The 144,179-nt window shown below is 41.7% G+C and overlaps 5 protein-coding genes across 7 annotated transcripts in view; 2 read left to right on the top strand and 3 right to left on the bottom strand.

Annotated features, from left to right (window-relative positions):
* Positions 1 to 39,726, bottom strand: part of gpc5c (glypican 5c) — a gene marked incomplete at both ends in the record, with an annotated part of 87,571 nt that extends 47,845 nt beyond the window's left edge. Inside the window, 6 exons of the mRNA XM_079227444.1 lie at positions 1,509 to 1,631; positions 2,280 to 2,336; positions 3,506 to 3,681; positions 16,831 to 17,534; positions 30,698 to 30,859; positions 39,549 to 39,726. Of these exons, the coding sequence (XP_079083570.1) occupies positions 1,509 to 1,631; positions 2,280 to 2,336; positions 3,506 to 3,681; positions 16,831 to 17,534; positions 30,698 to 30,859; positions 39,549 to 39,726 (1,400 nt within the window). The remainder of the gene's footprint in view (positions 1 to 1,508; positions 1,632 to 2,279; positions 2,337 to 3,505; positions 3,682 to 16,830; positions 17,535 to 30,697; positions 30,860 to 39,548) is intronic.
* An 11,035-nt stretch (positions 39,727 to 50,761) lies between these two features.
* On the top strand, positions 50,762 to 65,374 carry nyap2b (neuronal tyrosine-phosphorylated phosphoinositide-3-kinase adaptor 2b; the record flags this gene model as incomplete). Its single annotated transcript, XM_079237208.1, has 6 exons — positions 50,762 to 50,940; positions 55,372 to 55,688; positions 58,984 to 60,051; positions 62,964 to 64,370; positions 64,487 to 64,590; positions 65,087 to 65,374. 6 exons carry the CDS (start codon positions 50,762 to 50,764, stop codon positions 65,372 to 65,374), a joined length of 3,363 nt encoding a protein of 1,120 aa, XP_079093334.1.
* A 2,535-nt stretch (positions 65,375 to 67,909) lies between these two features.
* LOC306753357 (uncharacterized protein) lies at positions 67,910 to 89,549 on the bottom strand (the record flags this gene model as incomplete). The annotated part of the gene is made up of 44 exons (XM_079237227.1): positions 67,910 to 68,170; positions 68,262 to 68,545; positions 68,669 to 68,857; positions 68,960 to 69,076; positions 69,275 to 69,412; positions 69,746 to 69,853; positions 69,942 to 70,097; positions 70,216 to 70,323; positions 72,656 to 72,784; positions 73,034 to 73,105; positions 73,254 to 73,361; positions 73,831 to 73,938; positions 74,112 to 74,186; positions 74,396 to 74,459; positions 74,878 to 75,056; positions 75,678 to 75,821; positions 76,022 to 76,189; positions 76,333 to 76,497; positions 76,670 to 76,879; positions 77,048 to 77,155; positions 77,365 to 77,436; positions 77,520 to 77,703; positions 77,807 to 77,913; positions 78,198 to 78,270; positions 78,385 to 78,536; positions 78,749 to 78,838; positions 79,148 to 79,306; positions 79,464 to 79,568; positions 80,402 to 80,465; positions 80,830 to 80,883; positions 80,972 to 81,016; positions 81,092 to 81,163; positions 81,247 to 81,291; positions 81,408 to 81,491; positions 81,621 to 81,662; positions 81,817 to 81,852; positions 82,039 to 82,101; positions 82,455 to 82,520; positions 83,082 to 83,198; positions 83,823 to 83,867; positions 84,125 to 84,259; positions 84,610 to 84,681; positions 88,810 to 88,852; positions 89,509 to 89,549. The coding sequence occupies 44 exons, from the start codon at positions 89,547 to 89,549 to the stop codon at positions 67,910 to 67,912; spliced, it is 4,857 nt and encodes a 1,618-aa protein (XP_079093353.1).
* Positions 89,550 to 90,370: 821 nt separating this feature from the next.
* On the top strand, positions 90,371 to 111,756 carry LOC306753369 (uncharacterized protein; the record flags this gene model as incomplete). Its single annotated transcript, XM_079237238.1, has 49 exons — positions 90,371 to 90,442; positions 91,661 to 91,714; positions 92,692 to 92,781; positions 92,995 to 93,039; positions 93,341 to 93,385; positions 93,525 to 93,587; positions 93,758 to 93,811; positions 93,980 to 94,006; positions 94,984 to 95,052; positions 95,158 to 95,220; positions 95,718 to 95,762; positions 95,891 to 95,968; positions 96,502 to 96,555; positions 96,708 to 96,773; positions 98,415 to 98,456; positions 98,547 to 98,600; positions 98,686 to 98,727; positions 98,893 to 98,974; positions 99,327 to 99,503; positions 100,943 to 101,032; positions 101,267 to 101,350; positions 101,491 to 101,561; positions 101,867 to 102,055; positions 102,223 to 102,394; positions 102,493 to 102,594; positions 102,725 to 102,820; positions 103,109 to 103,203; positions 104,046 to 104,196; positions 104,349 to 104,462; positions 104,711 to 104,875; positions 105,034 to 105,120; positions 105,327 to 105,467; positions 105,868 to 105,966; positions 106,213 to 106,352; positions 106,460 to 106,586; positions 106,689 to 106,769; positions 106,944 to 107,042; positions 107,224 to 107,271; positions 107,792 to 107,974; positions 108,238 to 108,368; positions 108,679 to 108,751; positions 109,042 to 109,116; positions 109,370 to 109,495; positions 109,841 to 109,936; positions 110,283 to 110,492; positions 110,602 to 110,779; positions 110,935 to 111,049; positions 111,128 to 111,300; positions 111,642 to 111,756. 49 exons carry the CDS (start codon positions 90,371 to 90,373, stop codon positions 111,754 to 111,756), a joined length of 4,848 nt encoding a protein of 1,615 aa, XP_079093364.1.
* Positions 111,757 to 125,741: 13,985 nt separating this feature from the next.
* fgf12a (fibroblast growth factor 12a) overlaps positions 125,742 to 144,179 on the bottom strand; it is a gene marked incomplete at both ends in the record, with an annotated part of 25,450 nt that continues 7,012 nt past the window's right edge. For 2 of the 3 annotated variants that reach the window (XM_079218998.1, XM_079218997.1), the window contains 4 exons: positions 125,742 to 125,857; positions 127,064 to 127,262; positions 136,223 to 136,326; positions 140,947 to 141,057. In XM_079218998.1, the coding sequence (XP_079075124.1) occupies positions 125,742 to 125,857; positions 127,064 to 127,262; positions 136,223 to 136,326; positions 140,947 to 141,057 (530 nt within the window). Of the gene's footprint in view, positions 125,858 to 127,063; positions 127,263 to 136,222; positions 136,327 to 140,946; positions 141,058 to 143,948; positions 143,997 to 144,179 lie in introns of all 3 variants that reach the window. The other variant, XM_079218996.1, reaches the window with a different exon arrangement.

Consider the following 144,179-nt stretch of genomic DNA (forward strand, 5'->3'; position numbering starts at 1 on the left):
ACTAGCCCATATGCTCCTGATCATGGACCTCGCACACACAGGTTGGCTGCCTACTGTACTTTGTGTGGGAACACAATGTGACAAGCCCTGATGAATGCGTCGTCTGCTCAACATGTCTGGCAGATACTCTGCAATGGGGAAGGATAGGAGAGTACCAAAAGCTAACTATTTCTAAGCTAATTAAAGCCTAACTTATTTATGAATATCTCTGAGAAATGTTTTCGCCAACCACTGAGTTCAATCAAAGTTTATTTTTTGAATCAGAGACATCTGTTCATGTGCCTAATGTTTTCCCATGTAGAAAGCACAATGTATGACTTAATCAAGCAAAACAGACACAGGCCAAAAGATCTGACGAACACTGAATCGTGGGGTAAAAGGCATCCCCGGACCTCTGCTTTCCTCTGTAAAGGCCAATACTGGCACTGCCAAGAGCTGAGGTTGCCATGGTAATGGGAGCCACTTTAGGGCCACCGCAGAAGAAGGAGAGCATAACCTTGTCATAATTGTGGACCGAGTTTCTACAGGGTTTAAGAAACGGATCCAGCAGGGGGAATCAGTTACAGACTTGCATTGGCTCAGTAATCTGCATCAATTCTCTGTTCTCTCATGCCGACTGAGAGAGCACATAACCATAACCACACACACACACACACACACACACACACACACACACACACACACACACACACACACACACAGACAGCGAGTCAGTACTTCAGTGTCTGAGAGATGCACCCAAGACCATAAGCAAGAGGAGTTTGAGGGCCACACGTATAAATCAACCCAAAATCATAAATATAAGAAAGAAAGAGAATGGAGTGGGGAAAGAGAGAACGTCACCAAGAGAAGCTCATCAACTGACTAATACACAAGAGAGTGTAGCAACTATGTGTTCTGCCTGGATTCACTCAATGTGGAGATGGATTTAATGGCTTCCTTATTTCCACACTGATTAACAACAGCCAGCCACACTGACTCACAGACTGACATTATCTTACACAAGCACACAAACAAATATGCAGAGGATTTATTACTTTATCTGAAATCTGAATGTATTAATAACTTGCACTTTTCAAAGCAAGGTATTAGATTAAATCAATATCAGGTGAATCAGGAATGATGCCCCTTGGGATGCATACAAGCCAGCATCTACTCATTTAGAGAAAATGAAAGTTTGCAAGTGCTGGAAAAAAAAAAAACGTTTTTTATGCAACAACTGGCCATGGCAAAGTAAGAAGATAACACGTATAAGAAAGTAACTGCTCTTTTTAAGCCTGAAAAGAAAATGGATTTGTAACGTACAAGTCAATAAAGAGTCAGCTCAAGGGGATAATATTGAAAATCGTAAAATTGTAGTCAAAAAATCCAAAGTGAGTAAAGGAAAGTTACATCAGCAATGTGATTGTGCAGGAGAGGAAGGATGTCATCTATGTGTCAAGTATTTACTTTCCAAAATCCCAAGTTCATAGTGGATGGAGGGGATAAGGGACTGAACACACACTGACCTCTCCACCACGTCATCGCCGCTCCAGCACGTGGAGTCGTCCACTACATTTTCCCCTTCGCACAGCATCTCTGGCAACGCTGCAAAGAAAGACTTGTAGCGCTGCAGGTACATCAAGAACTCCCTAAGAGAAACAAAAAAGACACATTGGGAAAGGACATAGAGCGATTTTAATACATGCCACATATCTTTCTGAGCCAGGTTAGAAATATGCAATTGAGAAATATGATGTGTGATTGTGGCCATAAATTCGGTGTGGTTGCTGGACACACTACTCTGTACTTTGGTACCATACCACCAACAACAGACAGTATCTGCATTCCATTCAACAGTTCATGCATGTGATGAATACACGTGATGATATTGATGGCGGCAGAAAATGAGCGGCTTTGAATGTGGCCATTTCCCGAAGTCAGCACATTTTTCTCTATTATGCTGTGCGGTAAAGTGCTTGCTTCATCAGATCTGCAAACACATGTTATCGATAAAGACACTGTCATCTCGAGCAAAACAATGACAGGATATTTTGACCGGACACACATTGATGCCACCCAAGAGGCAGAGCAAAAACCGCGGGGTTCATGAGAGGTTGTTCAAGAACCACAGAAGACATGAATGCAGATTCTTTCTTTTGTGAGACATAAAAAAAAGATGCATCGGTGACCCAAATGACAATCATTGATGATGAAATGTGACAGGTATGTATGCAAGTCACAACATGAAAGAGAGTGTGTGAGAGAGAGAATAATATGTCCCTTGGGTTCATGCTTACCTAGCGAGTGTTCTCAGACTATGTTTATTGTTCTTGGAGGGTTTCAGGGGGAACGAGCTGGGAATGATGGGAGTTGGAGTCCAGGGGAGATTGTTGCAAGCAAGGAGGATGCAGGGATGTGAAAGATGGGGCGTGAGAGAAAGACAAAAAGAAACAAAAGGATGACAAGACAAAACACATGGGGAGGAGGGAGAAAAAGATAGTCAGTTGACCCTGGAAGAGAGCGATTAATCATGCACATGCAGAGACTAGCCACACCACACATAAATCAATAACCATTTCTCCCCACACCACACCAACACTAAAACAGATATTGGTATGTATTGTATATGTTAAGTCAGTAAGCAAACACCCAAGCAAAAATCTTAACATGTGCAAATACAGTTACATATTTAAAGGAACGCCAAAGAAGCTTCTGCTGAGCTTCTACATTCATATTTTCCCCCATAAAAACGAAACATAAATATTGCTTTACTGTATCACGTTGCATATTTTTCAGCTGCACACTATTCTCCCTTTACTACGGTGGGTGCTGCCATGTCTCTGAAGTGGTCAGCGCTCACATGCATGTGCTCTGGTGAGGGCTGGCAGCAGCCAGAGAGCTGGATTGTGTTGCCATGAATGGTGGTGGCAGTGCCAGGCCAGACCTGTCAGCTCGACTGGCATCAGTGCAGTGATTCATGGTTTGGGACAAGGTCAGGCAGGCAACGCTGCGAGTGTGCGTGTTTAAGCTCAGGCCCGGCTGGTGTGCAAAGTTGGTGGTATGGCCGTCTGGGTAAACAGGAAATTGTTGGTCCGTCACGATTAATCTCACCCACACTCCCCCTCTCCTGGCACATCAGTGCCAGCTGCTGTGGGCATAGGATGGCTGCCACAGAGGCCAGGTGGAGGGCATGGACTTTAGTGCCAGGCACTACATTTACATACTGTGTGTGTGTGTGTGTGTGTTTGGTCCAGCTAACCATATGAAGAAAAGCGAAGTGATGGCAGCTGTGAGCAGAACAATGGCCAACCCCTCAGGCTATGGCATAGACCTGACCAGTGTCCATTTACTTTACATGTACTTTTCATCAAGCTGACCAATTAGCAGTCTAACTAATTTTACAAGCAAAATAATCTGCAGCTGAAAGATATTTGGCATTTTGGCATTCCGGTTCACAACAGGCAGTATCAAACTTTGGAAAGTGACTGAATAAATCCCAATTCACTTCAATGCTTTGTCTTACCTCCGCAAGTGGGCTAACTGCCCCAGCCACTGCTCTGGTAGAGGTTGGGACGGGGCGGCAGATGGAGGAAGAGAGGAGGAGGTCACAGTCGAGGTTGAGGTAAAGGTCGTGACCTCTGGGCTCGAAGGCTGCATGCTTGTAGGTTCCCTAGTAGACAGACCACACACCTTGTCCACCTGTGGGGAGGATAGAGCAAACAGACACACACCTGTTAAGCTCAGGAAACATATAACAGCAGGGGTGGAGCTGCAGGGTGACTTCCATAAACCACCGATTGACACAGGCACAGTTGAAAGCATATAAACTCAAATAAATTATTCAAAGTGAACACTTTTTTTTCAGTGGGAAGATGCCATCCATTGGAAATGAGGAATGACTACATTGCAGCTGAATGATTGCGGGTTGAAGTGAGGCGAAAATAATTATGGAGCAGAGAGCCTCGGAGTAACGGACAACATGGGAAAACGAAGTGAGGGATGTGATGAAAGAAAATGGCGCGATGAGTGAGTTATTGCCAGGAGGGCTGACAGTAAATGTAAAACATTCCACTACCTCAAGAGATGTGAACGCACGTGCGCACGGTTGGCAGCAATGGCGAGCTTCTCCAGTGGCTATTAAAGCCAGCAGCGGTGACAGCGGGGTCATGAGAATGAAGGGGCGTGTGCTCCAAACCAAGAAGTAAAATCGATGACATCTCATTGGTTTAAAAGCCTCTGGCTGGCCAGTGTTATTAAGTGGTCCTCAATTAGCCAGAGAGACAGAGCATAATGGCTCTTGTACACACTGGACTGAGTACAGCGACCAATGTGTATATACGCTGCTTTGTCGAGATGGACGAGTCATTGTACCACGTAAGGACAGCCAACCGGACTAAGTAATATTTAGCAGCACCACTTATCCATCACTGGTTCAGAAAAGGAAGCCTTACAGTAAGAAGCACATCAGAATGTGTTGTGATTTGTTCATATAATCCACAGAATCCACAAGAACATATGGATGGTTTTATACAGTGATGGACTCAGGATACTCATCCTGCTGATCTGCTCTGGACGTCGCCAACTAGCAAAACCCATAAAGCAATTATGCAAACGTTCCTCACGCTGTGAGACATACTGCCACAGCAATGCAAGTGTTAAGGGCGGCCCGTGGTGGGCCCGAAGCAATGGAACGCACAAGAAGATACATAAACTTAATTTGGGAAGGAACTGGCAAGCATCTGTGTTTAAATGGTTGTTTGAATGGGGTGTGTCTGTCCACATGCTGGGAAGAGTTTGCATAAGTAAGTCCGGAAGCAGCTGAAATATGTGTTAACAGTCCCAAAATGTGTCTTGCCAGCCTGCTAAAAATACTGTTTCCCTCCAGGGTGAGGCAGGTCAGTTATCTGGTGTGCCTTTTAAATTGAGGTAAAATGGAGGATTTCACATAACAGACAGCTATATCCCGGGGCAGTGGAATTGTCAATGGCTCAGGAGGTGCTTTCATAACAAGCAACATAACCGACCACCTGAAGATGTTTTATCTTCATTGCACCATTTGCACTTCACTCTGGCCTTTCTCTCCTATTTTTTCTGACCACATTCTTAGTCCTAAATCCTCTCTGAAGGCAGACGTTGGGCACGGGGAAGGTTGTTTTATTGCATTAACCTTAACTCCCTCCAGACCAATAAAACATGCTCACATGTGGTAGAGCGGCTCTCAGCCACACATGGCCATAGGCAGACACACACACACACACACACACACACACACACACACACACACACCATTGTGACAGCGAAGAAAAAATAGAACATAGCAATTCTCTTGGCCACCATACTAAGCCACATTATGCTCTTTGCATATGCTGACAATTACTGTTGAATTAATTAGCATATCATCTGCACAACATGACATGTTCACACATTTGGGAGAACGATTGTTTATTGAAATGAGGTTTGCCGAATTAGAGTATCTGAGCAAGGGAAAACTGGCAAACAAGGATATTCTAACATTTACAGCTCAGTGTATATTGTGTTGATTAGGCCAGAGCTTTTAACATTGCTCAATCCAGCATTAATAATACTGGCAAGTACACTAGTGTTTGTAGCAACAAAACAATGTGACTCAGGAAAAGTCTGATCATTCCAAGAAGCAGTGAAGCTATAAATGTCAAGGCTGATTCATTTGACCACGGAAACGTGCAACATTAGGTACTTAACCAATATGGCAGATTGAATTGAACCATATGCCTCTAAATTATTAAGCAAAATACTTTTCTATGACACAAATTCCAGAGATTCAAAACACATATTTCAGAAAACATACAGTCCAATGACATCATTTCCAGACTACAGTGTGGGAGGTCCACTGTGCTGTGTGTCTGTTTGTATTAAAGCGGTGAAGCTGGCAGGCTGTGCACCGGATCAGGAGGGTACTTGACTGTGGCGGAAAGACAGTTTCAAATTGTTCCCGAAGCTGTGTGATTTAGTGTGAATGATTAGTTAATCCTGATGGGCAGGTGAAGGGAAATGTGTGAATGGGTGAATGACATGTAGTGTAAAAGTGCTTTGAGTAGTCGGAAGACTAGTACAAGTCCATTTATCATTACTAGTCAGAAATAATATATATATATATATATATATATATATTATATTTGTTAAACAAAAGGAAAGAGTGTTAAATAGTGTGTTTGTAATAACATTATAATTATTATACATTATTATAATAATCTTCTTTTCATTCATTTGGGCTATGTGTTAAATGCACTTCAGCAAATCTAAACATAGCATAACATACCCAAGGAGTGTACAGAAAAAATGTGATACAAAATCTACTATACGCTTATATATATATATATATATATATATATATATATATATATATATATATATATATATATATAGTTTCAAAGAGCAGGAACATACATATTGGCTGTACTTTTCACACACATTTCATGAGGCTTAAGTGGATTGATTTAATTCAGGATATGATAAAGGTCAGAGCTTCAGGTTATCATTTCTCTGCAGTGGTGAAAAACGGAGGATGAAGACAGGATCTAATCCCATCATTATGAACTTTTCAAAGTTCAAGTGCCATTTCTCACCTGCCTTTGTATGACTTTTTGCTATTCTCCAAGACAAAAATGTAAACATCCGCGCTAAAATATGAACATCAAGAGGGGTCACTCACAGTTCTGTTTGGATTACCACATTTTTTTTCAAACCAAGCCACAGAGCTACTTTTGGAGAGGCCGGAAAAGATTGAACCAAGGCCAACAATTCAAAACAAAAACACAAATCAAACAGTAAGCATACAACAGTGTAAACATAACACAAAGTCATCGGAGGGAAAATAAACAATATCTTCGTTATGGATCCTCTAGAGAAATGGAGACATGTTCTGATAGGTTGGATCTTGTCACCACAAAATCCTGAGGGCCAATCAGACAACAGGTTGAATAATAACATGGTCTTGAACCTCTACCATAAATCAATTATCTCCTGACCTGATGATGGCGTGAGAATGAAAATCCCATTTGGGCACAGCATGAGTACTTGGTTTTGCGTGTGTGTGTGTGTGTGTGTGTGTGTGTGTGTGTGTGTGTGTGTGTGTGTGTGTGCACCTGTTTGTCCTTGTTATACCTTCACAATTTCAGCTATTTTGCGGTGCATTCCTCATCTGATTGCCTGAGGACAGAGCCTGATGGAGGGGTGTGAGGCATGTAGTCCACATGGGAGGACTTCAGGGAACTACAAGGCATGTATTCTATTTGTATTTGTGCTCGCCAATGACATTTGATTTCTACTGCTGGACACAGGAGGGAGCACTGTTTTTACAACTACGTGTCTTTTACTGGTTGGCACACTAATAGATAATACTTCATTCCACTCAAACTGAATTATTTATTTTGACCATAAATGTGTCTACCAGGATCTATTTCAATGTGTTTAGCCCAAAAGTGCAGTGTGTATCTGCGCCTTATGCACATATTATCAGCTCAAAGTGAGCCAAGCCCAGGGCCATCCCTCCTCTAGGGGAGTATTGGTGTACAGATAGCAGCGGTGGTCTTCTCTTCTCAGTTTATTTACCAAGGGATTACCCAGTAAAGCTAAGGGAACTTTCTCAGACCCCCATTAACCTCAGGCACATCACATTGTGGGATGAAAAGGGCTTGTTTGGTCAGTAAAGACCCCTCTCTTCCATTTTTACATAGTTTGTGTGCTAAATGTGCAGACACACATAATCTGCGCGCCTAATGCTACGCAAACAGGAGCACATTTGTCCGCTCTGCCAAAATGAACAATGATTTAATATTATTTCCAGCAGTGTTCAGAAATTCTTAACATTTGCAACAAAGGTACACACATCAGAACAGTCACATATCGAGATTGTGTTATGGGCCCATAGCTAAATCAATATTTCAACCTATCTCTAAAGATTGTTTTTATTGTATCACAGTTATGAATTATAGGGGTGAATGGCCTAAATGGCCCAGAGCACTGCAGACCAATGGTTTGTGCCACTTTTGGAAATGAATCCCAGGAAATCGCTTCAAGATTATTGCATGCTGTATCAAGTGGTGTACATTTGATCAATTCTCAATGTCAAAAAGCTCATAATTGCAAATTGTTTTCATTCATATCCTTGGGATTAGCTCTTGGGACTGCTGCTTACATCCATTATCCAAACCACAGTCACTGTCATCTCGAGACATCTCATAACCACGAAATATTCTCTAACCAGTAACAATTAGGGAATAAAATTATATTCTCGTAAGTGCACAGTAATCATGCTGCTCTTAAACACAGAAATCAGAAGCGTCAACAGTGCTCTACTTCTATTTGGGGTTTGATACATGAGTAAGAGAAGAGTTGTGTAAAGTAACTAACTACCAGGCTGAAAAAAGCGATCGAATGAAAGAGCACAAAAGAGAGCGAAGACAATTATCGTTATTGGTATTTACTTCATTGCGGTTACTAACTAAAGGAGAAAAAAAAGCAGAAGAAAAATGCAATTAGTAGCCAAGTAGCGACATGAGTAGCGGTTCACATTCTGGTGGCCTTTCTATTCCATCGCCTAGGAAGATCCTCGTTACTTTGGCAACACAGTTGTTTATGGTGTTTTCTCCATAGAAAACCAAAGACCTCAATTATATTTCGAATAACTGGACATTTTGCTGTTGAGTACCTCGATAATTATGCTTTTACAAGTAACAATTTCCATTTCTAATTGCAACACATGAACATACAGTTGGGAGGGCTTTCTACTTGCGAGGAGAAGGGCTTTTCATTTCTATTTTCACCAAGTGCATTTTTCATCATGTTGAAATAAGAGAAATCCTCAACAACCTTAGATGTACTGTTTCACATGCTGTCTTTCAGGTATGTCTGCTTTTGTCCCATCGAAATGACCAAAAAAAGGCCACAATTACCTGAATGGACACGGATGAAAACGGCATAATACGTGAAACAGTTTGTAATCGGAATATACTGTTGTCAAAGAATAACCATGTATATATATATATATATATATATATATATATATATAGATGAAAAAAACACTTTGCCCCTTTATTTAAGCATTAAAGTGACTACTTGAATTGTGCAGGACCAGCAGTGTTGTGGTGAAAGCCTTGAGGTTAAGGAAGCAAATTTGTGCCTGGAAAATTGCCAGATCAAACCCTGGACCATCTGGGAAAATCTGGGTGGGTTAAGGGAATAAGGAATTCTCTCTCTTCCCTCAACAACACTATTAGGCTGTGTTATATGTTTAACCATGAGACAAATGTAGGCTTTAAGGTGTTGAATTTAACCAGACCATTATGGCCTCAAACAGCGGTCAGCACAGGAAGAGGACAGTAGACTTCACTTTTTCAACTATAATATAGACAGCAAGGTAACTGTACAGTCTACTTGGATATAACAACATGCCTGGGCTCCAGAAGATCTGAAGTGGCTCCGGGTGCAGCAGGTCGAGACTCTGTCAAATGCTGATTATCCACAATGAGAGGGTTACACATGGTGAAGATAGCTCTGTGTAGAACTTGTTATTGACATACATTTTAATACATAAATTAACAGATGGGTTTCTTATAAATAGCTATATTAATTCCATTCATTCATGATGTATGGGTAGTGATTAGACCTGTTGAGTATAGTGAGTCTTCTTGAGTGATAGGCAGAAAGCAGCAGTCCCATTTGTGTGACTCAAGGATGATACAAAAAAGATGTGGGTGCCCAGGTCTTTTTATTTAATGGACCCATTCATGATAAAGAACAATGTCCATCTATTACCCATAACCGCTTATCTGGGGCAATTTAACTAATGCCATCATTAATTCTCTTCACATATTCAGTTATTTTGGTTTGGGAAGATACAATCTGGTGACTATAAAAAAAAACTAAAACTAAACTAAAACTCTAAACACGATGTATTCTGAAGATAATAATGTGTTGTAGCTCTAAATCAAAAGCAAAATGGTCTGAATAGACTTTAAAAGCATTCCGCATACATAATGCCCCCTGTGCCACTCGTAAGCGAGAGAGTGCAGCTGATTTACAGCATCACTCTTCTCCCCTTGCCTTCCTTTCTCTCTCTCTCCCCGCCAATTGTTGTTTGCTATCTATTTAAGGTCTCCCTTTATTCTTTCTAAATCACTTTGTCTCCGTCTTTCTCTGCAGTCTTCACTCTGCAGTCTCTGTCAATCAGTCCCCTCCCCGGCTGTTTCTCACCCTCTTACCCGAATGATGTCACTGGTAATTAAAGAGAAACTCAGTCCCTCGTATATCACGGGGAAAAGTCCTTGAGATTCCAATCAGGAAAGAGAACATTGAATTTCACTTCCCACATTGGGGCCTGTTTACCATGATTAAATCACTCACATGTGATCTAAAAATGAGAGGCCCTTATAAATATAGGTGGTACTTTGGAGTTTGTTTACAACGTTCGTCCATCTTTCTAATTTACGAGATTTACAGACACAAAATGTGGCATCATGTCTCAGAGAATTCAAGTGGTGTTACACCACAGAGATGGAGGAAAAAAGACGGAGACAGAGGAAGTTCAAGTGAGTTCATCTCGTCTGTGTCTACGTTATGGTGGATCATACGAGCAGAAGAAGAAAGAAAAGGAGCTGGCGGATAAAAACTCTGAGAGTCCATGTGTCCATTAGAAGCCTTCCAGTGAACCCGCAATTGCCACGAAAATCATAACACAGATTTGTGTTAACTTCCCAGCAGCACCTGCATGATGTTCGAGTGCCAGCGGGCTCATGTTTGAAGGTGCTAAAACGCCAGGCCAGTGTGCATCCAGGCACCAAGTGAGGATGTTGGGAATATGGAGACGCACAAAGACGGCATTTAAAACATGAAAGGAGGATTTACAGAAGAGGAGAAAGACCATGTGGTCAGGGGTGCTGATGCAATGGATTGAAAGGTGGTATGTTTAGCTAAGAACACATGTAATCTTAATGAACCTTTATCTAGAACCAAATGGCCATAAAAGACCTGCCCAACAATACCAAAGAAGATTTTTTGTTTTTTTCTGAAAAAGTTGTGTGATACTGAAACTCCTTAAAGTAGACAAAACCAATATTACATAATGAGGTGTCCTGATTTACTACATAACAGACAAGAGGCACACACTCTGCATCATGTTATGGCATTTTCTCTGTCACAATTGAAATTCATTGCTCAAATAAAATTCTGATTTTGATTCATCCAGTGACAGACTGTGACCAGTTTGAGGAAGACTTTGATATTTATTAGTCTCATAAACGACAACATCAACACATTTGTACGCTTGTCAACCTTCTATCTTTTTCTTGTCATCTCTCTACCTTCTGTGTGAAACAGTCAATCGGAGAAGCCCGATCCGGCCCCACATCATTTAGTCCCCACTCTGTGAACATTGTTATCACCTTATTATCAACATATCTGAGAAATGACATAATTTATATAATTATATGAATCCACCAATCCCCAGTCATGGCTTACAGAGAAAAATAATATACCAAGGACGACTGCTTTATGTTCAGCAATCAATCATCATGGCGATTGATCACTTTTACAACTGCATTTGTCATACAGAGGAGGAGAAATGCAGGATTGTGTTTGTGGTGTTGAGGGCTGCAGCGTATTATCTGCAGCAAGGCAAACACTAAAAGAAGGAAGAGGAGCTGGAAAAGCTGCACACGGGTGGCTGAGGAGAAGAGAGGCTGCAGCCCCGTCATTAGCTAATGGACTGCTGAGTAAGTCAGTCAGCTTGAGGGTTAGACACAGTGCCAAAGGCGCACCCAACTTAGAGAGATGGGTTAAGCGTATAGATTGGCCATGAGCGCATTTTGTGTCAGCTCCGTTCTGCTCACAGTCTCAAATATAAGACACAGAAACCCAATGTAAAGGCTTGAGGCTGTGTAGCTAATCCTTTTATATAAGGTGACCTCCAGAGATGAGCTCAGCAGCTGATGTCAGAATGTATCTCAAGTACAAAATCAATTACACATCACATTACATAGAGTATCAACATAATGACACAATATGAAAGTGATCTACGTTAAAACTGCAGAAATGCAATATCCTTGAACCGTCACAATGATAACTGGTAAGACATCAGCAATCTGCTATGTTATTGCCTGAAAGTTACTGTATACAAAACAGTGCATGCACTTGATCTATCTGTTAGGGCATGTAATGTATTCCACTTAGCTCTTTGCAATGCTTGTAATATTTATGTTGATCAGATTTAACTGTTAAGTGGTCATTTATTTTAATATTTAAATATGTGAATATCATATTGCACCAAATAAAACACAAGTTTGCAGAGATGGGATAGGGAAAGTAAAATAAGATAACGAAAAAGTTTGTTTTCACAACAATGATGTTCCTATTCTATATTATTGTGGGATAGAATCAAAGGAAAAGTGCTTTCAGTGTAAGTCACTGCAGTCTGTTGAGGTGCCACCGTGGTGAATGGAAACCTTCCAGTCATGCCACTGGCCCTTGTTTCCATTATCTACAGGCTGCTATTATCATTCCTCCATAAGACTGTAATGAGAAGCTGGGGTAAAACCAACAAGCGGATAAGGTAGACCTGCTTTCAAACTGCTCTAATCTGGACCACGTCTACTATTTTCTCATAAGAAGTCTATAGAGCTCTCAGTGAGCAACTGAGTGAGTGAATGAGGGAGTGAGTGCATGAAGATGTCAGTGAACGCACTCTTCTGTGGGTTATGATTTAAAGTCGACTCATCTTTGGCAAGTAAAAGATTTAAAGTTCCCCTCTGGGTCATATGAGCCATATCATTTTTATGGCCATGTCAATAAACAGCAGCCTGTGGCCTCTCAAGCATGGCTGAGGGAGAAACTTTAAAATATTAATTCAACAAGGCAGCATTCAGAGGGAGAAAACTCACTTAACATCGGAGGCTCCCATTTGCACAGGGGCCCAATAAGAGCAGTCAGTTTTACTGGTTATTTTCCAATTTTCGCTTAATTGTGTCTACTCAACATAATCCAACTTAAGGCTCCCCCAATATCCATAACCATAACCACTTCCCTTCGACTCACGTTCACGCTCCATCTCAATAAGAGCAGGAATGTGTTAAAACAGAATCTATCCTTTTGCAGCCCCACTATATATATATAATAACTATCAATAGCTGCCTTTCACTCTTACACGTGCTGCTGGTATTGTCACAGGGTGGGCTGCACATCTAGGCTCCTTACAGGACTTCTAAAAACCTGATACCTGCACACGGTGTGCTGATGTGTGTGCGTCTGTACAGTATATGTGTTATGACCCGGGTCCTACCCTATGACGTATTGCAACATATAGTGCCGACTCTGTAGTCTGCAGCTCTCCAAGTGAGAGCGAGAGAGCAACCACAAAATGGTTTGGGATAATATCCCAGTATAAAACCACACAGTCACAATAATTCCTTTAATAACAACTCTATATAATATTCGGGCTCGGCAAAAAACAGAGTTACTTCTTTGTTCTCGGCTTCGCACATAGAGTGTAAGTCATAACAGTAGGTCAAGCGAGGTATTTGCACTTTATTTGTCCACTTTTTTTTTTACTTTGCAGTAAGATAGTGAGGTTAATGTGTATGAAAATAACAAAAAAAGGTGTTTAAAATCGAGAATTCACCTGGGAGGGGGGTATATGGAGGTGTGAGGGTGAAGGTGGCTGCGCTGACACAGTAGTTGTGCACTGGAGACTTAACAGTTTTCCTTGACAGGCCACTGTGGCTTAATAAAAACAGGCTGCGATGTAAAAAGGCCAGAGGTCCAACGTAATACATGGCAATAGAACTTGTGTGTTATTCTGTGTGTGGCTAAGTGTGTGTCTGAGCGCCTAAGTGAATGAGTAAACGTGGGTGCTCATGTTTGCCCTCTGGCCTGCGTGAAGCATTGGGAGCACAGCAAATGGGAGCCACCTCCTTTTCCTATAACAATTCTCTTGGTGTCAAGACCTGGTGTGATGCGCAGAGACTCAGGCACAGAGGACAAATACAGGAGGCACTTTCGAGGAAAAATCCAAAACGTACTTTACTTAGTCAAAAAACTAAACAAAACTAGGAACTTGAAAAAGGTGGCACATAACGTGGGCCACACAATGAACAGCCTCGCAACAAAGACAGTCTGGCAGAGGACGAAGGGAAGTGGGGGAGTATATATAAGAGAGGGGAAACACAGGTGTATGGCATTACAATCAGGGGACACATATGGGAGTGGCTGAGGGCAGGTGAAGGGAATGACACAATCAAGAGACACACATACACACATATCCCACTAGGTGTGACACTTGGCCTTTTTTTTCCAGCTGGCTGGACCTAGTTTGTATGGCCTAGCTGGAATCCTTTCAATTCTGTCCCATTTGTCCCCACGCTGGGCTCCCTGCTCCAGGCTTGCCTGCCACCCCATGAATACCAAGCAGGCATACACACACATGCGTTACATACACACACGAAACACAAGCTGCGTCTCTCTCTGTTTAGATGATGCTGAGCAACGTGGCTGGAAAGCCAAAGTTTGCCCAGTGGAAGTCGGCTGCAGAGGCTTCGTGGGTAAAACAACTACCAGGCTAGGTAAAACCTAGTCCTAAAAACAGAACTAGTTGTATCAGGTCAGTCTTTAAGCCTGGCAAGCAACCCTCCTCTGTCTGCACATGCATGTGTGTGTACAGTAAGTGGCTAGATGCATGTGGATGTGTTTAATGGGACCACACCAGTGTTTTGCATGTTGAAGACAATTAACCACAAATTACTCATATTTTCATGTTACTGCCAAACATTTACCGAATTACATGTTTATATTCTTCCACTTTTCAGGCAGGCATTTGTTTCAGTTAATTCTATGACATTGAGATGTCTGACACTGATGTAGTGTAAGTACAGTACAATACTGTACTTTTTTTTTAAATACAGTACTTTAAGGTACCAGAATAAATACATATTCTGGTAACTTTAAAGGCCAGTGTGTAGGATTTAGGGGGATCTATTAGCAGAAAAGGAACATAATACTCAGAATTATGTTTTCCTGACTATATAACTACGATAAACGTTTGTGTTAACTTAAAATGAGAATAGGGAGCGGGTCCTCTTCATGGAGCCCACCATGATGCACCAATCATGTTTCTTTAGGAGCCCAGATCGGACAAACCAAACACTTGCTTTCGAGAGGGCCATTCACATTTTTATGTTACTTGAAGGCCACTGTAGTTCTCCGAAACTCTTGAAAAGGGGAGGCGTGAGCAGAGAGGTAATTGCTGGTCTTTGAGACAAATTGACTAGTTCATTGGGAGACTGCACTATATTAATTCAAATAAAAAAGTCAAGTCAAAGTTAAATTAACTACTTGCACATTAATGTTTCTATGGTGTTGTCATACAGTTTATGTCCGGTTCTGGGAACGGATTGGGTGTAGACTTGTCAACAAGTGGGAACAACTGCAGCCTAAATAGGCCCTATTGACATTTAAAGTATTGTTTTTTTCTTTTTCTAATCCCATATTCAACACAGTTCATCACAGAAATTTCAACAGAGTAACTCAAGGTGTTGACAGGATACGTCTATAAATAAATCTGTAACACGTAATAGCCAAATCGTGAGATGGAGAGAGGTAGGGATGAGGATAATAGAGACACAGACTGGGAGAATGAAAAAAAAAAAAAAACACAGATCATTCCCACAATTCGGGAAAGTCAAGTCCAGCCACCTCCTGTAAAGGGGCCCGCTAAAGGTAGTGGAACTATGATGTCCAGAACTCTGCTGCTCGTGCCCAGGGGAGAGACATGTGTAAGTGCTCTTATAGATTAATTTAAAAACACTGGATATGCATGCACTGCATCGACAACCATGCCTGAAATTTAAGGCAGTGAGGGAGATGCAATGGGGACTAAAAGCAAGTGATACACTTGTTATGGTCCTCTTGATGATACACATACATCTCTGCTAATCACCTTCTGCTTCTTGGTGTATGACTCACGTTACCTTACACCCACATGCACGACCCCACCTTATATAGAGAAAATAGGGTATTGCTAAAAATGAGAAGATAGAGAACACAGTGTACTGTATTTACAGACAAACTTGACTTGAGATTGTTTCTCAAATAAAGCAAATGACTGACAAACATAACTATTACTCAGTGTACTATATATTACTTGTATGTAGGGATAAGTGTAGGATGAGGAAACTGAGAGTTTTACAGCCATCTCTATATGGAATTTTTGTTTAACCTGACGCTTACATTCGTAAGAATATGAACTCAAGATAGATTGATAAGCAAAAGCAGAATATGAACGCAAGATTTGACTGTATTGTTCAGTTTTAAGAAATGTCTGGCAGTCATCCATGAAACCGTCTTTGTGAACATGGAACTTAAAATCATATATAACATGAGGTAATACTCACAGCATGCAAGTGCACTCAGTCCCCATTTTGTCCACTACTTTTATTATTTCCGTCATAGTCAATAAGGAATTTATAATATCCCCCCATAGTCAGAACCGAAACGATAACGGTGTCTTTCAGCTGCCTTGCCATTTTGGAAAATTAGTCCTTCTCGAGCCTCAGCTCAGTCTTTGAAGGCGGCTGAACTTCTTTTAAATCTTTTTTTTTTCTTCTTTGAATAGTTTAAACACTGTACAAAAATTAATGCAGTGTGCAGGGTTCTTTGTTGTTGGTGGAAAAAAGTAGCTCATAACCCACACGCAGCCTGCAAAACCTTTCCAATCAATACATTCAATATTGCCAAGGTATATGTAAAACAAAGAAGTTAAACCAAAAGGTTTGTAGGCCGTTTGTATGCGTCATTAAAGCTGCTGGTCTTGTGTGTACTTACTGTGGCTGTAACGAGTGGACCATGGAGCTGTGCGTAGAGCAGGGCCTCATTAACGTGCCCCCTGACCCCGAGCAGGGCTAGTTCCAGACTGTGGTGCCCAGCCATGGCGTGGGTTAGCTGCTCCAACAGGCTGGTATACCTCCTCCAAGGCTGATCCAGCTCTGACACGCTGGCCAAGCAGCCTCGCATTACATTCAGACAGTAGCCCACGCAGGGCTTGATGAGCGTCAAGCCTCGACAGTGGGAGCAGTACACCATCTTCACCAGGCCCTTCACACACTCTTTGCTCATGCTGACATGTTCGGTGGCGTTCATCACTTCCAGACCCTCCTCCAGGGCCAGGCCCAGTTGTCTCCCGGCTCCCAGTGCCCCAGCCAGCTCTTTGGCCATGACTGCTGGATGAGGCCCAAAGGGGTTGACATCCTGCCTGATCATACGGAGACAGTCATCCATTTCACTGCCCATCATCATGTTGCCTTCAAGGCCTGGATTGATGAGCCGCGTGTAGACCAGTGGGAAGAGGTTGTTAAAAAATTGGTGAATTGACGCCTCAACGGAGACGTTAGCCCCACGGAGGTAGAGGGAGAGGGAGGAGAAGAGTTGGTTAACGTGAGGTAGGGCTTGGCGGGACAGGGATGGGTAGGTTCCCTCCAGCAGAGAACTCAGGTGGCCCTGAGAGAAGGATAGAAGGTACTGGAACATGTCTGCAAGGAGAGCAAAAGAGAAACACACAGATAAGTGATAGAAATACCAGGGCAGATGACATTCCATGTGAAAGAAATACTGAAAATCATTAATGACATGAAATGGGTAAGGCATCCAAAGTGCAAACACATATCCAAACCCTGGATCTGAACCAATTAAGCTTGGCTTGAGTGCATCAGTAAGTTGTGTTTGGAAACCAGTGTCAAATTTCTCTATAATGCTGTTGGATATGATTGTGTTTGAAGTCATCACCCCAATAAGTATGTCTTATGAAGACAGCCTCTGCCTGTCTCCAGAGAGAGAGAGAGAGACAGACAGACAGAGTCCAATTAGAAACGAAGGGAAAGACACGCTGGATGGAATTAAAAAGAGCTTGATCCGCACAACAAATAGCTCCTGTTACAAGGATTTTTATTGCTGTGTAACATTTAAACGACCAGGCTTTATATTTTATATGTATATGCTATCAGCCTATATATGCTTGTAAATGCATTACGGGTGTTTAAGATGGCGACAGAGGAAGAGCCTGGTGCTACACAGCAATTACACAGCAATAAAAAGGATTCTAACAGGATCGATTTACTGTGCAGACAAATCGTTTTTTAGCCAGCAACTGCAATCAGTTTGCATTTTCTCTGGCAAATACTGTAAATTCTGGATTTTGCAGCAGTGTTTGACATACCACCAGCCTACCACACACACACACACACACACACACACACACACACACACACACACACACACACACACACACACACAAGCACGCACACACACAAACACACACACACACACTCACACACACACACACACACACACACCAGTTGAGTCATCCAGTTCTTATGTCATTTCCTGTTGAGCAAATGAAGCTGGAAGGCAATCAGTGATGTCAGTGCAGAGGCAGAGTTTAGTGCCAATGAAGTGCCACTTCTCGCTAAGCAAGGTACTGTAACTGAGTAGAGACAGAACGACAGAGGGAAAAGCAAGGGCGGGGAAAAAAGACATGCAATTTGGAAAAACTCTTTGACTCTCTTCCCTTGCCATTTTTCTCCATTCTCCTTTTTCTCCATTCCCATTTCACTGCTCACTGACATGGTTTAAAGTTTGAAGAGTCAAATAGAAAATGATGCAAATATTACTTTGATAAAAAAAGTATACCATCGAAATAGAAAAATGGGCGATGTTGACCAGGGGTCAACCTCCCGGTCTGAATAATGAAGCCAATGCGGCAGCGCCTCAAACCTCCATTTGTTTCAATTGGCCGGCAGGGTGGACTCCTCTGGTTGCAAAAAGAAGACTGAAGTCCATGTGATTGATCGATTTATTACCTCAGTTAACATTTTAAACATGAGTTTACGCTCTCAATCGCTAGTTTCAAGCATAGACTGAATATACAAAGTGGACGTAGTCACCGTGACGTCACCCATTAGCTTCGCTTGATTTTTTTTTTTACTTACTGGTCTCTGTGTGCACTGCTGCTGTAATCATGCAATGTCCCCACTGCAGGACTAATAAAGGATGATCTTATCTTATCTTATCTAAAGCCTTGTGTTAAAGCATTTTAGCCATTGCCATCATGTTTTTCGGCCATTGCCATGTTTTGATTTTTAAGTGACACGGGAGGGTGGAGCTAAGCGCAACCCAATGCTGAATAGAGAAGAGATTTTAAGGTGACCAAAATGTTACGCTTAACCTTCATTCAATTTAAACGCATTGTGAAAGGGGTCAAACAGGGACGAAAACACGGACATGAAAGTTAATTATGCCACGATCGGCTTTTATGTAGTTGTGTATGTGTCCGCTGTCCTGGACACAACACTCTCCTCTGGGGTGTGATGTCAGCTGAAAAGCATGATGGGACATGAAGGAGCAGTAGCAACTGTACAGAAATTGAGACAGGAGAGTGAGGGTGCCAACACTACCCCACCCCCACACACACACACACACACACACACACACACACACACACACACACACACACACACACACACACACACACACACATACATTAAATTAAAAAACTAAGGGTAAGCTCACAGTGTATTACAATGCTGCATATACTGACTGATTAACCACATTTTGGTATTATGAGTTCTTAAAAATTGTTTGCTTTATGTTAACACGAATATATTCATTCATAAGAGTACCTTTTTGCGTGGTGAATCTATTTCCGCACAGTGATTGTTACCAAATGAGTGTGTGTGTGTGTGTGTGTGCCTGTGTGTGTACAACCCCTCCCAGCTCACAGACAGAAGGATAACAACAGTCATGTCCTCCTCAACAGCTGCACTAATATGACCGCTGTCTGTGACACACGGGGACTCCCCACTGGCTAGCAAAAGGCACAATTAATTTGCAATGCACCAGAAATCACCATCATCATGATCAGAGCTGCTCCCGCACACACAACATTCAAAGTTGTGGCCTATTTGATGAGCTTTGTGGAGCGTGACTGCGTGTGACAGAAATAAAGCCGACAGACATGGCAAGTAATGGGTCTGTTTGGGATTATTACTGTAAAGTGAAGTGTGAAGTTGTAGTCCAACTGTTGGCTGAAAGCAGTCAGAGAGAGCTTGATAAGGGTGGTGTAGAGCATCAAAATGAAGAACAGGAAAAGAAAGGGAATGAGAAGAAGAAAACAATCGCATTTGATTTGCAGAGAAGAGATTTTCAGTTCCACCTCAGTGTCTCATCAGCCTGTGGGGCTGCAGAGTTGGTACCAGTGTGAGGTCTGAGGCCTGCTGGCCTGCCAGTCAGACATTTACACCACAAGATGTACCCACAGGCTTAGGTTACACGGTATTACATAATGTTATTATAAAATGATCATGCTCAGGAATACCATGGTTTAATCTTACGCTCTGTGAGATGTGGTGAGGGGGAACAAAACGAGACTAAAAAAACTAAAAAATCAAGTTTTCTCAAAAAGAAAGTTATGTCTTATACTTCTCAAGAGCACCATGACTGGATGCACGTATTTCAAAGGGTTTCTGACAGGATCATTAAATCTTTAAGACATTCCGTACTTGTTAAAAAATTGTATTTTTATTTGCCAAGAGAGTGACACAGAGAGAGAACACGAAAGGGAGAGAAAAAGGGAAGAGAGTGGGAGACTGCCAGGAACATTGGACTAAAAAGAAGCGACTGAAGAACCTTTGAACAAGAAAAAACAACTACTGTACAAGTCGACTCCACCTTGTGAACATGCTCTGACATCTGGATTCATTTGGCCTCTGGGTCCGGAGAACTTTCTTGTCTCTCCATGGCTCTTACTTCAAACATGTCTTCCTTTGAATACACTGAAGTAGGACAAGAGTCCACCTCTCGTCCTATCCACACTGCCTCTGACAAACAAAAGACTGGATCCCATGATTCATTAATTTTCAAAAGCAGTTATTTTCTGTTTTCTATTAAGATCTCTCCCACACTCAAATATATCCGGTTTCTCAATCTGTGATGAATCCAGAACAGTCATTGTGGGTTTCTCGGCACTTTCCAGTACTGGGAAACAGGGTGACAACAAAAAAAAGAAAGAAACCAGCAGCTTTTAAAGTCCTAACTACCATTGCATGACATTCAATTGAGTTTGATTGTTCTGGCTGACCACAGTGTCTGAATCTGGATTTGACCGCACTCCATTCAGACACACAGTCGTGGGTGGCTATCATTACCATGTCACATACTCCCATCGGTAAGCCTTTTGGGAAATGAAGTCTGGATGGATTGAGGCTATATTCCATGAAGCAATTAACTTTAATTTCCAAGGAAGTCCTAAAAACTCTGAAATTTAAAACACGTAATTGTCAAGCTAACTACACAGGACTATATGAACAGGCTTGCTTTGTCTGCGGCGCTGTGGGGCTGATCTGACATGCTCACTGCTCGGAATAAACAAGGTATTAAGAGGATAAAAAAGCAAAACAGTGTCAAAGCAGATGAGACCTTTGTCCTGCGGTGGCCTAAACTTAGTATGCAATATGACTTTGAGACGGTTTATTATACCATATCTTTCCACCAATGCTATGCAAAGCCAGTCTCTGGGATCACTGGGTTTAATCAGAAGAAGTTATTTCCACTTAACATTCTGCCTGGCAACTCAGTGTTTTACTGGCACAATTTGTCACCATGGTGAAGCTTCCACAATAACTCAAAATAAGCGCAGTAGCAACTCTGTGATTTAAGTCACTGCTATAGTGTTTTTTGTCATTGCTAACCAGCAGTTTCTCTGCAACTCTCACTCAGAGAGATGTATGTGTGCAAACTTAACTGAGCAGTATTGTCACATTAAAGAGTGAACCAGAGTATAGTATTTAAGTCCAAGGCAACAAAGCTGGCGTACGGCTAGTAAGTTCTTGATCTCACATGTATTAAACAATGTATCATGTGTGGCCCTGGAACTTTTCCCATCCTACACCAGTTGCATAGACCGGGGTTACAGGGTTTAAATGTGTCATACGTGAGGCTGCATCTTTTAATAAGTGTAAGTATGAGTACATGTACAGTATGTCTGTATTTTTAAGTACGTGCATGTCGGCCTGTAGAGGTGGGTGTGCATATGTGCGTGTTCGAAGATGCGGTAATATTGTGATAATGAGGTAGCAGACACTGTTCTCATACCATGAATCCATGGGCGCTTCCTATCTTGGCAATCAGTCCCTACTGGACCTCATCAACCATCTTCTCAGGCAAAGCATTTTAATCCTGCCACAGGCTTGGGTTTCAGACCGGTCACCACACAGATATATATGACATAGTGACACATGTGTAGATTACATATCCTTGTTTTAATTAGTAGAAATACTGTACATAGGGCAATCTCACACTCAGCACTGGTCATCTTAGGTTACAGGGGAGAGTTGCAATGTCACACAATCTCTCAGCCTCTAACCTTTCAGGCAACAGTGTAATGGTAATAAACTATTAATAAGTCAATGAATCAATCTGTTGAGTCTAGGGATGCACTGATCCGACTTTTTCAGTCCCGATAATGAGACGAAACCTGGGCTTTGGATATTGTCCGATACCGAGTACCGATCCAATGCCAGGGTTTATTTAATAAACTGCATGTCTCACTGTGAGGTAGAGATTGAGATCATTCTTTCATGTGTAAGGCAACATATGACTTGACTTTAACATTACTTTCTTCGCATTGTTAAACAAAACGTAACAAATGAATACATAGATATAAATGTACTGAATTGTTATTTATTAAAAAAATGGCATGCGATAGCTATAGCCACCGATACCCGATATCAATATCGGTATTGTGCATCTCTAGTGGATGAATCATACTTGTGGGGTCAAATCACATGTCTAAAGTCTAAAGTGGGAGCATGACTCATCTGTCAGACAACAAGCGCAACGTGCTGTTCACGCAAACTTGACTAGCAAGAAGAGGGTGGCCAAAAACACTGTGACTCCACACGCCTAACTCCACACACATTTCAGCAAACCCTGGACCCTAAATCCTAATTTGCTTGTCTTGTCCTATCAGGGGGCTAACAGGTGGGATAATGAGCTTGAGATGAGGGGCAAGAGGGGGGTCGGGGTTTGGAGAAGTAATTAAAAGGGACAGCCCAGCTATATCAAAACTTTGAAACATAAACAATTCCACAGATGCCAGGGGCGTTCGGGTGCACTGGGCTATAATGTGGCATGGGGGTAGGAGTGGCGGTGGAGATTTGGCAGGAGGGGGATCACTGCTCTCTGCTCTGGCCAAAGTAGGGAAACATGATCGAAGGCAGGGGAATGAGCAGACGAGGGAAGGACGGGGACAGAGGAGACAGAGCACGGGGGCTGAGGGAAGAGCAGGGGAGGGAGGAAGGGTTGTTCAAATGGCTAATGCCATAAAGGGGAGATGTGGCGACTGTTGACAGGCTGACGGACAGCACCTCTGGTCCTAGGCATTAAGGGGGCAACAGGTCTATAGTGACACCCTATTTCTCTTTTGTTTATTGGTGTATAAATCACAGTGTCTCTTTTGATATGTGTAGTGCTAAGGAGCATCAGAGTACACAAAACGTGTTTGCACTCATGTAATCTGCAGATTGGAGAAAATAAAAGAATGCCCACCCAAAAAAAGACTCTTTGCAACAGCGAACCAGCTGCCACTAGCTCTGCAGACTTGAACATTTAGTGATTCAGAGATTTTCTCCAAAACCAGGCTACATTGATGACCGCCTGTGGTTTTGTGATGAATTAAAAAAGCACCATCGAGGTAGTAACCCATTATATAAGCGGAAACTGATGATGACTAGAAGCGACCAGAGAAATAACTCGACACCAGGTTATCATAACTATCCAGACAAGCATTAGATTAACATGAAACAGACCCTTGAAACTGACTCTGAGGTGACTCTGAAACCTACTCTTTGATAAGGCCTAAGCCATTCTCCTTATGCCATTAAAAACAACCCAAAAATGCTTCAATCCAATTTGTGGGCTGAAATTATTAGGAAAATACTAAATAATCAAGATAAATGTATAAACAATATTTGTAAAGGACAACGTCCATCAGCAGTTCCAGTGTTCAGAGTTTGCCGGCGATCCACTGCATTGTGGTTGATTTAAGAGCAGACCCATGTCTGTTCCTTTTGGCAGACAATACAGTAGATATCATAATCCATCATGGATCACCCAAACAGGATACGACTGGGCAGGGTGAGAACTTTTCTTTTTGTCTATCCTTTTCCCTCATTTGTTGTACCTCCTTCTCTGGAATACCATGGATGAATGACTGTATGGATCAGTGACTAAAGCCTACCTCGGGGACTCCTTAATGGTGTGCTAGGAGCCATAGAGGCGAGGAGGAGAAGGAGAGGAAGCACAGGAGTGTCCAGCACAGGGCGCAATGAGGAAAGTGGGTTGACTTGAACGAGGGAGTGATGAAGTGAGTTGGAGGTGGGAGATGGAAAGCCAACTCCAATGTACTTTGGGCTGAAGTAACAGTGTGAGTCCCAGAAACATATATATATATATATATCACAATGCTCATCCACTTATGCATCATAAGCACAGATTAACTACACACCCTGATCTCCCACAGGCTCTCCCTTGCAGACATGCAAGTCTGGCCAGTTGCGGATGTTCAAGCCCTCTTTCTCTCACACTAAGTCATGAACAACACTTCCACTATTACTCTCAGCATAACCATATTTCCGTATTAAATTACCTATGATTTGCCCTCACGACAGCTCATTCATTAAACTGAACAAAAGGTAGATGTGTGACAATTACACCAAAAAGGGAAGTAATCTGTCAATTGTGTTGGTTATCAGACATGTTATGATGGAAATGTTGATTGCCAGCTGCTATCCACAGAGATATTCGCACACAAAGATCTAGATCTCAAATTTACACACACATACACTTTATGGCTTGTGGGATCATTCTGGGAAGAACGGGTGCAGCAAAGTCAGACAGGACACAGGAACAGGCCAGACTGGACCAATCAGCAGTGGTAGAGTACAAATCCCATCAGCCAAGCAGACAGATTGTGTTCCAGAAAAGCCAAATTCTCTTGGACAGAGAACAAGCCCCGGGAGATGCGACTTTGTCTGATTACCAAGAAACTTCCATCAAGCTTATTGTGCTCATGCGATAGTAGTGAGACTGATGAAGCTTAGTCTACACCAAGAGGGCTTGTTGAGGCTAGCTGAAAGGCAGCATCAGAAATTGTGGTTGCAAAGTCGGGTCAGAAAGTCATCCCATGAGGGTGAAGAGATGATGTTGGCGAGAAACAAAGAGATATTTCTCTCAGTTTCATTTCACGCTATGTCAAATTATGGCTGTGGCGACTGGCGGCAAGCTAATCTACACAGGCCTCGTATTTGTTTAGGCCTTGGACGTAATATTGGGGAGCATGGATGGTTGGTGAGGAAGACTGAGGCTTTTGGGGAGCCAAATAACATTACAAAGAAAAGTGAAAGGAGAAGAAGATGGAGATGTATGTTGTGTTTATGGTTTCATTTTGTGGAGCGCACTCTTGGCAGCTGGGTTATCTGTGAGACGAAAGGGTTCCCTGCAGAGCACATGCCAGCACGCAAGCTGTTGGCATTGTGCCCACTAAGACCCAGCATGCTCTTGTTAAGCAACCAATGCTGGCCAAGCATGGACCACAGACAGAGAGAGACGCCGAGGAAGAAAGAGGGAGAGAAGCAGTACACAGTGAGAATACAGGGCAAAAACCTGTTTATTGCACATTCTTTAAAGGCAGACCAGATTACACACACACACACACACACACCTGATATATTCAAACACACCTGTGCACACTTTCACTGAAACTTTTTCTGAAACCACAAGCCCTCCCTCTGTCTCATTTTTATGTTCCCTCGCTCTAGGCCCGACTCCCCTAGTTCTCTGGATTCTCACATATTCACGCTGATGTGAGGGGGGCAGATGAAAAGCAGAGGTAATTAGGGAAGCTTGGAGTGTGACTTTATGACTCTGAGAGGCTTTGAGCTTTCCCCCTCTCTCCTCCCTCCTTCCCTTTGTTCTTTCCCCAGCGAGTCCTGCCAATTCTGAGGCACACACATCCTGCCTGTATGTGTCATGTATACTCAGGAGACTCGAGAGGCGTAGATAAAACACTAACATGCTCAAGACACACACACACACACGCGCGCGCGTACACACTCGAATACGCAATATTTTCACTCTAACTATTAGGCCCATAAACACGTTCTACCTCCACCCTGTATGATTACATGAGACATGTAGGGATGGATTCCGGATATCCTCCCTAATTTGAGCATGAGCTCATGGTGCAGCGCAATGTCATCCTGTGTCCAAGCATCAGCCTCTAGAGCAATAACCCTGTCGGTCAAAACATCTGCACAGAAAAATACATGCAGAAATGAAGTGAGAGAAAAAAAAGGATAATGATGTGAGAGAGGTCCGGTTAAAAAGATCACAAGCAAAATAAGTGAGATAACTTCCAGAGAAGTGAGAGATTGCAATATAGACGGAGGGATTTGTGTCTGATAAAAGAATGAAAATAGCCACGACAGCCAAGAGGTTCATCATTCCCATTACTTGCACAAACATGTGTTTTGTAGGCATGCAGATACACATGCTCACAAAAACACATAATTGGGACCGTTTCCTTTACATGTGTTCTGTAAGCCACCCAGGAAGAGCCTCCTGACAGTAAATGTGAAAACAGCAGAGGAATTTTCCAAACAGTTGCATCTGGGGTGGCTTACAAACAATAAGACTTGAGGCTAGATACCCTTGTCTTTCTCTCTATGCCTAAAGGGGGGCAAGGAGGCAAGAGGGCCAGGCGCATCAAACATGGAGAATACTGTGTACTGTATCTCAAGCAGGTGATCAGGGCAGAGAGACAGTTACAGTAGGTTGTGAAAGCCTAGGTGTACATATGTTGACACCAACAACCCCCCCAGACTTTCTTTCACAATTCCACCCGAGGCCCTGAAGTATCCCTGTGCCTCAGGTTGTGGTTTTGATCACTTTGTCTTGCTTTAATGAGGAAAGGCCTGGTCCTTGCCATGGCCTCTTTCTCTCTCTCTCTCTCTCTCTCTCTCTCTCTCTCTCTCTCTCTCGCTATCGCTCCTTCTCAAATGAACCTTGTGGGCACCTCAAACTTTAAATGCGATGCACTTTCATTGATGATAGAGAGCTATCTAGGCCAGCAGAATACATCTCTCTGAAAAGCATTTGTCAACTCCCGTGAAGACAACTTGAGCCCTGAGGTGGTCATGGTGACTTGCAAGGGTGGTAAATATTGTACTGCTCACGTCTTTGGTAGACATGTATGCACACACACACACACACACACACACACACACACACACACACACACACTAATCAAGATGCACACGTACGTAATGCTCAAACACCCACATTACACAGACACACACACTCACACAAACACAGATGCCATGGCCTTTAGCTGTGGGCCAGATCCCCCTCATATCGGTGACACTTGTGATCAAATGTGTCAGCGTTTTCTTGACATCTGCTCCCCAGCAGCGTGAGTATAGTATACCCAGATATGTACTCTCTTGCTCATCATTCCCACCTGTCATGTACACGCACACACAAACACATTGGATTGCCTGCCCAACAATTTGGGACCGTGGGATGCCCCTCCTCTCTACCTCCTTCTGCTTAATGGGTCGTGGTTATCTGGATCATGGACCATGCATACTACTCATTATATGAATAATTTCTGTCACATTCATGTAATGTGCTGAAACTCCGTTACATTATTCATTCTAGCCACATGACATCTATTGCTTCTGTCCATCCGGGGAGAGGGATCCTCCTCTGTTGCTCTCCCTCAGGTTTCTTCCCCTTTTTTCCCTGTGAAAGGGTTTTTACTATCTTTATTGGGGGAGTTTTTCCTGATCCGATGTGAGGTCCCGGGACAGGGAAGTCATGTGTACAGATTGTAAAGCCCTCCGAGGCAAACTTGTATTTGTGATGTTGGGCTATACAAAATAAACTGAATTGAATTGAATTGAACAATTTGCCAAGACGAGACTGACAGGCCAAAGCCATTGATGGAAGCTCTAAACTGCCCCAGCTTGGGCTGTGTGGTTGACACCCACCCACCATCCGGCCCTCATTACCTATCAACCGGCATGGATTAGGAGAATCAGCCTGTTTGTGTTGGGGTTGAGAGAGGAGATCTGCAGGGGGCTGTGTGTGTGTGTGTGTGTGTGTGTGTGTGTGTGTGTGTGTGTGTGTGTGTGTGTGTGTGTGTGTGTGTGTGTGTGTGTGTGTGTTTTGGGAAAGTTTAAGGAGGGACGATGGAGAAGAGGATATACTGCAGGGAAGGAGGTTGTTATGCAAAAAGATGAAACCTGCTTTCATGATTTAGGGCGTGGCAGTAGCCAGGTGAAAGTGGAAAGCAATATCTATAGAATCCCAAAAGATTATTGGAGCTGTAATTGTTGTTATTGCAGCCCACAATTGAACCTGTTCCTCCATATTAATATAGTATCAGGAACATTTGCGGAAGAAAAGTTCTTTCAGAAATGTGGTCTGTGTTTATGGGGTCATACTTGTGACATGCCAACTCCCACACATGACAAAGCACAGTAGGGCCTTCAGGCCTGTCAAAACAAAGGCAGGCCAAGGAAAACACTCACATACACACATTCAGACACACTCCTTAAACACACGCCATCTCCTTTCTGATGGGCTTGTCCTTTTGGCTAAATGTTGGCAATCAGCAGGAGTGATTTGGAGTTGAGAAGCTGCAGTTAATTAAAGAAAGCACACCCAGATAGGACTTTGTCGTTATAAGATTTACTGCATGAGTTGAACGACAGACAGGAAGCTGTAGAGGAAAGAGTGGCCACATCATGAGAGCATTATCAAATAAATGATCAACAGCAGAATAACAGAGTTTTCCAGACAACTTGCTCAGCAGTGAACTGTATGTGGTGCAACTGGATAGATACAGATACAGAAAAAGCGTAGGAGAAGAAAGCTACCCACAAACAATTTTCCACCATCCAGCGTGTGAATAAAAGTACCAAGGTCATCAGCCAAAATCATATTCTCATTACTTCATGCGGTATATGAGCCACTTGCTACTTCACATTCCACTTGAGGCACTCAGACAGCACAGAGACTGTCCTTAGAAGGCCTTGTAAATTGAGGGATAGTGACATCACCATTTTCAGCACCACCATATGCCAGTTCCTATTGTTATTCCATTGTTATTTTCCATCTTGGCCTTTTCTGGATATGTGGAACACCTGATCTCCATTCTTTAAACAGGCTCAGACATGAGGTAAGAAGGGAAAGATCTTAATGATGATGAAATGGACAAATACCAGGAACCCTATTCAAACACGGTTAGTTCTATTCATGTAGCTGCTTGTAATGTTGGAAGTGACTGGGATTTCACATCATGGTGTTTTTTTAGAACGTAAAACAATATGTGACAGAAATATATACTGTCCAGAAGACATTGATGTCATTTCCATGACAACAATGTCTGACAATAATACATTCTCCATGTTCCCGAACCCGTTTCATTCTCTATTACACCATTTGTTCACATGTCATGTGAGTTGGACAGCAACATCCCCATCCATCATAAAACAGGACTTGGCCAACATGGTGTCCAAGCAGTCCATTGTCATATAAAACTAATTGCATGGTACCAAAATTCCTGTTACGCTAAAAGACATCCAGAACAGGTCTCCTACCCTGTGGGATGGTGCTTGGAGGTTTTCGGGAGGGAAAACTTGGTCTATTTTGGAAATTCTATAATTTAAACGACACTGCAATCACTCGGGGAAGAGGAAGGACAAGCTTGGGCAGCTAGTGCACGGCTTGATTCAGTTGGGCGTAGTACAAAACCCTTTGGCAGGCAAGACCCAGTGGAAGCTGGTTTTGTATCTACAGCAGGGCTTTGTTTATCCGGAACTCAGACATCTAAACTGACCAGGCTACCAAAGAGGCATTGCGAGAAAAAATAAAAATACACCTAAAACTAAACACCAAACAAACAAACAAAACAAATTACTGTGCACACATTGTTTCACTCTCCAAAACTACTGTAATTTGTTCAAGGGTTCCAGTAATTGTTTTGTTGTCCTGAGAGCAGGAGCCGATAATGACAAAGCAGATCATCTTCCACCAAACATTAAAGTCTGAGAAAAAGGCCTCTGTACCCTCTTTTCCCCCCATTTACCCTCAGTGATCCCTCTTCACAGTTCTTTTGCTGCCAAACCCACAGAAGAGGGGGAGAAAGGTGGAGTGGAGGGGCCTGCCCATTTCCTGACTGCACATTTGCCTGCACGCCAGCTTCCGTGACCCTAAGGGAACTGAGTAAAAAACTTTTTTCACCAAACTCTGGACAAATACATATTCTTTGGAAGCATGAAAACAAACACAAATGTATTTTGTTTTTATTGCTGCATTTGGATTCAAAACAGGGCGTGAGTTCAGGTTTAGGTCAACATGAAGCTGGGTCAAGTTTTTAAATTCAATATTATGCAGGATCTATAGCATTCTGGGGCATCGGCCCCATGCATTGGGAGATACAGTATGTACCAGGTATAACTGACAATTCAACAACCACTCAATGGCAAAACATATCTTTCCCATTCATCAAAAACAACAACTCAGAGTCTCAGGCCAATCCCATCCCGAGCTTGGCCCCTTGAGGCCCAGCACTTACCCTGGAAGGCATCTGAGTGGCCGGAGATGAGGTGCTCCAGCTCATAGCTGTAGGACTGAATGTTATGGAGGGTTTCTCTTTTTACAGCCAACTGGTAGCTCTCCTCCATCTTCCGGGTGCAGCACGATGGACCCTGGTGCTTGCAAACCAACAGATCCACATCTAGGAAAGTCAAGCAGAAATGGACATAGGATTATTCATCTTTTTTTTTCCATCAGCATTCATCATCTTTCCTTTTTATTTTCATGTCAATGGTAACACATTAACCATATCACTGGAAATGGAAGCTCATGAGAATTTAGGTTTCTCAGTTTGGATGAGATCAGACAACGTCTTTTATCCTGTGAGGTAGATATATGGTTCTACACTGTGCTCTGCAAATATGTGCCAGTATATGTATAGTGTCCTGAGAATGCACATAGATAGACAGGCCATAACTCCATTGGGAGACAGAGGAGCCACCATGGGAGGGTGAGAAAGTAAACCAAGAATTCATCCATGTTTCCTGCTAAAAATACTGTCTCTGCTAAATATATAAATATCCTTGGCTCGTTCAATTGCCCACTTCATCAAAACATACATGTGTACATGTATGTCCCATAAAAACTTTAAAATAATACAAGCATGCACTTCCATTTTGCAATGCAAACATGATACATTTAGCAAACATGATACATTTACTGTCACAAATGTACACGTACACGCACACGCACACACACACACACACACACACACACACACACACACACACACACACACACAAAGTAATCTGTATGAAATCACCTCTAGAACGAGACCGTCATCATAAGACTGCAGCTCAGAACAACCACATGAAGGCAATGACGTAACTGCAAACACTCTGATCCAATGAACCGCTCAATCAGGGACAATTACATCAGAGGAAACCGAGTCCGCCCTGTCCTGCCAGTGTCACCTGCCTCTCACCCTCGCTACACATATAAACACTGTCATGACATCACCGAGACTGGTCACAATTAGCATGGCCTGTTAAGAGTGTTCTTTCCCACACATTTCCTTGCACAGGGACATTTCCATAATGCAGAAGTCTGATATGATAACTCATTTTACAGGGGGAAGGGCTGGACGGGGGTGGCTGGGGGCAGGTGTTGTAACCAGAGCCTAAAGCATGGCCTTAGGACAGACCACAAGACCAGTGCCTCACTGTCCAAATCCCTCCATGAAACACAATAGGCTTGCATTCTCAATCCCTCTTTCCCTTTCTGCTCCCTCTCTCCCATTTGCCTGGCATATCCTAGTGAGGCCTTGGTGTCTCTTAATTACCCAGTGAGGCTCCATTTGTTCCCAACCCAGAGCCAGACGAGTGAAGTCATAACTGGCTGTCCTGCCCATTACAGCTCATTATCTCCATCTCTGTAGCGGTCCACGTTTTTTATGTTGACACCGTCTCCCTGTCGACACAGTTCCTGCAAAGTCCTGTTTGTTTTGTGTCTGGAGGAATACTACTCTGTCGCTTACTTACCATCAATATGTAAAGATTGCATATGAATTAAAAAACAATAATACAACGCAACATGTTTGTTTTGGGCTTACATCTGCTACTTCTCAACGGACTTCGCCTTCCAGGCTTAATAGAGCTCTTTTCCCAGTTTGATTGATGGGTTTGACATAAACGAGAAACCCAATCTGTTGAACAAACAATGTGTATTCACTGGACTAAACACATTAACATGAACTTTTCAATTAATCTATGCATGACATCTCCAAATGCAGAAGTAAGAGAAGCAACTCAAGAACACATGTCCACCCTTTTCACTGGGCAAGTGTAACGACAAACCACAAAGGTCTTCACTAGAAGTGGTACTTTCGAACAATTCATAATGTTTAGGTTTCCACCAACTACAAGAAAAAAAGGTTAATTACTCAATTAATACATAAAAGTGCACACACAAGCTGATGTATGCAACACATTACCTAGAACAAGCTCAACCTGTTCTCTCAGGATCGTGATTAAGTCTTACTATGGAACACTTAGCTAGAAATTAATTTATTTCCCTTAAACTCAATTAAAGTGTAATTTATTAGCTTCCTGGGTAAAGCACGATACTTCATGAACTTGGCTCTTGGAAAGCTGTAGGCTACGGGAAACGTGTGCCGCTTGTCAAATATCCGTCGCCAGTTGAAAGCATGATATATTGTCTCGATTCAGTTTTAATCTTGTTATTTCACCATATTTGGTGTGCGTCCTCTCTCCCCCTCTGTCCCTGACCCTGTTCTCCTCCCTGGCTGGCTCTTTCTCTCCTTTGTGTTTGTGTGTTATCTGTGATATGAAACTAATATCCAGGGACTCACAGTGGAATCCAGCCTGGCCTCTCCGTCCCTTGCGAGTAGCTGCATGGAGTAAGTGATACTCAGAAAGACTTTGGCTGTTAAAGCCGCCACAGCAGTCGGGAGGACAGGCTGACTGTGTCACCAATATACCACGCCACTTTCTGGAATCATTAGAAGCCATGTAACTATGTGTGTGTGCGTGTCCAACGGCAAAACATAATGCTGAGTCCACTTATTTTTTATCTTTAAAATATTGTACATACAGTATATAAACAAACAGCATTTTAGAGGCTTCTTCCTGAAGGGTGAGCTAAAACTGTATTGAGATCAGGGCCGCACTCTTTCAAGGACTCGAGGAGTCATTGACGTCTACAATGTAGGACATATCTATTAATATCGGACTGCCTTGTTTTTGAGTAACACGTGTATTGTTGTAAACCATACTCCATTTACATTTCCAGTATTCACAACACAGATCACACAACTTGTAAAGTATTGACTGCTCCTTAAACTTTTATGTTTCATTGTTGAATGAAAATAAAGCATTTGCGGTATTAAGGGTATCAAAGGGTTTTTCTTTTATTCAAAGGTTTAGTAGGCACCTTTGGCAACAGTAACAGTTTTGAACATCTGGACAATTTTCCTCATTATTATTAGCAAAACTTCTCAAGCTCTGTCAAATTGCCGAGGCACCATGACTCAACAAGTTTTCAAAATCTGCTTCAATTGTTTGATTGGATTGATTGTAATGGTCTCTGATTTGACGCTGGCGGAGATTAGCATTGTTGCTTTCATGACATTCCGGCATAGATTTGGCTTCATGTTTGGATTTGTTATCTTACTGGGAAAATAGCCCAAATTGTCAGTTGAATTTATTTATTTTCCACTCTACCATAACGTTATATTACGTACCAGCTCTCCAATCTGAGCGAAGGGATCCTGTAGCTCCTTCACAAAGGCCTCTCAAATGTCCTACTCACACAGACAACTACGGTGACTTTAGTTTTAAATGTGTTCATGTTCTCGGTTGACCTCGCAGTACCTCGTCTTGCATGCATCACATAACTAGTCTTTTTCAACCACATTGTTGTGGAGTTTGACTCCATGCTGTAGTTTTTGCCAAGCAATAATCAAATTAACGGTTTGACCTGTGAGGGCAGCTAGCTGTGCCAGTGAAGATTAAGGTGTGTCATTACTGCAAATACTTAAAGGAACAGTTCACCCCAAAATCTAAAATAAAATATTTTTGGAGATATGTATTTTTGATTTCAGGGCGAACTGTCCCTGTAAGCTATAACATTTTTGTTTGTGAGAGCTAACTGAGCTCGGAAGAGGTCACACTACCTGTGTCCACATGTTTGGTGCAATATGCTGAAAACATGTGAGAATAGATAAATGGCAGGATATGAGGGTCAGCACTTTTGTAGCAGAATGATTTTATTTTACAAATTTCAAACTTTCTCAAGAATTGTGAATGTTATTTTGTCTACAAGCTGTAGCTTTTATTCCAACTTTAAGTAACAACTATTGGGCACTCCAATGGGCAGAAGATGTAATTAGTACCCAATGTGTATGCCACTCATTCTGCCTGGCTAAACCTTAACACACTTTGCTCTCCAAATTGGACGTCAACTCTGATTCCTAATTCCCCTAATCGTCCTCAGGTGACAAATACCTCTGGAGTAATTTGCCGTATTAAAGTCACAGCTCAGAGGTCACAATCCATTCAGCAACACCTCAGTGCCCTTCATTGCACAAGTCAAAAGTGGAGAAACTCCTACCACTGTATAATAACCCTGCTACCTCACATGCCATTCTCAATATGTCGTACTACATTAACACAGCTGAATACAGTATTCTGCTGAGAAGATGTGAAGTTGAAACCGCCCTTTTCAAACACTCCTGCACTCATAAAATGATTTATAAACAGCTCACATCTCCTCAACATGGTATGGAAATGTTGTTATGATTTGGAATGCGTTGATGACCATGAGGGTTGCAGTTTCCTGATGCTGCTCTTTTGATATTTTCCAGAGAACAAGAATAACTTTGTTGGAAAGTAGGCAATTACTGCAGTTGCCCTTCTCCTGCCTCAGGAAGCCAGTTCCACTTTGAAGATCCACTGAACATACAGGATATTTACTCTATACAGATTTGCAGTGTTTTGGATGGACCGTGTTGACTGAAAACACATCTCAAAGGGCCTTTGCCGCATACCTGCATTTTTGGACAACCTTGAAACTCAACTGGAATGTTTAGCTTTCCCAGACCCCGAACTGCCTACCGGGATTGGCACCGAGTCCAAAGCCACCCAGAGGGCAGAGGTTGGACAGACAGAGCTAGAAGAGAGAAACGGAGAACTGGAGGGCAGATAGATGCAGACCTAATGAAGCAGCATCATATCAGAGAGATGTTCGGCCCACAGACTTATGTTTAACATAGAAAATAATCTGTCTCCGAAACCAGCTTCCCTCCGATGTAATACTTCTATCCCGAGAGCGCAAGAAGGTTCATCTTTTCTAAATGGTAACATTATTGGAGAGGTACTACAGATGATATACCTGGCAGTCTACTAACCTCGTTGAATCGCATCAGCCTCTACCACGGTAGCAAGCCATGGAGGGTAAGGTAGCACACAATCAACTGAAACGGGGAGAGAGACTTAGGCTGAAATCCAATAAGAGACGTTGCGTATGACTCGAGACCGACTCAGACAGAGTAATCAGCTTCAGACTGGGGCAACGCTGGTAAGGCTGGAGTGTTTGGGGCGTGTTGGAGAAAGAGCATCTGAGGTGCTTGTCAGTTCAATAAGCTGTATTATGTGTGACATTGTCAGAGATGTTAATATTTATTTTTTTACCACCCGTGCTTTTTAAAGGCTTCAAAAATGCTCTCATGTGGATTTTACATGACTCTGAAGTGTAAAATCTGAACACAGATGCTCAATGATTTTTAAGTGTATGTGCCTGGTCTCTCAGTGAGGAAGGCCTCGTTAAAAAGGGAATCAGAAATAACTACAGCCAATCAAAGAACACGTTGACCTCTGAGAGCTTGCTAAGGCTTTTGATGCTGTAATGGTTAAGGATGTGGCGACATGTGATGACACACTGCGTTCCCATTCCCTTTGCTATTAACATATGACCCTGCTTGCCTTGTATTCGAGATATAAGACACTTTCTCTTTCACTCTAAAATAGCTGTTAATGACTGAGTACATCAGAGAATGGAAGTAGAGTAATAGCTTCAACAAAGTGTCTGGTGTGTACGCGATCAGATAAGCCCTGCTCAATCAGATAGTTTTAACTGAGCTGGAAAACAGGTTGATCATATCTGAGGACATTATCTAAGAAGCCAGCTGTAGGATTAGTGCGGCTGTGAACAGCCCTGCTAGCTGCCTGCTTCCCAAATGATCTATCTCCAAAGCGCTATATCAGCACCCTGTGGTAATCTCAATATGGAGCATTTGGCTGTGTACCACAGTACATAAGCAGTCATAACTCTTCAAAATAATCACAGGATAAGCAACTGCATGTCTGATTATCTAAGTTCCCTTGATGCTGAATCTGGCAGGGAGATAAAGTCGCTCTTTAGAAATTGCGGCCCAGGGAACAAACATTTAATGCCTGGAAAGCAAATAATTTGGTCTGAAGTTATTCAACACAGGGAAAGACAAAATTGGGGGGGTGATGACATTGTCTAACATTTCTTACTCTATCAAATGGGAAATAAATAACATTAAGAGTAGGACTCATTTCAAACAGGACTTTTATTTGAAGGGAAATATTTTTTTCATTGAACTTTTGCTACATTTCTGTACTTTCCTACTTGCTTGAGTAAAAAAGCTCTTGTTAATCAAAAGGCACTATCACTACGTATTGCACTTCATGTTTTTGTAGGATACAAAAACAAAAAAAACAAAGAAATGTTAAATGTTAAATAAAGTAGCTGTGCCGTAGAATAGGATCAGATCCAATTGGCTGGCTCAAAAACTCCCTGCTGCCACACTCCTGGCGCTCAGGGAGAAATCTGTTCACCACACATGAATGAAACGCAGCACTGTATCCTAAAACAAACATCAGCCTGTGAAAAGGGCTGATGTTTTGCCACTTCAAATTTCAAGAGTTGCTTTTATTGGCATTTGATCTGAGAACTGATGCAGAGTAGCATAATTGTGTACACACACACATATACACCACATCTCCCACTCCAACACCCCCTTCCATTGGCCAGCGCTTTGAAGACAAGATTGCGCCTGACCCAAAACAACCTCTCGAGCACAAGTGCAAATAAAAAGAAAAATAAGATAGAAGCCCAAAATGCTCTGAAGCTGCAGCCATGTTTGATTAGCTGTGAAGGGTTAGGGACAGCGGAGACGTGGTGGAGTGTAAACGCACAAAAAATGCAGTTCACTACGCCTTTTGAACAAACACAAATATTTATATAAATTAATACGTTGGACCGAAGAGTCACATTTTGTATCTGGATCGTATCACCCACATATCATAAAAAGTCAAAAAATATAGATAGAGGGTGCGAGTCTATTGCATACCCTTCACACCCATACTGATGTCAATGCTGCTGTTTGCTCACTTTCAGATATAAAAGCTCATCAACAGCTGCAATTGCAGGCTGCGATTCTTATATTTAGCTTCGGGCCATGCACTGCAGACTGTAAACGCTCGTCACGCAGGCGTTGCTCCAGACTGCTGACATCCTCAGAAGACCAAGGTCCTTCCGTTGTCTTTAAGAGTCACCCAAAACTACTGCGTGCAATGCAATTGACATCCTCTGTTGCTAGTGACACCCTGCTAAACAAACATATCGAATGGTTTGGATGCACCGTTGGGTATGTTTCGCACTCAGCTATCTATTGCTCTTCTCCCTGTTACAGCTTGCAGACTCAGACTGAGTGATACTTAAGCTGCCACCAACCTGCATGTGACAGCATTGCTGCAAGGATTCTGGCCCGTCACATACTGGACATAGCTGTACATTCATTGACTGGCATGGGAGTATTTGCCAGGAAAAATACACATAAATCTTAGACTGACGGACTCACAATAAAGGAAAAGACATTTATAGCAGATAAAAAGATAGATAGAAAGACTAAAAGTAAAGAACAAAGACTAAAAACATATTGATAATGCACACAGAATAGCTTTTTTTTTTCTTGTGTTCGTATGGCAATTAAAATGTCTCCTTCATGGGAGAAACATGACATAATTAGTTCAAATTGATGGAGTCTCTTACTATGCTTGCAGACCAACTTCTAGGCAAACCTAGCATAGTTGAACCAAAGCCTAAACTCGCTCAAAGTGCATTTTGCCTCCAAAAAACGATTTGGAACCAATGTTTATTCTCGTAAAATAACTTTTCCTCAGCGTGCAGGAGGAAAGCACAAACCACAAAACCGTCATGGCATTTGAAGTTGCTTCCAAGCATTGCTCTGACAAAAAATCTGACAAAAAAATACAACTGGGAACCATGTCAGCAGAGGTGCCAAGAGACGCTATAGCCTGGGAGTCTGGACAGTATGTTTTCGTAAACTGTGGCCCCTGAGCTCAAGAGCATGTGCACTCCAGGACCTGTATGCCATGCCACGAATCTAAAGAGGCCAAAAGAGTTGGTGGAAGCTCTGACTTCTGCAAGTCAATCACTCGCCCTTCGTGGACACAATAGTGTAGACTCTTAATCCACAGAGATTAAACCACATGAGACCTTTGCGTCACACTTGCCTTGTTCCGGCTCAGAAGCGCTGTCTCAGCAATTTGTGAATGCACTGGGCAGCTTCTCTGAAAAAATAATTGTTTAATCTCTCCAAACAGCCTGCTTGCATGATAAGCAGCTGGGTGGCACTTGAAGCTGCAAATTGTGGAGAAAGTCAAGCGGCGCTGACCCTTTAAACCAGATAAGACTAGATGTTGTGTCTTAAACATGTACTATTGCCCATCCTGTACCATACTAATATACAGACACGTGTTTTTTGGGATGTTCCGAATGTGCAACAATGGACCGGCATGATGCCCGGAATACACTGAAAAGGTTCTCCCGAAAACATAAGTATCAGCCAGACTTAACTTACTTTAAGATGATTTCAGAAACACATCATAACCAAAAAGCATCCCCAATACCCAACATATTTAATTGTCAACCAATTAAAAAGGTCTCAACAATTAACAGGACTAATATGAGGAGAATCTATCAATATCTGCTCTGCTCAGCCTTTCACTCTGTTTTTACTTGAGTGGGCTTGTGAAAGACGCGTATGACGGACCCACGTGTGCTTTTGACAGAAGCACAGAATAGTTGACGCATTTGACATGAATTAAAAACTTATTTTTTCTTATTATTTTTTTCAGATAGAGGTAGATACTCCTGACTTGTCAACACATTTGCACATCTGATTGCTGAAATCTCTACACGTGTGTAGTGAAAGCTAAATATGTGACATATGTCTGCGGCTCCATTAACACACTGTGACGTTAGCAGTGCGCTTTAGCCCGAGTGCTCTTCACTGGGACGTGCCAAACCCACTGGCTCACCTCTGCCAGGTGTCTCCGGGACGCGGTGCGGCGGCCCGACCTGCCGCAACTGGAAAGCGGTCCTCACTTCATGACAGCTGTACGCGTCCACGTCGATCGCGTTCACCGCAAGCACGAGCGCGGACAAAATCCAAGCAGACCCGCAGGAGTTTACGCGTGGGCATAATCCTCGGGACATTGCCGCATCTCACGCCAGGTATCCTCGTGGATATCCTACTGTAGCCTGGCTGCAAACTGTGTGATAGTGTTGAAAATAGGCGGCACTCAAGTACAATGAAGCGACGATGAGCTTAAACATCTGACAATCGTTTCCGTCTGATTTTCACATTATTGGTGGAGATGAGGGTGAGCGCATCACAGCAGAGGTTTGGGGTCTTCCCTTGGGCAGAGGAGGAGTGGTGTGGGCTCAAGCCAGTCCGTCCCGCGCTCCACACTTTTGCAGTGGTCGGCTGTCTGTATGTCTGTTTCCAAAGCCTTGCGCGCACTCCCCTCCCTCTCTGTTTACTTCAGCTAAGTGCCCCCAACTAAAGCGCGCCACCCCTATAGGGACTTGCAGTGTCAGTAGCCTTATCACATCATTTGAAACTCCGACAACTAAACATTTCCCCCTTTGGTGTTATTACAACAAACACAAACTAAATGTCCCTTAACACGTTTTAACCCACAGCATCATAATGGAAAGATTTTTTGTGACTTTTTGTGGTCAAAATTAAATCATTAAAAAATTTATTAATTTCACTTTTTCTTTCTGTTTCTTGCTTTGTTTCTGTAACACAGACATATATCGTTCCAATTGTAGAATAAGGGAGATATTAAAAGTCACTGCATATTGAAAATGTTGAGAAGGCACCCAGTTGCTATGGTTCTCCCTCTTCTTTATCATAATTTAGGATACAGAGTAAATGGACAGGACAGTATATTTTATTTGGAGTATGGTTATTGTGGCGTTGCAACAATCATGTGCTTTATGTTGCTTTTGATGTATAGCAATAAGTGCTATTTGATGCATATTGCTGCCATCTACTGGCGGAAATGGCAAGTAAAATCATGATCCAGATTGATTTGCTAGTCACATTATTACACTATTTGTAAAGTGGAGAGTCAAGTTTTACAAACCGATTTTACCGTTTATGGTGTATCCCATATGAGGTCTTGGAGGGTTAAAATGAAGGTGAAAAAAGATCCACTGTCATAATGAGACGTTTTTTCAGATTTGGTATTCAATAATTTAGAATCACTGTAACCACTGTTACTAGCAAGATTCAAAACGGAGACAATAAACCTAGAGAGAGGACATTGGAGGGCATGACCCTCGTGAGAATTCACACCTGCAGATTATGAGACTACAGCAGGCATATTCCCAACTATGACTTTTACATGAATGTCATTGGCATACAATATAGTATTTTCCAACTAATAACTTTTAATGCTACCTGTTTTTTCATGCAGCATGACAGGACCACATTAGACACATCAAAGTTGTTTGCAATCATTTTGAAAATGTGTCGCCACATTTTGAATTGTAATTTCATACTGCAGTTACACATGCTATCTTAAATACATGGTATCTTAAATTCATAGTATCTTAAATACCACCCTCTCCTGGACAGACATGGTACTACATGAGCAGTCAGTTTCAAGCATATACTGTAGGTTGCAACCTGCTTTATAACAGACCTTTTTCAGAGCAGGCTGGAAGAAGCACAGGTGTATTTAATAGTATTAGTCCTGGCATTGTGCACGTTGGTTGCTGTAATTAAGTTGTGTTAAGAGTATTCCATTCTGACCTACTGGGAACTACTTGAACAAAAATAGACCCCTCCCATGATGGCACAATAAATACCTAGAGCTTTGAAAGGGAAAAGATTGACCAGAGCACTTTGCGCTTCTTCCAGTAGTTTGAAAGCAAAAGGGCTGGTCTCATAGAAATACATGAGAGGTATCATACAAACAACAAACAAGGCACCAAAGTACTTCACTTTGCACATGCAAAAAAAGTTATTTTTTACAATCTTTCGGGCTTTTTTGATCTGGATGGGGAATAGTGGCCCGAAATGTAGCCTCTGTAGAAGGGAAGGGTTTGGAAGCACCAGAAACACTGGCTCATCCTGCTTGTTTTATAGCATCATGGAGAACAGCTGAGTGAAAGGCTCGTTTACCAGGTATAAGCTATTAGAGCAAGCAAAAAACTTGGCGGTGCAGCTCATTAAATGATTCTGAGGCATTAAGGTCCACCTCCCGCTGTATCTTTCCCAGGTGATGTATAAATACTTCGGGGCTCATTCTCCACTTACCTAAAGGAGACCCTCAGCAAAAGCGATGCCACACAGCAAATTATGTATTGATCAATGTAAGTACACATTTTATTTAGGTATTGGGTCAGATGTCTGCTTTTCTTGCCTATTAGCAAAGGCAAAGATATCTGGGAGGTGCAATATAAGACAGCTGCTGCAGAAGAGAACACACTTCTGTACCGATGCATGGTCAGTCAGAAGGGGCTGTGGCTGGATAACTTGGTTTGTTATGCCTGGATAACAGGAGAAACAAAACTCCAATCATCCAATCATAGATTAGTATTGTAGGTGAGTATCAACTTTATAACAACTATTCCAACAAAAATAGGCAAACACAACTTGGAAAAGAAGATTCAGAATACTGTCAAGGCCAGAATGCCATTGGAGCTGGGGAAGAAATGCAACTGGTGTTTGAACTTTGGGAGCAAAAACAAGGAAGCCATTTTGTTCAAGGTATAAAGTGCAAGACGCACATGCTGGCGCAGCAGTTGGGCTGTGGTTGTTCGTTTGTATATTTTATTGACGTTGTACCACAACAAGGTTAGTTTGCACATGACAGACCAAGCAAGAGGAGCTAATGACATTGAAGTTTGAATGAAGCCATACTAACTAACAGTAGCCCACTATTCCATTATCCAAACTCGCTTAAGTAGGGTTGCGGGGGCGCTGGAGCCGATTCCAGCTGACGTTGGACGAAGGCAAGCTATAGGTTGCCAATGTATCGCAGGGCACATATAGAGACAGATAACCATTCACACTCACATTCACACGGGCAATTTTAGAGTCTCCAATTAACCTTGCATGTCTTTGGACTGTGGGAGAAAGCTGGAGAAACCGGAGGGAACCCACTCTGCGTGCAAACTCCACACAAAAGGACTGCACAGGATCATGGATCGAACCCGGGCCAATAATAAGACTTAATTACTTCCTTAACTTCTACTATTCATTTTCTATGGTAGTTCTTATCATTACAACTGTCATATGTTTCGCCACAAGTGTGATTTTGGTGATGCTGTTTCTCCCCTTGGATACAAGGGAAGAGACCCCGTCTTCCCCTTTGAGTGACAGACGTCCCAATTTCGGTAGCAGCAGCAGCAGCAGCACACAGAATACAGGAAACAATCTGTGCCTTATGCGGAAGTCAGCAGTGCAGCTGCCGACAGGGTCGCCTGTGCAGGTTCTGTGACCAGCCACTGAAGCAGGGCCCCAGCATGCCTCATATTTCACAGCAGCATTAGCCTTCATGCCTCATGCTTCATTTGGAAATTTACGGAAAAGGTCTTCAAGGTCGTCTTCATAAACTCATGTGTATCGGCTACTGTACATGTCGAAACTGTCTCAACAAAAATGTCCAAATTACAACACTTAACAGCATATTAGGGCTTCTGGGTTGAATTAGGGTCATATTTTATTCTTTCCACTCCTCCCAGCTAACATTAGTCATCCTTCTTTTCTGTTCATTGTGTATATCTTCAGTGGTCCTGAAAGCAAGTAGAGCTTTCTCACGGTCCACATTTTGAATTGTGATAGTGGGAGAAACAAGTGGATTTAATAACATTAACAATGGCTATTGTGCAGACCAGCATGTACAATACCGGGAACATTTGTGGAATGCAGCCAATAATGACAAGAAATACACCTTTGCTTTTCCTGCTACTGCATGTCACAATGTCCGAAAGGAAGAAAGTCATCACTGATATAAAAGAAACCTAGTTATCATCAAAGTTATTACCGTATACATAATTGCCAACAGCATTATATATTTAACGTATTTACAAACGCAATAGCAATAATCAACATGTTGTGTGTGTGTGCGTGTGCGTGTATGTGTGTGTGTGTGTGTGTATTTTATTGTTATATTTTGCAGTTAGGACCTGTGTCAGGATCCAGTTGGACTATTTCAGGGGAAATCAAAACAGTTAATTAGCAACAGTGAGGTCTTTCCTCAGAAAGATGTACAGACAGACACTAAGACCTTTTATGCAATGTAAATACCATGTGAAGATAAAACAAATGAAATGTAATGGTGCGTGTCTGAAATACAAACAATTCAAGTGTTGGTGAACTTGGTCACTAGATGGCACCAACAGCCCTTACTTTCAGAGTCCTCGCTCAGACACCCTTGATGCACTTATACGCAGGTTAAGTTTCCTGTAGCGGTACCATTAACATAGTTCAAAGTCAGGTCAATAGGAGGTGGCCAGGAGAACATGTTTTCTGTCATGCTTTACCTGTCTGAGGTGACAGGATGTTGCTCCAGTCAAAACCTGATTACAAAGCCAGACCTCATTTGTAACTAAAATAATCTCCTGTATCCCCAGTTAGCGGTTGGCAGTAGGTCATCATTCACCCCGAGCAACCTTCATTTAACCATATGAATAATCATACAATTATGAACATAATTGTGGCCCTTTCAATGCCAATCAATCTAATCCTTATAGGACTACGGAAGGATGAAGTAGCTGCTGTAGTCCTTCATTCTGTGTCCTCATGCTGGGTCTAAGTCCAGTAGTTAGTAGACAATCTGTGGAGGCTTTTGCCCATCAGTTCTGGCCCTCTAAACCGGGTATTTAAGGGGCTTACAGGGGGTTAAACCCCAAAAATTGGAGCCCTCAACCGCCTTTTTGAGAGATCACGCTTCAGTCTCACATTTTCACCTCTCTGTCATGGTGGACCAGAGGGACGTGTGGAGGGTGGTCATTAGAGAGAGAGACATGCCTCAGCTTGACATCTCAGGAGGGAGGAAGTGATGATAATTGAGTTTAGTGAAGCTTGATTAAGTAGAACATTGCCACATGCTGAGCGGCTGAATTTTAAGGAATCTATGTGTACGATTTTGGTAAAATATTTCTCCAAGCACCTTTCATTCAGAAATCCCAAAATGGGGTAGCTTATATATTGAGCAGGAAATAAATGTGTTCCAGTATGTGCATGCATACATGAAACGTGGAGTGTCAAATGTCTGCACAGCGCTGGTCAGAGCAAGAACCTCATGCTCCATTTCTCCCGGCTGGAGATGTGAGGAGTGGAAGTAAGCCGTGCTGCATCTTTAATGAAATTCTGCCATCTTCAGTGCCACTATCAGTCCTGCCAGTGCCTTTTTCATCCTCACCTGCATGGCACTCCCAGAGAGGACTGAAAATAGAAATGCCACTAAACCTCACAGACACTTTCAAGAATCTGAATGTCACCCAACATCCTCCTCAGAAGCAGATAGCATTCACAGTAGTGCCATGTTCAGGTGCCAATCCCTGGCAGCAAGAAAGCACACTTAATAAAACCCTGTGAAGCAGAGTCCTCGCTCTGTTTATGATGAGTCTATTTCCTCAGCGGCATTTAATTGATCGGTTTAATGGTTTTCATAGACTATTCATTAGCCTGTTACAGCAGGGGATCAATATGACATTATTATATGCATGATTGAACCAAGCACCAGGCATCCACTCCAGGGCACATTGGTTTGTAAACAGACATTATTTGTCCCGATGGCCCACCACATACTTGCACTGGTAAGATTATGTTACTTTGCCAATACCTTCGACTGATAAGACTAATTTGCTGAGTGCATGTTATTGACTTGTTAGTAAGGCAAGGCAAGGCAAGTTTATTTATATAGGACATTTCAACAACAATGCGATTCAAAGTGCTTCACATAAAAAGCATCAAAACATAATGCAGAGAAAACAGGATTTAAAACAGTTAAGAAAACATTAAAACAGTCAAAAAGCTAAATACAAAATAAAAATATATATACTCAGTCCAAATGTCTTAAATTGAGTGGTATCATCACACAATGTGTTTCATTAGCTTTATATGTACAATAGAAAAACAATCAATTCATTCATCCAGCTACAAATTAATTCAAATAAAATAAAACATGCTTTTAATAATGTATTCAAGCAGTTTGGATGTCTTTATCTTCGTATGCAAGTCTTTATGTGTGTGTAAGCGTGGGTGAACTGAAAAGTTAGAGGCATTGCATCGTATTTCACCCTCCATTCTCTCCCTGTGGGAGCGTCCTCCACTGTTCACAAAACAAAGTACTGTTGTGCACATAGGTGGAAAAATGTGTTTAACCCTTTCAACCCTGGGAGTTCCTCACTGTTTGTGTTCATTGAACTTGGAAGGGATCTAAATACTTCCTTTGAGATTGTACACATGGACCGTGCGCTGAGGTCAGGCCGGGCCCTTGTGTGTGTGCATGTGCATTGGTGAGTGTGCTGAGTTGGTTTGGATGGAGTGACTTGCTTTGTGCGTGACCAGTCGGCCATACCCCTCACAATAGGCAGAAAAGGGGGCTGACTACCTTTTGACAGACCATTTTATCTCAGTGAGATCATAGCAATTGTCTGTCAATGGCATGTGGCATGCTGTCATGAGAGGGGTGTTTGAACTGGGTGCAGAGAAATATGGTTTAATTTCACCCTATTTACCTTTTCCGTTCCTCTCTCAAAAACAGCTGGCTCTTTAAATAAGCATGCAATCCAGCACAGTGGTTCATTCCTAGCCCTGCTGAACCCCCAGTGCATTGTTGCTCTTTGCCCCCCCTTCTTTTTTTTAGCAACCCCTTTTATCCCCATCTCTACTCTAAACTGACCATGAAATGTTTGGTAAAAAAAAAGTGTTTTTTTCGTGCCTCAGACCTCTTATGCCAGTACCCCACCCCACACACCCACCAGAGCTAAATGTGAGGCAGAGCCAGGCATAGAGGGAGGGGGGGGAAGTATGGGGGAGAAGGGCGGGGGTTAAGAGAAATGGAGGGAAGGGTTGATGAAAACAACAGATCTCTGCTCCCTAATCCTTTTGTGTCGACGGTGTTAATCCACCCGAGCACACCCAGCCCCCCCACTCCGCCCGACCCGCTCACCCTCCCTCAACCGTGCTTCAGCACCTATATACCAGGCGCTCCCAACACATAAACAACCGGCAGCGCTACTGAAACCAATACTCGTTCCCCAGACAGTCAAGCAGAAGTACACGACAGCCGCAGTGGCCCCTCTGACAAACACGCTATTCAGGCTCAACTCTGTCCCTGCTTTCATCCTGTTCATCTTTGTGGCCACTGGGAACAAGTCTCCATTCTATTATTTTTTTCTGCAAACACTTTTTTTTTTAGATCTTCCATCAGCATGTCAGTGTGTATTGGAAATGGCAAAGCATTGTTTTCCCTTTTTTGTGTATTTTGCTTTCACGCATTTGGTCCTCTTTGTTTTGCTCTGCTTTGTTTTGGCTACTGTACATGTAATGCACTTGAGAGGCAACACGGTGTATTCACTGCAAGTGTTTTTGTGTCGTGGTCTTGTTTACGAGCTGTAAGAGCGAGGGGAGGGAGGAGCGGGGTGTCGGAGAGGGGGAGCGCAGCGGTTGCCAGGGGAAGAGGAGGTTGTGTCTAATGAGGTCACGCCCTGGCAACCCGGTGACTCCTCCCACTCAGCCCCCACCACCACTACCACCTCTACCATCTCTCCACTTGGCCCCCTCTGAGTGTACCCACCCACTGAACCCCCCCCCCCCCCCCCCCCTCTGACAGAGAGAGCGCTCTCCGTGGTGCTGAAAGCAGAAAAACACATTCAGGCTCCAGTTACAGTGCAGCTGCAAAGGGAAGGCAGGCGGAACACATGAGACAAAAACAGAAAAGAGGACCAATGAGAGAAATTAACTAGGGACGAGTGCTTGTGAAGATGAGCTAAAGGCACACAGGAAGAGAAATAGGAGTGTAGGCAAATGAAAGAGAGAAAGAGGGAGAGGGGATGACGCTCTAGGAGAAGGTGGCTACAGTAGGCAGTGGGCGTGTTCTTGTTGTTGTGATCTATAGTTGGGAAGCCCGGTGTCATCTGCTTAAGCACAGACCGACTGTACAGACCTGTGTGGACGAGCAGGGCAGAGAGAGCCGGCAGGGAATGCCATACGCACACCACTCTGCCTTACATCGGTCTCAAACTCCAGGGCACTGTGGAGCCGGATTCCTTTCACCTGTGCAAGACATCTTTGTGCATTTGGACATATCAAAGCAGGAAGAGAGACATTCTGAGAAAGAAGAATCAGAAAGACTGTGAGTGCCTGGTCTGCAGCTGCAAGAGGAGTTTGATGTGGGAGTGTTTGAGAGTGCTAGTGTGAATTTGTGTCATGCTTGCGGGTGCGGTCTGTTGCTACGCTGCATCTTCCTTCTGTCTCTAGCATGTGCAGATGTGTGGAGCGTTGAAGCTGGCACCTGGCAAGGAGTTGATCACCATCTGGACTGGAGGGGTCGCATCCCCCATTCTCTGCCCAGGGGAGGGAGCGTTGGGCCGGGCACCCAATGGCCCAGCTCCCCTCTATCACCAGCCTTATCCTGGGTCACAGTGACTCCTTCTAGCAAGTCAATCAGTTGGACCATACGATGGATGGAAGTGTATGTGGATTTAAGTGGAATAGTGCATTGGTGCTCCAACATAAGTCAGAGTTCACTAGCGTGCACTGGACTCATCAGGGGAACACAAAAGACACGTTGGTCCACAAGCCAGCAGGGACACAGCCCCATTGTAAGTATGCATCATGACACTTGCTTTTACACAAAAATGTAAACCCACGAAGATATATGCCAGCAAATGCTCCCGCTATACACATAACAATTCATGCAAAAAGGGTGGTATCTCTACTCACATCCACATCAAATTCCCAAACGCCCCAAAATGCCAAGTGTTGCACCTGTGTCTGCCTGGGTTTACAGGTTAACCTTTACTCAGTCCACTGTATAGGTGTGTGTGTGTGTGTGTGTGTGTGTGTTTGTTTGTTTGTTTGTGTGCGTGCACGAGCGCCCACGCATGTTGTCACCAGACTATTGGCTTTGCAATCTTTTTGACATTGTGTCTCTAGAATATCCATGCTGCCCTTCTCCTATGACATGGTTGCCTGGAAACAGAAACGGTGTGCCACATTCATTTACTCTAAAAGCAAAGTGCCCCTCGATGTTACAACTGTTGCAGCCCATGTCAGCTGGGGCAAAGGGAGTGAGAAGAGATGAAATGCTTAAAGTGCATGAAATGAAGCCGAAAGTGAGAATGGAGTGGAAAATAAAGCTTTGAGGAGAATAATGGGTTGCTCAGTTGACAGTCTTCAGAGAGATTAGCAAATGAATGGCATTTTACATCAATGAGTTATTGGAGGACAATCCAGTGTGAAAGGCTTGGTTGGTAAAAACAGTGTGATAAACAAACTGATTCTAGTGCAGAGTGCTGCTGCAGGCTTACAGGGATTAGGCGGGCAGGCTTAATTCAGCTCAAACACTGTTTGAACTGTGCTTTCCTATTGCTGCACCCTTAACACATCTAACCGTTGCACCTTGTTTCTCTTCAGAAACCATGATTTATTTCCTTTGTACAGCTTCAGATCTCTGGCTGTGCCTGTGCAACAGAGATAAGAGGGAGAAAAACATTTCGACACCAGGAATCTGTGCCCTAGTTTGAACTCTGCTCCAAGATGGTGATTCCATCTGTTCTGCTGGCTCTTATGAGTCCTCTACTCGTGCCTCTATAAACCTACGCTGAGGAGTATTGAGAATACACTGTAGGGAGTGGAAGATAAACCCACGGAAATAGGCACCATACTGGATTTATTGATAGACAGACACAAGTTAGAGAGCCAACTGAGGGTGGCCAGACAATGGCCAGCCTCTCAGTTGGGCCTGCAATCTCCATCTGGCAACCCCCCCCCCCGTTGCCCTTGCCTCCCTACACACAAACATACATACTGCTATCACAAGCCCCCTCCCCCTCCCCACGCACGCTCAGTGCTCCTCTCACACGTAAACAAGCATGAGTCTTAGGCTGATCTGAAAACATTGACCTACATAAAAGCTTGCAGTGTCTTCTTCCCTTGCACCGCTGGCCTCTCCAAAATCACATTCGACAGTTGCACATTGCACATACTGTGTTGCAAGCAGTTGCACAGGTTTTCAGCAAAATGCGTAATGTACATGCATGCACGCTGAATCACATCGTCACATATCGAATGAGTGGATCATGACTGCACCAATGTGGATGTTTCTTTGAAGAGGCTTTTCCTCACAGAAGCATCCACACTCTCCCTTATGACAATGATGCTGTCAGTAATAGTCTTTTTACAGAATCAAAAGGCGGCAAAGACTAATTTTAGATCTTAGACATAGGACTGATGATGTCCGCGTGTGCAAAACATGCATCACAGTCAAGTAAGAGTGGTTCGTTTAATCTGTGCGGTTGGTCCCAGGAGTAGATTTTCACATCTGAGCCCAGCACACAACTGCAACTGCAGAAGATGAAAGCCCCTTTTCAGTTTCATTCAGACACTCACTTGGTTAAAGCCAGTAATTTCAGCCAGAAAATGTGCAAACACAACTGAGAAAATGAACAGCCGTTACTGATCCACGGCCAATAAGAAGACTGGATCTGAAGATTATGGGTAACTGGAGCTGGTAGTGAGTCCTTTGGCTGTTTGCATATTTACATGCGCATGTGAGCTTGTGTGTGTGAAAATGTATGTATGTATGCACAATAAACAATCGAGAAAGCTGTTGCAACCCTCCAGGGAAAATGTTTTACTCTTGCAGGACACATGACGCAAGTCCATGAATCTTTCATAGGCAATGAACTCAACAGCAACAGTCAGGAACATTCAAAACAACGGCAACATCTCTCAATTGTGTGACATTAGTATGATGATGATGCAATCCGGCTTCATCGGTGTTCATCACACAAAGGCTGACATTGAGAAATGAAGGTTAAGAGAATGATTGCTGACATAACACCATGCTTGTTTTGCATTCAGACCATACTCATATATGATGCCCTAGTAGTCCATATTACTAGTAGTAATTTGTGTGTATATCTACTTAAGGCAACCAATTATCGCTAACATTTTCAATAAATGTCTTCATCAGAATGCTGTGAAAACACTTGAAGAATGATGAGCTCCAAAGAGGAGGAATCTCTCCGTTTTTTCCAGTATGTTGAGGACAATGGGCTGAGAGCCTACAACGGCCTGGTAGCTCAGAACTTGGACCACGCCAGGAATGAGAGAAATAGGACATTCCTGCAGGAGAAAAACGACAAGAAGAGAAAACAGGAGGAAGCCATACGGAGGTAGGAAGAAAACAAATTAATAAAGTGCTTCACAAAAGGAAAACAGACTCATTGACAAAGGTTATGTCAGATATCTGTCAGATATATAGGAGAGATCCTATAAAATACATAGCTACCGCTCACCAGTGGGATTCGGCTCTGTGAACACAAGAACGTCACCGGGTTCACTTCAGGAAGAGTTTGTAAGGAATTAGGACAAGTGGCCAGAGGGTCCCTGTGGCAATGGCAGGTTGCTATATCTTGGGGGTTGCCAGTGTGGACTGGTGTGCCCCATGATCTTCAGAGGATAATTAATTTTTCACTTTTAGACTTGTCCTTGGATTGAGGTCGTCTCTGCTCCAATTTTGAGACGGAGAGCATTTAGAATGAGTAAAGGCTGGGACGGGCTATGGCAGAAAGTATGTTAGGATGGGACGCGACATGTTAAGTGACTTATTACGCTTATGCTGCTGCGATTTAAGTATACTTAACTATCCTGTTTTAGGAAGAACATTTTCCGACTGTGTAGTAAGTTGTATCCTTGAAAAGAAGTTGATGTAACACCTCATATAGTTTGAGGAAATTAGTCGCATGTGCCGATGCACGCTGTTTCACATGTTGTGATGAGCAAGAAGTTACAGCTGTGCCACTGTGTGGCATGCCGAAACTTGAACGGAAAAAAGTGGCACACGCTCGCAACGTGACTAGCATGTGGACACAGCGTGCTTGTGTTGTGGGGTAGAATAAGGAGCACTGAGTCACAGGTCATAGAGTCATCGGGAAGAGAGCTAGACATTGCATGGACATCCGTGTTGCTTTGTTCCTCTACAAAAAGTAGTGAACAGTATGAAATAACACCATAAATCACTCTGGTGTAATGTTTTAATATTGTTTAGTTTTTACATTTTTCAGTAGTTAAAAGTGATTTGAGCTTTGCTTCCAGAGCAATGAACTTGAGTTCTTAATCTGCTTGTTTATGTGCTCTAGCATGGAATAAGTCAGGAATGAAAAAAGAGTATTCATCAGTAAAAAAAAAAAAAAAAGTATACTCATAGGTAGCTTTACAGAAGACAGCAATGCAATCAAGGGAAGCATATTTTATCGTTATAGTAGAGAAACACTTGTTCACCGCTTTGTGAACAAACAATTAATCTAATGATGATCAGTGGGCAGGGGAAAGGCTTATCGGAAATGCTGTCCAATGTTGTCATGGAATCTAAGAATCATCTCTGTTCTGTCAAAGTATTTTAGCAGCTGATAACATTGATGTGGTTTTGAGGGGTGTGCATCGTGGTTCTTCTTCACTGATTTATTCAGGAACACTTTGAAACCTGTCACATTTCTGTCAATGGGTCCTGTGATTCAAAAAGAGCGGTTTCTCTGCTGCCACTCCGAGTGTAGACAACACATTGTACACATACTGTATATCACTCAAATGTGAGTTAGAGCTCAACTGTATCCGTCAGAAATAAGTTTTAAAAAAAACATTGAAAAATCTATTCAGGACTTTCTTTGTATCACTTGTCAGCCAAATATCCTTGCTTCTGTTGTTATTAGCAGTCTGTTGCAGGCCTGTAATTGATAAACTGGACAGGGCAATGCCGGAGGAAAGTGGCATCTACTGTCCTGCTTCCACTGTCTCTCAGCTGTTGCCAAAGCTAAAATATTAATACACAGTCACTGGAGGAAAAGTCTACAAAATAACTGGATTTTTCCTGCCTATAAGTAGGTCAATAAGACGACCCATTTGTACAGTAAGTGACTGGGAGTGAGAGAGTGTTTGAGGATTCATGTGTGCATGTGCGTGCATGGACATGCACAGCGTGAAAATATAATATATTAGTTTGTGTGAGAGGTAGAACAAATGGCCTCTATGATTTGTGTGAGGGGGAAAGAGCTTGTTAGAGCCAATGTGTTTAAAAGTGTGTGTGTGGGGCGGGGGAGGGAGGGTTAGAAAAAAAAACCTGTTCGCGAGAGATTAAGTGTGAGCTCAGTTACAGAAGATGTGTTCTGCCTGGTGACAGCTGGAACAGCCATCGGCCAATCACGTTAGTTTTGAGTGAGGCGGGCCTTCCTGCCTGCTGCTATCTCACTCTGGGTTTCTGTTATTGTATTTCATCAGCAGAAGTTATTCACACAGTCATGCACATACAACACACACACACACACACACACACACACACACACACACAAAGACACACATCCACAAATTTGCTTAAACGTGCAAGCGTATTCATAAACACATACACACACATACACAAACCACACACCTAATTTTACTGATATTTACATATGCATGCAAATTCAAAACGACTGCTTTCCCTTTGTGCACACATGCACGTATTCACAGATAGACTTTTTTTTCTTTTTTCTCTACCCTCAAGATCTCCTTCAGTGTGTTTTTGTTTTTCTGTGACGTTGCTCGTTCTGTCACATGGTGTCACAGTAAGAGCTGCCCGACGACAACTCCACTCCAACTGGTCCAAGTGCACCTGTGGTCTGTCCTCCAGCCAATCACTGGGCAAATATCCTATAAATAATCCAGTCACACCCACCTTCCAACACACACAATCCATGAATAGGGGATGTGCATGCACACTTTCACAGCGGATGCAGCACCAAAAACACATGAGATGAAAGCAACTGTTGACACCTGTGGCTAAATGCCCTGAAAGATGTTCTACTCTTCTTCTTCTCTTTTTTCTTAGATCTTAATTTGCAGAAACATTTGCTCCATTAAAAATTGAATAAAGAAATAACAAACAAACAAACAAAAACAAAAAATGTTTAGGAAGTATGTTCACATTTATAAAGTCTGTATTGTCCATTTACCCTATTTTTTTCCAATCTTCTACTCATTATTTCATATTTTAACCAGATATCTATTACTTCCCATCAAACTTTCTTGAGAGAAGTTACAGAGATAAAGCCCAGTATTTGTTGAAGCACTTTTCATACCATTTACCAAAACATTGGGAATGTTTGTGCAATTTAATACTTTTCATTTTAGGTTATACGGAACACATTTGAATATGTTTGTAGCTGTCTAAAACATATTAATTTGTCAAATTTGCACATCAAACCTAGCGTGTGTGCTGCCATTGATTTCATATTAATTTTAACTTGCTTAAATACACTTATTTTGAACTGTATATTGGTTTACTTCAACGTCTTTCAACTTTGCTAAAAAATCATGGCTTGCACCACCAATAAACAGCTCTCAACTGTATGCAGCAGTTCGTACAACTCGTTAAATATTGGAAGACCCATACCACCTCTAAAATATATAGTAAAATTAATAGTTTTAGACAAATAAATGATTAACCACTAAACATGGGATTTTATCTTTAATCCTCCCCCCCCCCCCCCCTTCCATCTACTTTCTTCCCAATACCTGGCTCTACATGTTGCAGCAGGCGTCTTTCTCTTGTATATTTAAACAAAATGTGATAAGATGTGCACATGATGCGCAGGTTGGCTTTATTATTAATGTGCGCTGGTAGTTGGTTTTGTGTCTGATTTCTATGGGTACCCTGTTGCTAGGCAAAGTTAAGCCCCTGACCAATGAACCCACCCCACCAAGCACCTTCTGTTCAGCAGCTGGCCGGGAGGGAGCCAGAGTCAGCAAAGTCACACACTGAGGGGTCACAAAGACACGCATACAGACACGACCACATGCGTGCACACGCTCACACAAGATAGGGATTTGTGAAGCCACACATGCAAATTCATGCCATTTGTTTAAACATTTAAATCTCTGGCATTGAGCTTAGTTGTGACTCTGATATTATAATAATAAATACACCAACTGCATATATCACGTGTGTATAGATTGCATATTGTCCCGTTTTTTGTGCATGAACAAAGTCATTTCTTGAGCTCATTTACTCTGTGACACACACACACACACACACACACACACACACACACACACACACACACACACACACACACACACACACACACACACAGCCCTCCTTTCCTCCATTACCACACAACACTCAGACATCATTAACGCTCCATTCGGGCCAATCATCCATTTATAGGGATTGATTGTATGGGGGGGGGGGGCTTCCATGGTGTCATGATGTGTATGGTTGTGTGAGTAGCATCGGTCACATCCAGGGTTAAACTCAAATCAATACTTTGGCCTGGAAGAGACCTTGTTTTCAGGGGCACTAACATGCCTGATATTGTTAATTAAGTTAGCGCACACATACACACATGGAGACGTGCCATGATGACTGTGTATCAGGGCATGGCTTGTGTTGTTTTTCCTGTCTTCTGACAAAAACAGCTTACAGGGGATGATGTTTTAAGATTGTTTTCTCCTTTATTTCAGCCTCAAAAATGTAATATGTTGTCAAATTTTGATCATCATTTTTGTTTTATTATTAATATTTGCAAATCTCTATCTCTCATTCTCTCCCGCTTCCTTGCTTTTTGTTACAGGACAGGTGAGGACATTGCGACCGAAGGCAAGCACTTGCGTATGGGTTCCATTACAATGCCGGACCCCCAGGAACGCATGCCCATGCCCCACCCTCATGCCCTCGCCTGTGGGCAGGGCTTCTCCGTACGCTCCCAGTCCCTCCACTCTGTCGGCGGTGGGAACAGTGGGGGCGGAGGAGAGGAGGAAGTAGGAAGCCCGACCTCTAGGAAGCAGCCCCCACCCAAGCCCAGGAGGGACCCGGCCACTAAGCTGAGCATGTCGTCTGAGGCGGTGGACCACAGTCCCACATCCACCTGCCGTGGGGAGAGATGTGACTGTGAGTGGTGGTGGCACTTTACACCAAACTGCTGCGCTATATATAGCTGCTCTCTGCAGTGCCCTCCTCAACACTGTTCCTCCTACAATGACATGACATCTAGCTATTCACTGCATACTTCATTCTAAGTATATTGATGTTAAAAAATAACTATAAGTGCAATGGAGTTAAACCAAAGTTAACACATGTGTGGTGCACTACACAACAAAGAAAAGTGTGATAACCTGCAGTTCAATGAACGACATAAAAAGAGTCATACAAGATGTGTGCTGCACCACACTGACTTGTCTTGAGATGGTTTGCCTATTGTGCAAGGAAAACCACATCCTTAGTGTATTTTAATGATAGTGGACCAATCTACACATACTCCAGAATAATGAAATACACAGTTGAGAACAATTGTGGATGCCATTACATGAAGAAATGTTGGAAGATCGCGGATCATTTCTAAGTTTATTGGACTTGTAATGGTAATCCTATACTTCCTGTTACTGTCAGATAAACAGATATACATATTTGCCTTTGTCCCACAGATAAATCATATAGTATGTAATCATCAGGTGTTATATATCCACTATGTATTTCATGCAGTAGGTTTCCCAGGCTTTGAATACTGACATTCTCTTCTCTGGGAGTAATCTCCTGATATCGTTACTCTAGTGACACGTTCGTATTAAATCAAAGCTCTAGTAACTTCATTCAAGAAGTCGATGCTGGCTGTAGAAGGTCATTGGTCACACGGTCAGTTGTCCAAGCTGTTCTCAGTGCACATAAAAAAGGCAGAAGGGTTTTGACAGTTCTTTGACCTCATTTAAAACATATTTACTTACTTATGTATATCTAAAAGGCAAATTATCAGTAATGGCCAAACAATGTTTCCTCTAGTTAAAACTGCCAAGGCCAACATTTAGAGCCGTCTTGATCAAAATCCAGAAGAATCACTCTTGCAGCAATTTCTGAAGTCAGTTTTCAGCAAAATAAACAAACACAATATGCCTGTTTGGCCATAACTATCGTACATCAGCTCAGTGTATGAAAAGCTCTAATGAATAGGACTGGAATAAATTGAGTAAAAGTAATGTTTCCCTCAACGAGCCACAGACAGAATCACTGTAGCAAAAGCACGCAACTAAAGAGTTTTACTTAAGACAGGACATGTGCTCAGCACGAAGAAAAACAAGCATTGCAAAATCAAACTGACATTTAGAGTATAATAATAGTCTTTGATGCAGGTGACTGTAGGTTGCAGGAACCTTTGACTCCATTTCATTTTGGATGCTTCGATGCCAATGTGATGCTCAGGGAGTCCGCCCAGCCTGGCTCAGATTGGTGGGCATCTCTCTATGTGCACACATATCTTCCTGGGTACCACGGCAACCATCCCACAGAAACAAGACCCCCTGCAGCCCAGCCAATCACTGAATCGCTGAGCAGCTCGAGCCAATGGGGCTCCAGAGATTCTGAAGTGTGAGGCTGCAGAGCCAATCAGAGTGAGAGTGTGGGGGTGTCCCTGGCCAAGGGGAGGGTTGCATGCTTGGTAGCTGGCGCTGTAGCGGGAAGGGGAGGAGCTTGTCAGAGTGGAATTCATTCAGGAGAAGCGATTGACCTAGATTCATTTTCCCCAGGAGGAGAGGGAGGGGGAGGGGGTTTGCGGGTAAACACATCCGCTGCAGGGGGAGGGGAAGAAGAGCAATAGAGAGATGGAGAGGAGAGGAGACGGGACAGGGACAGGGAGTAAGAGATGTTTGGGGCGACACATTCATCATCAGTGCTGAAACAGATCTCAAGGTGCACTGTGCAAACCTGTTAGTGTAATAATGCATTTGGTAGATCAAAAGTGGCATAGTTTCACTGCTGCGTGCACATTGTTGTATGCACATACCTATTGATGCATGTGCATACAGAAAGAAAGGGAGCGAGTACACAAGAATGTGAGGATGTCAGTCAAATTAAACACATCTGGTTTTCACCAAATCTTCTATTAACACTTTAATAATGGCAATGAGGGGACAATGGAACCAGAAGACCTGGTTGTCATCCTCAGTTAAATTTGGCATCATCAACATCAACCTGGATACATTACAAAGTTGTGTTTCACCTCCTGTAGGTTCTGGACATCTTTCATTGTTTTCTCTCCAGTTATGTTCTCAATATAAAGAACATACTCTATATCTACCTATCTATTCCTCTCCATCTAATGTTCTGTAGCATGTCCTGCAACACTATACATTCAGATGCAACAGGAAACAGAAAGACAGACAGACACCTGCATAGTTAGACTCCCGTTTTCTGGATGGATTGATGTTAGTTTGTGTGTCAAAATGTGTACATGCCTGTCCTAATTTCCCGCTCTGAATGTATAGGCATGTGCAGTGCGCGTGTCCGTTCATGTAGGGATGGTGGTGAGTCATGTGCTTACAGGAAGTATGCATGTGTCTGGGCCATCTGGCATCTGAATTATTAAACGTGTAAAATCTGCAGTCTTAAGATTTCCGACATGGTCCGGCTGTTAACCACACTTATCTCCCCCTGCCAATCAGAGAAAGGGACACTCCTATCCAAACATCGCAGTGTCTGACCTAGAAATACACTGTTAGCAACTCGATTGTAAAGACCGCTGTACTACCACGACGATGTGAACACTGTACCATCAGCCTCACTGCACCACATCTAAAGAGATGCACTCTGCAATGCTACGTCACCACTATCAGAAAGAAGTTCCACAGTGTGTGTGACCCAAATACTATACTCACATACTGCTCCACTGCCGTATATGTGACCTAGAAACATGCATATGCCTCAACTATTCCCACATATCTGACTCAAGATATTGCTCTCAGCTATACACGTTGACCTACATCCGACCCACAAAACTGCAGTAGGCTTTATGTTAATGACAGTGATTCACTTGCGTATGATAGCCGTGCAGAAAGAAAGCGATAGAAAAGTAATGTGACAACATTATGTTGTCATGTTTAATTTCCACAGCAAAATATCAGTCAGAATGAGAATGAGGCGCCACGGTAGCTCACCTGGTAGACCGGGCACCTCGTGTTCTAAAGCCTTACTGCAGCGGGCAGTATTTCCTCCACTCTCTCCTGCCTACCACTGGCTGTTCTATACTAAAAGCAGAAAAAGACCCCAAAATAATCTTGAAAAATAATGGCTCACAATTATAATGAATAAAGCAGGAATCAATGAATATATAGTATACTTTCTGTTATCAAGTAGTGCTTGTAAATATGGGTATTTCCAATGGATTTGCGTTTTGACTTTCATTCTCTCTGTCTTTCAGCAGCTCAAGGATGCAGTGAGGACTGCAGGAGGGTGCCGCCACCCAAACCTAAGAGGAACCCCAACACACAACTGAGTGTTTCCTTCGATGAATCCTACATCAAGAGCCACGGGGTTTGCTCCTCCAGACCCCTCCACCACGTCAGCTCCCCCTGTGACCGCAACTACTCGCCTCCACAGAGTGATGAGAGCCCTACAGACGACTGTGAAGATGAACCTGTCTACATCGAGATGGGCGGGATTGATGTCGACCCACGGGAACCCTTGAAGAGTGAGGACGAGGAGCCAGGAGAGTCTGTGTATGAGGAGATGAAGTACCCAGCTCTTGATGATATGGAGTACCGCACGGACCCTGTGGGGTGTCGCTCCGCGTGCCCCACCCCGGCACCCTATGACCCTGAACCTCTCAGTCGCTGCTCCACCCCACGAAACATTCCACTTTGTGACATTCCTGCACCTTTTCCCAATTTACTTACCCATCGGCCTCCACTGCTGGTGTTCCCACCGGCACCGGCCCAGTGCTCGCCGAACTCAGACGAGTCTCCCCTCACCCCTCTAGATGTAACCAAATTGCCCATGATGGAGAACCCATCCTACAGCAAATCTCCAACATCCTCCACCGAGCCCCCCTCCTCTGCACACATCCGCAGAGAGCTCACTGCCACCCCAACCCTCACCATCTCTGGACGCTCTTCTGCGCCTCCTCTACCCTGTACCCTCTACAAATCCTCCTCCTCGTCCTCCTATCAGCGCAGCCATTCGGCATGCCCGTCGCCAGTCAGCATGGGCCGCTGTCTCACCCCTCTCAGCCTCATGCGTACACCTCCCTTTGACGCTCCAATGCCATTCCCTGGCGGTCTGCCGAGGAGTGCCTCTGCCACCCCACACGGCAAAGGCTCGCCACCTCAAGACGGTGGTGGTCGACTCCATGGCTCCATGCAGAATGTGTCAACGGGGCGTTCTCGGACACCCACCAGCCCGCTGGACGAACTGACCAACCTGTTCACGACTGGCAGGAACATGCTGAAGAAAAATGCCAGTGGCAGGAAGTCTAAAGAGCCTGGAGAGAGTGAGTCATTTCACATATTTGTCTCCTCATTTTGGAACGTAGCGAAGCAAAGGGCACAAAGACGAGTGCCCATGTGTATTTATGTCTCTTTGATCTCGGAAGCGTGTTGACAGCTTCGAACTGCATCTCCTTTTATGAATCTTACCCTGGCCTGTGTGTTTCAAAAGAGAGTCTATTTAAGAGAGTTAATGAGAAAGCAACCCTACCAACACTAGAGAGGGTCTGCAAAGTCTCAGAATAGCAATCAGGAGAGCAGGAGTAACTCAGAGTGTTTATGGACAACATAACTCTGGAGCGAACACAAATAAGTCGTCTTCAGTTCCCTAATCAGTGTAATTCATCCCTGTTTTGCGTTCATATGTTTAACCCTGCTAAATTAGGAGAATACAGTTCCATGCATGATGTCCATGGCGCTCTGTGCAACCCTCCATTAATCTAGGCCCAGCTAGCCAAGTCTGATACAGATCGTATGATTTAATCTAAGGCGATTAGAGACTAAAGTTGACAGCAGGTCACTCAAACCTACTCATGGCATTAGGCCATGAAGCGGCATTATTTTTAAATATGTAAACATCATGTTTAAATACAGATAGACATTTTTTGGGATAAAAATAACCATGTTTTATATTTTTTAAATGAATCTATAATAATAAAAGGACTGCAGGCATTAAACAAAACTAAATAATCAAGAGGGTGTTTTCATAATGCAAGAAGTATAGTGTTGTTCATATTTAATGAATGAATGAATATATACTTTATTAATCCCCAAGGGGAAATTTTGTGTCGCTTAGCAGCCATTTACACAGAAAATAAGATAAGATAAGATATAAAAACAACAGGGATGAAAGATGTATGCAATAATAATACTAATAGAATAAATATAAAAATAACAACAATAAAATAGCTGGATGAAAAGAAAGAATAACAGAGTATTAATTTAGGAATTAAATTAAATGAACTTAAACTTAAACAGTAGAAGTGCAAGAATGTATGTGCATATTAAGGTGTAAATAACAATAAAAATAACAACAACAACAACAACAACAAACAATAGGAGAGTGCAAAAATGCAAATAATGTATGTAATATGATATGTTAAGTGTTAAGTGTAGATAACTATAAACATTTACAGTGCTTAATTCACAGAAGATCCGGCATGACATGTATTATTTGATCACAAATACATTTATATAGAGCTTGTCATTTAGATTTAGAGTGAGGTTTCACATTAAATGTAACCATATAGTTGACATACAACTCATCAGAGCGGAGCTGTACAATGTGGAATAATTAAAACCTTTCATCAAATGCTTCTAATCAGAAAGGTATTCAAGCACATTTTTAACATAAATCATAAAAGAACTACAAAGAGTCCACACATCCATCTTTACTCAATGCTCTTAGCAACTACAACATAGCAACAGTGGAAGGAGGAGAAATCTCTGTTTCTTATTTGCAGATTCCCTCCTCATGGGTAATGCAGCCAATCACAGCTCAGGGCATGCCGGTCTACAACCAAGCAATAAGCACAGGATAGCTATGGCTCTGAACTCAAATCTGCGCCTGATCAGAGGATTTCAGATTCTCGTTTCTGTCCAATCAGCACATACTCTAGTCAGGATTGAGCCAATCAGGGAGCGGTGGCAGCTGTGCAGATGGGGACGGTGGAAGCTGGGGCAATTTATGATTTTTTGCTATTTTGACTTCACCGTTATCTTCCAGTTGGTGTGCATGTGCCAATTAATGCACATTTGTTGTTTCACCCTGTGCTTTCTACACACTGTCTTGAATAAACTATATCTGTTGAATTACTGGCTTACATACGGGATTGCTAGATTGTGAATGTGTGCATTCAAGTACCAGTGATGGCGAACCAATGAGCCCGTTAGTATTTTGTTCTCGAGCCCTATGTGGTTTGTAAACAGTTTGCATATGCTTTCTATACATCAAGAGGGGGCTCTGCTGGCAGGTCTTTTTAATTTCTTAATCCCAACACCTGTGTTCAACCTCCACACGGGATGACAGGACAGACAGACTGGCTGCAAGCACACACAGTGAAATGAGCATACAAACCTAGAACAATGAATGGAGGTTGATTTTGTTTCTCTCTCTCTCTCCCTTACTGAGGCAAAAGAAGCAGCAACAGCTATTCTGACCCACTTACCAACTGGTTAATCGCCACATTCTCTCTCATACACTCACTAAAAAGCCATGCAGACACGTATAACATGATAAGGGAGGCGTGTGCATGGTACTAAATGTTAAAGCCCATATAGAAACCATATAGAGGCACAGCCCACATGGAAATCAATCATGCACATATTTTTTTATCTGTGCAGTGATGATCTATAATGTCTTTATTAAACCTTGAATCAGTGACACACATACAGCTCTACATTAGCATTTTCAATGCACACAGACTGAAATATTGTTATGCAAAAAAGTTATATTCAGAGGCATCCAATGGTAGTGATTCATGTTTTAGAATATGTTTCATATAGGTAACCATGGTTATTTTATGGTACTGTTTTATTATTTTGTAGATTTTAGGGTGATGAAAATATATTTTATTTAAGTCGATTGAACTGTGAAAGAGATAATGATAGTGTGTATTAGAATTTACCAAGACGAATGCAACTCTAATGCCTATCAGCCCACATATTGACTCATCTAACTCAATCATTTCCTGCAGCTGCCTCAGTGCAGTGAGTAGTGAGTGACACCTAGAGGATATATGATGGTAGTGCTTAAAACAGGTCTGCTTAAAACAGAAAAACAGCATTTTCTGTATATTTTCCCCCAATATATGTAAGTGACATTATGTTTTTAAACAATTTATTTCTAGTGCATTACAATTGCAGCAGAATAAGCTTGGATGGTACAATCATTTAAGTGTTTTTTTTTCTTTTACAGCCGAGTCCAGAAGCAAGTCTCACAGTGAGTCCAAGCGTGAGGGCAAGGAGCGCCACAGCCACAGTCACAGCAAGGAGCTGAAGAGAGACTCCAAGGATCGCCACAGCAAAGAGTCTTCTCACCGGAGAGACAAAGACAAAGACAGAGACAAAGACAAAGACAGAGACAAAAACAGAGACAAAGACAAAGACAAAGACAGAGACAAAAACAGAGACAGAGACAAAAACAGAGACAGAGATAAAGACAAAAACAAAGAAAGAGACAAAGACAGAGACAAAGACAAAAACAGAGACAAAGACAGAGACAAAGATAAAGAAAGAGGGAGCAGCCATATAGAGCCACTTCCCAAAAGACGCAACAGTAAAGACCGTACTTATAGCGCTGGTGATGCACCACCTGTCCGCAGGGATAGCAAGGACAAGAGCTGCAGCAGTGTAGAGCCCATCCCATTGATAAGAAGAGACTCCAAGGACAGAGGGCTTAGCAATGGTGATCTAATGCCCAGGAGAGACAGCAAAGATCGGGGCGGCGGACATGGAATGGAGCCTTTGTCGAGGCGGGACAGCAAAGACAGAGAGAGACTGCTAGATCAGTCACCTGAGCTGCTACAAAGACAAGACAGCAAGGAAAGGGTAAGAAACGGTGTAGACTCTCGACATGAAAACAGAGAGAGACTGCTGGATCAGCCACCTGAGCTCCTACCACGACAGGATAGCAAAGAGAGAGCCAGGAACGGTGTGGACTCAAAGCACGAAAGCAGAGACAGGCCCCCTGAGCTTCTTCCCCGACCAGAGAGCAAAGACAGAGCAAGAACTGGAGCAGAATTCAGGCATGACAGCAAAGACCAACGCCCTGATTTGTTACCCCAACAGGATGTCAAAGAGAGAGCAAGAAATGACATGGAACATAGACATGAAGGTAGAATAGACCAGCCACCTGAGATTCTTCCTCGACAAGAAACATCCAGGAGCAGCAGCAGCAAGGACAGGGTTGGCTACGGCTCTGAATCCAAGCATGAGGGGAGAGATCAGAGCTGCCACAACGGCGGAGACCTCCCTCCTCCTATTCCTCTGCCCAGACAGGACAGTAAAGATCTGAGGAGAACTGGACTCGAAGTGAGACGGGACAGCAAAGATAGAAGTCTGAATGGCTCAGAGCAGCAGCATTATGATGCAAAAACCAGCAAGAGCCCCTCTGCAATGGAGTATCGGTGTGACAGTAAAGAACGAGGACACAGATCAGACGGCACGCCCAGACGAGAAAACAGAGCAAATTACAGCACGGACCAATCAAAAGCACAAGAGAGGAATGGCAGCACAGCGTCAGGGCAGCATTCATCCACCACGACGCCCACTCACCACGGGAGATCATCAGGTAGCCCGCCAATGACCATGGGAACCGGAAATGGTGAGGGTTGAAACATCGAATTCATAAGAAAAATGTAGAATTGATCATATATCCTTTATGTATGGGCCAAAAAAAAGTATTCTGTGTCAGACGTGTGTTTTCCGCTCCCTTTGCAGATCTGAAAGTAGCACCTAAATATAGCCGCTCGCCTTCTATGCCTGCCAACCCCTCCCCAATGGGAACTCCACAAAGAAAAGCAGCGGAGACACATCAAAGTCAGGTATGCAGAGCTGCCTGTTTTTCTTCACTTATATGTTTAGCCTGTTAGGGTCCCTGAAAACATATGTCCTTAGTCAGTTTCATACTAATAATGGAGTCCTGCAGACCCACAAGGTAGAACAGTTCTCAATTTCTCCAGTCATGTCTGTCTCACTGGATTTAATTGGGCTGTGAAGATTTACGAACAAGTGATGTTCTTGTGTGCACCAATTACGATTAAGCTAACTTTAAATCAAAAGCTGATGACATTTGATGGATTTTGTGGTAACTGTCAATCAGATCTGATCAAACTACACCCACACAGCCTCGTTGAAGCAGTTTTGAAGTGTTAAACTCAAGAAATAACATCTATGTTGTTTTACTTTGAGTGTTTCTTATTTAGCCATGAATAAGTATTTCATGTTATCGCGGTATACATGTTTTGGGGGCTTTAACAACAACTAACTTTGAAATCAAGCTGTATTGGCTTCACTTAATGTTTGGACTCTGCCCCCCAGATGCCCCAGATGCCATGGATCTGTGGAGACACTACCATGCTAGACCAGATCGAGAGGAAACGCACCCTCTGCATGGAGATCCGCTCCAGACAACATCCACACCTGCAGAGATCTCTGGAGAGGCCTCCTCCTCCGGACAGGAACGAGGACAGGCACCAGGAGCGGAGTCAGTGCAAGCAAGAAAGTGCATCTGTTCTCCCAGGCTGGGGGAAAAGCAGCGGGGCCAAAAAGATCCGTCCTCCCCCTTACCCTACGCAGAAAACCGTATTCTGGGACACGGCCATCTGAGAGTAACCACACACTTGCACCTCCCTGCCACACAAACCCCAGTTACCCACTCCCTCTTTCCTGTGAGCTGTGCTGATTCTTCCCAGCGACACCAGGGGCATCAGGACAGCCAATAAGAGCACCAAGGGGGATGATACTCGCTGATGTCAAAGGACAATGGTGGTTACCATAGCAATATTTCTGCTCGTTCAGGTTGTCATGTTTTCTTATCATCTCTGGTGATATTTGATATTTTTCTATTTCCCGTGACTGGATTCTTGTAATATAATTAGTAGTATAGCTATTTGATGAATAAATATTTTCTAAATGAGATGGGGATTAAAAAGCATCTTAAATTACGTATAGTAGATGTAGATGCAATCTAATGTTGGTTTTTATCTCAATTTTGTTTTGGTTATTTTTCATTTGAAAGCATAATCTATCAATACTTTTACTGTAGTAGCATCATTTTCTTATGCCCAACTGTTTTATTGTGTGCAAAAGCACTAAACTGAATGGACTATTCAATTATGTCTATATATACTTTACATTTTCACTGTCGTATTGTAAATTGAGGGGCTTACCATCTACATGCTTTAGATTCCAGCGCCCTCCATGCCTGGTCAAGTACAGTATGTTCTAGAATGTACAAGAGTTGGCCCTAGAACAGAAACAGGAAACTTTGTGTGCTTTAGTTTGTATATTACATTAAGAAGCGGTGCAGTCACTACGTCTAAGCCTTTTGAAGCGGTTGAATCGTCTTAAAGGAAAACCTGTTGGCTGGCATGTTGTAGACAGAAAACATGTGAAACGCTGTTTTCTAAGATACACTATGAGGGTGGGTTGGGGAGGTAGTAAATTAGAACATACATTATTAACGGTATCATTTCCAAAACCAGCCAAAGCCTGTTAAAGCGAGAGGAGGGTGTGGTTGCACTTTGGACGGTTGGTTATTTGAAATGAGGTTGGTGGCAATAGCTGGCGAGTACTAGCGCCCTTACTTTGCCAGGCACACTGCGCGCACCATGACACAGTGTACATACTTGATGCCAACAACCAGCCCGTACAATCAACACCTGAGCGTTTAGAGCATTTTCTTGATTTTACTGCAGATTAATATAATAGCCATATGCACTTGCTTAAGAAATAAACTTTCAAGATTATGCTTATATATATATTTTTGAAAATGTTAAAAGATAGCTGTGCCATGTAAGTTTTTAATTTATTGGCGGGGAGGTAAAGCCTCAGGAGGCTGGCTGTGTGCGACATGCAGTCATCTGCAATTGGTTGTCTCTGATAATATTCCCAATTCAATTGGCTGGCAACCATTTTAGTGATCAAAACGTTTAAGGACCTATAACATGGCAAAAGCTCTACCCTGTCAAGCAGACAGGGGTTGCACAACGGCCTACAAATCTTTGAGGCTTTGTAAAAAAAATAAAAAGAAGAAGAATCTGCACTACCCATCATATTCCATCACATTTAATCAGACTGATTACAAAACTGTCCCTCTCCCCCCGCTCTCTCCCTCTACCTCAACCTCCTTCTTACATCATCTAAATGTGTTCTCTTCAGCACATTCAAATGCAATGTCGACATTGCCAAAATATGGTGGGTTTGACAAATGAGCTCGTCCTCAGAGTGCAAGTGCAGTACCCCCACACTGGTGAGAATCAATGCTACAGAGGTCCCTCTGTGTTGTACCTGTACGTGTGTGAGGCAGAGAGCTGTGTGTGTGTGTGTGTGTGTGTGTGTGTGTGTGTGTGTGTGTGTGTGTGTGTGTTTGTGTCTGTGTGCCAAGATACACTGTATGCAAGTTGAATCTTTAAAAATGATTGTTTTAAGACATTCACTTTGCCCTATCAATGATGTTGGTGGGTGGAGGTTGGAAATGTAATAATGATGATGTACAATCTTTTTGTGTGTATAAAACGTGCACTGTGAAAAGGTAGAGAGAGCACCGCACTGTCAGAGTCCTCTGTCTTATTGCACTGAGTGTCCTCTTGTTTTGCGTAATAAAAAAAGAAAAGGAAAAAACATATTTGAGGAAAAAAGTACTGTATTCTGATTGTCACTTGGGTTCTGTTGAGAGAAATAAATAAATATGAACTTGAAACCCGCTATGGAAAACTGTTTCCTGTTAAAATTATTCATTTACTACCATCTTGGGATGTTTGCAAGTCTGCTGTTGATTTTCAAAACGGGGGAAGCTATTGAACTCTAAATGACTTGTAGTGTTGAAACCTTTTCAAACATTTTATTTGAACAGCACAAAATAGATGAAGGAAAGGTGTTAAAAAAAATTACAAAAGACTAGTCTGAAAATGGATTATTACAACATCTTCAGGTACGGCACAAAGATGATCAACTATGAAACATTTTCTTTAGAAATAGCACCTCATTGAAAATAATGACAGAAGCGATAGAGTGGCAGCAATATCATCTCAGATAAAAGTAGCAATGTATAAATGCAGATACACACTTTTGGTCGTATAGGAAAAATAATCTATAACTCAAATTGGTCATCAGACTTAGATTTGGAAAACATTGTGACTTTTATTGTTCTCTGAGACAGACGTGACACTGACTGGCCTTGCGTCGCTGCTGGTCGGCTGCCTTGATGGTGCCAGGCTCCTGGGTGATGAACTGCTCTGTCTGACTGACAGTGGTTAGCCAAAAACTGTAGAGGTTGGCAAAGTAGTGACAAGAGCCTCGCGCACCCTGGCACTCTATGAAGGGGTGAGTTCGGAAATCCTTCAAGCAGCTTCCAGAAGAAGTCAGAGACTGGCCACCACCCTCATCACCTGCCCCTGTGTGCTGAAGATAAGAAGTGCAGCAGGGTACACATTAGGTAAAAAGACGGCGTGTTTATTTTTATACACACTCTAAAGATTTCTACCACACCCACCAGGAGGAAAGAGTACCCGGTCCACAGACTCCTCCAGCCAGCTGGGCATGCAGGAACTGTGTGATCCTGGCTGTGAAAAGCCACTGCAGGCGAAACTGTCTCACACACCACACAGCGGCTGATGTGGGAGCTAATCTCCAAGCCAGAGAGGGGCATCATGGGCATGGGAGCGGTTGTGGAGAGCCAATAGGATTTGTCGTTGCGACTAGAGTAGTGACAGGCGCCTTTGTTGCAGTAAGAGAACGGCATGGTGGAGAAAACAGGGAGGCAGGAGCCAGCCTGGCCTACAGGTAGAGGAAGTAAAAGAAGAAGAGAGAGAGAGAGTAAAAGAGGAAGAAACCCTATAAACGAATGGACTGATGCATGAACTCAATTCCAACAAAGATGCACTTAAAGCTGACTCTTACCCAGATCTTGAGAGTGAGCCTTCTCTTGTCCCTCCAAGTAGACCAGACTGTAGCCCACCCAAAGCTGACTGCTGCCTTCAGGGCACTGTGGCACCTGAACTGACTGGCTGTGGATTGCCAAAAGGAAGCCTGACCGTAACGCCTCCCTTTGGCCTTGGTTACCTGGATCACCGGGTGGACCTGGGATACCTGGAGGATGGAGGGGGTTGAACAAGTGGGTGACATGGGTCGAGGATGAGAGTGAGGAAGAGATGAAATTAGCTATTTATTGGAGGTAGTCAATCATATTACCTTGAGGTCCAGCAAATCCTAGCTGACCAGCACCTCCTGGGTCTCCAACAGGACCATTATGACCTGCAGGACCTGGTTTGCCAGGGAGGCCCACAAACCCTATGGGGCCCTTCTGTCCTGGAACACACAGATACAAACAAACAATGACACACACACACACACACACACACACACACACACACACACACACACACACACACACACACACACACACACACACACACAACTAAGGATGAAAACACACAACACAGATGTATTCAGACACAGACATGTGAATACATATACATATGCAGATAATATATTAAACTCACTTGCCTTTACGTCCTGGAGTCCCAGGGGGACCACTATCGCCAGGATATCCCAAAGATCCTGGGTGACCACGTGGTCCTGGGATTCCAAGGGAAGCCTCCTTTGTCCCAATGTAATAATAATCACCGGTAGCACCTTTTGCACCTGGGGAAAAAAAAAGTTTTGATTTCCAGATGTACTGTCATAGCATATTACAACAGTCAGTAGTGTTGAATAAATGACAATCAAGTCTTAACTAATGAAAGTGAAAGACATTTTTTTTAAAGTGTCTTCAGACATTTTCTATCTCACTTTAATAATACCATTCACAAAATGTGTTAAAAACACACACACACACACACACACACACACACACACAAACACACACACACACACACACACACACACACAGGTTTTAGGTTTTGTCTGTTCAGATATTCTACTGTGAGTGTGTTGACAGAACTATAAGCGTATCTCTAAGCTACAACTGCCAATTACCTGTTTCTCCAACTGGGCCCATTACTCCCTTGCGGCCCCAAGGTCCAGGGACCCCGATCTGACCTTTGGGTCCCTGGGAACCTTTAGAACCAGGAGGACCTTTCACACCTGTCAAAGTGCAGGAACATTTAGAGTGCATGCAAGTGGATGGCAACACTGTAAATACTGATGGTAGCAGCATGGCACTGTGATGTACCTTTTGATCCTGTAAAGCCTGGGTAGCTCTGAGACCCAGGGGGCCCTGGGAGGCCCCCATCTCCCTTACGACCTGGTAACCCTGGGAGACCAATTGAGCCTGGGTCTCCTTGGGTGAAAATAATGCTTCCTGTAGGACCTGGCTCCCCAGGAGGACCTTAAAACCCAAAGCAAAATCCCAGTTGTGGACAAATAGACAATGAGGCACACATGCCCAGTTACATATCAACATGTGCACAAAACACACACACACACACGCACGCACACACACACACCTGGGGGTCCTGGAGGTCCTTCATATCCTTGGTCTCCGTTGGGTCCTGATATAGGCTTGGAACATCCTTTACCAGGGTTACCAGGTTCACCTGGGAAGCCTGGAAGACCTGGGGAAAGAAATACAGAAATGTTAAATATCTTATGCCAGAAAATATACTGCATAGAGGAATGAAACTGTAATCACACTCTACGAAAGTGGAGTGAAAAACAGCAAATAGATTGAATAAAAAGATGATAAAACACAATACAATCTGAGTGACCATTACAGAATAATTTATGGAGTTACACTGGGGGTACTGTGAGGAGACAATAACTTAAAACCTTCTTAACCCCGGTCTCAAATTCCGAATGGTTTTGCGAACCCATACTAAATACAGAATATCTCCTCAACCACAAGGGCTAGTTGAATAATTTCAAAGGGTATAATATACAGAAAACACTTGTGAGAAGAGGTCCATATAGCAGATAGACCTCTAGTGGTGCTCAAGCACATGCCCTTTTGCCCTGGATGAGAAAAGTGCCCATTCTGCTGGAGCCCAATTTTTTCTTCATCAGTATTTAAGAATAAAAATGACTCTCTCTGTCATCAATTCCCCCCAAATGTGTTTTTATATCTGACGGGGCATTTATTTGAGTTCTTGTGAGAATTTCGCCCCGACATGCTCCGCGGTGCTCACGAGCCCCCGCCGCGCCCCTCCCCCCTCCTCCTCCTCCAACTCCACTCTTAGTGCTCATGCAGTGCTGAGCGCCAGACGGGTGCAGCTACTTCTTCTCTGACCCCCAGCATCAAACAAACAAGTAATGATGTGTTTGTGCAATCCCCCGACGTTGTTTGGTTATAAATTAACCACAACATTAGCGCCGCTGAAAACATTACGTCGCAACTGGTCCAACGTTTCTTAAAAAAATAAACAAACAAAAAACTCACGAAATCAGTGATTTCAAAGCCCTGTCCAGCTGTTTACTGACGTTTGTCACGTTTTCAGTGTTTCACAGGCCTTTGCATGGGCAAAACAAATAAACCCTGTGGTTTTATTTTGAAGAGAATTTTTAATGCAGCAGAGTGCTGTTTATTCAATTCCTGTCATATTCATGTAATGTGCTGTAACTCTGTTACGTTGTTCATTCTGGTCTCATGACATCTATTGCTTCTGTCCATCCGGGGAGAGGGATCCTCCTCTGTTGCTCTCCTGAAGGGTTCTTCCTGTTTTACCTGTGAAAGGGTTTTTACTATCATTATTGGGGGAGTTTTTCCTGATCTGATGTGAGGCCCCGGGACAGGGATGTGGCCCGCCACTGTACAGTTACAACCGGCCCTTTGACCTGCTTTAATTTATCAAGAGCAGAGTTTTGATAAGTTAGATTATTTTTTGATTATACAATATGGCCTTGTTTTGTCTGTTTTTGCCTGTTATCCATTCATGTATTCAATTTGATCATTTGAGTTAGTTTGTTAACAAAAATAAATACATAAGTTGAAAATATCCTACTGTGTTTTTTAATTATTTATTTATTATTATAATTTTAAATTTCATAAATAATTTTGGCGATTTTTTTTTGGTTTGAGCACCTTCCCCTCAAAATGTCTGTGCACGTGCCTGTATAGCAGTATATATCTTACTGGTTTCTTCGTTGATGATAGAACACAGGAAAGAAAAGATTTCTGAAGACATTTTAAAAAAAATAAAGACTTCCGGGATTTATTTTCTCTTTTTAATTATGCATATCATCACTTTGTTTTCTACTATGAAATAGCACTATGCGTTCACAGTATCTCTGCAAAGTTTGACTTTGATTAAGTGAAGTTAAATATTTTTTGTAATTAATTTAGTGCAAATTTCTTGAACCGTAGGTTTAGGTCCGCTGAAAGCAAAAATGCCCTAACTTTCTTCCTGGACATTGGACGCCTCTGGTTCCACAACAGAGGGGCTCTGGTCAAGCAGATGCACCAATACATACCAAGCAATATGGTTTCATCCAAAGTCATATTTCAGTTTTTTGGCTGGAATGTGGTTGATATCTTGCTGAGGCTTTGTCTGACAGTGGATTTGGCACAATTTGCGGATTATGTAGGTCGCAAGCTTTCAAGAAAGGTGCAGGTATATGAAAATTTATATTTTCATAACTTGGGGCGCTTGGGGTGCTCTCTCAAGTCACTTTTGAGTCCTCTCGAGTCATATTTATGGTTTATGTTAATATTTATGGTTGAATTGTGTTGTACTTATATGCTCTTGTAAGGCCAGGCGGCGCAGTTTTTTTTTGTTGCTATGTCACATCAGTGGCTCTGCTATCGATTCATGGGAGTACGAGGACTTTGAGAGTGAGAAAGAGCTCCTAAAGAATAATTCTGCCCCCAGTTTTGGGGGCGCTGGGGCTCTTAAAAGGGTTGGCAATTATAGACAGATGTAGATGCACTATTAGTAATAATATGTATGATACCTGTGGCACCGGGTGGGCCCCTTTGACCCTTGGACCCAGAGAAAATTGCTCCTCGAGGCCCTTGCTGACCCTGGAGACCTTTGACTCCAGGAAAACCATCTGGTCCTGGAGTGCCAGGTATACCTGTGCCTTGAAGTAATACATTTGTATATTTAAGTGTCAATAGTAAAATATCATAACATATTATGCTTTGATGAGTATTGACTAAGTGAAATGGCACTAATTAAATTACTTTAATTCTTACACTGTTTTTCTTGATTTAAGTGAACGATAGAGGGTGTAGTTGATTATATAATACATGAACAACTAATGTACACCAACAGACACACCATAAAATACATGCAAAGAAAGAAATATATGATAAAACACCCTTCTTACCACTTGGTCCGTTTATCCCTTTTGGACCTCTCAGCCCATCTAGTCCATCGAGACCTGGTGGTCCAGGCAGGCCTAAACATAAATCCACAGTACAACGTAAAGATAATCTTGTTAGGTTATTAGCAGTCCCGTTTTAGAGGCTCTTTGACACAGAATTCAAGCAATTACAAATAAACTAATAGAGTCTTACGATTCCTGTAACCGGACATTATGTTAGTACCTGGAGGCCCATATGCGCCCGGTGGGCCCGGGGGTCCCAGGCCTCCATAATCGCCTGAAAAACCTGGAACACCTGGGTGACCTGATGGGCCATGAGGTCCAGGGAAGCCTGTAGAGACGCGAACATAAAAGAGCTCAAACCAACACGTGTGTATAAGCACAATATTCAAAGTACTTGAGCATTGATGTAACATTAAGATCTGGCTCATATTGTTTTAATGGCTCAAGGAGAAAATGAGAATGACTGGAAACTGGAGCAGTTATTCACTGCCATTGAATGACACTTTATGTGCATTTATATCTAAATGTAAGTTAGCTTTATATTATGTGAGAGCAAATGATATTACTCCCACAATGTTATTTCACTTTATTATGTATTTATGTATTCTCTCTGGTGATATACAACTGTCAGGATGGGGTGCAAGTCATTTTTATTCTTTTAAATCCAACTCGAGGCTAGCATTTCTGAATTCAAAGTTAAACAGCATTCCTCTATTTTCAAAATATTGCTGCAGTACATAATTTTTTATATTTTACATTTTTATATTTTACATTTTTAAGTCTTCACTAGAAATCACCTGGCCCTCCTTGTCTTCCTGGTTCACCGACCATGCCTCGTTGTCCAGGCTGACCTGACCTTCCCTGGGGTCCTGGGTCCCCTAGATCTCCTGGACTCCCTCTGGGTGCTCGAGGGAATTATTTGGGGATATACATTTATTTCCAGTTTTACATCCACTTATTGTATTATAGAGTTGGAAACTGACAGACATCTTCAAGATTTTCTTTGGAGTCCCTTCTCATCATTTAAGCAATTCCTCATTCGTAAGTCTACTGTTCAGTGTGATATTTCTGAACTCACCACTGGGCCCATCCTCCCCTGGCAATCCTTTGGGTCCAGGTGGACCAGGTTTTCCATAAGACTGTCCTGGCTCACCTGGAACAGATTTGGACAGCTTTCGTCACATTCAGTCCAACAGAATGTCAGAGAAATCCTGAGAGATGTTTGTGAGCTTTATTGTTACATTTGCATTTAATAGAACAATATAGCATATTGTGTTTGATGAATCCAACCAAATTGTAAATGATCCAATCTGCTGTGGATTCACATCCTGTTGTATAAACTATCTCTCTCTTTTGACTCACCCTTGGCTCCTGGAAATCCTGGTGACCCTGGGACACCCACTTGTCCCCATGGCCCTTGATCCCCCTTTAACAGACATCAACACATTCAAACTATTAAACATCACTTTTGAGACTGACATACAATTAAACACCTCTTATATATGTATGTATGATATATATATCTATATATATATAGATATATATATATCTATATATATATAGATATATATATCTATATATATATAGATATATATATATATATATTACATGAGCAATCTAGAATAAGCCATAAACCTAATCCATGCCATTGTCCTCACAAAAGATGACAAAAGTGTCCCGGCACATACTGGCTGTGCATTACAGAATGTTGAACTTATCAGAAATGATTCGCTGCTGGCACAACATGTGACAGACATTTTTTATTCTCTTTGGGTGTCTACTGGACAGACACAGACAAGCTATCTCTAAAGTTATGAAGAAAATACATTATGTGCATTGTATACCAGATCTCCATCAGGTCCAGGATATCCCCTTGGACCAGGGAAACCTTTGATCCCTAGGTACCCATGAGGTCCAGGTATTCCTGCCCTGCCTGGAGCACCAGAGCTGCCTTTAAACCCCGGCAAACCAGGCCATCCATCAGACCCCGAATCGCCTGGCACTCCCCTTGGGCCCTTTGAGCCTGTGGGTGGCAAAACAAATAACAGTCCTGTACTATTAATCACAATCTATAGTAAGTATGTGCAGTTAAGTCCCTGTGAAGTAGATATATGATCTTGTTAAGGAACAGTGTCATTGCCTGCAGGTCCTTGTTGTCCAGATTGCCCCTTCCTTCCTTTAATTCCTGATGGGCCTTTTGTTATATTCAAGATCCTTGATGGTCCTCTTAATCCTGGTGGACCACGTACACCTGGATGGACCACAGAGTTTAGATGAAATGCTCATTAACCTAAATAAAATATCATGCTCATTCATCTTTATCTTGTGCTGTAGCTGTATGTCTACTATTGTAGCTCTATATAGGTTGTCTGTGTTGTACAACTGTTTTGGAAATCCTTGTCAAGGTCAAATATCTTATTCATGCTATATACCGGTATATTATTCATGATATATTCTGAACGGTGGCCTCAAGCCATAATTTAAGGCATGCATATATTCTGAAGCTAATTGTATGTGTATTACAACACATCCAAAGGCAAAGAGACATTTTTTTATATTTTGATAACTTCCTGGTTGGTAAATATTAACAATTATCAAGATTGAGTATAGCTGGCATAGTCTTTGTATACCTACAGAGACCTACCTTTATTACCAGGCTGTCCTGGGTGTCCAGTGTCGCCCGGGCGACCATCAAAGCCTCTTTCTCCTTGTTTACCTCTGGGTCCTGCAGGTCCTGGATGACCAGGTAAACCTCTGGCCCCAGTCCTGCCTAGGTACCCACTTTGACCTACAGGAATTGAAAGGACGAGCCTAATTTCAATCAGGTATGACTACTTTACAGACATAAAGCATTGTTGATTAAATGTAGACCATGTTTCAGTGAAGACTTTTTTCTGAGGATTATTCTGGAAATGTTATGCTCCTGTTTGGTTTTCAACAAACATTTGACAAGACTTCACATGATTACATTGCAGGCCAGTGGTTCACCTTTCTGTCCTGACCAGCCATCTGTCCCAGGATCTCCTGAGGGACCAGCGGGACCTATTGGTCCCGCTGGGCCTGGCAAACCGGGGGGGCCAGGGAAACCTTGTGGACCCCTCTGTCCATGACCAGGTGGACCTTTATCTCCCTTAAAACCCTTCTGTCCAGAGTAGCCTATGCAACATTGTATAGTTCAATGAGAGCAATATATATTAAGGACAAATTCATGAATGTAATCTGAAATTAATCCTGACATGTTTAAGGAACATTGACGGACATGAGTGACCTAATTGTGCTTGCCGCTGCTGTGTGCTTACCTGATACTCCCCTCTGTCCAGGGTTTCCTGGAGGTCCTACAGGTCCTGGAGATCCAATCAGTTCACACAAAGTACAGGGTAGGCCTGGGGGACCAGTGACTCCAGGGTCACCATTGTCTCCTGGCTCTCCTTTCCAACCAGGTTGTCCAGGTTGGCCTTGTGCACCTGTTATTACAAGGCAGCAATGGTCAACCAATTCCATTGTACAGGAAAGAATGGGAGGTACGCTGCAATTTAAGTAAATCTGGGATTTTCTTTAGTGCTATATGCCACATTAGCTGACGCATACGTTGCTGAGTAGTTTGTTTTTGTTCACTTAAATATGAATGAAACTTACCTTGAAACCCTACGTTTCCAGGAATTCCACGGGGTCCACTTGCCCCCTGAGCCCCAGGGAGGCCAGGTAGGCCAGTAACACCTGGCCTGGAAGAGAGGACATCTCCTGGGTCACCCTTCCTGCCTTGAAGTCCTGGTAACCCAAGAAGTCCTGAAGGGCCATCCAGGCTAATTCCACTGGGACCAGGGTCGCCCGGATCCCCATTTAAACCTGGAGGACCTTTTACAAACAAGAGAGATCTGTAATTTAAGTGTCCAAACAGCACTCCTAACTGAATACTTAATGATTAACTGACAAATTCCGTGTGGTGTGGATGATCCTTGAATCCCCACCAGTGAAAAAAGATTATATCTAAAAATCATTATAGAGAATTGTTACCTAGCAGTCCAATCCCCCCAGTTTCCCTGTCATCTCCTTTCATGCCTTTTGGGCCAAGCAGTCCCACAGTACCCGGAGGACCATCTCTTCCTGGCTCACCTGGAATCCCTACAAGCAGCCAAAGAAAACTTGACTTTCAACATGTACCGAAATTGTTTCAGGGGTCATAAATCAGGTTTATTTCATGACATGTGGCTTAGGATAGTAGGTCCAACCAATTATGTCATCAACTTCAGCAACTTTTCTCAGAACTTTAGAAAAATGGATATTGTTACAGTGCCTGGATACAGTGATGATGTTATACCTGTAAAACTTACCCGGTGAGCCTGACTCTCCTTTCGGACCAGATGATCCAATCTCTTCTTCATGACAGCATTCCTCAGTTTCACCTGATGACATGAATACAACATACTGTTTGAGCCCATGACACTGGATTGTTGTGTGCATCTCTGAATTTAGCCCTGTCTCTGACCTGGAGGGCCTGGTCGTCCAGGAATTCCAGAGGGGCCAGGAAGTCCCTGATAACCTTTAGGTCCAGGTTGCCCACGAGAGCCTGGAACACCGGGACCTGGGGGGCCTTTAAGCCCTGGAAGCCCTTTCGGTCCAGCAACACCAGGGTAACCTTTGGGACCAGGTAACCCTGTGTACCTAGCACCCTGTAAATACATTGTCTGATACAATAACTGCAAAACCAAGAAAATGGAACGTTTTTACTGTTTCATAAATTACGTATACAGCACTTAAAATATACACTCTCACCGGTGTTCCATGGTCCCCTGCAGGCCCCGGGGTTCCATCCAGTCCTGGCCTACCTGCTGCTCCAGGAGGACCAGAATATCCGAGGACTCCTCGGTTACCCTTGGCACCTGTCAACAACAAAAATAAACTGAAGATATTAGGCTATCAATGTTTAATAACACTTAGTATAGGCATAAATACAACAACATTATCTTTGTTTCAAGCTACTGTTGTGCTGATTGCCTTACTGTAGTGTTTGGTGAACATAAACAAATAAATATTGACTCGCAAGAAACATTAATTCGGCCATCCCCTGTAGAGTTAATTCTCCAAGCATATAAAATGACTATTCTCTTGCTTGTATAATAATAATACTGTTCATAGTGCAGGTTCAATGTTAAGAGGTGCTCACCTTTAGCATCTACCACAAAAGAGTGACCTTTTTGACCCTTATGTCCTTTTATACCAGAAATTCCTTGAAAGCCCTGAAAGAAAACAAAGTCAGATGAAAAATAATTGAAAAAGTCACTGCTGCAAATTTGTATACATGTTCAAAATTGCTGTTAACTATTAGTTAGTTAGAGTCCTGCTGTCATTACATGTGGTCCTCTTGGACCGTCGTATCCTTTCAGCCCTGGGTCTCCTTTAAATCCTTGAGCTCCAGGGAACCCTAGAGGTCCTGGATAACCAGTTGGACCAGGGGGGCCTTCTCTTCCCCCAGCAGACCTACAGTCACATTCCCCTGGACAACCTGTAGGACACACAAGATGATAAAAATGTTTGACTTTGATGCAGCATATTTGTTTACTGTACAACTATACATGTATATATACATAAGTATAAATCTGTTCCAGTAAATTCCACACGGGATGTTTCTAAATTCCAACAAAGGTCAGTAGACACAGAGAGAACAAAAGCTCTGCTTGTGGGATTAAGGAATGGATATGAACAGTCACAGATCACCTTTAATTCCCTTGACCCCTTGTTTTCCAGGAGATCCTTTGGGTCCTACGTCACCAGGGTCTCCTGGGTAACCAGACTCACAGTAGTAATCTGTGGATCAACCAGCAATAAATATTGAGCGACAGCGAAGTAGTTTTAATGCATGAATAATTAGTGGACTCCTTTGATCAGAAGTAATTGAGAACTCACCTCCACATCCTGACCAAGAATGCCACACACACACACACACACACACACACACACACACACACACACACGGTAAGTAAACATTCAAATGAACATGCACAAAAAATGGCAAGCTTACAATCATTCAAATAATGAAATTAAATGTGTGAGATTAACTTTTTAACACATATAGGAAACTCCTTTGCGTCTAATATGAAGGAAGTAAGAATATACCTGGAGGACCTGGAGTGCCTGTGACACCTTTAGGTCCGAGGAGTCCTTTAGTTCCCTTTAGTCCAGGAAACAGATTTTCAAAGTTATTATACGTCCCTGGCTCTCCCTTGTAGCCCTTCGGACCAAGGGACCCTCGTGGACCAGGCAGACCCAGCTCTACTAGGAAGGTGTGAGAGACAAAATCAAAATTCAAGCAAAGTAGGATCAAGACCTTCTAGCTGTAGGTCAAATCCTGATCAGAGTGAGTGATATACTCAGAGTTATGTAATACAGAAAGTCAGGAGTAACCTGAAAGCTGAAGATTACAAACTCTGACCTGGAATTGTTAACCCTGGTGGGCCTGGAGGTCCATGCATGCCCATGAACCCAGGGTCACCAAGGTGTCCAGGCGTTCCAGGATACCCTCTGTCACCTTTAATGCCTGACCCATACAGACATAGAACCATGAAAAAGTAATAAATGCTTGATTACTTTCATACAGTAATTCTAGTTATTTACTGATATAACATCAGAGTTTGAGTATTTTAGCTATCAATTTAATTTCAAGTGGTATTATAAAAAGAGTATTTGATGTGAAAATATGACCGCAGATAACAGTGGAGGAGTGGCTTATGGTGCAGGAGTAGTTAGAGACGTTTCTGTACTTTATACTTATCTTACATCTTGATGCTGTTTTTATCTGTTGTGACCGTTCAAGTCGACCATAGCTTTAATCATTTCAACCCTCCGGTGGGTGTGTTTGATACTTACTGAATGGAGTATACTTTAAAAGGGGACATATGCTCATGTTCAAGTTCATTTTTGTATTTTAGGTTTATATGTTAAAACAAATATACTTTTATTCACCCTCCGTGTGCAGACGATCCCTTTTAGCACCAGTTTTCAAGCCGTGTGTGTAGATACACTGATGGGGGCGGTATGTTCTAATAAGCTGCATGTGAGCCAAATCTGAATGGCTTGATAAATAAAGTTATCAGATCTAAGCAGCCCCAAAACTGACAGAGTTGTCTTATCTGGCACTCCAGATACCCACTTGTGCAGAGGCACGGATGTTTTGAATGATATTTTCCTTTTAAACAACCGATTGGACTGTAAAGCTATTTATAGTGGAGAGCATATCAAATCTAAAAGCCAATGTTACCACAGAACATTGTTTTGCCAGTCTAAGATTGTAAACTGCTCAACTTTGAATCAAGAATTAATTTAATTATCATAGTTCTAATCAAGTTAGTGTAGCTACTGCTGTGGTCTCACCTCTGGCATCACTTCCATTGTGTAAGTTCAACAGACCGGGTAGACCTGGATCTCCTGGGTAACCCTGTTGGATGCAAAGACAGCGATGGAAACTATAGTCATACATGGAAAATGCCAATGACATGCATAATATGTCTAAAGATGAGAAGCGTAATCAGCAATAGCAGGTTGTGTAATTATCCTATTGAGAAACCACCAGAGGGCAGCAGATAACATGTCACAAGGATGCCAGCAGCCATCTGTGTGGCAGGAGAGTAGTGATCCATGTCATCAATAACTTAGTCCTTTTAGTTTCCCTTCCAGGAGCAAATAAATAAATTCAATATAATGGTCATTTATTTTTACAGACAAGGGACTTCTGTTTGCAACTGATACAAGCTTTGTTCAAATTGTGATGCACATCCATTTGATGTTTGTGTAAAGCCCACCTTTGGTCCATTTCTTCCAATGAGACCTGGATATCCCTTCTCTCCACGCAAACCCTGAAAAAGTATAAATGTATTGAGCCTCAAAATTGGCCCTATGTATAGTAACATACAGGAAGGCTAAGTCCTCATATCACAGATGTACCTCAGGTCCTGGAGGTCCATCTCTCCCAGGAAATCCTGGAAGACCCTTAAGATGGAAACAATGGGATGAATACCGTATGTCTGTCTAAAAGCATGTTGCAGTCTGAGTTAAGTCACCCACCCTAACTCCCGGAAAACCAAGGATTCCTTGTTCTCCTTTTATGCCTTGGATGTATATGTCTCCTCTACCACCCTGATAAGGAAGAAAAGGCACATAAAATACCGTTCTCTTTGTCTCAGGCCCACCTGTATGCTTACATACAGAATGAAACTCACGCTTATGCCCTTTGGTCCACATTGCCCAGGAAGACCCGTGTCTCCCTGAGAAGCAAGAAAGACAATCAAGAAAAATAAAACATATTTGTCTTTATACAGGTTAATGCATTAGTTCATAATTAGCAGTCTTGTATAAATACAAATGAGAGCTTTGCCTTCACCTTGTTGCCTTTGGGTGGAAGGAAGTCTGGAGGAAATTCTATGACTTCTTCTGGTCCTTGTGGGCCAGGTTGCCCTTGCTCACCCTGCATTATAAAATTAGGTGAGTGAAGATGTTTGCTAGATCGGATAAAAGCACGCTTATAAACTTTCACACAGACACACAGCGCATAAACCTTAGTGCATGACTGTCAAAGGTCAAAGTGGTTTCTTACATCGTCACCTTTAGCTCCTGCCAGTGATCCTCCGGGATCTCCCTACACAACAACCAAAAGATTAGTATGGTTGTATGTGTGTGTGTGTGTGTGTGTGTGTGTGTGTGTGTGTGTGTGTGTGTGTGTGTGTGTGTGTGTGTGTGTGTGTGCACGCAAAGATACTGTACTGGCAAAGATTTTGAAACAGCCGACTCACTGGTAGTCCTCTCACACCTTTAAGTCCTTCCAAGCCCTAAATGGGATCACACATCCATGTTAACATAACATAACATAAAGATGCAGCGTTTCTTCTTGTAATGTAGATGAATAATAATGGGAGAAATATATTGCTGCAAACTGTGCATGTATACAGTTATATATGAGTCTTAATATTAAAACATACATAAATAGAGCTATACACAAAAAAAATAGTTTTCACCTCAATCCCAAGAAGGCCAGGAGAGCCCACGTGGCCTTTAGGCCCAATGACTCCTTGTCTTCCCTGATAATACAAAAAAGAAACACCATGTTCAAGAAAGTACACGTGAAATTGAGTCGACTTAACTACAAGCACGGTGTATGATTGAAAATATTCAATCCTTGCTTCATCTTTTTGCGGAATAATACTGAGGAATAGTGCTTTACTGTCAGAATAAGTAAAGAGAACTTACAGGTACCCCATGCTGTCCATCTCTACCATGATCCCCCTGTAAGATGAAATGAAGCAAAGACGAGAATGTTTACAGACACTGTAAAATGCAAATATGTATGAAGCTGCTCAAACAGAAATGGGGCTTGACATTGGTGAAGCCCAGTCCATTATCATCTGAGGCTCTCCAGATTGGAGGAATTTACCTGAAGCCCTGGAAACGTAGAACCATACAAAGGTTCTCCTTTAAATCCTTTTGGTCCTTGTAATCCCTGATGAGAAGATGCAATACATGTTTACATTAGACACATTATAAGTGGCATAGCATTGTTAAAAGAGCAGATACTGTATTCTATATTTATGCATACTTTTCACTAAACACTTGTCCAAATGAAAGTTACTGGACAAAGTGGCAAAACCTTGACTGATGTTCAATGAGAATGTTGAACATCTAGCACCAATGTTTATTATTCAGTTGATTATTCCTACAATATATACATGTTGCATCTGCTGTATTAGGCAACGAGAGCTTTTTAGGGAAATATAAACTGCTGGTTGGAGAGTGGCCACAACAGGCCTCAGGTATATGTGTCCCACAGATCTCATCTCCACAAACTTAATTATCTTTGTGTTATTTTAGTGTCGCACTAATTCCCAGTTTGCCTAAATCTGGACATAAATCTTGTACTGCAGAACTATCAAAAAAATTATGAATCCCATGAGCTTTAATTTGCTGCATACGTTTTGTCAAAAGGCTAGAAAGGGATATTTGACAGAGTCACTACTTGCTGAGTAACGGCGAACAGAAACATCAGAGCCGGAGCTCTACTCACCGGTGGCCCATGGAGACCATCCAAACCAGGAATACCAAAGACTCCTGGTCGACCCAATGTGCCATTACAGCCATCCAACCCTCGCAAACCAGGCTCACCGCCTGCTCCAGGGTGGCCCTGAAGAATTTAGTACATTTATTGTGGTGACGTATTATTGCGATGTAAGGCTACAATTATGACCTCTCTGACTCTAGTTGAGAATGATAAAGAAAGCATGCCTTACAGCATTCATGAATTCAGGCCTATAGTTTAACTTTAATATTCCATAATTATATGCCGGTTATTGTGAACAACTTGAGTTACTATAAAACACAAACACTTGAGTAGTGAAGAGGCAGCTGCATTAGGCACAAAGTAAGCATTAGGCACAAAGTAAAACCAGGCACATCTACGGTGAGCCATAGGCCACTAGAGGGCACACTAGACACAAGCGTCAAATCACTGCACCATTTACTGTGTATTCTCCAACATTGTATCATAAATGTATGAACTCGGCAGTTACACAGTTTGGAATACCGCATGACATTAACAATTGAAAAAGTGTCTGGTATCAATATATCAAGGATATATTCTAAATTCCTTGTGGGAGAAAACTCCACATTGAGTTGTGCAGGGTTTTGGAAATTGGTGCAACTTTCCAGAAGTTTACACACCTCTACGGGATTATTATTGTCATTTTGAGCTGTATGTGTCTTTTTCTGATAAGATAGATGACATTTTCAACAACATTGATTTACTTACTGGTGTGCCATCATTACCAGGAAAACCCGGAACACCAGTCTTGCCCTGAAATGTAAACTAAAAAACATTACTTACAGGGCTATATTGCCTTAAACACTCCCAACCCCACCCTTGTTTTTTTCTTTATCACTGACATATTTACATATGCACAATGTTTTTATATGTTTAATAATGTAGACTCATTGTGATTATTAGCAATACACACACACACACACACACACACACACACACACACACACACACACACACACACACACACACACACACACACACACAACATGAACATGAACATGAACACTAACGCGGTCGCCTTTGGGCCCCTCTGGCCCATGTGATCCTTCTGCTCCCCTTCTGCCATTCTCTCCTAGTGACCCTTCACGTCCCTGGGGTCCCATTGACCCCCGGGATCCTTGTTGGCCTGGCTTCCCTGGAGCTCCCTACAAAGAGAAAAGTCATGTCTATAAAACTTGTTGTTTTGAGTGACATTTTTCGGACTAAGATTATTTATTTTCTCAAGGACCAATGAATTATCTGTGGATTGTATTCACCTCTCTATCTGAAACCAAGGATTTAGGATTGTCATTTACAACTTCATTTAATTATTTTTTGCTGCTAGTCTTGTAAGGAATTCATAATTGTGATATGAAACATTTAAGGTGACAATTTCCAGTAGTTTAATATATTTCTAATGAGAAAAATCCACTGCATTTCCAAATATCAGCTTTACTATTGTGAGACTAATTAAATATACCTTGCCAATACATGAGAAGGAAAAGTACATTCATACCCGTGCACCTTTGGCAGGAAGACACTGACATACAGTGCAGTCTCTTCCTTGACATGGGCCTTCAATCGCCCCCTGAAACAACAAACAGACACAAACCATAAACCTGTGAGCGTCTAGACATTACTGCATTCAAGAAAAAGAGAGACTGGCTGAGGCTGCGTGTGTTTCTAAGCAGAGCAGAAGACAGTAAGGGGTCAGAGCAGACATCAGATAAGGTTGTGTTTTGGGCATTTCTGACATTCCAGAATACTTTACACCTTTGAGAATAAGCCTTGAGAATTAACACATTTCCCTGTGGAGACTGGACAGTCGTGATTAGAAAGCTTTAAACAAATCAATGGTCTCACATAAACATGGGTAAATAATGAGCTCTCTGACCTTGATGAGAAAGGAAGCTCATACAGTGCTTCACGGCGCTCACAATGCACTGACATCTTGCTGAAAAACTAGTCCACACCTCCAGATGCCAAGTATTCCCACCACTGTGTGTGTGTGTGTGTGTGTGTGTGTGTGTGTGTGTGTGTGTGTGTGTGTGTGTGTGTGTGTGTGTGTGTAAGGGGAGTTTTACAGTGCCTGTATCACAAACATTTAGTAATGTTTTCTCAAAGCTTACCAAATATTTGGATGAGTTTATGCTGGTGAAATTTAGTAATTTAGAAAGTGGGACATCTGCTGTCCCACTTTCTCTTTTAGTCTAAACATTCATGGGTATCTCATACATCAGTCCCAAAAAACATACAACAGTTGGCTAAGTCTTGGACAGGCCGTTGGGATTCAGTGCATTTAAAGTTTAACGTTTAAAGTTAAACTATTTTCTCCTCAATTTGCTGTTATACTGCTCAATTCACCGTTTGTATATGCTGTTGATTTGGGTAACGTTAGCTATCTATGTATGTATCCACCATTGCAAAGGATGTGCACATGCACTGTTGTTTACCCATGCTTAGAGCACTTGATAGCAACGTCTCAGCTATTATATCCAGACACTGACCTTAAACTGTAGACTATTGCAGACATTGTGAACGTTGTGAATGCATGCATCATTATATTAATGTCAAGGTTAATAAGTGCGATAACAGCACACCTGTGGCCAGCAGGTGGGAGGGACTTTGCGTTTGCTATCTGGGGACATGTGTTTCCAACTAATGCTTGCATCTGCATCTAGAGCAGTGGTTCGACCTGGGTTCGATTGAACTCCAGGGGTTCGGCAGGGGCCAAGACACACACAGTATAGCCCAGTTCACACTAGCAATAGGCTCGTTCGTTAGAGCTGCGCCTCGCCTGGAATCCAGACGAGAGCAGGCGGCCGCAGCAGGAGGCGTTGACAAAAAACTGCAATCAAATTGGACAGTTGTCAGCTGCCTTCAAAGTAAACAGAGGAAGTCACGGAAAAAAGTACTTCCTGTTAGTTCCGAACTTTTGTTTATTTGTAGTTTATAGGTCACGTTTGGATTTATTATATGTGTTTATAAATATATATATATGTATGTAGAAGTGACTGTGTAGCTGCATCCTTTGGTATTTTTATGTCTGCCTGTGAAATGCATTACTACTGGTTTAGATATGTGTTATGAAAATACGATTTTGTATTATCAACCACACAAGATGTGTTTTTAGATTAAACATGAGACAAATAGTCAATAATTGAGGGTTAAGTATTACAACTACACATAAAATAAGGATTTTCTACAACACGTGGTGTTTGCTGTCAGATCTAAGAGCCAATCAGCTCTCTGATGTGGCGAGAGCCAGGCGTTTCCCATCATGCACTGGGCCAAACAGTCATTTGAGAGCAACTGCGGTGACTGACTCTGAAATCGACAGCCGGCTTGGTCTCGTGAGAGTATCGTTGACCACGTGTGCATGACGTCAGAGCAAGTCGGGACCAAGTCGGACACAAATCTAACCGGCATGCATTGCGCGCCGATCGCCGCCGATCGATTCTGCGCAGAACTGGCTCATCTCGAACGAGCCTATTGTCGGCCGCAACACACAATTTGTTTTCTTCTTCCCCTGTAGCTCTGCTCTGCAGCTGTGCTCACCAACACCCCTCCCCCACAGGCGAGCTCGGCGCTGTTTTTTTACAGTTACCGTAATGGACCGCAATGTGACTGCACACCATTGAAAAGCTCGGCTTATTAGCGTTCAGAATACGTTGGAATTACGTCAATTGCGTAAATGTTCGCAGAGTTACGGTAATTTTAGTTACTTCCTGTCGCCGGCGACGGGGTCCGGATTAATCTTTTATTTTTCCAATTGCGAAGGGTTCGGTGAATGCACTGATGAAGCTTGCAGGGTTCAGTACTTCCAATAAGGTTAAGAACCACTAATGTGTCTTGAATCCAATGTAAATATTAATATGACTATATATTAATATTATATAATTGTTTTTTACGAAGTGCTTCACATAAAATAAAACATTACTGATTATTCTTCCCTTAAATATATATCAATACAGATACAGTATATGCAGTGTTGGGGTAACGTTAGTTACTCAGAAAAAGTAACTAGTTACTTCTGAAAATAGATTGCTTTACTAGTTACTGCATTTGAAAAGTAACTTCACTACTAGTTACTTTATTTTCCAAGCAAATGTCCAAATTAACTGCAAAGATACATTTTCAATAATAATGTATTATTATTAATTAATATAATTTCCAATAATAATAATCGCGCGAGTCACACGACACTTCCTGCATGAACAATCTACCGTAAACGTCGGGTTACGAGCCGCTACTACCTTCGGTCAGAGTCCCCGTTAGCTCCCCGCTGTAGCCAGCTGGGGCTCCTGCTAGCGCTCCGTTACTTCCCCGTTAACTTCCGCTAGCTCTCCGTTAACTTCTGCTAGCTCCCCGAAAACCACCGAAGGTAGCGGGACCAGGCTCGACACCCGACTTGGGCAGAGGGGTCGCGGGCAGTAGCAGCAGCAGCGCTAGCTAGCAGCTTGTTGCTATCATTCATGCAGGAAGTGTCGTGTGACTCGTGCGCCACTAAAAGAGAACTTTTCGGGACTGGTAAAAATGTCTTGAGTAACGCAGGAAAGCGCGTTACTGAGGTCTAGTAAAGTAGTGTAGTTACCAATATTTTGAGTGTAATGCGTTACTTTACTTCGTTACCTATAATAGTAATATCGTTACTGTAATCCGTTACTTTGTAACTCGTTACCCCCAACACTGAGTATATGCAATTAGCAAACTTCGTTAATATATCTGCGGTGCCAGTTTATCAGTGCAGCTGTGGTGTACCAGTATGTGTGTACAAAAAGAACCCCAAGCAGTCCTGTACACTGTGCAGGAAAATGGAAGTTACTTGGGGACGAATACTATAAACAAATAGGAAGGAACATGTACAGTTTCCAGGTGCATCAAGTACATGACGGATTTTCTTCCCTGAAAACACTTAACCACTAATTATATAGACTGCTTTCTCTGCTTGAATGCTTGCATTCCAATTGGGTTTGTGAGAATATACAGTATATACACATGTAGATGTCACTCTTACCTGTCTTAAAAACTTGAGAGCCCTGTATATATGTACACATCTGTATATACACTGCATACCAGTGACATGGAATTCAGTTAGAGCATCAGGCTCAGGATACTCTTTGCATTGTGTTGATGGTTTGTTGTTTTAGACAGGCCTCAACTACATTCCTGGCTACTGCAGTAGCAGCAGCAGTGTTTACAAAAATGAAGTTGTAATTCAACTTTACATGATGTATTTCTATGCACTTCAGTCCAATAGAACTTCCTCACAAAGTTATCTCAACAAAAATAAATCTTTTTTTCATACTATGTTTATGCCAGGGATATTTTACATCTTAGCAAGTGCATGTGTTTCAGCCAGTGTACTTTTAAAGCATATTGTATCTCTTGGGGTGCTAGTTCACTAGATAATTTAAACATAGTCTTGAAATATTTTCGAGGAAAAGGTGCTCCTCTTCATTGGTCTTCTTGTTCAGCGCATATGTTCCTTAATTTTGAATTACAGTCTGCTCTGTCTAACAATGTGTCGGATGTCTGAGTTTGAGTGGAATGCACATGTTAAATAGTACAGCATGATAATATTTTATTTGTCGCATATTGTTGCAATCAAACTTTATTGAAATTATTAACTAAAATTAGATTTGAAGGTTGTCATAATAGTGATATTATAAATCTAAATGTGTGTTTAATGAAGACTTATAAAGGAATGTCTTACTGCTTTGAGCTGCTGCACAAGGACGACCAGGACAAGGATCCACCTGGGAATGTAACAGTGGTAATAGATTAACTGGAGTCTCATTTAATCTTATTTAAATCTAAAAAAAAAGTCCACTTGATGAATTGTGCTATAATAGCCTATAATGTGCTGCTTGTGTGGGCAGAAGGACTAAATCTCTGCCCTTAGAGACGGAAAGCAAAAACTCAAATGCAAACTCATGACACTGCAGATGACACCACAGAGTGCTAGTGTGTGTGTGTGTGTGTGTGTGTGTGTGTGTGTGTGTGTGTGTGTGTGTGTGTGTGTGTGTGTGTTGTGTAGTGAAGGTCAGTTTTATACAGCGTCTTCAAATTGGAATTCAAGTATGTGCAGATGTGTTCAATATCTGAGCAAACAAGCAACAAGTGAGTTTGTTTTCATGTAAAAAGGTTTACAAAGTAGGGGATGTGAATGCTATAAAACTTAATGAGACATGTCTCCTTGTGTTTACACCACTAGGGCTCATGAGATGTATACATATATATTGCAGATGAAGATCTTTTTCAAAAACAACTATGTTGTGATATTAGCAGTGTCAAAAAGACAACTAGGCATGTAACATTGCTCTTATTGCTAATAATTCTTATACATTTGCTTGAAAGTGACATTTCTCTTATTGCTAATAATTCTTATTAATATTGTTGCAGTGAGACTCACCTGAGAGGGCACAGGGTTACAACTGTAACTGAGGAACCCATCTCTCATCTCATTGGTCTGATAAACAGGTGAGTATTTGCCTCAGTGCTGCCCCCTGTGGTGGATAAAATAAATTATGAAATACCAAAGACGCCTGTGAGCGTTGGGAGAGTTGATATATATATATATATATATATATATATATATATATATATATATATATATATATATATATATATATATATATATATATAGTATGTAACAATTAAGTATAACTTCCATTGAGGTAAAATGTAGTCCGTGCAATTATTCTAAAATCTAAATATTTTACTGATAAAGAAATAGTTGGTGTCCTCCCACCCAGGTTATATCCTTTAGGCATAAAAGTTAACACCCCATGCAGTCTGTAGGTAACAGTCCATCATGCACATGAAACAACATTCACTACTCACCCAAATTCAGAAGCTCAAATTAATCTTCATGAGTGCTTCAGTGCATCCTAGGCAGGGTGAGCCCCGACAAGATTCAAGCTAATCTCCTGCCTCCGTATCAGTGAAAACCAAACAGAGTAACTGCCACTGTTTGTACGTTTTGGGGATGAGACGATGAGAAGTATGATGATGAGGTGGACCGCATCAGTGAGCTCAGACCACCCCCCTCCTCAGGACCAAGCTAAACAAGTTCTCTGGGCTGTCCTGTCTATCAAGGCACTTTAACCTAGACGAGAGAACTTTAATTCAACTGAAGCCATGATCTAACATCACCCACAGTACAGCAGGGAATGTGCTGTGTACTGTGAAGGGTTTAGTTGGTGAGAAAGGACGCTGAAAAAGAGATTCAACACCACTGCGCCGTCTGCGGTAACCGGAGCAAAAACTGAGCCATGGGAAGGCCAATGTTGGGAGTTCCTCTTATCATGTTTGCTGTGATGCTGATGGACACTGGGGCCAAAAATGTAAGATGTTTTACTCTTTGACTGACACAAAATTGTAGAGAGATCCGCTTTGATTTAGATAACAGCACAGACTCCTATCTGGATAGTTATCGAAATGCAAACACCAAATTGTACTGTTTTATTTCAGTAGTGCTTTTATTTCATGCTGTACACACTGGGGACGCAGTCTTACTTCAGTGAACTTTTATTAGTGAGCTTTGTTCAAGAAAAAATGAGCAGTATCTTTACCACTCCTAACTGTTTCAACTTGTTATGCTTTTTAGAATAATGTTGATTAGTATTACTTTACCTTTTTCTTTTTGAAGCTCTCCGAGGTCCCACACAAAGAAATCAAAAAATCACTGTTTGTAGGAGAACAGCATCATTCTGTAACAGCGTGTGTGTTTCCTGTTGTGTACAATGTGAGCGCTATTCTACACAGCCTTAACTTCCATATACAATGATGAGATCTGTTTGTAACTGTAATGTCTGTGCTTAACTTCAAACATCTCTTACCCTGAAGAGATGCCGTTTTTTCTACGGTCTGTTTGTGCATTTTACTTCATTGTGTACAGTATTCCCTTCACTGCGCTATGTTGGTGGGCCTTTTTATGGAAGGTCACGGAAAAAAGGACAGGATATGGGAGTGGGAAAATAAGCAAAACAGGCTTCCAGCGCTAGAAAAGTTAGCAGAGACATGTATTCTTCTGTATCTTATTACTGTAGCTCCACATTTTTTGTTCATTAGCTTCACTGAACGTTTTCCTCGTCTGATAAGCAGAAATGTTTACGGCCTTTAAATTCCTCTGTAAAGAGGTCTAAGCCTTTAACAGTGGAGAATTATGAACATTTTGGCAAATTGCCTCCATGAATCCTTCACAAATCCTGCCAAAGTAAACTCTCTTCAATGTGCAAAATAACAAATAACACATTCTCAATACACACAATGTTTGTAAAAGTTACAGTTGATTGTGCAACACTTTGGACCACTCCAACTAGCAGGCAGCCTTGAGGTATTGTAGCATGATGTTTACAAAGCTGTGGGGTGGACCCTCCTGAGGGATACAGAGACATTAATATGACAATATGGTTAATGGTTGATATCAATTAAATTGGTTTTCAGTGAAGCATGGGGGTGTGACCGTAAACATTTGGGAACCACCGCTTTCTATATGGATATCAAATCAAATGAATTGGTAATCTACACAATACTGAACACTGTTACAATTTATGTTTTAGTGTGTGTGCAATGGAAAATCAAGGTGCCACTGTGAAGGAGTGAAAGGCAGCAGGGTGAGTGGATCAAATATTGTCTGTGTAACACACTCATAAAATGCATCAATGCTGCAGGTTTACTATTATTATTAGGTGTGACTATATTATCTCATCTGAGTGAGAATTTTGTTATTGTGCATTTTTCTACTGACAAAAATATCTTCTGTGAAAAAGGCCTATTTATTTGTTAATACTTAGATACTATGATTGATTTATCATCTCTAAAGCAGATCTCACTGACTTTGAAAAGCTTTCAAGACAGAGCTGGCACCAGAGGCACAGTGTGCCTGTCAAGCCTCTCCTATGCATTACAAACACCACACTGTACTGCACTTTGTCACAATCAAAACGCCTCAGGTGCAGCTGCCCAGTGCTACACCAGTCAGAACAGGTGTAGAGTCTTGATAGATTTTAGTTTGAAAAAGCATGAAAGATTGTTGCTTTTATTTTTAACTCAACTTGCAGTGAGATACAAGCAGAGAGAGCAGACCACATGAAGCCTCTTGAGCCTAATGCAGCTCTACCTCAGCGATGGTCTGCACAAAACCTTTGACTGTAAAATCTGTATATTGGAAATTCATGGGAAAGACAATACCAAATTAAAATGTGTCTTTTTGCATGTGTCCAGCTAAACAAATCATGCACTGCAAGGCTTTAAAATTCGAGTAACATGTAATATTTACTAAATTAGTTCAACTGCAATTGTTTACATTTTCACTTTGTTCAAAATGACTGTCAAAAGTATCACCCACACAGTTGTTAACAGGTCTTTTAATATAGGAAGAACAATTCCAACTATATAATTAGTACATTTGGAAATTTAGGAGTAAAAAAGCTTATATTTTCAACCATGATCAGCTGAAAAACACAGAAACTTGTGATTTCTCTCCCTTTCTCTCTCTCTCTCTCGCTCTCTCTCTCTCTCTCTCTCTCTCTCTCTCTCTCTCTCTCTCTCTCTCTCTCTCTCTCTCTCTCTCTTTCACATATACTCACAGGGAGACAAAGGTTTTCCAGGAGTTGCAGGTCCCCAAGGGCTAGAGGGCCGTTCTGGATCAGATGGTCATCCTGGGCCTTCGGGGCCAAAGGTAGAACTTCAGCCAGGCTCTTGTAGCTCCTTCTGTATATGCTGTATATCTTCCAATCCAGTGCATTTGTCAGAGGGCAACCTTGACTCAAATTGCGTATCGACTGTGTTGAATTACACTTTCTCCTTGTTTACCCAGACATCACTTTTAGTTGTGCTTGTACTACATCTCACCAGATCACTCAAATTAATAATAGGTTTCTGTCTTTGACAGGGCAGCACCGGGCCTGATGGACTGGAGGGGCCAAAAGGCGATCCGGTAAGATAACTCTGTTATCCAAGCTTGTGTCTTTTGGGGTTTATATTTGATCTGGTCTCAGTGTGTGAATATTGAGTGATGTTTTTTTGTTTTTTTTTAATGTGTGTCTAATATGTCAGGATTCCAACCATCATGGACAACCTGCAAAAGTCATGGCAAAGTTTTAAAATTGTGTCCATAAAAATGTGTGGGAACCCTTGTATGTGTACAGACAAAGTGCAAGCATAGGCAGACAAGGTATCACTCTGCAGCTCCTGTGTGCCTTTTATAACGTATACTGGTTGTGTTACTGTCATTACAGGGACCAGAGGGCAAAGAAGGATTTGCTGGGTCTCATGGTTTACCGGTGAGGTATCTTACTCTCTCATACATCTGTTTCAATCTGTTCATCATCGGATTTATGTATCGCGTGAGTACATGTTCCTGCATATGTTAATACATGCTTGTTACTTTTTTTGAAACTTCTGCTGATTACGCTCTTACAGGGTATCCCAGGTTTACAAGGGCCTCCAGGACTCACAGGGGCCACTGGCTGCAATGGAACTGATGTGAGAAAATATTTCAAATGGTAGCATGTCTTCCATGTGACAGCTTTAGCTCATTTGTCAGATGCTTGCATAGCGGAGCTTTGAGGAGACGGCTTTTCAATCGCGCTTTTCCTATTCTTACACAAACATGAACCTGTTTTTGCATACTTTTGAACCCATTATACTTTTAGGGAGAAGAGGGACCTCCTGGGTTTCCCGGCGTCAATGGCATTGATGGAAGTGCAGTAAGTTATTTATGTTATGGTTGAATTGTGTTGTAATCAGATACAGTTTTTTGATTTGTTACTCCTCTTAACAACTTCAGTCTTTTTTTTAGTGCTGTACTTAAAGTGAACCATCAAGGAATTTGTGAACTGTTTGAAATTTCCCTCAGCTATGTCTTTACTTTACAGGGTCCACCTGGTCTGCCTGGACCTAAGGTAATAAAATGTATGCTGTGCCACCCACGGTCAGCTGTTTAGTACTTTTTGTATTTGGGAAGAGTGGAACTGCAGAATCGCTCAGCAATTATTGCCTTTCAAGATGTTTATAAGCAGGATCCTGATGCACTAAGAAAACATGATGCTGCACTAGCACTCTGCCTCCCCAAGCTCCCAGAGCTCATTTTGTCCCTCGTCCATGTGAGACCAATAACTTGTTCCACGCTTTTTCTTTGTTTTGTTCCTTCTATCAAGTCCATCCTTCCACTTTTATTTACAACAAGAAATGTGTTCATTCTCAAATCAAATGTTCAGGACTAGTCCTTTTCATGTAGTGATAGAGTATATATAGACCTGCTACATCAGAAAGTATGTTTTCTTGTGAGCATTATGATCCACGAATAAGCTGTAATTTTACAGTATATATTGAATTTGACTTTGCACTATGAACTGGATAAAATGTGCTTTAATTTCACCTACAACATCACAAATAGTACTATAGTGTAACTACTGTTGTACTCCTGGCAAGTCCTTCCTGACAAAATAAACCCTTATGGGAAGAAAGTGTTCACAGACAGCTTTATAACAGTCTGCATGGTGAGGCAGAGTCAACTCCAAATGAGAGTCAGTATTGAGATGTTCACTAGAAGTCAAAGCCCATGTCAAATTGGCTGCCAATTGTAGTTCTATCAGCACTAGTTGCTGAATTTGAGAATGATAAGTAAGTGGTATGCTTCATAGAGGCAGCCCTTCATTCTAATTCTGAACACATGCATGCATACCAAGTGCCCAGATACATAAAGAGGAGTGAGGCATCCTGCAGAGCCCAACTGTGAACTACAGCATGCAACTATGAAGAATTATTACATGTTCCATACAGTATTACTACATACCTGTAATCACCACGTATTGTATACACTCAATTCAGGAGTTTTAAAAACAAAATATTAAATAAACTGACTTCCTTTATGTCACAGGGTGAATCTTGGGCATCAGTGAATGCAATACCTGGGCCACCTGGGCCACCAGGGAGGGACGGAGAGACGGTAACTATTTTAAATTACATTAATATTAATGGAGTTTTGTTTTTATAATATTTTCCAATAGTACTAGATGTTATTATATTTCTTCTATATTCATGTGTATTTCAGGGAAATCCAGGTTTCCTTGGAGAGCACGGACTACCAGGGGACACTGGACCAAGGGGCTCTGCTGTGAGTAAAGTTTTTCAGGTTGCCTTGTACATCTGGCATCTGGAAAATGTATTATATGATGTTTGACATAACAGCATTCTTTATGAACAGGGGTTTCCTGGTCGTTCTGGATCTCCAGGATCAAAGGTAATACTAAAAATGGATGAATACTTTAGATATGTATGTTCGTGTTTGACAGCTTATACCTATGATAATGAGTGTGAGTATTTGTTGGGTGTCGCAGAGGAAAACCGCAGCTGTTTTTTGTTTTGTCTTCAATTATCATATAAAGCAGTGTTCACACCACCTGGGGAAAAAACATTTCATATCTGTTGTTTTAGTGATTACGGCTGTTTGGCCACAGTGGCAGGGGAGTATTCAGGAATGCAGTGTGAACAATGTGATACGACTCTTTTCACACAGTGATCCAAGCAGAGAGAAATATTTGAGTTTCTGAGACAGACTGGGAGAAAAGGTTATTTATATAAACAAGTTACAAGTGTTTTCCTATTCTACAGGGTCAAGAAGGCACAGGCGGTATCCCAGGACCTCGTGGACCACAGGTAATTTAATTTTTAGAAACACTGTTACAGTATCAAGGGTTCATTCACTTAAAGAGGAGACTTATTTACCTCTGACCATTTCAATAAAACGATGATAAAATCAAATGATCTCAATTTGTTTAATATAGGGGAGACCAGGACCACGAGGCCCACCGGGGCCACAGGGTCGGATCAAGGAATTTTTCACTGAGAGTCTCACGTTAAAGGTACAGTGTAAGACTCAAGGTCAATTCAGCAGCATTTATATATTATATATTCCAGGGTGGGTTTTTCCAATATGCTATTGCAGTAACCTTGCACTGTCCTGAATGTACCTATGAAGTCCATTTGAGACATAGCCAGTGCACTAAGCCTAATGGTGTCACGCTTCATAAGCTGGAACAGTTTCTACATTTTGCAGGGGCTGTGAAAGCAGCAGGCTTTTAAACTCAACCTTCATTTAGTCAAGGTTCACAATACCGGCCAGACGTGAGTGCTAATTTCTCTTTAATGTAAATTGAAGAAGTAAAAGGAAGAAAAGGTAAAGATCTATTAGGGAGTCTGGTGATATGGCGACCTGATAGTGGTGGAAGAGAAAAAGCTCCAGTGTGTCCAAAATGGAAAGACTCATTCTCGCAGCAACATCAATGCGCTCAGTAAATTTCATTGTCATGTTTTCATTCTAGTTATTAAAATATCTTGGTCATTTGGGATCAAAATGTTGGATGCACTGATGACCTGAGGTTTATGTCTTGTGCAGGGTGTAAAAGGAGGCAAAGGAGACATAGGAATAAAAGGATGCAAGGGTGCACCAGTAAGTTTATAATTTACACGTTTTAAAAATAATGCCATTTTTTATCTTTGATTTTTTTAGATCTCCAAAGATCTGCCCCAATGATGGTTCTCCCTTGTTGCTGCTGTGTATTTATCTCTTGGATCCCTGTCCTCCTTTCTATCTGTTCTCAGGGGGACCCAGGTTATGGCTATTACACCAAAGGAGCAAAGGGAGACAGAGGTCTGGAGGGTCCAGAAGTAAGTACATACTATTTATTCCATCCAACCTCACATTTAGACCTCCCTTTCTGATTGAAATATAGTGGTGTCCCAACACAGAAATTTGCTTTGTTATTCGACTCTTGCACCATATCTTTCTCCCTGAAGATGAGATGATTCACCGCATGTCTTTGCATTGAAGGGCCACCAGCAACACTTTGGGAATAGCTTAAGAAAAATGATGACCAGCAGAGGGCAGTAATGCAGCATTATACTCAATGTGATTCTCCACATTGCAACACAAGAAAAGGGAAGATAAGAACACAAATGAAACCAGACCCTTATGTATTGTTCCTCTGTCAGTTAAATATACTAAACCTGGAGGATAGACAGTTGTGTCGGGAGGCACTCAGATAACTGCATGTTTTCACCAAGCAGGTGTGGATTTATGGAGCCAAGTGAATGGCTTCGTGAATAATTTAAAGCTAAAATGCAGTGTGTAATCTAATTTTGCTACATAAGAAAAACACTCACAATATATATATATATATATATATATATATATATATATATATATATATATATATATATATATATATAATCTGGAGGATGAATTTAGGAGTCTCAGGAGGAAAGGAGCTGCTCTGAAATCTGGTGTTACAACAGCTGATACTTTTGTATTGCTTGCCAGATGGCAGCCGGGTGAACAAGCTGTTACTGAGATGTATTGACTTTTAATATCCTTTGGGCTCTTCGCAGGTTACGTTGCACTCGCATGGCAGCTGGATTCTCACAATGTCACGAGATCACTCGAGAGTCGCGGACACCTCTTAGGTGTCTCAGGTCACCAATATCACCATTGCTCAGTAGATAGTTGCCAATGATGTGCTAAGCTGTTTTAATCACCCGCTGTAGAGCCCTCCTGTTGGGCCATGCACATCCCATGCTAGTCTGTAATGTTTGCAGTCAGGATGCTTCCTCCATTAAAGGTTAACAAGAACTTGGCACGTGAAATTTACTCTCTTAAGTTTCCCTTAGAAATACAGCGGCTTATGAGCTTTCTCTACCAGGACGTTGATTCCCGGGAACTTAAAACTGTGCACTTGCTCCTCTTCAGCTCCATTGATGTATAGGGACTGTGAGTCCTTGCCTCCTTTATTTTAAAATCAACAATCAGCTCCTCGGTCTTGCTGACCTTTAGCAGTAGGTTTTTCTCTGAGAACACTGCAAGATTATTGATTCCGTTGTTTGTAATCCGACCGAAGACAGAAGAGTGCAGCTTGGCCATGCCCTGCAAATATATTGAGAATGTCCCTAAAGCAGCCAACATGGTAAAGCCAGATTTTTCTCTTTTTCATTTAACATGAAGACAACGAGGACATCTCAGTTGCAGAACAAACAAAAATAATTATAAATTATTGTATTTCTTTATTTTGAAAGCTCGGGGCATGCACCTGAATCAAGGCCCCTGCTAATTACATCGCTCCATGTGTAATGAAAGAGGGGCCGCCCCTCAATCCAACCCGTTGATTGCTTTTATGACTGCCCTGTGATGCCAACCAAAATGACACTTTTGATAATGAAATGAATTAAAGGATGCCTGAGGCCCTTTGTAAACTATTTCTTTATAGAAAGCAGAATCTGCCAATTCCTCACTGCTGTCCTCAATTGTCCTTCCAGGGAAAGTCAGGGAAGGATGGCGATCCTGGACGATCATCTAGGGTACTGTTCTACAATCATATGAATGTGTATGTATTCAGAGTCATTTTGTTATTATGTGTGTGGCTTTTGAATACAATATAGTTTTCTTAGGGATGGCCTGGCCCCAGAGGTGATCCAGGATATGCGGGGACACCAGGAGGGACGGTCAGTGATCTGTTAGTGGCAGAAACAAGCTTTTAATGGGTATGCTTTGTATCATCATCCTTTGATTGTATACTCCAATATTTAGGGTGAAAAGGGAGATAGGGGTACCCCTGGTCCACCTGGAGATGTGAGTTTATTCTGATAATTGTCTACTGCACACCTGCACTTTATGGTATTGTGAAGCCAGTTTCCAAAGATATTTTTTTTAAGTATTGATATTAAGTAAAAGTGTGTTCTACAGCATATTGATAATGATTGATGATTCATCATGATTTCACCACATGCACAGATATTTGGCCCTGTGACTGAGCCACTCAACGGGTACCGTGGAGATCCTGGTTTTCCAGGCTCACCTGGGCCCCCTGGACGTCAAGGTAGATGAACTGTGTAATAATATGCCTATTAAGATGATCAGTACAGCGAAGGCTAAAGACAGTGTCTGCCATGATTGAGTTGCTGAAGCAGTGTTGGTGGCTCTAAAAATACATGTTTAGTTTCAGCAGACTTGCATATACAGAAATAACACAAGTTACCGTGCTTTTCTCAGGTGTTGAAGGATTTCCTGGACCTGATGGACCTCCAGGTGTGTAGCAAAGAGGCTATTCTCATCCTATCTTTCTATCTCCCTATCACTCTGCACTGTATTTAAAAGGTACAGTAAAACCAGCTATGTCTTTTGGTTTCCCTAAATATGTTGCTTACAGTCTCACACTTTACAATACACAGGCCATTCATCTGGGATTCATGTGCCAGGCCATAGTGGTCCCAATGGGTTTACAGGCCACAAAGGGGACCCTGGGGAGCCTGGGGATATTTATCCAGGACTCCCAGGTCGAGATGGGGATAATGGGGATCAAGGGCCTGCCGGGGATCAGGGCCCACCTGGACCTCCTGAAGACAGAAGTATGTGTACATATTTTCCTTCTTAAAAGTGATTTAATCTATTACTTCTACTACCACTGATAATGATACTTCTGGTTTTTCTCCCACTTTCAGTAATAACGGGTATTAATTAAATTATTTTGATTAACCTTCCTCTTGTGTTAGAGTCGACACCGATCCGTTTTAGGTTTTTAAATGCATAAAAGAACCACATGGATGTGTTTATTGCATCAAGGCTTTTTGACTTTGTCAGGAACCTCTATTTCAACAAAATAAAAAAGAATTTCACTAAATTATAAAATGCTCTCGTTGAAATTATGACCTTTGTGTTGTTAGGGTCGATTTCGACCCAGTTATAAAAGTAAGATTTGCTTGATTGGTTGTTATTTGATTGACCTTGCAAATCTATATTTTGTGTTATGACTTGTTCTGCTTTTCATTTTTTGTTTGTATTAAAGTCATATTGCTGAAAAAAATACTTTTTAGCCTTTTTCTTGAAGTAAATATATATATGGGTCGAAATTGGCCCGTAACCCCAATAGATGTTAATAATATTAAAACGAAAAAATAAATAAAACTAATTAATTTAAGAGATGTGTTATAATACCCCGAAGTAAGTCAGGTAACACAACAACCTTTTATTTATTTGTATGATTTTCTTGAGGTTCATTTTACCATTTTTTTAATTGAAATCGAGGGGTATACTGAAAAGACCCAGAGGCCCACACCAAAAATATTAAAACATACAACAATATTTTCATGGATAAGGAAGCCTAACAAGGTAACCAAGAGATGAGAAACTAATTGGATGATAGATAATTGTTTTTAGTGTATTTTACAGCTGATTTAAGACATGGGTCAAAACCGACCCGTTAACATAAGAGATGGTAACAGGAAGCTAACACAAGAGGAAGGTTAACTCAACAAATGTATTGCATCTGTGATAGTACTGTATGCTGTCTGTTAAGTAATGCTTACATTTTTTTTAAATCTTCTATTCTGAAGGCTTCTACACTGTGACTGTAAGCATGGGCAAGGGCAGTTACTCCACAAAAATGTCGACATGGGATCATTTGACATCTGTTCAGAGCTCACCTGCTTTTTCTCTTTTCTGTCATGTCAAGATAAAACGTCTGCAGTTCTTTTTACAGTAATCCACAAAAACACTACCTTCATTTAAGGAAAAAAAGGCTTTGTGATTAACACATGAGCCAACATTTATCTAGAACTACATGGAGAAAAATGTTCCAATTTGGATTCAAATTTAAACTGTTGCAGTTACGATGTATTGCTGGCACATTATTGATCAGTCAGTCATTGATGAGTTTGTCCTTTTGAGTTCTGAATGATCAACAAAAGTGCACCAACGATGAAAAGAAAAACACTTTTTGGAATAAATGTGGCAATTCTGTGACATCATAACTAGTAGACTGATGAGTGCAGTTGATGTTTGCTTATAGCTAACAGGATTACGAAAGGTCTCCCAGGAATGAAGGGAACAAGTGGCATGCCTGGACCGATGGGATATGATGGGCTGTATGGAATAAAAGGTGGGAAACTAAGTATCATTCCGAAATTCATTGTTACCATTTAATTTGTTACATGTCTTCTAACTTGCTAATTCCCACTTGTTAATAAGCTCTGCTGACTATTATGTGTAGTTTTGGCTGCATAGCAGTTCATGCAGTTCACTGGAGAGAGTAAAAAAAGAAAACGTTACGAAAACATAATATGAATATGAATGGGACTCACTAAAACTATTTCTTGGGTTATTCTTTGTTCAGGAGTGAAGGGGGAGACCTGTTATGAGTGTATCGGATCAGGATTGTCAGGGCCACCAGGTCCACGAGGCCAACCTGGCATCCCTGGTAAAAACATTCACTGCAAGAAAACTACCAAATCCATCCTTCTTCTACGTTCAAATGCATTTCAATGTTTTATTGAAAATACTGGAGAGTATGACATGTTTAAAACTGGAGAAGACTTTATATATCTTTCTGTCACTCAGGATATAATCAAGGACCAGGTGCTAAAGGTGATCCAGGCTTTCCAGGACCTAATGGCTTACCTGGAAGACCAGTAAGAAAGCATGTCTTTTAAAAAGTACATTGGAAACCGGACGCAGACAGGTTACTGAGGGGCAAAGTATCATGGGAGAAAAGTAAAGAAAAAATTGTATGAAAAGAACCTAATTGAAGACTATATGCAGACTACTTGATTACTATAAGCAAATTATTTAAACAGCATTTGTTGGAATGATTCTGTCCCAAGCTTTTTAATACATATAAGCGGTTGATCGTTATAACTGCGACCATCATAAGCTGTTTCCACCAGTGTGTTTTTTTTTGTTTTGTTTTTTTGGAACAAACACTTCTTCTCTGAAGGGTCCTATTGGTCAAATGGGATTTCAAGGCCTTCCAGGACAAAAGGGAGATTCATATTCCTACAACACTCCTGGGATAAAGGGGGAGGAAGGAGACCAGGGACAGCCTGGCAGACCGGGTGAAGATGCCCTCCCTGGGTTTCCTGGACTACCTGGTCGCAAAGGCAATCAAGGGCCTCCAGGGGATTCGGTGAGAAGGTTTTGACAAACTTGAATTTAACGTGCCATTTATTTTGTCATTTGGTTTCACATGTTTATGTTTCAAAGTTCTTAAATTCTCAGCCGTGTGCAAGAGCCAATCCAAAATAATATGTCATTTAAGTAATTGTTGGAATAAGTTCTCCATCTACTATCTAGTATTCCTTCCCTGGTGCAGAGGGAGACCGTGGTTTCCCAGGGCTCCCAGGGCCTTTAGGCGGACCGGGACCAGTTGGCAACTCTGGGCTTGTGGGATTTGGGCCTGCTGGACTTTCAGGAAGTATGGGAGATATTGGGGTGCCTGGCCTGCCAGGGCAATCTGGGATTCCAGGTAAAGAAGCACATTGACCAATATACAATTTGACAGACATTTATACAGAAACACACAATTAGATAGAATCCTTTCTTCTCTCACTCCTTCACTGGCAGGCCAGAAAGGTGAACCAAGCCACAGCCATACCAAAGAACTCCCTGGACCACCGGGATTTAAAGGTCTGCCTGGTCCACATGGAAGCCCAGGTAAGCATGGCTGTATGACTGAAGGATTGAATAACGGATGGATATAGAAATGTAAGGATGAATTGGTAGATGGTCTTGATGTTACCATACGATAGATGATGAAAGCGTGTATCATACAACAAACATCCAGGTATTCACGGAGCACCAGGTACCCCAGGAATACCAGGTTTTCGAGGACAGAAAGGAGAAAGTGGTGATGTTACATTTCCTGGAAGGCCGGGGACCCCAGGACAGAAAGGTACTCCATGTGCTTTGGAGCTCAAGCCAAAAACAGACACACAGCTAACAAATTCAAGATTCCTAGAGCACACAATGTATTATCAGTAATATAATTTAGTTTCTTTGATATCTCTTTAAGAGACTGGCACACTGCTAAAAGTATGATAATTGTATCTTTCATGTATCTTTCATGTCTTCATGTTTCATGTTTTCATGTCTCATGTCTGTGTGTGTGTGTGTGTGTGTGTGTGTGTGTGTGTGTGTGTGTGTGTGTGTGTGTGTGTGTGTGTGTGTGTGTGTTGTTCAGGTGACAAGGGGCAACCAGGTCTGCCAGGCTTTCCAGGGAGGGGCTTGGCTGGTCAGCCAGGTTCACAAGGCCTTCCTGGCCCTTCAGGACTGAAGGTCAGAGGCACTAACCAAATCTGCCATATTTATAGTCTGATAGATAGTAGTATACATTGCATGCATTGAATATGTATAGTACAGCCAAATAATTTCTGTAGTGGTAGATTAGACAGAGAGTTTGATGAGAGGATCAATACCACTCTCTCTAAACAATGAATAGGAAGCTAAAGTATGTAGTTGTATAGGTACGAGAATTGAAAACTAGCCTATCTCTGTCAAAAGGCTACAAAATCTGACTACCAGTATTATGTGTATTATTTTACCAGTAGTGTTTGTGCTAAGCTAACCGGTTCCTGGCTGTAACTTGATTTATATTATACGGACATTAGAGTGGTAAGTATTATGGAGATGTTATGGGTTAAGTGTTGTGTCTGTTATGCTAGAGAATATCAGTTTTGGTTTAGAACAATCACAAAAGTGAGATTGTTTGAAAAAAGTGTCATGGCTTTATTGGTTGTAACATATATTTTGTAGGGCAGAATAAAATCATCACTAAAGACCTATCTTTTGTAAGGAAGTAACAGTTTTGCAGGACATCCAAGACGATCGGTAGTTTTTCATTGACTTATTGTCTTTGTAGGACTTTTTGCTGTCATAAATGATGTATAGAGTGTAATAAATGTTCACCCCTGTTAAGGACTCTTCAAGAGGAACAGACAGCTGTTTCAGTACCGCAGACAGCTGCCTCTGACTTCTATGCAGATATTAGTTTATCTATGTTTTACAGTAAAGTGAAAAGTAATTATAGACAAATAGCACAGCACAAGAACATTGCCGTACTGCAAGCACATTGAAATGTGCCGATATTAATAACTATGCTGTATATTTGTGATCATCAGGGTGACGGTGGGCCTGGATACCGTGGTATTCCAGGACCCCGTGGGCCTCCTGGAGAAGATGGAGCTCAGGGGTCTGTAGGAGATCCTGGGATCCTTGGCCTACCTGGGAACCCAGGAGCACATGGAAATCCTGGTTTTCCAGGAGAAAAGGGTACAGTACTCAGTTAAATAAATCAGATATACAACTACAACCTGCAGAAGGACAGAAATACTTGTATAGTTCAAACACAGACACGTGTGCATTCATGCATACATATTAATACAAATACATCTATTAACTGCTTTATTCTACGTTACATACAGGAAGGAAAGGTTATGTTGGTCCCCAAGGACTACCTGGTAATAAAGATTCATGTAAAGGTGATTTACCTGGACCAAGGGGACCACAAGGACCAGATGGATATCCAGGACATCCAGGTCAGTGCATATTGAAGTCATGTGATGTACTTATCTGGAACTCCAGAGGGACAATGAACGCAGAAGGTGAAAGATGAAAAAAAGGACAAAATGTGGAAATATTTTCCCCATAATTGAACACTGCCCAACTAATTTAGACGGTTTCCTCCTGTCAAAAATACAGACTTTTCCACCATCTCCTAACCTAGCATATTTTCCTCTGCTTCCCACCTCTATTTTACTCTATTTCTCGGTCTCACCTTGTCCAGGGCCCAATGGCTCCCCCGGTGAGAAGGGGAACCCAGGTTCGCCAGGGTTTGGTCATCCTGGCATCCCTGGTGAACCTGGTGTTCTTGGGCCATCAGTGCCAGGTTCACGTGGGCTCACTGGACAAAAAGGGATCATTGGACAAAACGGCTTGCCCGGTCAACCAGGTATAGAACATTGTTTCTCTGACAGGCTAAAACACTCTTTTGTAGATGTTACATTGTTTAACTCGTGATTATGTATCACCAAACATTTTATCAATTATTTTGTAGAATAGTGTATGTATTTGTAGACCTTCAGCTCGGTTTCACTTGCATTTCCTCAGGACTGAGAGGCGACCCTGGTCCAGATGGGTTTCCAGGATATGGACCAGATGGGATGCCTGGAATTACAGGGTCACCAGGTCAAATAGGTAAAGCACAAATGCAAACACACACACACACACACACACACACACACACCTTCACATATAAATAGATCACTCTACCATTAATCAACTACACACGTTTAACATTTATAGATTACGAAAGGTAAAAAGTCTTACCTGGTGGTTGGTGATTCATTGTGGTTGTATATGTGGTGAAAAGTTACGATGGATGCCCCCATGACCGTTTACAGGTGTCCCCGGCCCAGATGGAGCCAGTGGTTCCTGGGGTCCACCAGGTATGAATGGCGACCCAGGTCCCAGAGGTCTTCCAGGCCTTTCGTCACCACAACCAATACACGGTTTTGGGCCCCCGGGAGAACCTGGCAATTCGGGTAAGCTTTAGTACACTCTTCTCATAAAAATATCATTCCACAACCGTTTACATTTGTTTCACAAAACATTATAACACGTTAGAGATTGTCATAAGAAGTCATAAATACAGTCTTTGTGAGTCTTACTGTTATACTGTTTAGTATAGACTGCCCTGTAAGGTGGTGAACATATTTTAACTCTATCTGTATTTTGTCAGGTTACCCTGGTCTATCTGGTGCCAGTGGAGATACTGGAAGTACTGGACCAAAAGGGCGAAGAGGGATAGATGGAGCACCTGGGGGTCCTGGACAAAGAGGTTTGAATTTAGTTTCACATTTGTTATACAATTGTCAGTATTTTGGTTCACCAAATCATCAAGTTTTGAAACTTAATTTGTGCTGTGTGCCTTTTACTGTCCAGGTCCCCGAGGTGATCCAGGTGTTGATGGACTAGTTGTCTCAGAAGGAAGTCAAGGACCTGCTGGAGCTCCAGGAGACCCAGGGGTCAAAGGGCCTCCTGGTAAGACTGAAACTTTAGGGCCATACACACTGATTGCTTTCATACAAATGTTCTAACCTCACAAATGAAAGTATAGTAATACTACTAAATAGCTCTACATTTGCAAATTTAGATTGCAATAAAAGGGCCACAGAATATGTGTATATATGTACATATATAATATTCAGTGCAGTACTGCAGCTGTAGATATCAAGGTCTCTTTCAATGTATCATACCGAAAATATCTTTTTGGTTTAACCCTCACAGGCCTAAAGGGAATAAAAGGAGATCAAGGAATCTCTGGAGGGCCGGGTACAGATGGTGCACCAGGTACAACTGGTAACAAAGGCATTAATGGAGAGCCAAATTACAATGGATATGGATGGCCTGGACCAGTAGGTCAGAAGGTATGAATAACTGCAGTAGAAAGTCTTTGTAGAGTACAATGTCGTACAATAAGAAAATAATGATGATGTCTCTCTCTGCTCCTCTTTGTTGTTCTTCCTTTCCTCAGGGTGAACCAGGATCAGTCAATACTTATGTGATGAAGGGTCAGAAAGGGAAACCTGGTTCTTTTGGACTTCAAGGTTTACCAGGAAACCATGGAACCAAAGGAAACCCAGGGCCTGATGGACAAAATGGTTACTACTGGTCATAAAAATAAATCAGTTTATGACTTAAATATTTTGCTCATAATCGGTTAACCTCTCACCCCTCTCCTGACCCTCACCCTGCTATTCCAGGTCCATCCGGCTATCAAGGGCCAAAAGGTTCAGTTGGACCTTCAGGAAACAAAGGACAGAGAGGACCCAATGGACCTGCAGGTAAAGTGTCCTTTGAAGTACTAGATTTTAAATGTTTTACAAAAGAAGGAACCCTTACATTTGACAAATTCAAGGAACAAAACATTCTTAAAGTATTATTCACTGTTCTATGTCATTTGTACTTTCTTTAAAGTTTGACCTCAGCCTTACTTTGTTCTTTTCTGTTTGCCTCAGGTGAACCTGGCCTGCCAGGTGTCGGTAGTTATCCAGGTCTTAAAGGCAATCAGGGCCGAGATGGGATCCCTGGACCACCAGGGCAGAAAGGAGACATTAGTAAGGGGAATCCTGTATGAAAAGTTGTGTAAGGCTCTATGAGCTCCTGCACATCCTGTATATTACAAACCTTATTTCATTATCATAGTCTGTCTTTTTTGTCCAAACCACTGGCCTGTAGAAATAAATGTATCTCATAGCAACTGCCAAAACTCACCTATTCTTCCATCTCCACCTTTAGACAATATAGGAGGGACACCTGGTAGGCGTGGTGACACAGGTCAACAAGGTGAGTCTAAGGTAAATGACATCATCCTTTTCAAGACTTTTACAAAAGTGAGTCATATATTTGTATACTTAGCATGACACTGGTCTAACCTCAGGTTTATGGTATGTGTTTTACACTCCACGTGCTGGAAGTCAAATAATGAGATTACATATCACATAATATCGTGTCTAATTATGTAGTCTCATTATTAGCACATAAACTTTTGTTTTCTAGATGATAGTGCCCATACGATCACTGCGTGTACCTGTTGTGTTGCATAGCACAAAACACATTTCTCATGAACACCATCAAAAAAAAAATACGGTTAAATGCCAAATAGCCATTTATAACACATGCTCAGCCATATTTGCGCAATTGTGTCTTAGAGCAAATACACAACGATACAATTATGATCTAGTACCTTAAATCTTTCCAAAAATGTTGTATATATAAATAGAGACGAACCAAAAAACTCCATTCTTCACAGTTGATTAGTACTGTTGTTGACATTAGTGCACATCTGTGTATTTCTACACTGTAGGTCCCCCCGGGAACCCTGGTCCCCCTGGCCTGACTCTTACAGGGAATCCTGGACCAATAGGAGACAGAGGATTTCCAGGTTCAACTGGGATCCCTGGTCTGAAAGGACTACCTGGAAGGGGAGGGACTTGTGTTCCTGGGTCAAAAGGAGACCACGGTCATCCTGGCAATCCTGGTGGCACAGGTGAGGATGTACTGTCTCACATACCTTTTTTTCTGAAAGTCACACAAAATTAGACCAAAATATCAGGACTCGTGAGGTTATTATGCATAATAAAACATTTATTATTACGTGAGGTGTAACCTGATATTCTGGTGTAGTCATTTTATGTACAAACATAATATTTTATAAACATCCAAATGTTCCAATTTTTTCTTTTCTTAGTTCTTAGTTGTCACGTCTTTACTTTTATGATGATTAAATGACTCTCTCCTCTGTATATTTAGGATATCGTGGCTTACCTGGCCTTCCAGGTCCGACACTGCCGGGTTTAAAAGGAGACAGAGGGGACTCAGGTTTTACAGGAGCCCCAGGCTATAGTGGACCCCAAGGAGATACAGGCCCTCAAGGACCACCGGTACGTGAGCCTTAACGTTTATCTTTTAAGAAATACTTGACAAATGCCTGGCAAAAAAAAATTCAAAGGATAATTAAGATCAATGTTATGCATTGATTTTCTTCTCAAAAAAACATTGAAAAGTGCAGTTAAAAAAAAAAAAAAAAATGACAGGATCTATAAAGTGTGCCTTTTCTTTCATCTGAATAACCCAAATGGGATTACTTTTAAACATAATCTACAGTTACATCAAAACTGAAAGTCTTCCAAATTGTGCCGCTCTTCTAAAATTCTAATCTTTGACCTTTTATTGTTTCATTTGCCTCCCCAGGGTCCAAGAGGCAGACCTGGAGGCCCGGGACCAAGAGGTGATTCTGGTCCTCCTGGAATCTATGGGTTTTCTGGTAATCTGTCATTTCAATTATAGCCTAGAGATTAGGTGTTCTCTTTGAATTCTTCCCCAGACAACAGCAGATCTGTCACCACAGAAGAGTAACAGCCGACAATTGATTTATGTTCATACAACTGAGACAAAATACAAATGGGACAGAGAACAAAGTGGACAGAGAAAAATACATATATGAGGAATAATTTAACTTTTCTTCTGTGATACCCAATACAATGGAATTTATGCAAAAGGATGTGATGCATAAGCTAATTCCCTTGAAATGTATTTATGACTCATGTGTTTTAGGTGTCAAGGGAGACCCTGGACACATCCCTGGCCTTCCTGGTCCACCTGGAATAAAAGGTTCTCCTGGACAACCTGGTGCGGCAAAACTTTCTCTTACTACTGTTCAAAATAACCAGGAATAATACAGAGTCTTGTGATTATTTTAGGACTTGCAGCAGATGTGCAATACTCTACCCATCACTGTCAGATTACCTGTCTAACACTTTATTACGTTAACTGTTATCCCATCAACAATACTGGCTTTAACTAATTCTAGATCAGCCATGGCACACAGGTATTATATATTTTGGGAAATAGCTTTCTAAATGCTCCTGCTGTGGCACTACAGGCGTAAAAGGTGAACCAGCATCTGTCGGGGGGACGTATGAACCAGGACCTCCTGGCTCACCTGGTCCCTCTGGCAATCGAGGAGCCCCAGGGAACACTGGACCATCAGGACGAGCAGGCCAACCAGGTCCAAAATAAGATTTCAGCTCAATCTATGCATTGATTTAAGATGTGCTACTATTTCACCAAGGATACTGTGTATCAATTGTGATGTTTGATTGCTAAATGTACTATTTTTCTATTGCTTGTTGAAGCTATATCATGCCACTTTTATGCCACGTTCATTAAGCTGGTTTTGTTTCCTTGTTTTGTTTCTCTATTTATTTGTAAGGGACAAGAACAGAGATACCTTGACAATTGCATACGCAGTGCACACTGTACTGTACATGTGTATATGTCTGATGCTCATTTCCAACGCCAGTCCCTTGTTGGGCATTGATACACCATGTGACACTGCATCTTTCTGTCCCAGGTCAGTCAGGTGTCAAAGGCAAGCGTGGTTCCAGCCCAGATGGCCATCCTGGATTTACTGGACACAAAGGAGACAAAGGAAGAGCAGGACTACCAGGTGTGTGCACGCATGTGGGTTTAAAGGTCTGTTTGTGCGTGCAGACCAGATGATATGTCATAATAATAACTATAGGAATGTGCTGTTTCTACAGAACATGTGACCAAAGCATTGGGCATGTGAGGGATTTAGCAGAAGACCTGAACCTTGTGTGACACCCTCCTGGTGACGTTCCATATAAAAAAATACACTCCTCCGTCCAACAGTTAGTGTTAGCAGTGACTAAACCAACCTGAAGCCACTGCTACCCCCCAAAAAATAATAATTATCCCCAAACAGAATCACCTACATGTGGCCACTTAGTACTATTGTACAGTTTTTTTTGTAATTAGTGTTTCCTCTGCAGGTCCAGAAGGCAGATCTGGAGACCCAGGCAACAAGGGTCAGCCGGGGTTGCCAGGCAGAGGTGGTCCAGGTTATGTTGACAGTTTCCTGATAGCCAGACACAGTCAGAGCATTAGCGTCCCAGACTGCCCTCTTGGCACCAGCCTCATCTACTCTGGTTACTCCTTCCTCTTCATCAACGGAAATGAGAGAGCTCATGGTCAGGACCTTGGTAAGAGCACAGAAACCTTCCTTCCTGGAAAGAAAAACTGTGCAGAGTCTGCAACAACAACACAAAATGTTGCTGTTTGCTTGAGTCATTTTGTGACCCTGTCTCTCAGGCACCATGGGAAGCTGTCTCCATCGTTTCACCACCATGCCCTTCCTGTTCTGTGACACGGAAAGTAACTGCCGCTATGCTTCTCGTAACGACTACTCCTACTGGTTGTCCACTGACACTCCAATGCCGACCAACATGGCTTCCATCACAGGGGATACACTGGCCTCCTACATCAGCAGGTTGGACAGGAGCATGCACACATATACACAGCACAGACTCATGTCTTACTGTGTATTGGCTAAGCAAATACAAAATACTGCAAATGTTCTGTAAATTTGAAATATACATGTATTTATGTATTTTTATAAATCAATGACTTGTATGTGTGGTTTAGGTGCTCAGTGTGTGAAACCACCTCCAATGTCATAGCCGTCCACAGCCAGACAACTCTGACACCTGAATGTCCCCGAGACTGGGAGTCACTGTGGACTGGATACTCATTTGTCATGGTAAAGAAGTCTCTGTTTTTTCAACCTGGATCTTCTCATATGCTACTTTCCATGTAACTTGACCTTCATCCATTCTAGCAAACGGGTGCTGGAGCAGAGGGCTCCTCCCAGCCCCTGGTTTCTCCTGGCTCATGTCTGGAAAGTTTCCGCCAAGTGCCCTTCATCGAGTGTCATGGCAGAGGAACTTGCAACTACTACCCTGATTCATATAGCTACTGGTTGGCCTCCCTAGACCCCAACAGCATGTTTAGGTAAACTCGTCCCTTCTCTGTTAAAGAAGTTGTGGATGCATGCCATGAGGTAATGACTCTTTCACAGTTTAAATCATATTAAATGATGACACAAACCGTTGCTTTTTGCAGAGGAATTTCTTTAACATATAGTTTTTTCTTGGTTTAGCATTTCCTGTGATAATCAAAATGTGCCAAACAATTGAATTCCTCTCCTATTTTAGAAACCACATGTAGATTTGGTGATTTGGTGATCATGTCAGTTTAAATGAAGTATCTGTAATCCAAAACCCTACGTATGATTCATAATTACATGTCTAACATTGCGCTTGTGTGTGTATGTGTTTTTTTCTCTCCTGTAGTAAACCTGTTCCTCACACAGTGAAGGGACCTCTTCTACAAAGTGTCATCAGTCGTTGTCGTGTCTGCAGGAAACCATGGCAACCAACAGATGACAAACGTGGGGACAATTTTTAATATTCAGTGTTTCCTTTTTCAATGTCATTTGACTTGAAAATATGAGAAATGTGAAATAAAATAGTCTTGGTAGTTTGTATTGTGTATATCTGTGTAATAACTTAATAACTGTGTAATAACAGTATAATAACTGTGTAATAACTTTCCCCTGTTACACAGGGGAAAATTATTCATGAGTCTTAGCTGTGAATCAAATACATGTCAAGCACATTGCCAATCACTTTAATTGCTGGTGTTATAAAAGCTTTGATAATAGTGGATGTTAAAAAGTAATGACACGTTTAGTGAGTCATTATATCTTATCAAGGCTGTAGTGCGCTGCCTATGTGTAATTGTTCCTGTGACACACGTGAGCCCCAACACCAGCAAGTAATAGCAGTGATAAAGTAGTTGTAGTAATACTGTCAACAATAGCGCCACTGTGCCCAATTCAGCAAGTCTTTGCTTTGAAATGTGTTGTTTTCATTAACCCTTGTGTGGTGTTCATATTGTTGATATTCAGCCAGTGTTCGTGGGTTTTTAATTCAACATGATCAAACAATTGTATGTTAAAATACTCAACAGATGTTTACTTCATCACAATTACAAGCAATATAAACAGCATATATGGTTAATATTTGCCTTTTACCTTTGTTAGATCACATTTATAAACAAATGTGCTACTCTTTTTTTTTAATAAAGAAAGAAAATCAATTATAATCAAGATATGAGCTCAGACTTGTTTTTCCGTATCATTTGGTCAGCTTCCTCTTCAGGAGCTCCTGGCTTCCCTGTGTAGATGTGTACGTTCCGAGCATATGAGGAAGTGGCATCACAGGCAGCCAAGATCTTAATGCAAGAAGACCATTCAATGTCACACTTTTTTGACATCCATATTTCTTCACTTGCTAGCTGACGACGGCCTTGTTCTGGTCCTGGGGCTCGTCTTCATTTTGGAACTAGCTGAGGTCAGAGCATAGAACACTGAGGTCAGAGCACAGAACCTTGAGGTTAGATCATAGATTCCTGAGGTAAGAGCATAGAACCTTAAGGTCCGACTATAGAACCCTGAGGTTAGAGCATAGCACCCTGAGGTTAGAGCATAGAACCTTGAGGTTAGAGTATAGAACCCTGAGATCAGATCATCCATATTTCTTCACTTGCTATAGCTGCTGATGGGCTGGTCCTGGTGCTCGTCTTCATTTTGGAACTAGCTGATGCTCAATCTCATCCTCTTCTTCAAAGTCACTGTCAGACTCAGAATTTTCATAAATGTGATTGTCACATCCTGAAACCTCTTCCTCTACATCATCATCAAAAGCTTCTTTCTCTTCCAAAATCAATTGCAAGGCCCTCTGAGTAGAGAATCTTTTGGCCACCTTGATTAATTGTGATAAGTAACCACACGGGCAAAGCATAAAAACAAAACACAAACAACACAATGTCCACCCGAACATCCTGTTTGAAATATAAATGTGTAGGGGGGGTGTACAGTGTGTGATCATTGAAAATGTGTTCTGATTTATGTTCTTCACAGAAAATGAGCCAAAGCCAATGAGTATAATTTTTCTTTTGCCGAAAAATGAAAACGGTCCCACAGACCCGAACACCACACAAGGGTTATAGGGTTGCAAATACTTGACTTCATTTTATGCAGACGACAGCCAGAATTATCTACACAGCGCTGATGTCAATGAATGACATAAAAATAATGAGGTCACCACAGATGACACACATGTTCCTATGATACCTGGAGAAGCAGCATGTTGTAAATGTGATGCTCTTGCGTTTGAATATTGAGTCATTTGTGAGCTCACTCTAAAAGCATTTCTTTCAGTTTCAGCATGTCAAATGGTCCATGGAAAGGATTAAAGCGCATGACTCATACAGCCTGCAACTTTCTCCAATCCATTTCTAAATGAACTGCCAGAAAGCTCGCTCTGTGGCTTCGGGCCAAAAGAAAAAATGCACATTAAGATCTTGAGATAGAGTATATTGTAAAATGGTTTATTTTACATCCCATCTTTCTTGTTTTGGTTTGTCAATTACAGGAGAAGACAGTAAAATACAATACAAATGAAGAGAAATAATGGCTATTTTAATAGTATGTTAATCTTCCTGTTGATTCCACATGTGACCAGTCGTTTAAAAGAAGCTGTGATCAAAAACAATTAAGCTAATTTGCAATCCAGAATAGCCTCATTCCTCTTCAACATCTCATTTCTCTGCACGATTCCCTCAGACAAGTAGCAGCAGAGCTATACGTCCCTAAGGAGCAGTCATTCACGCTCACTCATCCATATCTCTCATTATGATCAATAGATGCAAACGCCACACAGCATAAATGCAAAAAGGTAAAACAATGTCCTTAAACAACACTGTGCCAAAATGCCGTTGCTTTTTGGCACACATATTCCAACGTATCGATTGCTCGGAGTCGGAAATAACAAGCAGCCTTGTGCGCTTATGTAAGGGAGGCAGCTAACACAAGTCACAGTTGAAGAGGAGCTGAACCCTCTTAGGGGAATTAAAAAACCTGTGATGAAGTACCACACTGACTATCAAATTTATTTTAGACATTTTTGGAGCAGAATCACAGCTCATTAAAAATGGAGTCCCGACACATCTGACAACAAAAAGGATAACAAGCAGCACCTCCCTGAAAGCCACCTTAAATTGAATAAGTCTTACATGGCCTGGTGTAGACAGTTGTCAGCATGGACAGAAACACTGTTGCTATAAAGTGCTCTCGGTAGCCTTCTTAACAGGATTATTTTGCACCCGACAGTGCACTTACTAATTGTTTAAGCAGCTATATTAGGCTTCTACACTTCTATAATTGGGTTAGAATGGCGATTTGTTGAAAGGTTGATGCGCTTCAAGGTTGTCTCCTGAGAAGGACACATGTTCTTTTTTCCTCCTCATGTCACTTATATGGACAAGAAAACCCGTTCGTATTTTTACAGAGACACTCACACTGGTTACAAGGTTTTTATTTAGGTAAAATCCTCACACAGGAACAACTTCCAGTCACTTGCAGCTGTCTTAAAGTGGGATTTGTGTATACGTATGTTTGTTATCACATTTTGCTTCAAACTGAACTTACAATTTGAGAAAGCTTGTTGACCTACTTTGCTTTAAAATGTATCTGTACCAAAAAAAACCTGACCTGATACAAATTAAAACACAGTGACCTTAAAGGTAAAGGGTTGTAAAATCTTCGGACCACGAAATGCAGTTGCTTATTTACAGTATGTGTCATTACAAAATCATAGCCTGTGACAAATGTTCCCTAATTTAGATGCAGAAGAACTGTTAAGTGAAACAGAGCAGAAATCTCATTACGGGATGAACACAACCAACTCACAAGGGTGTAAGGAATGATAAATTGACCTTTATGGCCTCTGGATATCCCAGTGTCTCTGCGCTGCCTGTTGATTAAACCTTTATGGCACAGCAGGGTTAATGAAATCATTGTTTTCCCCCATGTCAGCGTCAGTAATGTTTTATTTTATTAGAGTGCACATCTCACTTTGCTTACAGGGGTTTGCTTTTAAAATGGAAGGCAGAGGGCATCTTGCAATGACAGCATATTTATTTAGACCTTTTGTGTCGCTCCTAATGATGGCTTTAAATTACATCGTAAACGCTTCAGTGTGTTGATGGGGCAAAACACAAAATTTAGGAGGATCCTTACGCAAACAACCTGCTCACTCCTCCTCCTTTTTTGGGCCTATAGGTACCACTTTAAAAACAGACGTCTCTGGTTGGCAGTGAGATCAGCAGCGGATGTAGCGGTGTCTTGCCAAGAAGAATTATCTCAACAAGAAGCAAACAAGCAAGATACCCCAAAGAAGGATGGCCCACATTTTGTGCATATTTGCTCTTTTGTGTTTGGCATTGTGTGTTGATACAGAGGCTGAGCAGGAATTTAAAGACCTCCAACTTCAGCAAGACTTGTTACCATGGCTCAACGAATTACAAGACAAACAAGTAAGATGATTTTACTTTTCTTAATGCCTTTCTCCATAATGTCCCTAATGCGTAGTACTACACACCATTCTTTCTCTTAATGGTTGAAAGCAGGCCACAAATCCCAGCTATGATCCAACATCAGGATGTCCAGTCTACTGTTTGATATATGTACAACATTTGTCTGTACTTGTGCACAAACATTTTATATACCTTGATCTTTTAAAATGGTAATTGTATCCTGAGTGAGTCATTATGGATGCTGCCAGAGCTACCTGTCCGATTACTGTCATTTGATCATCCTCATACCTGCACACCTCCATGAAATTGCAAATTAGATGTCTGGTGTACTAACACCAGATTGCATTTCCCTTTCTGGCTGTGAGCAATAAATGCTAAAGTTGTGTAGTATTGGTCGAAATTCCCATTTCCCTTAAGTACATGGTGAAGTAAAAATTCATATTGACTTGATATTTAAGAGCCTGTAAGTGTTCAGAATCCTTTAATATTTACATTTAGTCAATGTGTTTCTCCCTAGGAATCGACAAAGAAACAGAACTTGATAGAATGGCTTTATAAACTCTCCATGTTTGAAAACAGAAATAGCCTCAAAGGACCCGCAGACACGGAGAAACAGGAGAAGAATCGACGTGGACTGGTCATGAAGACTCGCAGAATTGGCTGCAGAGTCTTCTTCTGGAAATCCTGGGCTGTCTGCTAACTTCCATCAAAATAATCAAATGGTTAAAATTCTCTTCACTCGCTCATTTCATGGCTTCATAATATGTAGTTATCTCTTGATACTTGCCTACTTGATTTATTGCTGCTTTAACCCTCATCTTGCATCATGATGAAGAAATACATTTCTTCAAGTGCTCTTCTGTGTTCATTTTCCCCAATATGCTAAATAACTGTGACTTTTTCTGAAATAATTAGCAGATTATATTGATTACATAACTAATAATGTTTTGAGAAGAAAGGAGATGGTCCCATACAATCATTCAACTGCATTAGGTCTTGATATTAAGAAAACAAGAGCTTCATGCTTCATGCTCATCACATAAATGTTCTATGTTGATAGTTCATGAATAACATTATAGTTAGAAGCTTTAATTAGCTTCCTCAAATTAAACTGCCTGTGAATATAAAACATAGGGGAACACTATTGTGTGAATGTTTATGTTCACTACAGCTTTAACTTAATTTCATAAACCCAGAGCCACTGAAGCCTACATTCGTCGTGCTTGTATTATTTACAGTACACCTGACATTCTGGAGGAAGGGTACAAAATGAAGTGGTCAGTGAATATTTCATGATCGGTAAGTGAACAGTTACTGGGGAAAAGCTCCTGCAGAACCCTCCTTGATGACCAACCTGTAGGAATGAGTGTTGCATTGGACAGTCTGTTACATTTAAAAACAATCAGGATCACACATGCATTCATTCATTCATCACACATCAAAGTGTGTTTGCCTACATGGGCATACACCTCTTTTGCGAACAGGTTTCTCTGCCACATTATTTTCCCTCCAGCAAGAGGAAGCTGTTTTTTTCTTTGTTAAATCCAGATACTTAAAATGTCATAAATGTCTGCATGTGTGTTTGATGTTACCAGTGATCATCTTCATGGTAGACCAGCAGAGCAATAAACCCGCAGCGTTACAGACATCCATTCATCCTCTATATCTTTGATGTTCCTTCAGTTGTTTTGCCAATGCTTAGAAAAGCGTTCCCTATGTAATTGTGCTGTATACCTTTGGCATGCAATCTGATAGAGACAAAATATGCTGTGTGTATGGCATTTGTGCACGCATCCGTGTGAGTGTTCATAAATCACATTTGCATATCTCCTGAAACTCCTGTGTGTGCATAAAATATGTCTAATAAAACATCCCACATCAACGCACTGATGAGCATGCATTTAAGTAGCTCAGCAGCACCGCATATCCTCAAAGCCTATCTCTTCAAAATGCATCAATCTCCACCATGTATAATGCATGTAGAAATGTGCGGTGAATTCGGTGAGAGTTACACAGGGTGAACAAAAAAGAAGACTAGATTCAGGAGAAATGCATCAAATTGGAGAGAGAGGCGGAGAGGAAATAGAGATTAGGACTGTGAGAAAGTAGATTAAGGGAGGGAAAGAGAGGTGCAAAGAGGACGAGCGAGGAGAGGAGAGAGAACATTATGAAAGTATCAGTGTTGGAGCATAACTGCAGTTATAGCTTGGCTTAGAACCCTTTTGTCCCCGGGCTATTGGGATTCAACAGAACAGCTTCCCCCCGTAACAGGAACCACTGCCAGCACATTAATATGCTTATACTGCAGAGCTTCTTCTATAAAGTGATAGAGTATGTGTGAGAGTAAGAAACACAAAGTGTGTGAGAGGGTCTGTGGGCAAGTGGCTGGGCCAGTGGGTTTACAGTGTGGGCTGTGCACCTACTTCTATGTGTCTTGTGTCTCTGAAGTATTAGTGAGCATGTTCACTTGCGGTATTTCTTGCAGTATTCATCTGCAAACACGAGGTGCCAAAAGCCGCAAATCAATCACAGAGTAAGAGAGGCATCTTCCAGAAGTAAATGCACCAATTATCCAATACTTTTGCCAACTCTGAGCAGTTTATTTGGATGTGAAAGATGCAGATAAAAAACACAGAACCAGATGAAAGGAGCATCACTGAGCCTTAATTGAACAGAGACCAATTATTTTTAATGAGAAGAAGCGAACGCCCCACTTCTGAGTAGGAGTTCCCTCATTCTCTCAGTAAGGGGTTGAGAAAAGAGAAACAAGCAGTCCCAGTGGCACAGGCCCATATCAAAACAACAGGATGAAAAGAGGTAGACAGGGAGCGAGGAAAGATGCCTGGGATACAAGATCAAGAATATTTTTACTCTTTTACTCTTTGTGCCCATGAGTCTGCAAAAGACAAACAAAGTAATGTACACGTTCTTTATAAATAACTGTAAAGGACATAAATAAAAGTCGGTGTTTTAAACCCAGCAGAGAAGTTCTCCATTATGCAGTATGGTGTCGTAGACCAAAGCTAAAATGTAAAACATGTACCATTTGACAGGAGATACTGGTGACAAGGTAAATGTAATTTATGATGCAAAAAAATGCATTAGAAATAATCCTGGGAAAAGGATTTCTATGTTGCAGAGGTGTTGTTAACTGTGCCATCTGTGACCTTTCCAATGCAATAAAAGTTATTCAGTCTTCTGCCGCATGTTAACACAGATGGTTTGAGAGAAGAGAGGATAATTCAATTATGGGGTACCATGGGATAAGAATTTGAAAAGTACACCGGTTGGTATTTAACAAGTAAAAAAAAAATAGTTCAGTGCAGTTGTAGTCAACCAACTCTTGTGTCTGTTAAATCAACAATGTAGATAGATGAAAGCATCAAACCGATGTATTTCAGGTGCACAGTGTGTTCACAATATTCACAGGCAACCTGCTGGGATAAACAAATGTCATAGCTATCTGCCATTGAGATTGAAGATGCAAAGTAAATTGCATGACAACAGATTCTCATATTTCTTTTGTGCAATGCATGTCTGTCAGTATGTCCGCCACTTTGCTGCAGTCTCATTATATACAGTATATCGACCATAATAATACTTTTGGTTTATGATCAAAAACTGGCAAAAAATGAATGAAACTGGGTAGATGCTTTAGCGGAGTCTGTGGCGCCTGCAGTTTGTGACAATAATCTCTCATGTGGCTGACAGCCGAGCTGCATGCAGCTCAAAACTTTACAAATTTGAGGAGCAAATGAACGGGCAGAGAAGTTGGAACTGGAGCAGAAGGGGAAGGAGCACGTCACGGAATGAGGTTCAGACAGGTGAGCGCAACAACACACTCAAACGGAAAGTGGAAGAACCCTTTTTTTTTTAAGGGCTGCTACTGTTGAGTTTCTATCGTCTCTCTGTGTTGCATGCTTTATTCTGCAGTTGTTGTTGATGCTGTTTTTTTGACATTTCTGTGTAATTGTGAGAGTTTTTTCCTCTTGGTGGTGGTCTAATTGAAAATAAGTTGTAATGGCTGCAAATGTCTACATCAAAAGATAAATCATGTGTTGTTGTTACACTGGGGTGAAGGTTGTGTTATTCCTTGTGCAACTTATACCTTGACATCATAATGGACCTTATTGTGTACGATTTTGAATTTCATGTTCTATGTTTCATATTCTTCTTATTGTACATTTTAACTGATGTTTTTCTTGTCTTAGTACTGTAATATGTTTGCTGCTAATTATCAAATCCTAGCATGCTATTATGCTGAGATGTGTTTGGTAAGTGCAGCCGGCCACAGACTCTAAACACTGATTGAGATAACACATCATGGATCAAAATGTTGGGGACCTTTAGTGACCCTGCAGATGTTTTATTTCTAACCTATATGACAACTGTGTGACAGCATAAAGACTGTACAAATGAACCATTAGCCAACATATCAATGCTGGATCAGTTGAATGACTAAGAGAGGACATTGAACATTTTAGTTAGTTTGTTTTAGTTGGCATTAAAATGGGCTACCACAAATATTATTGATTATATTCCAATACTCATGCATCAAAATCCAACTAACTAATGTCTGAACCTATATATGATGTTAACACATTTCAAATATCATGATGTGTGATCATGTGTGATGTGTAATGAAATGTTTCCAACCAAAATCAGCAAATTGTTCCCTCAACGTTTAGTTTCCTCATCCTGTATAACCTGTCTGCCGTGTGAAGCTTTGGGTCTTGGACGGTTTGGTGGCTGAAATGATGGCTACATATCTCTCTTTGACATCAAAGTTATACTGTATAACGCATGCAAAATATGTATTGTCAAACTTAACCTCACAGAGATTATTTGAAGGTTGCCAGGGCCATGATAAAAAGCAGAATTGAAGATGAACTGAACTCTGAAAGCAGACATTTCAATAATAATTGTTGATGTATAAAACTCATGTTGAACTATTTTTCTGGGTCAGTCCTCTGTGGTGACGAGCTCTGCTCATTCAATTGAATTATTCCAAGTTTCTGTTTAATAAATGCTTAAAGACATTTAAGTGTTTCACATCACATTTGTTTTCTCTAAAGGAGATTGATAAGGTTAATTAATTTCCATTACAGTATATTTATGCACTTTATAATTGTATTTATGTTGGTCTAATTATTTATGTCATATTTATTACATTATATTTTTCGCCTACACCGTGAAGGCCGGTCCGTGGAAATATTGTCTGACACGAAACCGGTCCGTGGCTCAAAAAGGTTGGGGACCGATGATTTGAATAATACATGTGAGTAAAGATATAGCCTACTTCAAAGCAATTCTATTATGGTCAAGGGACATTTAAGTACATTTTAATACAGCCAAAGTTACCTTTTTTACGCTGGAGAAAGGAGGGAAGTTAAATGCGAGAGGAGTAACGGAACCAACAGCCAGAGCCGAAGCTGAGCCCAGAGTGTGGAGCGGCCTTCAAGCTGTTTTCATCGCTCGCCCTCCGTATGTGTATCTAAACAGATGACCCTGTTTAGACTGCCAACTCCCATGGGTGTCTGAGTAGCTGACCTTGACTTGTTTCTGCCCTCAGTGGCTGCAGTGAACAAGAGAGGCATGGTAATCTTATTTTTACTCAGTGTTTGGGGCGGGGGTTACTCACATTTGAATAGCAATATAAATGCTGTGAAATTTGGTTCAGACATGTGTTTCACCTTCAGGACAAATTGTAATAACTTTGGTCAACTTTGGTCTTTTTCATCTAGTCGTCCCAAAATCAAAGTTTCCCAACACGTTGTGGTTTTGTGGTTGATGCTTGTAAAACAAGTCTCAGCTGTACTTTTGAGTGCTCAGCATGCTGACACACTGGTGGTGAACCTCGTAAATATTGCATGTGCTAACATTAGCCTGTTGACGTTGTGATTGTGAGCAGGGCCCTATTCCTCATACCTGGTTTACTGAGTTAGCTTAATTTTCAGGATAAGATGACGCAGATCAGGCTTTTCGGTTCCACGAAGCAAAAAATCACCATAGCAACACATCCAAATCCCTTAACCTGCACCAGCGCAGGCTAACTGAAATTCACTGGATAAGATGGACACTCCCACCAGACAAAAAAGGCAGCTCCCTTCCTCATTGATGAAAGAGCGATATTAGTTATATTAGTTTTATAGGGAGAGAGTTCTTCCAGATCGGCAAGATCCGTTTTCACATAAGGATGACTTCCTGTACAAGCGCTATCGATTCTGCCGAGTCCTCCTCGAGCCGTACATTGAACACCACACGGTGCATCCGAGCATCGACCGGAGGACTGATGATAAGAATACAGAGAATCACCCACAATTTACCTTCACTGCGTCAATTGATTGAATTTCTGATTATGAATAATACATACATACTGATCCGCCCATACACAGATTCAAACTCCTAGTTATATGGTAATATACACATGCATGTATATACACATAAATAGTACATAATACATACGCGCATACAGTACATATATCCTCATAAGTATATATAAATTTGTATACTACTGCCAGCAGGCACATTCAAAGAAATATAAATCTGATTGATTGGGCTGATGAGGCACTTAAAATTAGACACATTTAACTTGTCTGATATTTTGTGATGCATATGTCTCGCAGCGGGGGCGGTGTGAATATTCGCAACGCGTTGGCTGTGAATGCAGCATTATACTTTGCCATGATTATGGACTTGACTTCCTCATATGCGTTCATGATCATCTCCTGCTGAGAAAAAAAGAGGCTGTTCCTCTGAGTTTATTTGCCATTGTAGCGTTAGAAGTTCGCATATGAGAAAACATGGTTTCTCATATGCAAACAGCCTACGCTGCAGACATCATGCAGAGGAGATAAGACAAGCCGCGTCCTGAAAATCAGGGAAGCCTTCATCCTCCCTCCCCTTCGCCGTTCTGCTTGCAGACAGCACGGAAGGTCTGTTTCCATGACAACTGCAGAATTAAGGGCGAAGGAGCACCATCCCAAAATTACACATCGGATTTAGGGGCGAGTGAGAAGATAAATCACGGCTGGTGAATTGATAGAAGGAGCGGATTGGATTTTCTGAATTTGAACTGCACAACAATCACGCGTTGATGGATTTAGTCTGCTTATCCCGTTGCTTCTCTTGTTGGTGCAAACTTACATTATTAAAACACAAAAAGACACACACAACAGCTGTCAGTCACAAAAACATTAATTCAGTCACGGCGGGAAAGTTTTTGATAACATAGTCTTTATTCTTAAACAATCACTAACTTCATTCTGATTTTTATTATCAATGCATATTTTTTTTTATTTCATCTCACAGTTCATAATGCATATATGGGCGTGTTCCAATGCAGTAAAATCATCTGCAAACATACAAATAATAAATTCTACTTCATATCAGATAACATACAAATAATAAATTCTACTTCATATCAGATACAACCAAAGCCTTTGGTCACCCTTTCATAAATCAATAAACCTCCTGAAAAGTGCTCTCCTTTACCGCTCTCGCACATCGGCTATTTTTACCTCCTTGCTTTAACCGTTCATTTCTCAAATCCTCTCATTCTGCAGTCAACGGTTGACGTTGAGTACATCCAATTTCATGCATTGCTTTAAGTCCACATGTATCTCATTTGCACCAATATAAACCTCTATAAAAAGCGACTTTCATATGCTGGTCTTGCCTGTTGACTTTCAGTCTCGCGTCTAATATACTGTATGTATCACTGTTAGGTAGGTGCTGTGGAAGTTGAACTAATCTACCGTTACTTGCACCAGCTATGGACCCAGGCACATGGTAGAACACCAGATCTATGATATCTCTGCAATTTGCTCTGTGCAACGTAATGTGTGCTATTTACTCTACGTACCACCAAATTAGCATACAATTTCCAACCAGACATAGCAGAGATTAGAAACTCTTGCATCAAAACGTTGCATAAAAAGGTTTTGGATTTATACTCCCCAAATTTGAAACAATCTTGTATGAGCTCTCGCCTCGAAATGGAAACAAGCTTACATCACCTCTTACAGTCATGCAATGTTCATGCTCATCTCGGCGCCTGTAATCCCTTTTCCAACCTAAGATTAGCTGTACATTACTTTTTAATGATAAAAACACCATCGATCCCGTCCTGACCTCCTTAAACGTCACACCGGCGGCCAGGCTTTGTGCAACGGGTGCTGGACAACGAGCGGCCAGTCTTTCATGTCTGGCCCCATTCATGGAACAATTGTAGGACTTCCTGAGTTAGACAAACTAATTGGGGATTAAGAATGAGCTATGTAGCATACGTGACGTATGTACGCTGCTATTCAATTCACCTTGTTTATACAGCCCTGTTAGCATGTTGATTTATGAAAGAGAAGCTTCCCTTCCACAATGCAGCAAATGCCTCATTTCATGGGTCACAAAACCAGGGGGATGGACACTTGATGGGTTACCATGTGAGAGAAAACCAACCAGCATGGTAGAACATCCTCCCCTAAACCTGGCTTAGTCCAGACGAACTGGTTCCTCAATGAGACATTCTGCGTCCATTGTGACGGTCTTAATGATTGCGACCTTGTAATGAAAACATCAACAAATCAGGTCAGAGGGTTATTAAACAGTCAGGCACCCTGTCCACCACTTTTGAGAAATCTTGAATACTTTCACAATAAAACTAACAGAAATAGTCTTAAAAACTAGTCAACACATATCCTCACTGCCGCGCCTGCCAAAAACAACTTCATCTTGCTTCGAAAGAAACAGGAGCAGTCTTCTATCCATGTAGTTCAAAGGCATGAATACTGTTATATGGTTATATGTTTTAGCCGAGCTAACAGCAGAGAAAGGGGTCCGTGTTTCTTGAGGTGTAAATGTGAAGTGACCGTTTTTTGGCCATGGCTCATATTGCTGATGCTGGTCGATATCTTTTTGGTGAGAATTCTTTTCCTTACCATTTTTAACAAGTTTGGACATCTCTTTACTTGAAACCTTGCAAATATTAAAGAGTATATTGAAGTGAGATCAAAACAGTTTTCCTTGACTTAGACTTTGACCTACTTTTTCAACTTTCTTTGTCAGTCTTCTCTGCTGACAAACACACCAACCACAGTGATGTGCTTTCAGCTTGTTTTTCCGTTATTTAGAAACACACTAGACTGCTCTCTATTATATTGCTTGAATCAGTCTTGCCCCGTCATTGGCAAACAGTATAGGGGAGTCCATGTTATAGTTGAAACAACCCTATCTGTCCTATTAGTCACACTTACAGTACACACCTGAGTAAATTACATCCCACCCAAAGCACTCTGTTTCCATTGGAGTCCAACACAGAGAACTACCAAATACATTCAGTCGTACCCTCACACAAGAGCAGTTAGTGCGACAGTGCATTCAAGATCAAACTATGAGAGAGAGAAAATATGAGTAATTGAACAAAAAAACGTTCTCAAGAATAACGATGATATAGTAATTGGAATGATAAGATACAACATATTACTAATGATGAGGTTGTTATAGTTATTACTGACAACAATAACACAACAAAGCATATGAGAGTGCAATAGCATTTAGAAAAGAAACCAATGTATGAAAATTGAACATGTATTAAAGCTTGTTTTTCACAGCATAAATTGGAAATTATATATATATATATATATATAAATATATATGTGTATGTGTGTGAAGAGAGACCATTCCAATGTTTGCTTATCACAGCTTTTTCTCTTTTTTTGCATAAAATGTTGGTCAAGTCCTGATTGAAAATGTTTTTTTTTTCTTTTAATATATATATATCCTCTTGATTGATATTAATTCATCTAAAAGGTTTTCACAGGCAAGAGTTCAGTTCTGTTTTTGTTGTCTTGGGTGTATGTAATAGCTCCTCGTCGTCGCAACACCCTGTTTTCTTTTGCAGAGGGGGATGGCGGTGCGTAATTTTTTTTGGGGGGGTGGTGTTGAGTTTTCCTATGGCCCCTCCCCCGGAGTTAGGATGAGGCCACGCCCCCTGCTGGAAGCCCCTCCGCCCGCTGCTATGTGGAGTCCTGATTGACAGCTTTTCCTCCATTCATGGTGGGAGTCCCTGAGCTCTTCCTGGAGCGGTGCTTGTCCTCTATCTCATGCATTGATGGCTCCCTGTACATACAAACTGTAGGAGGAGGATGAGGAGGAGGAGGAGGAGGAGGAGGAGACAACAGGACAAAGAGAGGAGGAGCTCAAAAAGGGGACAATGGAGAACAAATTGAAGAGATGGATGTGGAGATAGAGACAAGGTCAGGTGTGAGGCTGGAGGGACACTTTTACCAGGCAGGAAATTCGGGCCATGTAAGCACTTTTTTTGTCACATTGCTTGACAAGTTTTAATGAGATCAAACACTACTCTCACTAGAAACACGTTAGAGGTCATATTAAAAATAAACTCACAACAGCGAAAGAAATGCACAAAATGTATGAATGAGGGTGTTCTCCTTGAGTCTGACTGTCAAAACAATAGACTTAAATAAATAGTTCAGCATTTTGGGAAATATATACATTTTCTTCTTTTTTTGGTAGAGAGCTAGATGAGATCAATACCAAAAATAAGTCTGATTGAATAGAAGTCTATGAAAAAAGAATCCTACTGCACACTTGATTTATTATCTTAGTAATATTGTAAACATAAGTTTATGGTCTCAATCGCAAGCTTTAAGTCTATTTGAATACAGCATGGTGTTTATTTAATAAATGATGGTCCCATTTAGAGAAGGATGCCTAAAACTATTTAAAAATGTCAAAACCTATTAACTTCAAAGCACTAATTTCGATAATGGAACTTTTTAGAGAATGAAAAATACAAAGGTAATCGATCACATTAAATGCACAATACTGTCATAGCAGGATCATGTTTTAATAAAAAAAACTCCTTGTTGCACTGCGGGACTAAGAAAGGATTATCTTATTTTATCTTATCTTATCTTATCTTATATACTATCTGAAACTAAACATTTGTTCAGTATCCTTCTTGATTGTTTTGGGCTTGGTTGGATAAAAACCAGACTTGAAAATGTAACACTTTACATTAGGCATAGACATAATTGTTTTGCCTTAGGATACACAGAGAGTTTTAACCACTGCAACCACTGCAAAATGTTAATTGTGCTGGATTAAAGACCGTAAATAGTTTTCATACCATGTCGTCATGTAATGGGTAGGATATCTGAAATGTCTTGGAGTGCTTTTTTGAAGTAATTACCAGCATTACACCCAATTTATAGTAAACTAGAAGGATGTGCATAAATAACCACAAAAAGGAACAAACCAAACATAACAAAGACCACTTTAAAACTGTTCCAAAAGCATTGTGTCTTTCTCATACCTTCGATGGGCCTGGGCACAAAGTGTGACGAGGGCTTAGTCTTCTTGACCCGGTTGCCCTTCATGACTTGTCCCTCCTTGGTGAGGCCGAGGAACCAGGCCCGGCCCGACTCCTGCTGACGGTACACAGTGGACGAGTAGATCACATAGTAGTTCTCAAAAACAGACTCCTTGAACTTGCACTCAGGTGTGAACATCTCCTGCAACAAAAAAAAGAGACCAAGGATATAGCTAATATACAAACATAAAAAATTAATTGTTTGTATCTGCATGAATACAAATGTAACCAGCAACAAAACAGACAGAAGGATGATTTTAATGAAGTTTCATTCCAGGAAAAAAAGAAAGCTGTGTCTGTTTCACTCTGCCAATATTGGCTCTCATCACCAGCATGTGTACACTGCCAAGGTCAGTAAACATACTGTATTCATACACACAAACACACATACACATATCCTTGAAGTCTAAGTAATGATAGTCGTATTAGAATAATGGTGAACAACAATGGAATATTGGGATCTCTCTGCTTCATTATCAGAGGAGCAAGTCAAGGAAAAACTCAAGGGGACACACAGGAGGTGGAGAGGAATGACAGGAAAAAGGGGACGAGACCAGATATTTGATACACTGTCGGGGAGAAGAGCGGTGTTAGATTAACCGTTATTATCAAGACAGTTCAGCAGATAAAATCATGCTCTCCACTGTCTTACCCCTCACAAATCGAAGATGCATTCATTTGTGAACTTGATGGAGATAATGGTGGAACAGCTGGCTTGGTGGATCTTGTGCTGCTTCCATGTCTCGTATTGTACTATCTGTGTGTGTTTGGGGATTCTGTGATTTCATTCATTAATATCTCTTGTGGGGTTATGTGCCCAGTTGTCTAGTTGCTTTCTGCTGGAGGTGACTGTTTATGTGTGTGTGTGTGTGTGTGCGTGTGCGTGTGTGTGTGTGTGTGTGTGTGTGTGTGTGTGTGTGTGTGTGTGTGTGTGTGTGTGTGGAGATGCTTGAAAAGTTCTGTTATTAGAAATAATAAAAGAATTATCAGCTACCCGTTGCTAACCATGCAGACAGACTTTGAAAAGTATGGAGCTCGCAAGGGGCCCTCTACAGAAAAATGACAAAAAAAAGGACAAAATGTATTAATCTGTGCTCAATTTAATTAAAGCGCTCCCACATTTTGGTAGATTTCTGCACACAAGATAAATGTACAGAGAGCAAGCACAACAGCCCAGCCTTTCTCCCCGAGGCATGAAGTGCAGTGCACTTACCTAAGGAAACCTACATACATCCAACAGTAACCATGAAGTTTACTGGGGCCTTCCAATAAACCAACTATGAAGTCAAAATTAAGAGGCTGGATCTATGAAGAAACACTGTTGTGCTCTAGTAAATAATGTAATCATAATTACATTGTTTGTATAGATATGAGTGTTGATCACACAGCATGGTAAACAAGATGGGGTTGGGGGTTTAACCACATCGCCGTGATTGCCAGTTGCGTTGGTAGCAGGGTGACCTGTCCCTCCCTGCAGTGAGTACCAAGGACATGGGATCGGGTTGGAGGCATACATTTCAGAGATGTTTATCTCTAAACCTGTGCCAATTAAATCTAATCTATCTACATAGTTAGATACGACTAGTGGTAAGTGAGGAAATATGTTTTTTGGTTATTCAGGTAAAATGACCCCTTCAAAGCTGTTTGTGGGAAAACTATTATTTCACCAAATCTAAAGTGTGTGACATGTTGAACGGATTTATTTTTTGGCCACCTTGACACATTATCACCGTAGGCCCTGATCACACAAATGTGTTGCTAGAAAGGGGATCCCTAGAGACGCATCGCTAAAAACCTGAAATCAAAACAATAAGGTTACAAATATCAAGAAAGACTAGTAGGAAATCCGTTAGGTAATGTGTGGGTTTGTCACTATCAACTTTTCACATTACATGTAGTAATTTGACTTATTGTTAATGTCAAATTATAGATTTGTGCCACTTTCGCCCAATCGCATGACATTTAGCTAAATGAGTCGCAGTGTGTGTGTGTGTGTGTGTGTGTGTGTGTGTGTGTGTGTGTGTGTGTGTGTGTGTGTGACCGCTCATTTATAAGACACAGCAGCGCATAGCAGGCTGTGTAAAGGACTCTGGGAAGGTTAGGTCACATGGTCGGATGTGCGTGGAAATGTCTCGCTGGTCGGCAGGAGGGAGGACAAGCTCTGTGGAGAGCTGGCGGCTGACTATCTGGGCCTGCTGACACAATGTCAAACGGCAGCCGTCTCTGGCTCAGTGGGGGCACTGGGTGGCAAGTCCTCCCTGTCTGGCTGCCTGTGGGTTTATGTGTGAATGTATGTGTTTGCGTGGGTAGGAGGCAGACAGTGATACATTACACACCAGCAGGCGTTTTCCCTTCTTCATCTGCTTGGAGCCATAATCAGGCCGAGTACACACACACACACACACACACACACACACACACACACACACACACACACACACACACACACAAGTGCGCTGCAGAATCCTACCCTTCACAATCAGCCACTTTCGCTTTGCTGACACGCAGTAGAATTTCCTACAAATTTATCCACAAGGGCAACACTCTGTTACTGTCCGGGAAAAGGCGAGGAGCAGTTTAAAAAGCACCCCGACTGTGGCTCGGCAATGATAGGGGTGGAATGTAAGTGACTTTGAAGTCTTTGACAGAGCACCATGTTGGTGGATGACGGAGTGGAATTATGAGGTGAAGAGACGAGGCCTGAGTCTCTACTGATTAATGGGATCTTCTTAATGGACACGTGTGAACCACAGAGGTAAGGAAACGCACAGATATACACACTGGCGAACGGCGGCATGCACACACATACGCAACGCAAAGCGGGTTTGCTTCCTCTGCCAAGAAAACACAATCAACCAAAGTTTGTTACCGCAGCAAAACAAGGATTTTTTTAAGAAGCTGTGTCACATGTCAGCACTAACAGGCTGTGCTCATTAATGATAAACTATTTACAAGGACGCTTATTTATATTCTGTGGTGATCTGAAGGAGAGAGGCGATGGACTTGTGAGACTGCTGACGCTAACATGAGGGAGTTGAAGATAAATCAACACAGTAAACAAACACTATAAAGCTGGGAACAGAATATACTGCACATGTTTTACCAGTTTCAGCACACAACAATTTCATTTATTTGTTTTACCAAAGACTTAATTATAGCAACTCCTCCTTGTTTAAATTAGTTTTTACCACCAGTAAAACCAGGGGCAATGATTTGATGAGCAGGTCTGCACTTTGTTTGCATCTCGTGCTCTGAAAGTACTTACACAAATATGTGGGTGATGGAAAGTAAGTGATGGAAAGTAATTAAGTACACTACCTCAAGTACTTTAATTAAATTAAATGTTTGAGGTACTTGTACTTGAGTATTCCCATTTTATGGTATGTTGTACTTTGACTCCACCTCAGTTCAGAGGATGAAGAAGCCATTCATTATTTGCTCCACCACATTTGTTACCTTTAAATACATGTTACTTTGCAGATTCATATTAATAACACAAAATATAATCAACAAATAAAAGATGATACATTATTGTGGATAAAGATACGATTTAACCAGATGTACTGATCCCTAATGAGCCATTCTGCATAATGATGCTTTTTCTTTTGGTATTAGTATATTTAGATGCTAATTTATGATGTTGATAAGTTTTCAATGTAGTGAGTCCCAGGTCGTTTGAGTGGGTCCCCCAAAAAGTTTGTGTTTTTTGACAAATTGTACTGTTCTATTTATGTTTGATGTTATATGGTTCTAATTATGATTCAACTTAAATTCAAAATCTGAAAACTTTGTCCACAAAACATGACAAATCAGTCGTGAAAAGCTGTCCTCTTACACTCTGGTGATAACATTTAAGAGCAAGGGCATTTAGTTTTGCCTGCACTGATGGAGATTAGGGGGGTCTTTGCCCCTACTAATGTTCGCCCTTGTCCTGCATTGCAAATGAGAATGGATGAAAAAAAAAAAGGATTGGAACAGTGGGTAAGTATGCTTCACATAGAAATAGGTGTAGGAGTGAACATTCTGATGGCAACTCCTTTTAATGTTTTAAATATTTTAAATAGTGGAATGCTAGGTTTTCAAAGTGAATATTTAAAATAAAAGTGCAAGAACTGTGTTGAGAAATAAATATCTACACTATCAAAACAAATCTATTGACAAAAACACTATGTGTGAACTCTTCTTAAATATGATATGTTAATAACAACTGTGTGTGGTGTTTTTACACAAAATTACTTTTATCAAGTAATAAAATGCGAGGCCAGAGGTTGGTCTTACTTTACTGTACAGATTTAGAAATCAGCTTCAGTAGCGGAACATTTAGGACAAACTATATTATTAATACCGACTAGAAGTTGACTAAATGTTGAATGGTTATTGATAGCACAGTGAGTGGCTCTCACCATCTGTTTAAAGAGTCGAAAGCTGTTCTGGGCTTAGAGCAGCCACTCAACCTCTGTGCTAAAGACGCTAGCCTAGCTTCTTTGCAACCATAACAAGGCCGGAAGAACATTCGCCACCATTCCCTATTTGTATGATCGGTGGATCGATAATCTCGGTGGTTTGTGGGGAGAGTCAAGTGTACTTTGATAATTACAAATAATATTAGACATTCGGTGTACCGCTTGTTAAAAGAATCTACACAGGTGAAACTGGTAGCTTACAAACTACAATTTATCAGCATAAGCCATCTAGGTAAAAGCAGCAAATCTACGGTCATGTATCCTTTGCAAGAACAGGGTCGAGGTTTACTTATGTGGGACTGGAGGGTGACAACAAATGGACTAGAACTCAATGTCAGGGTAAAGAAAGAAAATGGATTGGCAGTTTGCAAACAATACATTATCTGGATCTTAACAGAATCCTAATTATATTCATGGTGGGTTTGGAGGTATATTGGATTTTTTAGCTTGTAAATAATAAAGCGGTTAAACCTCTTCCACTAAAATATGCATGGTTTTGATTAAAAGGGCTGTTTCTCCTAACCTTTATTTAACTATATTATTTCTTGCTTATGATTTCTTTGACATTAGTACTATATTCACTATTATTATTGAATGATGTATTTCTTTATAGCACTTGAATCCGTTGATGGTTCAGCTATTCTCCAATATTAAGGATTGGAAGGAGCCTTTACTTCAGCTATTGCATCCTGAATCCAAATTAGACACTGGCACCATCTGAGGAGAGAGGCAGCTCTCCGGCTCTGCATTAAGGAGACCTGCTGCTGCCGAAAGGCATCCATTTGACTTTGGAATAAGCAGAGGATATGGGGGCGGGGGCTGAGCCACTGGTGTATCAGAGAGAGGTGGCCTGCCATGAAACTCCCGGGGAGCTCATCATTATTCTGGGAGAGAGATTCAGGTCGGGGATTGTCTAGACGTTACTTTAACTGAAAAATGGTCTTTCTCACTTTTCTATTCTTCTTCCCCCCTCCTCCTTCCTTGTTTAGCATTGTGTTTGTCGTACTCTGAAAGTCAATCACTTTCACTGAAGGTTCTGTTCTGTCCTTCCCCGAACTTCCTCCGGAGAGGACATTGATGATTGATGTCTAATTTCCTGATACTCTTTACTTACTTTACTTTTTTGCCTCCCTTCACCTCGAGAGCACCGTCATTAGCACCATCATCACAAACAAGCAATTGTATTATGTGCATGTGCACGAAAGCTAAAGCAGTAAATTGACAGAACATTTTGATCATCAATTAGTTGTCCTTGACCAAAGAAATTATTATTCGACTTTCACTTTTGTCGACTAATCAACTCGGTGATTTAATTGACAGATCTGTAAAACTGAGTTTCTCTACGAAGAATCACAGAAAAGCACCACTTTAAGTCTTTACCAAAGAAGAGACGTTTTTTGGAAATAAGACATTCAGCATAATAAACGACTAATCTACTAAAGAAATCTTTAGGCCAATTAGTCAACTAATTGACTAAGAGGGAACAGCCCTATCAATGATAGGGCTGCCAGTTAATAGACTAAATAATTAAGCAACAAAGTGGAAACAAAATAGTCTTCGGAATAAACTATCATTAGTTGCAGCCCTAATGCACCCAGGAACTCAAATCTCACAAAGACTTCACTCAAGTTTTAATTCAACGGTCCTAACTTTTGTTCGAGACAGAAAAGATCAAGACGTTGAAGGGGACGGGGGAGGGACTACTCACAAAACATTAGCTTTTGTCACCCAAACAACATCTGAAATCACTCCTTGAACTTCCACGCCAACTCCCTCGCAGTCGTCCCTCAGGGCCTTAAGTGAAGGTTTTACCGCGACACATTATTTTGTAATAATAATAAGCAGTAAAAATGAGTAGCCGATTGAACAGTTCAGAGGCCGCTGTGCGTGTGGCTATGGACAGATATACCTGTTTGTGATAGATGAATAGATGCGCTGGATGCACAGAGAACAGTGGTTACTGCTGTGCAGTAAACTAGGTCATATAGAGAAGTGTTATAAATAATGGAAGGGAGCTCTTCATTGTAGATGCTCTACCCTCACGCACTTCATCGCTAAACCCTCCACACAAGTGTTATCACCCTGCTCACCCGTTGCTATATCAGCTTCCAATCTGCAACAGCCACGACAGTGAGCTCTGCACTCCCGGCAAGAAAAGCCAACCAGCGACCAGCATGTAAGTTTCCACTTAATTGATGAACCATAAGATTCAGCTAGATACCTGACTCCTAGATGAAAGACGGAGAGAAAGGCTTCCCAAAGGAAGCAACACAACAACTGCTCAGAATCATCTCCTATAGAAGACGAAGTTCGACGTATTTCCCCCCTAATAAGACAAAGCAGCAGGGAGAGAAAAAGAAAAACAAGGGAGTGTTTGAGGGGTAGAAGGATATCCCTGAGTAATTATCTCCCTGGGGATAATCAAGAAAGAGTGCCGTGCATCGCGGTTCTCAGATGTTAGGCAGACGAAATAAGACAACAAAACAAGTGGTGAGAGACCTTGCGGTTTGGAGAGGCAAAAGAGTGAAATGGAGACGTTTGAATTAGAGAGATAATAGCGAATAAGCGAGGAAGGTGCAGGGGAGAAAATATAAAGATCTGGACAAATAACAGTCAAAGTAAAAGTGTAAGTAATAAGACGATGATAGTAAAGGATTTATTTTATAGCGGCAATGGCATCATGAGAGCTCTCATAAAAGTGTGAATAAAGAAAAACAATTCTCCTTTACAGTCCTCTTGCAGTTCAGTGTCTATCGCAAACATAATCTGTATTGGTAAATTAAACGGGTAAACAAGGGGAGTTGGAGAGAGAAACAGGCTATTTGAGCTTTGCATGCTAATGTATTCCCTTTATGAACACTCTGTGGCTCCTCAAGGCTTATGAGTCTTCCTGTGATCTAGCCCACCCGTGTTCTGCTCACAAATGCATGCTAATTGTCCATGCTTCACATCTGAGGAGCCGGACTTCCTCCATATAGCCAGAGAGCTTGTTCACTGCGTGGCTTTGATTAAAATGGACTTTTAGCTCTTGCTACAAATACCTTTTTCCTTCTGACCAACATAATTTAAAAAAAAAAAAAAATTAATTATGATTTTAAAAAGTCCTGAATCACTTTGAATGAATTTTAATCATGACACGAATGATGATTTCACCAAGGAAGTGTGTGTGGGAGGTCATGCAGCAACTCCAACTTGTGGTCTATTTAATGAATTGAAAGACTTTAGTTTGACGTAGATAGGTGGGTGGAGGGTTATTATAAGCCTCATAGTAAGGCTGTGAATTGTGCACTTGTTTATGAGCATTTAGTTATGAATGAATACCTGAGTGAGTCATAACAGCCTGCGCATGTATCGTACGTCCTTCTCTGAACTTTCGAGAGTCATACTGGGCGAGAATGCTTGCTCTACTGAAGTGATGGCGCTGAATTTATTTGACTTTTAAAAAAGAAATGTTGATGTTTGCCTCAAAATGTTCTCCGACCTCTCGCGCAGTAAAGTGGCAGATACAGTATAACGCACACTGGCTTTACTCTGTTCTTCACGGATTTTACGAGTACTTTGAGAAAGAAAACGTTTGTGAATTCCAGCTTTTGCCAGACATTTGTCATAGCTGTCTGGCGATCAAATGTCCGCCACAATGTCCCTCAGCCGAGGTTTGTGGGTAACGCAGCCCTCCCATCCTCTTCTGTCTTCGTAGCACCATGAGACTTATATAACCATGCCAACCATGGATATCTTCCTGTCTCTAAAGCTCTGCCTATGCCTGCACCCCATTTCTCTCTCTCACACACACACACACACACACACACACACACACACACACACACACACACACACACACACACACACACACACACACACACACACAAACATCTTCCACTGCAGCTCATTTCCAAAAAACGTGCTCCAGAAGCATCTCCTCATCCTCAATGCATTAGCCATGACTTAATGTTTTCTGTGACTGGGTCCACATCATGTGCTCCTCATATTTTACACTGCAGATACAATATCTGCTTTCATGACATTACTCCCCCACTGAGTCTTGCAATTATAAAAAATGCGGTGAAATAATTCCAATATTTTTTAGGACTTATGTAATCATGCAGTATATTTGGCTCATATAACAAAGACACGGAACGAGTGAAATGTTTCACAGCTCAGATTGCATTCATCTAAAAAGGACATTTTTTGCAGTGTATCTCCGTTTATGATTCAGAATCAGGATGACAAAGTTAAACAAAGCAACACCATCAGCATCAAAAGCACAATGAAATTCTGTGAAATTTTCGGTTTACAGCTGCTACATAACGAACCTCCACTAGTAACCAGTAAAATAAAAAGAGGCCATTTCAAAAAAGGTCTGAGCACTGAACTTGATGTCAAATTAAATGTAAAACATGCGCGGTGCGGCTTCAACAATAAAAAAAGATGGGGGGGTTGGGGGATAAGCACTGCACAGCAAAACAAAGGCACATCTGAAGAGCTTTCGAACAGAGCAGATATGAAAGGGCTTAGAAGAGTCTTTTCTGCAGTGGGATATTAAGAGAGACAACATACGGAACAAAACACAACACGTGTAAATGAACAAACGCACATGCACAACCTGACAACAGGACTGGAGCAAGAGGCCGTATCTTACCGAGCGGTAGAGCATGCCCTCTCCATTCATGCCAATGTAGAAGCCGCTCTTCAATCCCTGGATGGCCACCACTCTCAGACCCACGGGAATCAGATTAAACAGGGCTGCAGAACAGACAGAGGGAGGTTGAGGGAGGGAGGCACAGACGGACAGATACAAAGAGACATCAGACAGAAAGGACAGAATAGGACAGTAGAGTTTCCACTTTCCAACTCTCGTAAACATGACATTGTCTGAGTAAAGTGAGGAACATAAACAATGGGAACATTGATGCAACATTGAAGCATTAACGTGAAAGCCGAAACCCAGAACCTTCACGTCCAAAAAAAGATGGCAGAGAATCCAACGATAATTAATATAAGCAGCTACCCATAGATGATTAAGAATATATTCAATGTTTACTAAAGGGATGAAATTACACTTGAATGTAGCACAGAATTACATGGATTTTGCTAAATTTTATTTTTTATTTAACCTTTATTTAACCCATTGTCCATTGAGATTAAAAATCTCTTTTTCGAGGGAGACCTGGCCAAGACAGGCAGCAGCATAAAAAACACATAGCTATAGACAGAAAACACAGAACAAGACAAGTTAAAAGAAACTCAAAGCTAAGAGCTAAGAGACAGTGACGTAGAGTTAATTTAAGAAACATTTACATTTTTGGGAACCTGCCTCTATTTCTTTCATTCGACATTTAAAAGCAGTCAGTGGTCAGTTTAAGAGATTCCCAACCACACACAACATGAAAACTAAAGATTAAATGTATTCAAGGCAAGATAACATTCTGCAACATATTCCATGATGAGGGGGCAGAGTACCCAAAAGCCCTTTTTCCCATTTCCGTTCTGGCATTTGGGACAGTGAGCATAAAAAAGTCCAGAGATCGCAAAGAATATTGTCCGACACTTCTCTGGTTGATGCAAACACACAGATAGTTTGGGAGCAGACCAAGGATTGCCTTATAAATAAGGGTGTAACAATGAGAGAGCCTACGGGTGGCCAAAGCAGGCCATCCTACCGAAGAGTATAACTCACAGTGGTGAGTCAGAGCCTTACAGTTTGTAATGAACCGCAGCGAAGCATGGTAAGCTGCGTCCACCCTACGAAGACAGTTAGCAGAGGCATGCATATAAAGAAGATCACCATAGTCCAACACAGGTAAAAAAGTAGCAGCAACTAATTGCTTTTTTACATTATTGGAAAAGCACAGCTTATTTTGAAAATAAAAACCCAGTTTTAACCTCAACTTTTTCACCAGGTACTGTACATGTGGCTGAAAAGTGAGGGAGTCATCAATCAGAATACTCAGATATTTATAAGAGTCAACGACCTCTATTTCACTCCCTTCAAGAGTGACCACCGAAGGGATATTCTGTGGCCTACTCCGACTGTTTGAAAACAACATAGGTTTAGTCTTATCTGTATTTAAAACAAGTTTCAGTTGAAAAAGGGTATCTTGAACAACATTAAAAGCATTTTGCAGGAGATCGATTGCCTACACAAGTGTTGACGCACAGCAATATATCACAGTGCAACAGGTCTGGTTTGATTAGACGTAGTTGGCATCGAGCACGGTAATAAACTGATTGAGTACATGTATTACACTTACTGTTATCTCTGGAAAACTTCTCCTGGAAAAAAAATGTTCATATTGAAAAGTTCAATTGACTGTGACTTTCATTGGCTCCCGTTTGATGAAGGGGTGAGGACTTTCTTTATTCCCTGTATTGTTGGGAGGATTGTTATGCAAGTGGCGGTGGAGACTATCATATAAAGCTGGCTGGGACGAGAGGAGATGTGACAACACAGGTACCGTATGTCCTCCAAACAGATTCAATTTCACTCGATAGATATTGACGCGCTGCTTTCGCCTGCCAATGGTTTACTCTGCCCTTAGGCCACTGGTACAGGTGATACACACTGGCCACTCTTGCAGTTTTGTATACCCTTGAGGGGCCAGATCTTTGGGATAGGCCTACTCTAGCAGAATGTGAGTCCATTAGCACCTTACGTTTTGTTTTCTCAGGCTGTTCAATCTCTCTTTTCTGTCATAACTCTCTCCTTCCCCTCTATCCCTTCCCCTGCTCCTCTTTCCGTTTGCCTTTCATAGCTGCTGCTCAGATGACTAGTGTCGCTCAGACGCAGAGCCCACAATTCTGTCACTTATCACTAAAACCCAGCAATGTTCCACCCTGGACCACCTTCCCCGACCAAAACATAGTCCAGCTTTTTCTGAGCGGTCATACATGCAAAAGGGCCCTCGACAGACTCACCATAATGGCTTGGCTTGGAAAGTGGTAGTAAAAGAGGCACATAATAATATGACATAATATGACACGCTAGTCCACCATTTTGCTATAATTATGATCTGCGATCCCTGCAGTAATCGGCTAAAGGCAAATCCTGCAAGGAGGCTGAAGAAGTGCATTTGATGTGAAGAATACTGGCGCAGTGGGAAATAAACCCTGTAGGAAAGATTTAGAGAAACACTGAGCCAAACTTCATATGCCAAGGGCACGTCTCCAAATCCAGAGAGAAATGCAAATCTAAAGGTGGGAGAGCTGGTATATACAGTACAAATTCTTATTGATCCAAATAGTGTCATTAATCCAATTTCAATAAAGTACTTTAAATTAGTGACAGGGTCTTCAACAAATAGAAACATGCTTGGTTTCATTTCATCTATCAACCAGGAGCATCAGAGACAGATGGAGTGTGAACGCCTGTGTCTCATCACCAGCAATACCTTTCTGGAGCTGCAGCGTGTTCAGGTAATTAAGGCGGGTGATCAACTGACGACAGTCAAATTAATAACTGTTCAAATTTGAACATTGGTGTTAATTAATTGAAGGGTGTTCCGTAGCCCTTGCATTTAGTTAAGCGTAGCGCTGCCAGTCATGCTTTACACACTAAAGCCGTTTTACATACTGCAGTGACACTCTATTATATTACTCCTCACAGTTTACTGAATATTTAGCGTCAAACAAATCTTGAGTTTATGAAAGCTGAATTCCATTTATTTCTTTGTGCATTTCTCCAGCTAAATCTATTTGCTCTGCAGTTGTGTCCTTGTCCCAGCACTAAAAAAAGTGGAATTGAAACGGGCTCAGGTCGCACCTAGTATGCGGCCGCCGTCATGCTCCTCAATCCCATCGCTTCCACTGAGCCTCAATCTGAAAATAAATTACTGTATTCCCTCCGCAGCTGCTGAAGATGCTGCAGGTCAGAGAGTTGAGTGGTTCAAGGGTGAGGGTGATCTATAATTCTGATAATCCAGCCGGGCAATCAATAGTTCAGTGCAAGACATGAATTTTAAATCTTCATCGACCATTTTCATGTCTCCTGATCACTTTTTTCCTTTCTCCTCAAACCTCATTCCTCCCGCTGCACCTCCTGCTCCCTTTCCGTGTCTCGTTTCGGACCATCTCTGAGCTCGAGGCATCTCATATAGAGAATTATTCATTGGGTACAAACGGGGAAGGTGGTATTTTTAGTTTCCTCTGGCTGAATTATTCACTGCATTCCTCCATCCCTGGGACAGCAGGACTGTTTAACACGGGGATTACCTAGAGGTGGGGAAACCCTAACATACAAACAAAAGCTTATCAGCCAAAACCTTTAGAACTCAATGGAGGCTCCAAAAAAACAAACAATGGGCTAAAGGTGCACATTTCTTTTTTTTGTGCTGTAGTCTTTCTTTATGCTATAAGAACCAAAGATCTATCTCCTCATAAAATATAAAGTGGCGAGTGACAGGGAGAGGCCTTTCTTTTCACTGCATGACTGCTACGGTCCAGCAGCTCTGGCTGCAGCTTCATTTAAGATTGGCAGGATATTTTAGAGAAGAAAGGTCATGATTGGTTTCCTGTCTGGCTTCACTCTAGACGGGGGTGTCGTCATTATTCGGCTTTGACGACCATTCTCCGCTGACGCCATCTCTTCCTTGAGCCGTCACTTCCCACAGGTAACTGTTACAAAAGCCTGTATGTTTTGAATGTAGGTTTTCCCTGTTTTTCTGATGCCGTGAGAGTAGAAGTAAGTGTGAAAGCGTTAGGGGTCTATTCCCTGGAGACTATTTATCCACTTTGGAAAGTCGATGGGTGGTGAAATATTGCAAAGAAATGGCTCAGGGAGGGATCTATGTCACTACAAGTGAAGCTGTGGGGCTGCAGTTGTTTCAGGCGATGGGTTTTTCCAGGAAGGAATTTCTGCTGTGTTAATCACACACGCCTCAGAGCCAAATCAATCAAAACAACGTGCCACTTACAATCATGCAGTGAACACAGTAGAAGTGGTTGACTTAGAAAGACAGCGACAGGGATATTGGAATACATTTTTACTTGGGGATAGAAATTAGAATACAAGATGCTCCCATAAATAATGTATTTACTTACTGTGAAAGGTATACTTTGGAGAGAACTGAATTTATAAACCAGCTAAGTAGGTTTTGACACGTTTATGTTAACAGTTATATCCTAGAGATACTATTGCATTAGAAGATGTGGAAAAGAGGGCATTCTACCATTTAAAATGGCATGCTTTTTATATTGATAATCCAATTCAACGAGGGGATTTTCAACTTATTTTGGAGTGCTTTAGGCTGGCATCAATTATGTAAGAATGAACAATGATAAAGCACAACTTATTAAAAACAACCAAGTGACTCATTGCCATTAAGTGTTTTATGCTGGAAGCTGTAGCTTCTGTAATGCTCCACTCACTGTGGTCGCTGTTCTCGTCCTTGCTGCCGTCGATGGTTCCATCCGGCTGCATCTGCAGGTAGAAGCCCTGCTGGCTGAACAGTCGTGTCACGATGCCTTTCAGCTGCGGCTCTGAAACACACACACACACACACACACACACACACACACACACACACACACACACACACAAACCGTCGGCCAAGCCACAGCCCCATCCCCACCAAGAATATGTCAGAACAGCATTCTTAACATTGTGACAGAAACAGTCAAACGAGTTGATACACCTGTGCTTTTAGCTAAGTGTTTTCCCTCTCACGGCTTCTCGCATCAAGCAGTTTAAAATGCTGAAATGTTTTACCAACACATCGTTACACAAAATTAAAATGTACAGCGTTTGATAAATTAAAGAAGGCAAGCTGGCTGTGAGAGATGGAGTGTACTGGGAGAACAATAACAAGACTTTTCACCTTTTAGAATTCTAAGCATTTAAAAACACTTTTCACAAAACTGGTTTTGAATTGCATAATTCAAATATAAAACAATTAAATGCTCAATTATAAGGAACCATTTAAAAAATGTATTGTTCTTGTGGCAGAATCCAGCCTCACCAGTTGCCTGCTAACTCAAAAACAACCATTTCATCCCTTCATTTAACTCTTACCATCTCTCTTGTCATATGTTGTGCTACATAATCCCCCAAATGGCTGTTTGAAGGGCCTTAACAATGATAACACCATGACAGAAATCAATACGATACTTTCTCATAATGTCTTCCTATATCTAGCACAGAAAAAAGACATTTTGCACAATTTTGAAACTGAAGTTTAACATTATAACGTACACTAACATGCCAATGGATTCTTTATTTGGTATGAAGCAACTGTGCATTTTGGGGTTTATAGCCCCGGCATTCAATGAAAGGCATTTTTACAGGGAACACGTTCACCGAAGGGAGTCCAGCGCTTTTTCCTGACAAAAGAAACTGACCTAAAGTTTCCACAAGTTTTTTTTTTTTTCTTTCATTGCAATCACCCTGAACTGACCTCCAACTTTGAGGCTGTGACATCTGGCAACTTGCCAGGGTGCAGCTGGAAGCACTCGCCACTTCAGCGGAGCAGGGGGAACGAGGATTAGCTCGGGGGAAAGAAAAACTCCCGGCCTCAATGCCAGGGAAAAAATGTGTAAAAAGAGTTCATCTGAGGGGAAATGTACGTGCGGTCTCCGCGGCCCATCTAATTTCAGGCAGCTCTTTGGATTTTGTGTAAAGGCAGTAGTCCGAGTCAAATGACACCATTAGCGTAAACAAGATTTTGCCAGATAAAAGAAAGGATAGAGAGTTGGTTGGTATATGTAACCATGTTCATATTTTTCTTAGATGTTACTGTCAATAATGAATCACTGAACTATAATATGTTTGTTTTTGCCACTCCAGATATTTTGAGACGTGCTCCATTGAAATCAGACGTCAACTCGGTTGCCGGATACAACTAATGCACATTCGGCAACTGAAAAGGCTTCCTTTGCAGGGCTCATAGCACGTTCCGATAAATGATGTATGTGATTGCAATAAGAGGATATGAGTGGGCCTGACTGTCCTCCAAGGTCATAACAAGACTTTGTGGTCATGGGCAAAAAAGAAAAACAAGAGCAAAACAAAACACGTTCTAACTTGGTTAGAAGAGAAAAGCAAAGTCAAAGTTTTAGCCAGATCTGTCTTCAACAGTAACAGCAGATGTGAAGTCTTTACTTGAAAGCTGATCACAGCAGTAATTACTGGTGCATATGCCCCTCTTTATATTTTACAGACGACAAGTGAGAGCCCTAGAAAGACTAAGCAGAGTAGTGATGACCCCCAACTAGAGTTGGTTCACCTCAACTGTACATCATCCTGACCATCAGTCCCCGACTCACCTACCCCTGTGGGGCCATCAATTCCTGGGACAGGCCCTTCATCGTCCATCACAGGCAGGGTGAGGAGAATGTGTATGTGTGTGTGTGTGTGTGTGTGTGTGTGTGTGTGTGTGTGTGTGTGTGTGTGAGAGAGAGAGAGAGAGAGAGAGAGAGAGAGAGAGAGAGAGAGAGAGTGTGTGTGTGTGGGAGCGCAAGTACATGAGTGTACACATCAGTAAATCACATGTGATAACTACACTTCCATAAATTAAGACCTCAACGTGGGCCCGAGCAATCGCTGACGGCTCATCAGTTCCAATCATTTAGCAGAGAGTGTGTGCCGTGCGCTTGTGTGTGTGTGCAGATTTAAACAGACTTCATGTCAAACTTCAGAATTTACAACATGTGTTTGTGCAAAAAAAAGAAGAACATCTTTCAGTGGCAACATACAGCAAATCATTCTGTGTGAGTATGGGCCAATAAAACGTCAATAAATATACTTCATACCAATACAGAAGGACAAAAACATTTATGTACTTAGACAAATGGCGTCATGACTGTGAAATGCAGAATGATTGTTACCTGTTCTGATATAGTGTTTGACGGGGAGAAACACAACATATCCATATACACCAAAACACACTATTAGAACCTCTACTACACTTACACGGCAGTACTTGACACATATGTACAGACACACAACAAGTAGCGAGGATAGGATAGAACGACTGATCCGACATTGACTGACAGAGAGAATGAGGCAGGAACAAAATGAGAAGAGGCAGAGCCAAAGACAAATATAGAGAAGCGACAGAGGAGCGACAAACGACTGGCTATAGGAGAGCTTCAGCTACGAGAAAGGGAAAATAAAAGTAAAGTACGAAATTGAACTTAAAAAATCCAACAAGGCAACAGAGAAGGAGGGATGAACGAAGAAAAAAAGAAGAGATCAGCAAGGGAGAGGGTCGTCGGCTGTCAGACAGGTGTTGAAGCCCCCCGCCCCACCCTCCCTCTCCCTCCCTCCCCAACCCTTCCCCCCCTCCCTGGTCGAGGGGGAGTCGACATGGGCGCGAGATGGGGTGGAGACGAGAGGAAACACACCACACACGGATGGAGGCTGAGCTACTGACCTAGCCTGCAGCCCTTATGGGACACCTTTGGAGGTTTCGAGGGTGCATCTTACGAAGTAGGGGGTGGGGTTGGGGTTGGGGATAGAAGGAAAAACAACAGTCTTTTAAACAGGCAGAATTCATAAATTCTCCAGCGAATCGGCTGTTTATATGCAAATATATGGCAAGGCATCAGTGGAAAAGTAAGGATGATCAATTAGAGGAAATACATCTGCTTTCTGTGCGGCCATG

The sequence above is a fragment of the Taurulus bubalis genome, assembly GCF_910589615.1.
Source record: "Taurulus bubalis genome assembly, chromosome: 1".
Lineage (NCBI taxonomy): Eukaryota > Metazoa > Chordata > Actinopteri > Perciformes > Cottidae > Taurulus > Taurulus bubalis.